At 39.5% G+C, this 144,179-nt stretch overlaps 1 protein-coding gene across 1 annotated transcript; it reads right to left on the bottom strand.

The window, feature by feature from the left end:
• Positions 1–47,810: 47,810 nt before the first annotated feature.
• LOC126484199 (zinc finger and SCAN domain-containing protein 12-like) lies at positions 47,811–113,563 on the bottom strand. Its single transcript, XM_050107615.1, has 10 exons — positions 113,400–113,563; positions 112,249–112,395; positions 112,015–112,171; positions 95,508–95,912; positions 92,399–92,669; positions 89,746–89,943; positions 86,932–87,099; positions 86,619–86,811; positions 70,196–70,390; positions 47,811–51,174 (listed from the first exon to the last, which is right to left on the bottom strand). The coding sequence occupies exons 1-10, from the start codon at positions 113,535–113,537 to the stop codon at positions 50,812–50,814; spliced, it is 2,235 nt and encodes a 744-aa protein (XP_049963572.1). The 5' UTR covers positions 113,538–113,563; the 3' UTR covers positions 47,811–50,811.
• Between the last annotated feature and the right edge of the window lie 30,616 nt (positions 113,564–144,179).

The following is a 144,179-nucleotide window of genomic DNA, read 5'->3' as shown; positions in this document are numbered from 1 at the left end:
TGTCCTTCAGACACACTCCTGTAATGTGATAAATCCCTATATCATTTGCACTTAATAGTACAGTAATGGATGCTGGCAATGGGATCTTCAGCTGGTTCAAATTGCAATATAATTTCACTTTCTGTGTCTGGTATTTGGTGCATGATTGTATTGTATGATTTAATTTGGCTTCTCTTCACTGTCATGACTGCACATGATGAAATCGATAACATTATTAATTTTATAAAGGTGACAGGTAATATCCACATCCTAACTGCATTCTTATTACAGACCTTTGGTGCCTTTTACTCATTCTGACTCCACTGAACCACACTTTCCTCTGCAGTTTCAGTTGAATACCGGCGTAAAATCGTCCTTTGTTCCTTTGGGCAATGGTACTCTCCTTGGTCCATTCCTCCCATGCTTTTAGTGTATTTTCCATATAAAATCACTACAGGGGACTCCAGTTCCTTGGAACATGCCTTGAGTTATGCTTTTGTTAGCATATCTGTCATCTATATCATTTCTGTTGATGCCTGTCTTTTGATCTACAAGAAGTTTACATCAGTATCAATGCCATCGGTTCACTGTGGGGTGTATCAGGAGTACAATCAAGTATGATGGCAAAATATTTACTTCGTTTTACAAAATGAATTATTCGTTTTTTTTATTTTTTTGGCAAGCATTAACATATCTGTCAGTGATTTCGTTTCCAAAAATGCGTGTATGTTCTTTGATCTACAAGAATTTTACATCAATATCAGATTTTCTAGCAGTATGAATCAGACACAGTATATCTTAAATGTCGTGATGGGTGGTCGCATTCCAATAAGAATTTCTATCCTCTGGAGAGTACTTTTAGAATCTGTTAAGAAGAAAACTTTTTAAATCCGTTCCTTATTTCATACATAGCCACTTCGTGAATTGCTAATATTTCTGCATGATAGATAGACCCTTCATGAGGTATAGCATACTTCCTCATACTGATTTTTAATGGGCAATAGTATGCATACCTTGTTCCTTTTGAAATCTTGGAGCTGTCCATTTACATTTGGATGAATTTTTTCCACCTGTTTTCTCTGACAGATATTGGTTGTTTGTTCTCAGTATTCTCTTTCGGTGTTGGGAATAATATATCTTGTTACCCAAGGAAACTGGCTCATATAGATAGCTGTATTCCAGATTGCTTGAAGGTCTAATTGCGATAAAGCTCAGAGCTGGTGATAGCTTGTTGTAAGAAGAAGAGTTCAGAGAGTATGTTTGTTTATTTTTGTTTCAGTAACCGTTATCGGATGAAGAGGGGCATTTCTTTTCCTTCTATGGGAAGTGCGTGGTCGGTGAGGCAACATAGCCCCCAACCATGTTCTTCTTGTTCTGTATTATGGTTTCTCCACTTTAATAGAAATTTTAGTGCACTCAGGTAGGATATACACCCATGATCTAGTACCAATCCTATTAACGACCTATAGAGAATCAGAAGAGTCTCTGGATCAGCTAGTATCAGCCACATACACTTGGTGGATCCTAAAATGTTCAGTTTTTTATTAATTTTTAACGTCACATAGTTGACGTAACACTACGATCTGCTGTCCAGATATAGCCCTCAGAACCTAACTGTTGGTTTATTAAGAAAGATATACAGACCCAATAATAGATTATCAGGCGTCAGCATCAGCTTCGGATCACGTCCAAATTTCGTAGAATGGTTTTGAATGGTCTCTAGTGGTCCCAACATGAACACGACAGCTATTATTGCAGTAACACTGTACCCAAAAGTAGCGTGATGACGTTCAGTGGTGAAGCAGTCCCACAGTGTCCTTAGAAAAGGGTTGAAACGTCTCAGGGAGTCAGCAATGTCAAAATTTGTCAAGAACGTCTTCTTGTAGCTCATTGCACCGCGAACTGTCGTTTTCGACAGGGAAATGTATAGGAGTCAACGCCCCAGCGAAAGGGGTGGTTTCATTGACGCCCTTTACGACATCCCCTGTGGCCTTTTCGTGTCAATTTCGCGCGGCGGTGTGTGTGAAATGTTTCCCTCGGCGACCCATAATAAAACCGTCTGTTTTCAACGCTGGGTGTCGCGGTTCTAAGCTCCATCGCAGAGACGTCAAAAGTAGGGTTGAAATGTGGGTAAGAGGGGCTGTGATGATCTTCTCATCGTGTGAAACATCCACGGTGGCGTTCGGCAGAACTGTGACGAAATTTTGTGCCAATGTTGCGTTGTTAATCTATCTTACAGGTCACATGAACTTCCGACTTGGGACCCCTTTCTCATGTGTCGACTTCTTGCTCTTCGTAGCGTCGCCAAGGCCGAGGGTGGCGTCGGTGGGTACCAGCCTTCTGTACCATTACAGAGGTAGGTCGTAGTCACCTTTGAACCAAATTACAAACTTATGCGGTGCATTGGGGGATAATTACGGGGTTTCGAAAAAGTGATCCTTTAATTTTGTTGCACAGTGCAGTTTGGCGTAAGGATTGTGGGGCGCAGTTGTTATAGCTTAAGCAATTCCTATACTGTATTACTGGAGTAACATATTGTTATAATAAGCATCTCGTACACAGATTTATTACGTTAAGCGGTAATATTTGAGTCCTAAATGCGTTCTTGCATATCGGTAGTGGCACATTACGTTCTGTTTTTGTCCTAACTGCTCATATGTATAGTTGGACACTAACAACTAGGTATTGGCTCTGTACGTCCACGTAGATATTTTTTCTGATAAAGTTGTGTCAATATCAGGTATGACCCCATATGTACATAGCAATAAATTGGGGATATGCACATCCAGTTTTTTTTCTTTGCATATAGACACCTCGATTTAACTGTTCGCTGCAGCTGCTGACTTCGGATAAATTTTCAATCTCTTCTTGCATGCCCGACTGATATAAATGTGGGCGCTGTAAGAGTGCATCAGTTTACGAACAGCCATGAGATGTAAATTTCCAATATTTTTTTCTAGGTTTTCCACGAAAAGAATGAAAGACCCCACATCCATTCTACTGTACTCGTTGTTATTACCTTTACGTTAATGTGTACTTTCTACCAGAGGAGGTTGCTGATCCCACACCTGACATCTTGAGCCAACACTACTACAGGATTACGTTCAGAAGTGTATGTGTCAGTTAACTCTATTGTTAATTTTCCCCAGTTCTTTTATTCATCATCCTTTTGTGGATATCAAGTTCCATGTCAACTTATTATCTCCTACTATAGTCATGGGATCAGAAGAGGTTTCACTTGAATTGTGAGTAGCCACTGGCACCATGTGCTTATCTAATATCATCCTTTTTCCATTTCTGCATGTCATTTCCTTGGTGTCTCCGTATCTGGGGTATCCATACTAAGATCTTTCTCCTGCAAGACCTGTACAACGTTGGTGACAGTCACCAATGTATTAAGATTTTTGCATAAGTCATGCTATGCTCTCTCTGCAGTCTCCATTGTCCATATGGAGTGTCAATTATAGTCCTTTGGAAATCAGAATATAAGTAATTCACTCTTTTCTAGCTTATGAATTTTATGTACACTTCATGTTTATCAGCTGCTAACCAAAGATATTCCTCATAATCTTTTGAGCCTATATTGTGAATAGACATAATCTGTTTTTGTGAGTTGGCAAATAAAGTTGTCCTTGACCCAATGGTTAATTTAAGAATTGCAGTAGTGAAGTAGGAATGGTCCTGTTAGAGGTGGTATGTTTTTGCACTCCTGCTTCCTCTAACATTTGTGCTGACTTACCTAGATAGTTGAAAGAGGAAGATCAGATTAATATGGACTCCAAACCACGATGCAAATTGCCATTTGCCACATTTATAAACAATTGTCAGAGATGATTGAAGTAATGAGTGATATAAACAACAGTATAACTGGCTGAAATTTTAACCTCAGAACTTTATATTGGCAGCTGACATCCACTTTATCACCGATCCACATATATTAGTGAAGGGGTACATAAACAAGAAGACACACAGAGCCAGCTTTGTGTACGCAGATTCCACATGAGGTTTCTTCATACATGTCTCGAATGGATGCCACCAGGTTTTTAAAATGCTCCATTCACAGAGAAAAATTCCTTAGCTATTTCCACGAGAATGATACCGTATGAAAACAACAAATAGAAGTACCCCCGTCCCCTCCCGCCATTTATCAATAGTTGACAGAATTATGCATAAGACAGAACTTGCTGAGCTGTTATTTATCAGGTCAAGTATAGGGCAAGACCAATTTCGTCTGTTGCCAATGTGTAGGTCCAAGAATTTACTTGCTATTTTCTTTATCATAAACCCTCTGATTTTTTTTAGAGCAGAGTGTGCTGAACGTATTTTTAATATTTACAACAATCCCACTACAACTAAATTACTGTTGTGCATTCACAGAAACACTACTGATAGATAGAATTTCTGAGAGATTCAAACTTTTCTGCTATATCCCCTATGAAATTAGCACCATCACATTCTGTGGGTTATGCTCTTGACTGACTCAGCATCCAGAACATTTCTTTTGAGTACAAAACTTTATATATGTCCTTCTGCATGACTTATTGGACTAGTTAGCCTGTGAGACAGTATGTGTCTAAGAAATGGTGTGAAGCAGGGTTGTCCAAGCATTAAAGCTATGAGCAAAGGAGTTGTCGTTAATGAAGAAAATTGATTTTAGTTTGCATTAGCTAACTTTTTTAATACAACATTAAACGCAAATAACCATATGCATAACTGTGTTGCTGCAGTTGAGATCTATTTTGCACCGAGATTTGTACCAACAACATTTCTCTGAGCTTTGAACAGAAAAAAGGAACTTTCTCTGATTCTAAGTGAATCTGTGCAAACCAATGGAACTTATATTTTTCGTTATACTGAATTTGTAGCATTGCATTGACTAAAGTTAATGCCAAACTGTCCTTTGTTCTGTCCATTGTGCAGCATTCACACTAGCATTAAGCTATGGATTGCACAATTGCAAGCAGTTCCAAATATTGCTCATCAAAAACACAGTCTTCAAAAAAATTACCCATTTTTATGAGGTACAACTCCAAATTATGATTCTTGCCTCTCCTAGAAAATGTTAAAATTTTACGATCTTGTCAAAGACCAAACTCTCATTCATTTTCTAGGTTACATTTTCTTGCATTCACCTCAATGAAGATTCTACATTTTCCCCATCACATACAGCCTTCAACAGTATCCTGTCAAAATGTTCAAGTTGGTATAAAGACTTGCTCCATTTTATGGGGTAAGCTGGAACTGTCGAACAAAATACCATGGATACTTCTTGAAATTTTCGCTACTGATACTGTGTCAGATCTGACGTTAATTGTTTTACTTTAGTAGTCACAAAGTTATATTTTTTCCCTCTAAAACATGCAAGGCTTGGCGAAGTACTTCAATGGTGGTCAGCAGTAAAACCCAAGCTAGCTAAAAAATATTTTAAACACTCACTACTTTCGTAGACTTTTATCTCTTCGTTCCGATATTCATATCCTAGCATAAAATCGTGGATTTTTCGCGAAATCAGCGATGTATGGCAATCCTAGTGCGAAGATAAGCTTTTACAATACCTGAACAAAAAAAAGCTCTACACTGTGTACAAAAAAACATTAATTGATGAAACATTTTTCATATTTAGTGACAGAGAAAAATAACATTTTTTTACGTTATTTGATACTTAGGAAGGATAAAAAATTGTTCTATGTGTTGTCTACTAAACATTATTTGAGGTCTGTGTACCTATCCAGAAAGTAAGTTTCCCGATGTCGTTTGCTTTAAAGTAGACGTATGTAGCAGGGAAAACTGCGCATGCCCAACAAGTCTATGGAGTGACAATCAAATGCCGGCCGACATTTCCCGCCTGTTGGCAGTACTGCGACAGCAGTGCTCTGAAATGGCGTCTCTCATTCATTCTCCCGCCGCCCGTGAGGTTCAGTCAGAGATAAGGTCCCTTAATGCACAAAACGTAGCGCCCACCGAAATTCATCGTCAGCTCTGTCAGGCCTACGGGCAGAGCATCAGGAGCAAACTGATGGTGCATCGCTGGTGTAGACTTTTTTTTCCAAAGGTCGTCAAAGTTACCATGATGAAGAGTGCAGTGGGCGACTGTCCCTATCAGTGATCATCTGGTTGAGCTGGTGCAACAGTGCATCCCGGAGAACCGTCGTTTCACGATTATGGAGCTCAGGGCCGGCGCAAGCCCAAGTTCCGCCTCGTGCGAGCTGCTAAATTGCCGCCCTCCCCCCCTCATTTTTTCCAAAACGTTTGTGGAATTTTATTTAAGCAAATCTGTAGGAAATGTCAGCAATCAATCGCAATTTTTGTTTTTACTTTTCAGATCTACCTAGGTTTCGGCCACTGAGTGGCCAGTCTCAAAGCTTTTAACATGTGCTTAAATCTAAACCGTCATGTTGACAGTTACGTTCAGCATGACGGTATAGATGTAAACATAACTCAAAGCATTGAGAATAGCCACACTGTGCCCGAAATCTATGTAGATCTGGAAAATAAAATCAAAAATTGCGACTGATTGGTGACATTCTCTGCAGATTTGTACAAAACAGTCGCTGGGCATCAGCTCAAAAATGGAGTCAACCCTGATTGAAGAAATCTAGCCAATTTTAATAAGCCTTGTGAATTTAAAAAAATGTTCAAATGTGTGTGAAATCTTATAGGACTTAACTGCTAAGGTCATCAGTCCCTAAGCTTACACACTACTTAACCTAAATTATCCAAGGACAAGCACCCATGGCCGAGGGAGGACTCGAACCTCCGCCGGTACCAGCCGCACAGTACATGACTGCGGCGCCCTAGACCGCTCGGCTAATCCTGCGCGGCATGAACTTACAGTTAACGTAAATAAACATTTTCAATGGTTGTAAACAGATAATATATTCAACGGAAAACAAAATATATTTACAATTTAACGATAATTTGGTTTGAACAATAATATTTAAAATAACTAATTAATGTTGAACAAAATAAGAAACAACACAGTAAATAGCCAAGACACTGATCATAATATAAAAATTTAAAAAAATACTAGACAAATCGAACCTTCCTGGCTTTTGCTTGTGCAAACTCTTTCACACGATCTGTGTAATTTAAGTCCTCTGCAAGCTCGTGTTCAATCGATATTGTTGCAAGATCATTCAAATGAGTTTGACTCATCATTGATCGCAGGTATGTCTTTATCAATTTCAGTTTTGAGAAACTCCTCGCTCCACTCGCAACTGTCACTGGGAGTGTTAGGAGAATTCTCAGAGAAATGTTAACATTAGGGCGAAAATTATATCTTCCTATAAACTTCAGAGTCTCTTTTGGACCTATTCCAGGTTTCAACAATGTTGAAAGCACTTTTAGTTCGTCCCTCAACTCCAGTGTATCAATGTCGCTTGACTCATGATCTTGCAAAATCGCTGCGAGGTTTCTACACTTTGTGTCCAGGCTGTCAGGAGTTGCATTCTTCAGCTCGCCGATGTCGTTGAGGAAATCAAAATAATCACAATCAGATATCAGCTGATTGAATCTCTCATCCAAAGATGTGGTTACTATATCTAAAAGATAATAGTAGAATTCAATCTTGTAACATTTTGTTGGGTCATCTATTGTCTCATCCCTTCCTTCCTAGGTAAAGTGTATTAGCTTCTTACTTCTTCGCCGGGAAACACTTATTGGTGGTAACGTTAGATCTTCTAGCTCTAATTCTGTAGCCAATTCTTTGGAACCCATCAAGAAAGACAGAAACTTTTCTTCTGTTCTGCAGGTTTTTCAAGTATTTCCAGGGCCTCAGAAACATTTATGTCAATGGTCTGGAGGGTCTTACTGACTACAGTGATGTGAAGCAGAAAGTCGTACCAGATTACCAGAGAAGTGAGAAAGGTGTAATTTTTTATTTGATTCGCAAGTGACGTTGCTTCGTGAGTGGTCATGCCATCTAATTCTTCTGATAGCTGAACCAGTGCATCATAAATGCCTCCAATTTGAAACCTCAGGGGAGTAACTGCATCGATGCAACTTTCCCACCCAGTATCGCTCAGTGGCTTCAGCGAAAGGTTAGCCAGATACTTCTTCAAGACATCCTAACGTCGAACGGAGGACGAGAAGAAGTCATACAAGCTTTTCACTGTCGAAAACATAGAAACAGCATATTTAGAAGACATAGCGGCATCGTTTACAAGATTCAATGAGTGACTGCTACATGGTACATAAAATGCTCTCTTGTACATATCTGAAATTCTTTTCTGGAGATCAGACTTCTTTCCTTTCATGTTTGCTCCATTGTCGTATCCTTGCCCTCTCATATTATACAATAGGACTTTTCTGTCTTCCAAGAACTTGAATACGACCTGCGTCAAAGTGGAGCTTGAAGAATCGGGCAGTGGAAGAAATCCCAGAAAATGCTCCCGAATTCGGACATCGAATACCCCTTCGAGTCTTGTCTCCTGGACGAAACGTACCACAACTGTCATCTGCTCAACTTTTGAAATATCTGATGTGCAGTCCAGAATTATACTTTATTACTTTGCAGATTTCATCACTAATAGAATAATCCAATAAGATGAATTATTTCATTCTGTGTTTCTTTTCCAAGATAATGATGACCCTTGTTCTCACCGTGCTTTATTCTGTGCAGGTGCTCCATCAGCACAGTGTCAAACTTTCCGAATAATTCAACGAGTTTCAAGAAGTTTCCGTTGTCAGGCTGAAAGAGTGTATCTGTACTTCTCTCAAAGGCAGACATTGCCGACCCAGGAAATGAATTATTGCTATTAAGCGCTCAAGAAAATGTTTGCAATATTCGCTTTCAGTATTCAGAAGCCTTTGATGATGGGCGTCGACAGTTCATGACTTTTTCCGTCCCTCGGAAAACACGATCCACTTTTTATGTGAATTCAAATGCTCGGTAGACTTCCCGTGACTTTCGAGATACGAAACAAGGTGCCGCCAGTCTCTTATACCGTGCTTTGCAATTTTGCTGTAGATGACGAAAAAAGTTTGCAACAAAATCAGAACACAGCTTCCTTGCTCTTTGAGTACACCAACCAATGTCTATCTGGTTCTTCTAAGTTCTTCAAAGAATAGCTGTAGTGCACAGGGCTGAAACGCTGGTTGACCGCGTTTTTAGGACATTCTTCAGCTTCCTTAATGCGCTCGGGAGGACCTCCCATGACCAAAGTCGTTTGAATGCAGTCGGTAATAATTTCCGGCCATCTTCCGGGATCTGAGTAAATTGTGTCTTCCAGTTTAGGCTCGCCTTCAATCCCTTCTCCGGTGGTGAGTACCTCGGCTGACGTTCCTCCGGTATTTTTCGAATCGAGTCGCCTAATTTCAGTTCTGCCTGATGTTTCAATCTCGAAGCTTTCGTCACAAAGCAGGTCTTGAGTTCTGACGAGGTCTGTTAAACATGTTGTGGATGGCCCACCGTCAGCATTGCTACTGTATGCGGTGGTCGCAGTACTGTGTTCGTCAACTTTCTGGTCATGTCCAGAAGACGAAGATGTAGCTGCAGTAGCTCCACTAGTTTCTGTACTTTCTTGATCTCTTTTTCCACCCTCGCCGCTGCTAGGTCGTTCTCTCTTTGGCTTGAAATATCGTTGTAGTGCATCCTTTTCCTTCTTATCGTCATCTTCCTTTAGCGCCCGTCTTTTCTTATATTCTCTGCCAGACAGTCTTTTTCTACCGTCGGAAATGTTTCGATCCAGCCTGTAAAGAACGATTACGTGAAACTAACTGTTGATGTCAGTGTACTAACTTCATTTGCAACACACTTCGCAGACAGTTTCCTGATATTCTACTGCACGTAAACGGAAAATTATATTACTGTAGGATACACTGTTCAGGAGATGAAGTGATAAGAATTGAGCCTCGTGAAATTGAATTTCAGGCCGAATTTCACTACAGACGCAAACGAAACGGTCAAAGAGTGGGGCGGAAGACAATGGAGAGAGGAAAAATGAGGAGATGGAGTAATATAATAATGCAATAAATACACACCCGGGCATCGACGGGTACCAGTGCTAGTCGAAATATATTAACTCACTGCACTGCAATTGTTCATTTCAAAGAACTGACACTCGACGTCTGTCGTAATTTCCATGTGTCACTTCCGTCGTATCTGACTATGGAATAAGGGGTAACAAATTAGTCATCGCCGTATAACTTCACTTTTCTTCGTTTTATTTTCGTTCTAGCTATTGGGACGACTCGTGCTTATTTGCCGACTTGCCAATTTTTGAAGTGACAGATCATTAAAAAAAATTACTATTCTGCAATCTTGTAGGAGAAAAATTCTAACTTATGAGTAACGTACATGCGCAATACTAATTGTACGTTATATGAAAAGACTATTACATCCCAAGTTGCAAAAAATTCGGACGCACCAATTCTTCCGTTCTTACGAAACGCAATGAAAGTGCTTCTGACCAATCTTGACTCCCTCGGCCAACTACCGAAACGAATTCTGTAATTTTCGTTGTAGAGTACGCAACGATACCTATTGCCTGGAAGGCGAAGAAGTGATGACGCGGCAGTGCCAGGAACTAGGTCACATGACGAGGTACAGCGAGACTACGGTTAAATTAGCGCCCAGGAAGAAGCAAGAAGCTCACAATAAGTATGTGACCGATGATCTGGATAAATGTATTATCAGGCAGCAATTTCTATGGTATTATTATTATTATTTCGTATGGCTAATAGAATACAGCAGTAAGTAAGTAGTAACACAAACAACATATAAAAACAATGAATGGTCAATGTTACAGGCAACAAACAATTATTAGATCTAAAAAAGGAAGTAAAACACAAAATACACAAAAATACATAGAAATTATAGTAATAGTATCTAGTAATAGGTTTTTCAGAAGGAGAAGAGCAGACCAGACTCATGGTTGTATGTCCAAGTCCCTCAGCCAGCCAGAAGCATCTCCCTCCAGGAGGTGCAGCTCCCGCATTGTGCCAGGGAATCTCCTCGTAGGGCAGTCCATTGCGATATGATGTAGAGTTTGTGGATTCCCACAGTCGCAGTTGGGTGAGTCAGTCTGTCCCCATTTGTGCTTCCAGTAATTACATCTACCATAGCCTGTTCGGATACGGTTTAAAGTTGTCCAAGATTTTCTGGGAAGACCGAAGCCCTCGGGCCGTACAGTTGGGTCCGAGACTAAGTTAAGGTGATCAGGGTTAGACATATCCCATTCCCGACGCCAGGCTTCGTCGATATCATAATTGTCCTCGATCAGCTGTTGCCCTAATCTCCATGATGGCTTACGGGACTTGAGCCTGTGGCTGGGATTCTTGCAGTCTTCGTGTAAGGGTAGGTCACGGTTGTTAGCGCACTTTTGTCATTCCCTTTTCAGTGCAGATCTTCACCTTAGATGAGGTGGGGCTATGTTAGCCAGTACCGGGAGTCATTGTTGGGGCGTCGGTTTAATAGTGCCTGAGATGAGCCTCATGGTGTCGTTTAGCTGGGTGTCCACCGTTGCTGTATGGGTGCTGTTTAGCCAGACCGGAGCGCAGTATTCAGCCACCGAATATACTAGTGCAAGAGCAGATGTTCTGAGAACTGTGGCGCTTGCTCCCCAGCTACTTCCAGTGAGTTTGTGTAGTACATTATTTCTTGTTTTGATTTTTGCTGCGCATTTGTATAAGTGCTCCTTGTACGTCAGAGATCGGTCCAATGCAATTCCCAGATACTTTGGGAGGGGATTGTAGTTAAGCAGCTGGCCTCTGAACTCTACGTGGGGTGCATAGTTTGCCTGTCTGTTGTTGAGGTGGAAACAGGAGACTTGGGTTTTAGAAGTATTATGTCTGAGCCTCCATGTTTCGAAATATTCATCCATTTTGATAAGGTCTTCCTCAATGATTCTTTCGGAATTGTGGAAGTCTTGATGTTGATATGTGAGAGCAATATCGTCTGCATAGATAAACTTCTTAGATGATGTCTCTGGTAGGTCTGATGTATATATATTAAAAAGTAATGGAGCTAGCACGGATCCTTGGGGCAGGCCATCATTTAACCTATATTTCTTGCTTATCTCTCCATCTAGGTGTACTTCAAAAAATCTATTTGAAAGCATATTGTTGATTAGGGTAGCCGTTTTCTTGCAAGGAATAATGCGTTGGAGTTTAAGAATCATTGCCTCCCTCCACACTGTGTCATATGTTGACGATAGATCTATGAACACGGCGACTGGTATTACGAACAATAGAAAGAAATACGAACTTTGCGAAATCTGCACAACTTTTGTCAAACAGAAATGAGCTTCAAAGCTAGAAAGGAAACACTTAGAAGCAATATTCTGTCTATGGATTTTCGTTTTGTTTTGTGCAGACGAGAGGGCATTGTTGCTAAAAGACCATACTTTCTCGGGTTTTCATCAGATTAAAATCGATCAGTAGTTTATTAAGATGAAACATGGATTCACACGCATTATACAGTAAATAAATGTTGGCAAAGTGATAATGTGAGAGTAGTATTGTCAAACAAAAGTGCCGGCTAGAGTTTAATTATTGTTCATGCAGGCAGAGACAAGTGTTTCATGGCTCAAAAACCAAAACGTCCGACTATCACTCAGAAACGGATAGCAAAAATTTTAAAAAATATGTCGAAACCCAACTTATGCCAGGCTTATTAGCAATGTCTTTATCCCTTGTAATTACTCGTAGCATATTTACCCATTCGGAATGCTTCTAGCCATTGTAGGTGTTGGACATGTTTGACTATGCTAATGTTCAACCATTTTTTTTCCATAATGCAGGAAAAATAAAACTCTCAGAAACTGCCATTGAAGGGCTTAGCAAAATTGCTTCAGGTTTAACATGTACTCGCAGCATCGAACATTGTATTCGCATTTCCAAATTAGATTTCGTCTTCTGCAAAATTAGTTGTGAGTAAACGCACAGCGCGTAGCAGGCTGGCAGTCCTCCACTCATAAGAACACTGGCGTGTACGCCAGACTGCTTCCCCCTCTCTTGTTCCTTCGGCGTAAACACGATAGTCCTTCCACAGTGGCGAGGAAGAAATTAGTCCTGCTCCCTCCCCATGTTCAACAGGGGCGGCCGGCAGGTAGTCGAGGCGCCATGCCACAGTTCCCAAAGCCGCTCCCTCCGAGGTTTGGTTTCGAATCCCCTCTTGGGCATGAATGTTGAGTTTGTCCTAAAAAAAATGTGAGGGGTGCCGCCCTCGGAATTGCCGCCCCATGCGGTATTATGACGAAGCGACTAGTTCGTCGAGAGGATCGTCACGAGCGATGAGACATGGATTTTGGACTTAACCCTGTAAATCAAGCAGCAGTCGATACATTGGTGTCACAGTGGATCTCTGGTCAAGACGAAATTCAAACAGACTGTGATGGTGCAGAAAATGCTGTACATGATGTTCTGAACAGGAAGGGCATTCTGCTCATTGACTCCCGCCCACAGGTGGAACAGTTAATGTTGACCATTTCTGTAAAACAATACGGAAACTGCGACTTGCCATTCAGAACACAAGGCGTAGAATGCTTACTGCAGGTGCTGTGCTGCTCCATGACAATGCTCATCACCTTACAACTTGGTACACAGCAGCTTTTTTGCAGAAATTGGGCTGGGAGCTGTTTGATCATCCAAAATACACTCCGGATCTTGTTCCCAGCAATTTTCATCTTTTCTTGCACATCAGGAAATTTCTGTGCTCCAGCAAGTGTTTTGATAGTGACGAAGGGCTGAAGATGACTCACACACTGGTTCTGTTTACAAGTGGCAGACTTTTATGACAAAGAAATACTAAAGTTGATCCCATTACATGGTTCTTTTGGTTACTTGGTCGAAAAATAGCTCAAACATTTCTGTACCAGTTACCAATAGAGTTTTTCATGTAAGTATATTGTCTATTTTTTTTTTTAAATATAGAGAAACTTACTTTCTGGATGTGTCTCATATTTTCTCTAGTAAATAAATGTGGATGATTTAAAATGTCTGGATGACACTTTTCTACTGTTTCTCTTCTCAGCAGCTTACCACAAGAACTTTATCAAGAACTACATTATGAATTTTGCTTTGACCATCTACATAAAAACAGATGCAGTAATATATAGATCATTGTTCTTAGTTTCTCAATTTTGATATTATATTCCAATTCTTTGTATTGCAAATATTATCTCCTTACCTCACTTCCACCATTCAGAATTGTGCTAAATGAAGTGACATGTTGAAGTTCCACCTAGTTTAAGCCCCATTTTACACACTCTGACTATTTGAGACAAGTAAGTCTACTGCAGAACCCCTGGTGTTTCATTCCTGTGTGGAGACTTGTGTGTTTTGAATCAACATTTTTGTCTGCACATCAGTGGTAAAATTGTATGTGTTGTCAGAGCTGTCTGCTGTGAAGTTTGGCATCTGATCGGTGAAAATTAGTTTATGATAGGCTATCCTTTTTACGAAAAAGGGAAAAATAATAACAAAATGTAGGAACAATGATGATACTAATCCCCAATACAGAATTCAAGTTCTTCTAGAAGGTCATGTGGTAAATTTTTTAAAATCCTGAGAACTAAAAGAATAGAGAAGTGTCAATCAATCATTTCAGAACATATAGATATTTTTCACTGAGTAAATATGTACTTGAAAACGTATCAAAATACATCTAGAACGCTGTAAAAAGTACCTTATGGTTTAGACTATCGATTGTACCATGTTCCCTTATTAACTACCAAGTAATGTCAGTTTTTTTTGTCAAATAATTCTCAATTTTTGACTGGAATAATTTTCATTAAAACACATTTATCTATTTATATTCTTATTTATTCATAGTGTAGGTTTCTCTCTGTGTAAAACGTAAAGACCTTCTTGCTTTTGGATATTTCGCCTCTTTTGTAGGGGAACACTAACAGGAAATATACCATGACATTTGTAAGTTTTCAGTGTGTCACGAAAACGAACCAAACAACACAATAAAGATTAAGAAGGCATCAAAGCCCAAAATCCATGCCTGTAATAGAAGTGAGCTCAGCTGCAATAGGTTAACTTCCAACACTGCAATAGTCCCATGTATCAGCATATGCACAGTGTTCAGCACACTTTGAAAATTAGAACTCCAAACTCAGCACAGTCTATAGGTCATCCACAGCATAGGTAAAGGAGATTAGAATAAGCCCTTGTGTCATGATTGTCTGGCGATTTACACCCATGCATGACAGGAGCAAGCACTTCGAAGGGTTGACTTTGACCAGAAAATCGCTCATGTAAAACATCCTTAAAAACATTACAGAACATCAAAATTTAAGAAGTGCAAGGCCCCTGTCATGACATGGAAACAGAGAATTACAGCAGTGTTCCAAGTGGTGTGGCAACGAACCAAGGGCGTTTTATCAGAAGTCCATATCTGAATTTCCCCCATGTAAAAGATTACATCATACAAAGTTGTCAACATCCATTCCATTTTGTTCCATTGACGTCCAGTGTGACTTGGCTTTAATGTGAATATGTAGCTGGTTTCAGTGTACTTCAGAATCTATGTGGAAGCTAATAAATAATTAATATGTTTCTGTAATCTATTACACTTTTGGAAATAAATCTAGTAGTAAATAGTCCCACAAGATGTAGTAAAGATACGTGAAACATTCATAGACAATGTGATTACCAATAAACCATAATACAGACAAAATGTACAGATCATAAACACAAACATTTCTGATTACCATGGGGTATTATTACCGTTATCAGATAAGATAACAATGTCAGAAAAAAATGTTTAAACAGTTGTGACAAACAAAGCAATCAAACCTATAGAGGCAACAAATTACACAGATCTTGCACGTCCATTAGTATGTAAGAATACAAATGTTAAGTGGAATAAAAACTGGGTCACAGCAGATAAGGAAATGAATGAAAAGAAAAGAAAGCTAAAAACTATTGTGACTAATCTTGGACAAATCCAACACAAGCAAACTGTGATTCCTACAAGGGTCAAAAAGACGTTATATAAGAAACTGATAAGAGAAACCAAATCCAATTACTACACAAACAAAATTATAGTGTTTAATAATATCACAGAGCCCACATCGTCACACATAAGGAAATAGAGGGAAGGTGCAGACATGAAAATCATTGGACCCATAACTATAAAGAAAATGGGAAGAAATCAGAGACCCTAAAGAAGTCAGTAATATTTTAAACCAACATTAAGTTCGGGCAGTGGATAAATTAATAGAGCAAACCTCTTCTAACACAAAATGCATACAAAGTACTCTTCACCAGACAAAAGTTTGTTCCGTCTCCCTTCAAATGAACCTCAATTAGTAAAAATAATAAACTGGTTAACAACAAAAAATACTGAGGGACTAGTTGGTATATCAATTAGAATAACGAAATGCTGCTTGTAGTGGGTGGTAAGGCCTCTGACTTTTCTCATAAATTTGGCCATGGAAGAAGGAATATTCTTGAGATATTTAAAAAAGACTAAGGAAGATCCAGGAAATTACCAACCAATAACTACTACACCTGTTGTAACTTACTAGTCTTTCTTTGATTACATATTCTATTATTTTCAATTGAGTGTGTAATTAAGGACAGAACAGTATATTTTATAGAAAACTGTGGTACTTTGAATTATGCCCTGCATGGGTTTAGGAAGGGTAGATCCACCAAAAAGCAACAGCTGAATTTATGGCATGTGTAACTAAGGCACTAGACCAACAAAAGAAAGTTTGTGGTCTGTTCCTTGACTTTTCAAAAGCTTTTGGTCATGTATGACCCAAGATATTATTAGAAAAGCTGAAGTGTTATGGAATAAGGGGAAAAGCAGCTACTATCATAAAAATCATTCATAGAAAATAGAGAATAGTGTGTAGAAATAAAACAAAATGTGAACAATACTATTATGTATATCTACTCCAATTTTGAATTTGTTAAATATGGAGCTCCTGAAGGATCAGTGCTTTGCCCACTGCATTTTATTTTATGTGGATAAGATATGTCCAAAATAATAGGTGGAAATGCTGTCATTTATGCAGATGAAACTTAGTGTTTGTTGTAAGTGATGTTTCAACAGATGACTCACAAAAGCGAGTGTTCACTAAATTTGCAAAATTGAAACAATAATTTTAGAGGGTGTAATCTTTTTATAAATGTATATACAGCCACATACATGTAAATACATGCAAACAAAAATGTAACTTCAACAGTATTACTGTCAATCTCGGAGACTTGGATCTAAAAGAGACAGAAACTTATAAATTCCTGAGTGTGATAGTGAATAGGTACTTTTCGTGAGAAATGTATATAAACAATATTTGTCATAAAGTGATGTCGAATATATTTGTAATGAGATAAATGTCAAATACAATAAACATGCAAACACTGCTAATGATACGCTACAGGCTAGTTCATTCTCAAATTTCGTAATGTATCCTGGTCTGGGGAAATCATGCAAATGTGCACATGCTAAGAGTACTAAATCTGCAAAAGAAGGCTATAAGATGCATAAGAAGTTATCTCCTACAGATTCCTGCAGAAATAAATTCAGGAAGCTAAACATATTTACAATAGCATCATTATACATATATGAAATGATTACTTGTGTAAAAAGTAACTATGCTTCAATGTTAAACAGAGGTATCCATAACTACAACACAAGAAATGAAAATGATTATCATATTGTAGGAAATCGTCTCAAATTAACTAACAAGGGACCTATAAAAGCAAGATGCCTTCTATACAACAGTTCGCCAATCTCTTTAAAGATATGTCTGTTTTCTAAAATAAACTAAAATGTCACATGTAACTGTGCAACTATATAAAAACTTTTAGTAACAATACGTTTACTTTAATCTTTGTAATTATTATTTTTAGATGCTTGTATTTTAGAGGCTTTTTTTTTAAATAAATTAGTAATTTTACTGAAATGTGCATTTAGTTACGTAATCTTGAAACTTTTTTCGAACTTCATGTAAACATGATGTGTACAATACCATTCTACAGAATGAACCACTGATATAAATAAATAAATGATCTGGAACGTTGTACCCAGTGCTCGTGATTAATAGTTGAGTCTATCCCCAGAACGCACCTTCATTTGATTGCAAAGTTCCCTTCTGTTCCATACCCTTGCTGTCCAGCGTGAATCGACCGTAGGCACATCTATTAATACCTTTGGTACGACTGTTTGTTTATGTTATTGTAGTAAACACTAAACAGTAAGGTGCTTTTTGTCATTACATGCGAAGTCAGTGTTTTTTATGTGTTAACGATGCTTTCTAACGTATGCGGTTGCTTGCGAGCAGTGTGTGCACCGAGAGTTCAACAAATACGCTTTCATGCAAACAATGCAAGGACTTTTTCTGGACCAAAAATTGTTTTCACTGATAGTGGTTCGACTGTAGTGTGTTGGCACCCGGAAGAACCATTCCCCTATGAACATTCATTACCATTACCTGCAAAAGAGAAGGAGGCAGACTATGTGCTCAAATTGCATGACAGAGAGAGAGTTATGGCTCAGTTTAAAAGTAAACACCCCGAAGTTGTCCGGCAAGAACTCATGAAAATAACGCATACAACGAAACATCGGTGGTTCCCACGTGCACGTGACAAATATGCAAAGAAGACACCACCTGATCGTGAATACCTTTAACATTCACAGCGATCACCTATAATTTGGAACGTGAATTGTAGAAAACTATATTTTTGAAGCGTGGTTCGTTTCAAACTAAACTTAATGCAGTATCGCTTAATGTTTGTAAAATATGTAATGCTGGTGGTAGACAAACCTCAAAGCTTCACAAATTGTTGATAGTAGAAACTTTATAAATACGAGCAGTAATGCCAGCTAGAAAATAAATTAATTCAATTGAATGGTAGATTTTTATGATTACCTTTACATCAAGTAAGAGACATATATGCGTAACATTACCAATTACATGCCTGACTAACCCATAACTCCCCAGCATCTTGATTGATTGCGTAAAATATTAAAAGGTAACATTCATATAATACCGGTAATACATTATTATAACGTGTTCATGCCATTTTCTTTAGTAGTGCCCTGTACAGATGTTCGATTTCTTTCCAATATCACTACTTCTAGTTTCAGTAACAGTGATTTGAAGAAAGATATCCACAGATACTGTAATTCAGTTCATTAAACTGAGTAACTTAAGAAATAGGTGTGATTGAAGTTAACAATATTTGTACCAGTATCTGTAAAATGGGTCTGAAACAGTGCTTGGCTATGACTCTGAAACAGCTTGTTCACTTCACTTTGTGTGCTACTAAATTGTTTCACAATTGTGCCATCCTGATAATACTATCATAATTCAAAAGATATCAAATTAAAGTCCTGTTGGGTCACACAACATGTAAATCAATACAACAGCTCTACAGTACTAGTTGTAGATTGAAAACTTGTGAAGCATGGAGGGTTCCTTATTATGTATCTACAATAATGTAATGATCACAACATTTCATGTGAATGTGGACAATGTATACATCCAGATACTTTTTTCACACATGTACTGCAATCATAGGGTCAATACGCAGGCTACTAGATTGTGTTGAAGTGTTAGTCATGACACGAAAATAGTTCAAGAAATCCGGTTATTCCACACCTATCTTCAAATTTCGATATAGGAAGATGATGAAATACCAACAGAAATTAAACATATATATGTACATGGATACAAGCTAATATAATACTTTGTGTAACCAGTGAAGGAATGGGGAGTGATTAAATATTGGCATTAAATTCTTCATTTTCATGAGGTAGTTGAATTTATTCATGGAAAATATATTAAAAATTTACTAGCATTTTTGTGGAAACAATACATCCATTTGAAAGCACTTTTTAAGGTTTGTTGGACCATAGTTAGTCCTGCATTATTATTTTATACAGAAATAAATTTACAGGCATCAGTATTTGGGTCTAGTGTAGCAGGGGATACAACCCGTCAGCTTTGGACAATGACGTCACAAGTCGCCAGAGAGCAGTTTACCATTTTCACTTTTGCTGTTATGTTTCAGTTTCGTTTTTTTACTGATTGCTTAATAAAGTGGATCTGTTTATTCTATCTCGTGAGATTTTTTTTAAAGCCAAAAAACACTTATCAGCTACTGAAGGGAGCTACAACACTAAGAAGAATCGCTTCTCGTTTGGCGACTTGTGACGTCATTGTCCAAAGCCGACGGGTTGTATCCCCTGCTACACTAGTCCCCAGTATTTGATACTCAGATATTTATGTCAGCTTCTTCCATGTGACACGCTGTTAAACTGTTCATATCAAATTTGTTCCAATTCATTAAAGTTTCAATAGCTGCATGTATTACTTTGTATGTATTTGTTGCCAGTTGTGGTGATACAATCCAATGTCTTCATTCCCCTTGACACAGCAACCCTATCATTTGTTGTACTGTATGAATGACAATATAGATCAAGACGAATTTTTGATACTGGTTATCAGCTTTGACCAGTGACATATGTTAATGGCAGGCATGATGTCACCTTTTGGAGTGTGTTTTCACAGTTTGGTTGTGAGTAGGTGAAGCCAACAGATTTGAAACCAGAAGCCTCATTGTGATGACAGACCAGTCTGTAGCTTAGGCAGTTCAAAAAATTGCTGTTGATATTACATTATAACTGCCTAGTTGCTTACGATGTTCATCAAGTTTTCTACATCAATGGTCAAAGCCAGTGATGAATATTGAACATTCCTCTTTATCTGATAACATGATACTATATTTACTTCACTACACAATGAAATGTCACCAATATTAGACAACCAATTTTCATCACATGTTACCTACATTAGACTAAAACAATTTTCACTACATAGCTGTGTGTCTGTGACTGTTATAGTATTAAAGCTTGGAAGGCATTAACTATAGGTAGTGTATGCATTGTACAAATTTGTAATAATGAAACACCCAGTAGCTTCTACTGTAGATAGATAGGATTGTCCAAGAGGGTCTAAAAACTATTAGAGAGTCATTCCATGTCAAATCAACACACCTATTTTACCTCACCCTCTTAGATTTTGCTAAAAGTTGGTGGGCACTGAGACTAAGAAAAATACCAAATTTGAATTTTTTATCTCAAACCATTCCTGAAATATGGCTATGTAAACTTTTCAAAAACCAGTCAAAAATGTGTGAACGGACTTTTTTTAAATTGTCCTAGGAGCTGCCCTAATTGAGCTAGAGAACTGGGAAAGGTGTCATTTTGCAGCATTTTGCATGCTCTTTCCAGGGATATACACCAAAACATACCTTCTAATTAATAACCTTTTTCAAAATACTAATTAATATTTTGATTTAATTTTAATTTTTTTTTTTTACAAAAAGTACATAATTGAAAGTTTTCAAAATATTTCCATAACATTGTAAATCACATGGCAAAATATAAATCTGGGATGATTATGGGTTCATTGTTTAAAAAAATGGCCCTAGTTTGATCAAATTGACCTTTAACAAACAGGAATTTCTTTAAAATATACTGAACGGTAAGTAAAAAAAGTTTTAGAAATATCAAAACATCACCTTATTAAACCGAAACTAATCAGCATATTTTATAATTAAGTTGACTGCTTATTTTAATTTCATACAACTTCACTAACAGTATATTAACCGATATAACAAAAACAAGAAATTGAGCATTTAACTACAAACTGAAATAAAGTATGAATAAGTACAAGTATTTACATAATAGTTCTGGTCCATGATGTTTGAAATGGAACTATTAAACAAATTAAATACATAATGCTTGTTTTTAAGTAACAGGTATACGTACATAGCTAAATTTAACACAATAGGTACTAACAATAATTTTGAAACAACTTTCTATAAAATATACCTGAGACAAAAATTAAGATTTGAGTTGAAAGCAGTTTCCCAATAAATTGTCTTGGAACTTCACATATTACATTTTAATAAAGCTAACTGGGTTTGGTTTACATCACTTTCATTAAGAATGTATGTTCTCCCTGTCGGAGTAAATGGATTCACTTTCGTGAGAACATCCACAACCGACACCCACAGGACATCTGCATGTGCAGGATAAGAGAATGACTTAGCTGGTCCACATGGATGAAGAAAAGTTATTTTCATTTCATCAAGTTCTTCATTTTTTTCTAAAATGTACCCAAGCCACCAATTTCTGCCATATACAGTGGTGACATAGCCTGATACATCTTGTAACTTCAGTTTGTCTGGTGATGTAGTGACTTCCCTCTCCCAGCTCTGCACCTGAGAAGTATTTGACTATTAATTTTGATGTAGTGTTGGGAATGAAAGCGTGAAATTGCTGTGTTCCTTTGATTGTCAATGCCTCTTCAAGTCGGCTTTTTAAGAATATTTCTGAAGCAGCATATAGTCTTCTTGAGTGGAATATGCAAAATCAACATTTGTCATATTATCTACTGGCCGCTCAAATAGATCTCGTGCGGTTTGGATTTGATTTTGATATGGCCTTTGCAAACTTGCACAAGCTGCCAGTCTCTTTACTGAACCCCCTACTCCATCACAAGGCCCTTTCCCATGTGCTGTGGCTGAAAAGTGCCACTCAACTTTTATGTTGAAGTCTTCCTCATGAAGGCAAAGGTTCAGGAAGTTTTTCTTATTTTTATACTGTGCGGCAGAACCGTCAGAATAATAGTATATATTTTTCGGAATCTTTTGAAATTTATTTGTTAGATATGAAATTAATTTCTTTTGAAAGGTGTAAGCTGCAGTTGTATTGCGCTCCAGGCAATCAGAAACAATGACAAAGCTCATATGCTCAATTTTGTCTTCCTGTTTGTAATATATAACAAAAGTATGAATGGTAATCTGTTGTCTTGTCCAGTGGAAACTCTGAGCTTCATCCTGTAGAACTATACTATAATTTTCTGAAAAATCACATATGACAACAAATTCAGATTCCATAAGGTTTTCTCTTGTGGAGTTAAGGAATGTTCATTGGTGCTTGGCAATGAAGTCATGCCGAATCAAAGTCGACATCCTACTACAAAATAAATCTATGAATTCTTCAGAAGTTTTCTGAACAATTTCCAGATTACATCGGTCAACTGACATCCACTGTCGGAACTGAACTTGTTCAATTAAGTTTTCATGAAAAGTGTCTTTTAAAATTTTACATATGACAGTTTCTCCTGGGCAGTATTCTCAGTTTCCCATGTTGTAATCAACTGATGAAGGGCTGCAAAGCATTTTTGCAATGCACTGCTTGTAATTGTTTAAGCTGCTGTTTGTTACTGTATTTAGTTTGGCATTTTCTATCATTAAATTTGTTTTGGTGAGTTGTGCACACACAGATAGTGTGTGTGCCACTCCAGCCAGCTAATACATAATGTTTTGGTCCCAACTCAGCAAATTTAGAGAAACCTATTTTTATGTTAGGAAACTTGTCTTTAAAATGTTTGTAAGCTGCTTTAAGGTTACACAAAATAAGTCTTTTTGATATTTTTGTTTTATTTACACTTGTTTCTGTAATTGTCACACAATCTTTAATACCTGGCATTGCCCTGCCAACTTCATCATTTTCATAAAATGAATGTACAGTTTTGACAGTTTCTGTTGGTAAACACTTCCCTGGTTTTGGGTTTGGACCTTCCATGAATCCTCTCTCTTTCAAAATTTTTTTGGACTGCCGAACAATGTAATTAGGAGCCTTAAATTCCCTCATTATTTTCCTGACACTCCACTTTTCAGGTAAACTTGTAAGAATCATTAGTTTTTTTGCTCTACTTATAGAATTTTTTAAAGTTTCTTTTAAGATTTTCAAGAGCGGATGTATCAGTATCTGACAAAGTTTCGGGAGCAACAAAAAGTTCACGTGTCATTGATGAGATTTTCTTCACTTTTGATTTGGCATAATGCCTAGATTTTAGTTTTCTCTTGTCAATTGGGAACTCACCTAGTTCTTGAAGTGTTGTGTTAAATGTTTTAACAGCTACTGAAGTTGGAGTGAAGTCAGGGTCTTGGTCTCGGATGATTATCTCTGGTCCAGAAGATTCTTCTTCAACACTTTCATCACTGATGGGCTCTGGTGTATTTTTCAATTTGGTTATATCTTTCCTACATCTATCACAAATCTTGGCACCACTTCGTATTTGAGGAAATAATTTGGGCATCCATGTTGTGACATTTCTCAGTTTTTTTTATGTCTCTAATAAAATGATTTGACTTCAATGGATTACAACACTGCACTTTTTACTTGGTTCCATATTTATACAAGAACCACTTATAAACTGTCCTTCAATGTATAGATTTACTTGAAAATGAACTATTAAATATAATAGATACAGACTGGTCAATGCAGAGGTAACAATTGATTTGCACTACAACCACAGTGCACAATAATACTGTAGGCACACAAAGCCTTAGAAGGTAAGAATGCAGACTACATCATCTCAACAGTGGCTCCAGTCTTTAAATTATTGTATAGACATCAAGCCCTATGTATACGGTCCTCTATTGACATACTACCTTAACAGTCAGTTTGGTCAAACTAGGGCCGTTAGTGAAAAACAAGAGTCCGGAATAATTTTTTTTTTAACAATGAACCCATCATCATCCCACATTTATATTCTCCCATGTGATTTACAACAGTATGAAGTAGTTATGGAAATATTTTGAAAATTTTCAATTATGTACTTTTTGTAAAAAAATTAAATCAAACTATTAATTACCATTTTGAAAAAGGTTATTAATTATAAGCCATGTGTTTTTGTCTATCATTGGAAAGAGCATGAAAAATGCTGCAAAATGACACCTTTCCCAGTTCTCTAGCTCAATTAGGGCAGCTCCTAGGGCAATTTAAAAAAAGTTCGTTCACACATTTTTGGCCAGTTTTTGAAAAGTTTATGTGACCATATTTCAGGAATGGTTTGAGATAAAAAATTGAAATTTGGTATTTTTCTTAGTTTCAGCACCCACTATAAGTATACCAACTTTTAGCAAAATCTAAGAGGGTGAGGTAAAAAAAAAATTATTTTAAGTGTGTTGTTTTGACATGGAATGACTCTAGACTATAGTAACCACAGGAGGAGAGCTATATTCCTCTTGTGACAGTCACATAAAACTGTCAAATACTCTGCTGTACAATGTGTCACTTGCATGGGTTGGAATATAAAATATATTTTATATTTATAAAAATGTTTTATGTTATAAAATATATTTTATATTTATATATTTGTAATTTAATAGATTACACATGGCTGTGTACAATGCTCCACACTCTTCTTCCAAGTGAGGCAAGTAAGTGATCTGGAATGAGATTCCTCAAAGTGTGTTGCACCATAACAGTGAGATCTTATTAGTAACAAGGCAACATAGAGTAAATTGTGTACATGTCCTCAGCTACACGATGCAAATAAATGTATCCACATAGCGTACTGTGGTTATATATGAGATGGTGTCTAAATGTGAAGCTAGAAGGTATATCTTGTATGAATATCAAGAGCTCAGATGGAAACCCAGTTCTAAGCAAAGAAGGGAAAGCAGAACGGTGGAAGGAGTATATAGAGGGTCTCTACAAGGGTGATGTACTTGAGGACAATATTATGGAAATGGAATAGGATGTAGATGAAGATGAAATGGGAGATATGATACTGCGTGAAGAGTTCGCCAGAACACTGAAAGACCTGAGTCGAAACAAGGCCCCAGGAGTAGACAACATTCCATTATAACTACTGACGGCCTTGGGAGAGCCAGTACTGACAAAACTCTACCATCTAGTGAGCAAGATGTATGAGACAGGCGAAATACCCTCAGACTTCAAGAAGAATATAATAATCCCAATCCCAAAGAAAGCAGGTGTTGACAGATGTGAAAATTACCGAACTATCAGTTTAATAAATCACGGCTGCAAAATACTAACGCGAATTCTTTACAGACGAATGGAAAAACTAGTAGAAGCCGACCTTGTGGAAGATCAGTTTGGATTCCGTAGAAATATTGGAACACTTGAGGCAACACTGACCCTACGGCTTATCTTAGAAGCTAGATTAAGGAAAGGCAAACCTACATTTCTAGCATTTGTAGACTTAGAGAAAGTTATTGACAATGTTGACTGGAATACTCTCTTTCAAATTCTGAAGGTGGCAGGGGTAAAATATAGGGAGCGAAAAGCTATTTACAATTTGTACAGAAACCAAATGGCAGTTATAAGAGTTGAGAGGCATGAAAGGGAAGCAGTGGTTGGGAAGGGAGTGAGACAGGGTTGTAGCCTCTCCCCAATGTTATTCAATCTGTATATTGAGCAAGCAGTGAAGGAAACAAAAGAAAAATTCGGAGTAGGTATTAAAATCCATGGAGAAGAAATAAAAACTTTGAGGTTCGCCGATGACATTGTAATTCTGTCAGAGACAGCAAAGGACTTGGAAGAGCAGTTGAACGGAATGGATGGTGTCTTGAAGGGAGGATATAAGATGAACATCAACAAAAGCAAAACAAGGGTAATGGAATGTAGTCAAATTAAGTCAGGTGATGCTGAGGGAATTAGATTAGGAAATGAGACACTTAAAGTAGTAAAGGAGTTTTGCTATTTGGGGAGAAAAATAACTGATGATGGTCGAAGTAGAGAGGATATAAAATGTAGACTGGCAATGGGAAGGAAAGCGTTTCTGAAGAAGAGAAATTTGTTAACATCGAGTATTAAGTTAAGTGTCAGGAAGTCGTTTCTGAAAGTATTTGTATGGAGTGTAGCCATGTATGGAAGTGAAACGTGGACGATAAATAGTTTAGACAAGAAGAGAATAGAAGCTTTCGAAATGTGGTGCTACAGAAGAATGCTGAAGATTAGATGGGTAGATCACATAACTAATGAGGAGGTGTTGAATAGGATTGGGGAGAAGAGAAGTTTGTGGAACAACTTGACTAGAAGAAGGGATCAGTTGGTAGGAAATGTTCTGAGGCATCAAGGGATCACCAATTTAGTATTGGAAGGCAGCGTGGAGGGTAAAAATCGTGGAGGGAGACCAAGAGATGAATACACCAAGCAGATTCAGAAGGATGTAGGTTGCAGTAGGTACTGGGAGATGAAGAAGCTTGCACAGGATAGAGTAGCATGGAGAGCTGCATCAAACCAGTCTCAGGGCTGAAGACCACAACAACGACAACAACAACAGAAGGTATATAACAACAATCACAGTAAGTGTAGTTATGTAGGCACTCATGGGCTAACAGAGTTATGTGATGCTATCAGATACGACTTTAAAGTGCAATTAGCTCCAAACTGCCTTTTATAATGCATTAGTCTATTTTGCCCATGTAACAAAACTATAACCTAGTAAAGGGGTAAATATTTCCGCAAGTATGTCAATCCATAAATGGATGCCTATCCGATATATGCCATGTGTATCACAAACATAGCATACTGGCAGAAGTAAAGCTGTGAGGATGGGGCATGAGTCGTGCTTGGGTAGCTCAGATGGTAGGCACTTGCCCGCGGAAGGCAAGGTTCCGAGTTCGAGTCCCAGTCTGGCACACAGTTTTAATCTGCCAGGAAGTTTCATACACTTAGCATAGGTTGTTTGGTTTGTGGAGACACTATGTATAGTTGTCTATTGGATCACTGAATGGGTTCACATATAAATAAAAACTAATATGTGGAGATAAAGTTATTATCATTGTTGCACGTAAATATAACAGCTACAGTTCTAACGGCCATCGGAAGATGAGTGTACAGAAATTGGCTTAGACTCGGTAATCTTGATGTTCACCACATGTTGGAGATTCTCTCTCTCCAATCCCTATGGAGATGTGCACGGAAACATGCACGCCGTAAAACTTTATGCAAATAATTAAAGTATTGTGTCTCATTGAAAGGGCTTTTTCTGTCTGTGATGTTTGCCACTGGTATGCCTCATTAATTATACGGAGAAAGTTGGAATTTACAAGTTGTGTAAGTAGCAGTTTTCTTGCTTAATACTGTCTTTTGTAAGGTCATCTATTACTTCATTTTGTCAGATGCCAAAGTGTCCCTTTAATTAGATTCGTCTGATTCAACAGTCATCTAATGTTTTTTTCTTTCTTTCTTGGCTTTCATTATTAATTCCACAACATAAATGTAGCTGTTGATATGAGATTTCTATTTCTGTAATTGCTCCATTTTTGGATACCAAACATAGTTTTTTCTCTAATTGTAGACTCTTTGTAGGGACTTTATGTTGATTTTCTATAGATAGCAATTATAAGAACACACACAGCTGTTGATTTCCAGCTTTAGATCATTTCCACCCTTAAAGTTTATAGTAAGGGTTGAAGATCATTCTCTGACAGCTTTTGAGTTGTTTTTTAGGAGTAAATCCTACACTGATAAACAGAGGTAAATGTTACAGTGATGAACACAAGTATACTAAAACATGACAAACAATTAGTGTTAGATCACAAAAGAAAAATACTGTGTAACTGATTTTTCACATGTGTTTGTAATTAGTGACTCAATTTCAATGTTAAAGAAGTGAGAAGTCTTCAAAGCACACACTGAAGTTAAAAGTAGTTGTTTTTCCCTGCACCACTTAGAGTCCATTTTTAAATAAATTAAATGACAGTAAAATTCGACAGAAGCAGAGATAAGGGCAACACTCTGGATTACAGTGTCTTGAAATAGAAAGAGATAGCTATTGATTCAGAGAACAAGTTTTGTTTGTGTGTTGAAACTCCATTAACATCATTAATTCAAAATCCTCCAATCTATTGAGAGTGTAATTTGTGACAATTCTCAGATAGTTCGTTCTCGTTTCTCTTGCTGTATGCAAACAGATTTGGACCAGTCCCTCCATTAATAGCTGACTCGAATTGATATCATGATGCTCTTTTACACCCAGCAATGCAACACGAGGTATGTCAACTGACTTTTAGTTGTAAAAGACAACATAAAAAAAGAAAAACAGAGAAAATTTTATTTTCCAGTCTTTTATAAAACGTGAAACATATGACCTCAAAATCCAAAGTAGAGTATTATTAGATGAGACAAAAAATGTGAGCTGAATAAAGCTGAGTGTCTTGAAAATAGCTATGACAGAAATGATGACACATTGAAATTATTGTACATAAAATTCAATGTTTACTTTCAAAAAGTGGCAGCCGAACATTGCTTCTACAAAAATAAATAAAAATAAAAAAAAAAAATCAAATGCACATATATTAGATTTACTCTGGCAAACACTCTATACATCAATGTTGAATTTAATTGAAAAAATACAACTCCTAAGGTGACTGAAAACAAATTAGGATATTAAAAATGATCATTATTCTGGCTATAGTTGTTTTTCTACTTTAGTATTAAAAATCTTGTACTGATGTTACTGGGTACATCCTGTACATAGCCCACTTAAAATAACTTCCAGTAACGTAGTAGAAATGTTCATGTATAAGTGTTTGCTTTGTCAATATTTGCAGTGCTTACTAGTCAGTTGCTACTACCATTACATTACCACATACAGATAAGAAAAAGTCTGTCATTTTTAGCTGAATATTTGTATTATTTCTGACCAAACAAGTTTCACTTATTCATACTAGGCATCATTAGTGTTTGAAAAATGAAAATTGTTAATTCTCAAGATCAATACCTCTTCAACTTCTTGAATCATCGTGTGAAGAGAAATTGGATACGACGACAGTAATCATTTTGTAATTTTTGGCGGGAGGTTGAATGCTCGTGGCAAGGATGAAAATCTATGTTATCATACTCTTCATGACCAATGTATGTGCCCCAAGTCATTTTGGCATGTGAAAGTACAAATGTAAGAAAAATGGTTGTGGGGACCTCATCTTTGATGATACAAAATATCACACAGTTGAAACTCTTTGGCAGTAGGGTTGTCCTCAGTTCACTGTGAATAATTGTATTGTATGCAGGTGTTTTGTCTGTATGTACCATTGGTAGTAATAAATTCTTGTTAACCTCACTCACTAGCATCCAGCTTTATCTCACAGGCCTACTGCACTAGAATTTCTACATGGTGGACAAAATTAGCTTCTAACAGTTGTTTTGCTATGTTAATGTGTACCTTACCTCATTCCACATCCTCAAATGCTGTCTTTCTTTAAGAATATTAATGATTTAATGAATTCGTGCCAACCACAGAAATTATTGTTTCTAACCAGTATATGACTATTTCTACAGGAAGCCAGACATTATGATTCACTGTAATACTCAAGAGTGGAAACACAGACATGTTGAACCATGGGTTGTCAAAGATACGTGATTGGAATGTGTGGTGTCCGTTCTTTCAGACATGGCCAAAAGAATAGACACCACGCATTCATATAATTGATTCGCCTCAATGGGCAATGAATCCACAACCTTCAGTGTGGATGCCCGTTTATGTTTGACCTCCTATGGGAACCTACAATTAGCGAACATGAATGGAAACTGAGAATAGGTGGTGCTACTTGGGAATGTGAGTCAGTCCATGCATTTGCGATTAATGTGGTATCCAGCAGTGGTTAATACAACTGCCTAGTGAACAAAGATCCCAGGTTCAAGTCCCAGTCAGACACACATTTTCACTTGTCATCACTGATTCCGAATAAAGACCCGGTGCAGATCTCTTTAGTTGTTGAAGTTCCATAAAAGTTTCAATTAAATATCTCTATAGACAGAATAAAAATATGGCCACCAAATGAAGTAATTTAGTCATGACTAAGTTATTGACATTGGACAATAAAACAGTCAACAAATTTTATCCTTAGATTGTGACAGTATTCACACACACAATGATGAATTCACTAGAGAGATCTAGATAATTCAGTGTCTGTATAGTAGAATCAAGTGGAGCCTACGAGTCAGTAGGTAAAGCAATCCTAGGCTCTAAAAGCAAATGGCACTGCCAGTAATGCCTCATGGATGTGAATGCTGGACATTAACAAGGCAGCAGACCAGAAAAATAGTGCCCACATAGAAGAGATTCCCTATAAGAATAACAGGTATATCAGAATAACTGTATAACATATATGACCATATCAAAGAAGAACTATAGATGTTTAATGTTACTGATAAAGAAATAAAATGTAGGACCAAATGGAACACAAGTTAAAAATGGATGGAGCCAAAAACAGAGTAAAAGGGATGTTTGACGATGAAGGAAAGATGACGAGATCAAAATCAAACAGTAGAAACAGGTAGGAATATCAGCAATGTAGGAAAAGATAGATTGCTACTTATCATAAAGAAGACACATCAAGTTGCAGACAGGTACAATTAAAAGACACACAAAGTATTTGGCCTCAGCTTTCATCAGTAACAAAGACACACACACACGACTGCCAACATCAATGTGATGCAAGCAGCAATCTGAAGGAATCAGGGAACGGGAATTGATGGGTGGGGAGACAAAAACACTCTCTGGTGGAGTGTGCAGGGATTGTACTGACAACAGACACAGTGTCTGGAGGTTGTGAGGCAGGGAGGTAGGGAAAAAAGAGGAGTGGGGACAGACAGGCAGAAGCATTGACAGGAAACTGCAAATAAACATGGAGGGAGAGGAGAATGGGGAGAAGATGACAGGACAGAGGGGTTGGAAACTATTGGGTGGAGGGTGCGTGAACAGCATGTTACCGTATGTTGAGGCCGGGATAATCACGGCAGCCAAGGGTGTGCTGTAAGGATAACATCCATCTGTGCAGTTCAACGAAGCTGGTGGTGGAAGTAAGATGGCTTGGGTAGTAAAGCATCAAGTGTGTTATGTTCATCAGCTGCATGTTGTCCCACAGGGTGATCTACGCTCTTGGCCGCAGTTTGGCAGTGGCCGTTCATCCTGGTGGATAGCTGGCACATAGCCACACCAATATAAAAGGCTGTGCAATGACTGCAGCAGAGTTTGTAAATGACATGGCTACTTTCACATGTGACCAGGCCCCTGATGCATTGCACAGCCTCTTATACTGGTATGACTACCAACCACTTGTCCACCAGAATGAACAGGCACTGCCAAACTGTGGCCAAGAGAAAAGCAGAACCCCCTGTGGCACAACATGCAGCTGAACATAATACACTTGATTTCAGTGGCTGATTCACTACATGCACCATCTGGATCCTTCCATTTTCTGAACTGTGCAGATGGCAGTTATTCTTAAAACACATTCTCTGCTCCCGTAATTGTCTCGGCCTCAACCTATGGTAACATACTGTCCCCGAACCATCCAACCAACAGTTTCCACCCCCTTTGTCCTATCATTCCCTCCCCATTCTCGTCTCCCACCTTGTTTATTTGTAGCCCTCTGCCAAAGCATCTGCCCATCTTTCCCCACTCACCTTTTCTGCTCCTTTTTTCCCACCTCCCTGCCCCACAACCTCTTGATGCTGAGTCTGTTATCAGTTTAGTCTCTGCACACTTCACCAGACAGCACTTGTCTCCCCCCCCCCCCCCCCCCCGCCACTTACACTACTGACCCCTTTCCTTCCCCCTCCACATTGCTGCTTGCATCCCACGTGATGTTGAATTGTGGCCCTGTGACAGTGGAGTTGGCAGTCGTGTGCGTGAGTTGTGCTTGCTTGTGTGTGTGTGAATGGTCTGCACTCTCTTTTACTGATGAAGTCTGTGGCCAAAAGCTTTATATAAGTGTCTTTAAATTGTGCCTGTTTGCAACTTGACATGTCTTCTTTATGGTAAGTAGCAATCTGTCCTTTCCTACATTGTTAATTATGAGACCAAGGCTGTTGAGGGCAGGACTACCCAGAAATGGTTTAATCCTTGATGCTGATATAAAGAGATAGAGGAAAAACAGCCAAACTGCATACTTAAGAGTTCTCTACAGCACAATCAAGTTTTGAATCTGCAGAAAGTAACTTTTGGTTAAATCATTAATTATTAATCTCATAACAATCAAGCAATGGAAACTCCAGGATGGAATGTAACAATATAATGAAAAGGAAAGTTGCCACTCGCAATATAGCAGAGATGCTAAGTTGCAGATCACACAACAAAACACTGTCACAAATAAAGCTTTTGCCCAGTAAGGCCTTTGTCAAAAATACATCACAACACACACACACACACGACTGCAGCCTCAGGCAACTGAAGCGACAGTGCGAGCAGCAGCATCAGTGTATGATGGAAGTGGTGACTGGATGGGGGTAAGGAGGAGGCTGGGGCAGGGAGAGGGAGGTATAGTAGGGTAGGGGTGGCAAACAGTGAAGTGCTGCTGGGGTGTGTGCAGGGACGAGGTGGAGAGAGAATAGGGCAGCTATGTGCAGTCGGGAGGTTAGACGCAGTCAGGGGGTTGGGCAGGGGAGAGGTGGGGAGGGAGGGTATGAGGGTAGTGGAAAAGGAGAGAGGTAACAAGACTGGGTGCAATGGTGGAATGAGGGCTGCGTAGTGCTGGGGTGGGAACAGGGAAGGAGCAGATGGGTGAGGACAATTATTAACAGAGGTTGAGGCCAGGATGGTTACGGAAATGTAGACTACATTAGAGGGAAAGTTCCAACCTGTACAATTCAAAAAAGCTGGTGTTGGTGGGAAGGCCATATGGCACAGGCTGTGAAGCAGTAATTGAAATTAAGGATGCCATGTTTGGCAGCATGCTCAGCAAAAGTGTGGTCCTCTTGTTTCTTGGCCACAGTTTGTCAGTGGCTATTCATGTGTACAGACAGGTTGTTGATTGTCATGCCCACATAGAATGCAACACAGTGGTTGCAGCTTAGCTTGTAGATGATGACTGGTTTCACTGGTAGCCCTGCCTTTGATGGGATAGGTGATGTTTGTGGCTGGACTGGAGTAGGTGGTGGGAGGACTTATGGGGCAGGACTTGCATCTAGGTCTATTACAGGGGTATGGGCCATGAGGTAAGGGATTGGGAGCAGGGGTTGAGTAGGGGTGAACGAGTATATTGTGTAGGTTTGGTGGATGGTGGAATACCACTGTGGGAAGTGTGTGGAGAATAGTGGGCAGGACATTTCTCATTTCAGGGCACAACGATAGGTAGCTGAAACCCTGGTAGAGAATGTAATTCAGTAATTGGCCAGTTACTGTGCCCCCACTGAGAGAATCTGCTCTTGCAGACCAACACCTTCAACCTATTACTTGGAACCTACCCTCCTATATAAAAGATATCAACCATTTCCTCCACTGACTCTCCACAGTTCCCGCACCTTTAATCACAGTGCCCTGCTTGTCACTATTGATGCCACCTCTGTTCTTTAAATTAACATCCCTAATACCCATGGCCTTACCAGTATTGAACACTACCTTTTCCAACACCCGATGGATTCCATACCAACAACCTCCATCCTAGTCGCCACAATTACTTGTGCTTTGAAGGCATTACCTACAAGCAAATCCAGGGTACAGCTTTGGGCACCCGCATGGCACCATCCTATGCCAACCCATTCATGCGCCATCTAGAGGAATACTTCCTAAACACCCAGAATCATAAACCCCTCACTTGGTGCAGGTTCGGCAATGACATCTTTGTGAACTGGATCGAGGATGAGGACACCCTATCCACATTCCTCCAGAGCCTCAACAACTTCACTCCATTTACTTCACCTGGTCCTACTGAACCCAACAAGCCACCTTCCTAGATGATCTTCACCTGAAAGATGGCTACATCAGTACCTCTGTCCATATCAAACCTACTATCTATCAGCAATACCTCCACTTTGACAACTTCCACCCGTTTCATACCAAGAAGTCTCTTACATGTAGCCGAGCTACCCATGGGCGTTGCATCTGCAGTGACAAGCGGTCCCTCTTGAAATATGCCAAGGGTCTCACTGAAGCCTTCACAGACCATATCTTGTATAAAAACAAATCTCTCGTGCCTTACCTATCCAGTCTCCCACCACCTCCCAAAGTCCAACCGTCTGGCCACAGAGGAGCATTCCCCTTGGAACTCAGTACTACGTAGGACTGGAGCAACTGAATTACATTCTCCGCCAGGGTTTTGACTACCTCTCATTGTGCCCTGAAATGAGAAATGTCCTGACCACTATCCTTCACACACCTCCCACACTGGTATTCCACAGTCCACTGAACCTACACAATATACTCGTCCATCACTACACAACCCCTGCTCCCAACCCCTTACCTCATGGCGTTACAGGGGCATACCCTATAATAGACATTGATGTAAGTCCTGTTCCGTATTTCCTCCCACCACCACCTGCTCAGTCTGGTCACAAACATCACCTGTCCCATCAGGTGATCTACAAGCTAAGCTTTAACCACTGCGGTGCATTTTATGTGGACATGACAATCAACAACCTGTCTGTCCACATGAATAGCCACGGACAAACTGCAGCCAAGAAACAAGTGAACCACCCTTTTTCTGAGCACGCTGCCAAATATGACATACTTAATTTCAAAATCTGTTCCACAGCCTGTGCCATATGGATCCTTCCCACCCATACCAGGTTTTTTGAATTGTGCAAGTGCAAGTGATAACTTTCCCTCCCATATATCCTACGTTCCCATAACCCTCCTGACCTCAACCTTCGTTAGTCATTGTCCTCACCCATTCAGCCTCTTCTCTGTTCCTATCCCAGCACTTACACAGCCTTCATTCCCCCATTGCACCCAGTCTTTTTACCTCTCTCCTTTTCCACTACCCCCATCCCCTCCCCACCTCTCCCCTGCTCGCCTGTCTAACCTCCCAACTGTGCATAGCTGCCCTGCCCTCTCTCCACCTCATCCCTGTGCACTCCCCAGCAGTACTTCCCTGCCCACTACCCCTACCCTACTATCCCTCCCCCTACCTCCCCCAGCCTCTTCCATGTCCCCACCCAGTTGCCATTCCCATCATGCACTGGTGCTGCTGCTCGCAGTGTGGCTTCAGTTGCCTGAGACTGCAGTCATGTGTGTGCGAGTTGTGTTTGCATGAGTGTCTGTGTGTGTTTTTGATGAAAGCCTTATTGGCTGAAAGCTTTATTTGTGACAGTCTTTTTGTTGTGCCTATCTGCGGCTCAGCATTTCTGTTATATGGAGTGGGCAACTTTCCTTTTCATAATTTGATTAATCTCAAAACATACATTTCATTCAGATACATGTTGAGTCTCAAAACATACATTTCATTCAGATACATGTTGCACATCATAAACATGATAAAACATAATAACTATTAAAGTACAACTAATGAGTTGCTACTGGAAGTAAACTAGTACTATACTGTGAAACACTGAAATGGCAGTCATTTCTTCCATATGTTACATTCCTTTGTTCTATAGCTGCCAATGTCCACCTCCTTGGCCGAGTGGCCAGTGTGGTTGACTACCATGCGGGGGGTCAGATCCAATTCCTGGCTCGGTTGGAGATTTTATTGACTTGGGGATTGGGTGTTGCGTTGTTCTCATCATCATGTCATCATAATCATCATCAATGGACAGATTGCTGAAGTGGCATCAGATAAAAAGACACACCAGTCAGCCGATCAACCTCAGATGGGGTTTCCTAGCATATAATGCCATACAATCATTTCATTCCATAAATGTCAATATGAAATTTTTCTTTAACTTATGACCATAAGTCAATGATGATGTCAACACACTGTCATTTCAACTGTAGACACCATCAAAATAGCATCATAATAAAAAACATTCATTGGCAGACAGACACTTGTATTTGACACAGAATATGTGCCAACATACTACTTGGTTCACATCTCTGTTGCCAGTATGTATCATATTTCAACAATCAAGCTGTGAGAGCTACTTTGCTATCGGCAAGCAGGCTCTGACGGAAATATGTTACTTGACCAAATACTTCTGGGGCTTTGGTCCTATGCTACCATTGACACACGTACACACACACACACACACACACACACACACACACACACACTCTCTCTCTCTCTCTCTCTCTTTCTCTCTCTCTCTCTTTCATGTATAGGGTGGAGAAAAACTGTGTCATCACAAAATTTAACTCTGGATAGCTGATGCCAGTAGGAACCAAAACTACTAATGTTGTGTAGGTGAACAACGCACCATTTTTAAACTGCGGAAACTTGGCGCCACATGCTCCAGTTGGCCATGGGATTGCCCTGTTGCCATTCATCAGTTGACAGGCAGCATAATGGTTGTCGGTTCACACCTACGAACGTCTCTCACGCCATCACTGCCCCAACATGATATGCACATGTGTTGAACAGGCTTTGCTGTTTGTCTCCATCTCATGTCAGAGGCAATAACATGTAAGCTTCGCTTTTGAGCACACACACATCACCTGTGATTTAGCCATACAGTAAGCATGGTGGCACAGCATTCGTTTGAAGAACAAGATATGGTTTTTGTTTACAGACTAGCCGATGGTAATGTGCATGTAGTTCGATGGTTGTATGAGGAACGGTACCCAGTAAGATGCCACCCACACCAACAAACATTTACAGCAATCCACCGGTGACTTGGCAAAACGGGCTCGTTAGTGGGATAGCATGATGATGCTGGAAGACCTCGAACACGACGGGATTCTGCATTTGAAGAGACTGTTCTCGAGCGCTTCGAGGAAGCACCTACAACAAGTACTCGATCAGATGGACACAACAGGGGGGTCACTTATCGGTTAGTTGGGGGGGTTTTGAGGGATGATGGCTAGCATCCATTTAGTTTCCACCCTGTCCAAGACCTAAATCCTGTGGTGGACTGTGAACACAGGCTAGGGTTTTGTCGGTGGTTTCTGCAACATGTGTGAGATCCCTAATTCCACACCATTGTTTACCAACGAGTGCACCTTCCATCGGGTGGCCTTTACAACACCAAAACATTCATTACTGGGCAAGGGGAAATCCTCATGTCACATACATCCATGGACACCAGGAACAATTTTCGCTCAACATTTGGGCTGGCATTGTGGGTGACCATGTGATTGGGATGGTCCGCCTACCTCCTCGATTTACTGAGGCAAGTTTCCTTCACTTTTTGCAAGAAACTGTATGTCACATCACCCGACTTTTTCCTGTGGGGATTCTCCAAGGTTCCAGTTTACCCGCCCGGATGTGAACCACCTTGAAAAATGCCACCAATCACATCAGGGCAATGTCAGGAATCTTTGAAAGTGTTTGGCAAAACACCGTTCAACGTTACCAGGCTTTTGTAGTGTCAGAGGGTTGCCATTTTGAGCACCTGCTTAGAGTAAACAATGTCCTAGCTACAAAAAAGGCCCTTTTCAGGGTGGACACAATTTGTGAAAGACTTTCTGTATGTGAACTAACAGCTGTTGATGGGCTTGTTTCTGGTGTGTCTTATCATGAAACAACAACGGATACGTTGGGACCCCAGTGGATTTGCCCTCAAGCCCCCAGAGTGGTAGGCTGGCATGCTACCACCTAGCATGTGGGCTGTCTTGGATACATCGCGATCTCTGGCAGGCAAAGCATTCGCGGTCATGCGTTGTTCAGAGCATCCGGCAACAGTGCAACCCCGCGGCTAATTGGAGCACATGGGGCCAAGTTTCCGCAGTTTAAAAATTGTGCATTGGCGTTGTCAGCCTACATAACATAAGTAATTTCGGTTCCTATTGGCATCAGCTATCCAAGGTTAAAATTTTGTGCCACAATTTTTCTCCACCCTTATCTGTCTGTTTAGTTGTCTTACAGCAATTTTCTGGAGTTTAAATATCTAGCATGTGCTATTTGTGCTTCCCCAAAGAAAACTATGTTCATTCATAGATTGGAAATAACTGTGATAACATAAGACCGGAGTAGTGCAGGTGTAGGTCTAATAATAAATGAGAAAATAGGAATGTAGATAAGCTACTTTAAACAGCATAGTGAACATATTATACTAGCCAAAACAGACATGTAGCTGACATCTGCCAAGTAGCTCCATGCTAGCTCCACAGGTAATAGAGACATTGAACTTACAATGAGATAAAAAAAATTATTCAGTTAGTTAAGAGAGATGAAAATTTATTGTGATGGAAGATTGGAGTTCATTTGCAGGGAAAGGAATGAAAGGAGAAGCTGCCCGATAGATTTTGCACAGTGTATAATTTAATCACTGTTTACATTTGGTTTCAAAATCAGAAAAAAAAACATTTTATGCTAGAAAGAGATTTACCTGACAATAAAAAGTTTCAGTTATATTATATAGTAGTAAGACAGCTATGTAGACATCAGAAGTTAAATTACGAAACATTTCCAGGGGCAGAGGATTATATAATCAAAAAGACAAGGCCCAATAAAAATAGTGGATACTGCATAAACTACTGAATTTAATTGATGTAAGGAGAAAATATAAAAATACAGCATGTGAAGCAGGCCAAAAGGGAATACAGATGTCTTAAATATGAGCACAAAAAATTGACAAAGGAGAAATGCAGAGCTATAAAAGCACACAAGCATGGCTATGGGAGAGATAAAAGCTGCATATAGGAAAATTAAAAAGACCTCTGGTAAAAAGAGAAGCAAATGTTTGAATACTAAGAGATGCGATGGCAAGCCACTGTTGAGCAAAGAAGGTAAAGCCGAAAAGTGAAAGGAATATACAGGACAATACAAGGGAAACAAAATATTGTGGAAAGGGAAAAGGAACTAGGTGGAAATTAGATTGGAGGTATTATACTCTGAGAGAGCTCTAAAAGTCCTAACTCAAAACAAAGCCTCTGGAGTAGATAACATCCCCTCAGAATTATTGAGACTTTTGGGAGAGCAATCCATGATATACATTTTGGAATTCTGAAAGTAATAGAGATAAAATACAAGATGCAAGAGGTTATCTATGATCAAGGGCGCTGACTTACAAAACATGTTGGGGGGGAGCATACTGGGGTTCTTGCCCTGGGAAATTTTCTAAATTTTAGATGAAAAATAGTGAGGTTTAAAGTTTTTTAAGCATTTTAGAGTCATATGACCAACACTAGAACCCCAAAAACTGGACTCTCGATAACTCGACACTCTGGGAAACTCGACAAGCCTGACACATTTTATTGGCCTTGAAAAAAAGAAACAAAACATAAACACACACGGTATTTTCATAAAAAGCTAATTTAATTTACAGTAATAATCATGCTTATAGACTATTATGGAGCAGTGAATATATACACTCCTGGAAATTGAAATAAGAACACCGTGAATTCATTGTCCCAGGAAGGGGAAACTTTATTGACACATTCCTGGGGTCAGATACATCACATGATCACACTGACAGAACCACAGGCACATAGACACAGGCAACAGAGCATGCACAATGTCGGCACTAGTACAGTGTATATCCACCTTTCGCAGCAATGCAGGCTGCTATTCTCCCATGGAGACGATCGTAGAGATGCTGGAACGGCTTGCCATGCCATTTCCACCTGGCGCCTCAGTTGGACCAGCGTTCGTGCTGGACGTGCAGACCGCGTGAGACGACGCTTCATCCAGTCCCAAACATGCTCAATGGGGGACAGATCCGGAGATCTTGCTGGCCAGGGTAGTTGACTTACACCTTCTAGAGCACGTTGGGTGGCACGGGATACATGCGGACGTGCATTGTCCTGTTGGAACAGCAAGTTCCCTTGCCGGTCTAGGAATGGTAGAACGATGGGTTCGATGACGGTTTGGATGTACCGTGCACTATTCAGTGTCCCCTCGAAGATCACCAGTGGTGTACGGCCAGTGTAGGAGATCGCTCCCCACACCATGATGCTGGGTGTTGGCCCTGTGTGCCTCGGTCGTATGCAGTCCTGATTGTGGCGCTCACCTGCATGGCGCCAAACACGCATACGACCATCATTGGCACCAAGGCAGAAGCGACTCTCATCGCTGAAGACGACACGTCTCCATTCGTCCCTCCATTCACGCCTGTCGCGACACCACTGGAGGCGGGCTGCACGATGTTGGGGCGTGAGCGGAAGACGGCCTAACGGTGTGCGGGACCGTAGCCCAGCTTCATGGAGACGGTTGCGAATGGTCCTCGCCGATACCCCAGGAGCAACAGTGTCCCTAATTTGCTGGGAAGTGGCGGTGCGGTCCCCTACGACACTGCGTAGGATCCTACGGTCTTGGCGTGCATCCGTGCGTCGCTGCGGTCCGGTCCCAGGTCGACGGGCACGTGCACCTTCCGCCGACCACTGGCGACAACATCGATGTACTGTGGAGACCTCACGCCCCACGTGTTGAGCAATTCGGCGGTACGTCCACCCGGCCTCCCGCATGCCCACTATACGCCCTCCCTCAAAGTCCGTCAACTGCACATACGGTTCACGTCCACGCTGTCGCGGCATGCTACCAGTGTTAAAGACTGCGATGGAGCTCCGTATGCCACGGCAAACTGGCTGACACTGACGGCGGCGGTGCACAAATGCTGCGCAGCTAGCGCCATTCGACGGCCAACACCGCGGTTCCTGGTGTGTCCGCTGTGCCGTGCGTGTGATCATTGCTTGTACAGCCCTCTCGCAGTGTCCGGAGCAAGTATGGTGGGTCTGACACACCGGTGTCAATGTGTTCTTTTTTCCATTTCCAGGAGTGTAGCTCTTAAAAAACTGAAATTATATTTAAATAAATCCTAAACTATCATTACAAGAATGAAACACAAAATATCGCTGTCACACAGTAATAGCACTTTGATTAATAAGTGACATAGCTAATTTAAACTTACTTTGAATAAGGCTCAGGTTTCATTAAATAAAAACAATATCTCGGAGTTGATGCTTTAATACAGTTAATGTAGTATACCTAATACTTTCAGTCAATACGTATGTAAATAGTGGGTCTTACACCCTAAAAATATTTAAGTATTTGAAAATAACTCATACAGTACTAAACTAGTACTAATATTTCGAAACTGAAAATTTAACATTATGTATGTATTTAATTCTCTATTTTATAAAGATTTTTAATATTGCTCTAAATGCCATTATTAGGGATAGAGTGTCTTTAGAAAGGTGCAAATGTCGACTGTCTGACTGGATTGCTGAATATGAAGTCACTGATGACTGGTCGGATATCCAATTCATCCAAAACATCTCGGTGAGCATGAAGAACAGCCAAGTTGTTCAATCGCTTCTGTCCCATTGTTGATCGGAGATATGACTTCAGATGTCCAAGAGTGCTAAATGACCATTCTGCTGTTGCTGTCTTGATTGGAACTACTTGGAGAAGTTTCATGCACTTCACTGCTTTAGATAACATTTCTCCAACTGCAGGCCCTTGTGTAATGTACTTTCTTACACCATGCATGTTCTTTAAGACCAGCCGTTTTTTATTAGCAATATTGGCTGACATATTCAATTGTAAGTGCAGTCTCTCAATGCCTAGATCATTTTTGAAAAACTCAGTTGATTTTTCCAAATTTGTTTCATCTCTGTTTACTAAAAGCAAGCACTCTTGTTCAACTGCAATGACCTGTGTGAGTCCACATGAAGCAAACCGCTCAGTAATGCAAGACTGCACAGTTTCGCAAACTTCAATGTAAATAGCTTTGTAGTATTCCTTTGGGGTTTTGAAAGTGTGCGGTGAGCTCGCTTCATTGTCATCACGCTTCTTTGGTATACTTTGATTTCGAGGCAGCGAAGGATCAACAACTTGTGAAGGGTTTTCTTTTAAACACAATTCCCAAAAGTGTTCAAAACTACCACACCTTCCATTCAATACACAAATCAAGCCGCAATACATTTTTTTCCAGATCAGCAACACATAGATGAGAGCATTGAATTTTTTCATTGACATCCTCTACTGGGTTCATTGCAAGGCAATAAAGACATAAAAAGAAATAAGTCTTGAACTGTAACATTGACTCTAGGTAGCCCGCACATTTATAACTGCCTCTGTTTTGTCCTCCGCAGAAAATGTTTCAAAAAGCTCTAGAAGTTCTTCAAAGTTTTTCAATATTCTCAGGATACTAGAAGCTCGCATAGTCCATTGAGTCGGGCAAAGGGGTCATAGACCAACTTGGTCATTGGCGCTCTCACAATGTATGCTTCTGAAAAGTTCCATCCTTTTGGTGAATTCTCTTACGATGTTTATTAAGTACTTGGCTAAAGCCATATATAATGGCGGAGACTGTCTACAACTGCCAAGTCTAAACTGTGAGCAGTGCAGTGCACATAACGTGCTTTTGGTTGTATATCCAAAACTTTTTTTTAGTCCTTTGAACTTACCTCCCATATTTGAGGCACCATCATAGCACTGTCCTCTTAAGTTATCCATTGGCAAATCAAGGCGAGCAAAAACGTCTTTTAAAATACTAAACAGAGTTTTTGATTCAGTGCTGGGGGTCTCGTATAAGCCAATGACAAAAGTCTTCATTGATGATTAAGGAATCATTGACAGTACAAATACAAAATGACACTTGTTCGTGAAGCAAAGAATCACTTGTTTCATCAACCATAATAGAAAGATGGTCAGTCTTCTTGATTGAAGCAAATTCCTTTTTCAACACAGACTTTTCTAGTAGATCAATGGTCTCGTTTTGAATATCAAGGGATGTCCACTTATACCCCGAATGCCCTAACCAATCAATGTAATTCTTTCGGAGTGCCTAGTCCTTGTCGGCATAGAAATTGCACGGTAGTAAAAATTGTCTCAAGAGCTAGACAGCCTTTCTTCATATCACTATCTAACTGTTCATTCAATTGGGAGGCCACACTTCGGTTAGTGATAGAATTTAGTTTCAGAACACCTTCTTTATGTGTAAACATATTTTCATGAAGACAGAATTTTTCCAAAGCCTTTTTCTAGTTATAAAACCCTACAGAAGTAATGCATCTCCTTTTTTTGAAGAAAATTGTAAGAGATTTTTAGCATCTGCCTCTTTGCAGGTTTTGCAAAAAAACTTTTTCAGTAGATGCTTCATATTCTAGCCATGTATATTTGATCAACCAAGACTTCTGAAATGATCTTCCCTTACCGGATTGTCCACGTTTCGGCTGTGAACGGTTCTCACCTGAAGACAACGAAGGCAACTGATGACACAATTGTTGGAGGTTGACTTAGGTATCATCAAATTCCACGCGCGCCTTTTTGGTAACAAATTTATCCATTGTAAACTTTACACTAAGAGACTAAAGTAAACAAATAAAATATAGTCATATAAAATAGTTCACTAGACACTAAAGTCGGAACACTAAACACGTCTGCAGCATGCGCACAACGTAACTATCCACATTGAATGATTGTGACAGCAGGGTGGGCTTTACATAGACATGGCATTGTAATGTCTCGAGGCGTCAAGGCGATGCGAGGCGGAGGGTTCCAGGCGTTTCTGCTCCAGTCCTTTTGATGTCGCTGTGGCCACAGTGCTGGTCTGCCGGTGCCAGACTTAACCTGAAGGTTCGTGCACCAGTACAAATTCTAAGTGTGCCAGCAACACCGTGATACTATCATGATTCACACCATTCATTTTCAATTGACCTGCTTACTACTGCAATAATTATTTGTTTTATGTCACTACTGAATGTATTTTAAAAGGTAACTATCATCAAACAAGGAAAATAAAAAATTCCAAAATAATTTTGTGATTTTACAAAGCATAATATAACTAATAACTTTCTTAAATTATTAGGCGGGGGGTTCTGCAATTGTAAGAGTCAAAGGATATAGAAGAAAAGTAGTAGTTGAGAAGGGAGAGACACCTATGCCTGTACCTTGCAATGGATCTTATTCATTCTCTATACTGAGCACGATGTAAAGATAACCTAGTAGAAATTTGGGAAGGAAATTAATGTTCAGTGGAAAGAAATACAAACTTTGAGGTTTGACGGTGACATTGTATATCTTCCAGACAGCCGTGCTTGGTAACCTCGCAGTCTGAGGCGCCTCGCCACGGATTCGCATGGCACACCCCCTTTGGAGGTTCGAGTCTTCCCTTGGGCATGGGTGTGTGTGTTGTCCTTAGTGTAAGTTAGTTTAAGTTCAATTAAGTAGTGTGTAAGCCTATGGACTGATGACCTCAGCAGTTTCGTCCCATAGGAACTTACCACAAATTTCCAAATTTTCTGCCAGACAGAGCAAAGCCAATGGAAGATCAGTTGAACAGAATTGATGTCTTGGAAAGAAGTTATAAGGTGAACATCATCAGTATATGTATTCCACTGTCAAAGGTATCAGAATGATTTTTGCTTATAACATGCAACTCTGTCATTTCCAGACTAAGGTCCTTTACCTCAAATTAATACATTTACCCTTTTCAACAATCCTTGAAAGTTTGTATCATTGCCATGTATGTCTCAGAGAAACACCTTGGCTTTGTAAAGGAAACCTTGCTTTTGGAACTCTTGGAATAATGATCAGTTCTTGTCTCATTGTTAACAAATGCAAAAGAGTGTTGTGTTCCTTCACATCATCACTCATCCTAGCTCTAAGCCTGACAGGATTTATTGCACCACTTCAAATGAGACGATTTTAACTACCCATCATAAAGTTCAGATTTGACTCCAAGTAATTATTATTATTTTTCATGATATGAAAGGGTGTTTTATGTACAGGTGATTAGACACTGACACAGAACTTCAAGACACCATCAATGACTAGCTGCAATCTCAGATGGCAGAAACTGATGAGTCTACAAACTGGTCAGTACAATAAATAACTCTGAATACACTCCAATACAATTTTTGTAGGTGTATCAATGTCCAACTTGTAACAGAATGTGATTTCTTTCTGGACAGCCCTCTAACAGGATGGCAATTATTGAACTATATGAAATAAAATCATCGTAACTTCTGAATGGTTTGTGTTACGATGTTCAAACTGCGCAGTTGTGTACCGATATACTGTACAAAATATTAAAATGTGTGATGAAAAGTCAGACACAAAACAAAGTAAAATGAAAATAGAAAAAAAACTCTGAAAATGTGCTTGCAATTAGCTCTCATAATGGTAATGTATAATAAAATGAAATAATAATGGCACAAACAGACTCTATAAGATAACTGTATAGTATCTCTATGATAATAGATTAGTCCTTTACTCGCTGACAAAAGGAACTAAAAAGACCAGTGTTATTACACACTCTCTGTTCTAGTCTTGAAGCTAACGCACGTTATGGCGTCCATTACGCATTGTAAGTTGTAAATTTTAAATAATATATGATAATTTATGCTGATTGTGTATTTTTTCCTTCATATGCCTAGTGACCTTCATGCAGAAATAAAAATATTATTTGTAAGGTTTTCAGCGCACTGGATAAATGACAAGAATGGTCAAACAATTGACCATTCTTGGCAGACGTCTTGCGTAGGAAAAATTTTGTTATAAATTTCATTGTTTTCCACCATCAACAGATGCATTAAAATATTTGCACCATAATTATTAAGGAAAAGAAAGTGAATATACTATTTTATGCTGTATGAAAGTAAAAACTAAGAACATTCCATTAAGATCAGATATTGGCCACTTCTTGGCAAGATGAAGATTATGTTAAGCAAAAGGGAAATACTTTCTTTCAATACAAGGTTTCTTTTAATTAAATTTCACTACAGTAAAGATATCCTGCAGCAATATTTTAATGTGATAACACGACATACAATTCCTGAGATTATGTCTTTTTTTAATTCTTTTGTCAGTATGAATGCTCCACGTAGATCTCAGTTTTAACATATGCTAAAAGTCCCTCACCCAATCCTATATTAGCAAGGCGGTGAGTCGCACACTGTGGAATAATCAGAGTTCAGGGAATTATTTTACGAAAGTATAAATTCAGGTCCCACGTGGTATCATGATTTTTTCTTGTGTCCACTCCCCCAAATAAGTGCTCTATTCACACTCTTGCTGGGCGTAAATATCAGTAAAGTTAAGTGGTAAAATCTTACGTTCGCTGAATACACCGTAAGTATACTTACGACGGTGTACAGACCTGAGCGGTAATGGCACAGTTGGCCACTGGGAATGATGGGAATTAGTATGTGCATGGTTTGGTTTAGCCGACTTTCATGTGGATGGATTCATCAATAAACAAAATTGATGCATTTGGGTAACTGAGAACCCGTTTTTTGCAATTAAGAAGTCTCTTCACCCTCAATGTCCAGTCATGGAATAATCTGTGTGATATTCCTTGATGGCACAGTGACTACTAAATTGTATGTGAAAGTTTTGGAGATGATTCCATCTCCATTATCCAAAGTGGTCCCGATTTCAACAAGATGTGGTTCATGCAAGATGGAGCTCGACCCCATTGAAGCAGGAGTGTGTTTAATATCCTGGAGAAGCACTTTGGGGACCACATTCTGGCTCTGGGGTACCCAGAGGCCATTGGCATGGGCCTCGATTGACCACCATATTCTCTGGATCTGAACGCATGCAACTCCTTTTTGTGGTGCTATATTAAAGACAAGGTGTACAGCAATAACCCCAAAACTATTGCTGAAGTGAAAACAGCCATTCAGGAGGTCATCAACAGCATTGATGTTCTAACACTTCAGTGCGTCATGCAGAATTTTGCTATTCATCTGCACCACATCATCGCCAATGACGGCAGGCATATTGAACATGTCATAACTTAAATCTGCAGTGATTTTTACATGTTGAATAAAGTTTGTGCATGCTGAAGTTTGTAACTAATTTACGTTCTTTTTCATATCGTTCAATAATTGTCACCTCGTATTAACAATGCCAACACTGTTTGCAAAATCTTCACAAGGAAGATTAGAACTAAGCATACCATTGACATCATAATCACTAGAGATGGTGTGCAAAGGAACTATCCTGGCATTTACCTTAATCAATTTCATAAAACCTTGGAAAAGCTACACCTACCTAGTACTTGATGCAGAAACACAACTTCATTATTCACAGGACTCTGATTCAAATATACTTGTATACATAAATTATTGTGAACTGCTCCTATAAAGCTGTATACACTGATAAAAAAATTAGGGGATCAGATAATATATCGTCCATTAGAGGCTACAGTTTCAGAAGCAATATGATGTATTGGAATATACAGTTGCAAGGGATGTCTAATGATTGTCCAACTAGTTCTGGATGAGAATAAAATGGTGCTTAAATTATTTAACATCTAAAATTTCAAAAAAAATATAAAGCACTTTATTTCACACATTTAAAAATCCTGTGATGAACTGATACCAGACTTATGAGTATTATATTCACAGAATATAAGTATGTCCTTTCTCGATAGCCTGAGCTATTGTAAGGCAAACAATGACCACATCATTACATAAATAAATGTAACATATCAAATGTTCTGCTGATTTCTATGCCTTCATAATACCTGCAGATTCTGCAAAATGCAATTACCCAATATGTAATACTATCTTCAATGGTAAAATTTAGAATTTTCCAAACTTTGAAGATACAGTTACATGAGATTATTAAAAGAAATTAATGAGTTCATCGATGAGATGAAGATAAAATAACAATTTATAACTAAGGATACATACAAATGATATAAGTCCTTTTGACATTTTCTGTAGAAAATACTACACCTTATTAATATCTTGAAACTATGTTTTCATCTCATCAGAATATCAAATTAAAAATAGAGCAAGTTTTTTTTGCAGAAAACTACAATTACTTGAATGTCTAATAGTAACAGAAAGACAAATAGTTAAATTATTACAGCCTTGAAACACATTTCTGGGCCATATACATTATTAATGGATATACACATTATTTCAGGCAGTTAAAAATGAAGAAAAAGAAGAACTGTAAAGCTCTTAATTTCTTGTAAATATGTGGCAGTCCCACACAATGAAAGCTTCTTGTTAAAACAACTACTGCACTCACTTGGTGTATTGTAAGCAATTGATATCAATTATAGCAATCTTTGCCACTATATGGTCACTTAAAATCTTGACAGAGCATGACCAATATTAGATGAGTTGAATTAGTTAGCAAGTAAAACATTACACAAAATGGAACTTCAGTCAGTGGAGCAGTAAACAAAGAAAGCAGCAGTGAAATGTCAGTCACTCTCAAAAATCTAATACCTATGAAGTTAAAGACAAGTGGCACTGAGAGACGTTGACAAATTATATATAATCGGAGGGAAGGCTTTGAAAAGAAAATGACATGCAAGAACAACAAAAGATAAGTGAAGATACAAGTAAATTCAATAACAAAGGAAGACCACCCACATTAGTTTGTTTACAACTTATTAAATCTCCTGGTGAGGATTTGGAATCATCTTCAGCCCATTATCTTATAACTGCAAAACTTTTCCTGTACAATTTCATCCACTACATATTTTAGCTGCATCACATTTATAAACTATTCCAACAAAACTAAGAAACCAATGGCTGACATGCAACCCCTCTATCTTTTTCTGTTGGTATGGCAACCACAACTGATTGATATTAACTGGAGATTCTCTCTTTTATAGTTTCTTTTTCATTCCCAACTGCCCTCTCCCTCTCCCAGCAAGCAAATTTGTTTCTCTGTCCCTTTCCATCCTCTAATTTTTTTTATTTTCCCTTCTACATATTTTATTTTGCCTTTTTCTTCCAGTCTCTCTTTCTCTCCTAAAGTTTACATCTTAGTCTAGTGTTTTCAGTTCTTGCACTCTCTGCCCAACTTTGACCCTTCCAAGATTCTTTGTATGATATACCTGTGTCATCTGTACTACCCCTTCCACCATTTGTAATGTTTTTGGTGTTTGAATATCATCTGTTGTTGACATTTCAAGTATATTCCCTGACATGCTGCAGCATTCTTAACCTGAAATTTACATTAGCTTTACTATTTTAGCTTCTTAAAAGCTTCATTTCCTTCATATCCTATCCTTTTCCACATGAGAGAACCTTGCAAATGTCCAGTGATATGCCGCGACTGGAAAAAAAAGGGGTGGATAGACAGAAAATTGGAAGAAACATCTGAATCAATTATGGTACCAATAAAATCATCAAGTTTCCATGATCTGAATCAACAAGTTTATCAGTAGCTATGTTCATTACCTGTCTTAATGACAAATTAAAAACATCCAATGAAACAATAAAAACTACTAACAATGATTGATTTGCACTATAATCATTAACACAACAATCTTTCAATATCAGCTTCGATAATCTTCATAACGCGTATTCGTTTAGAAGATATCTGACTTTGTCAAAAGGTGGAAAATGTGTTGAATACTTGATGAAAGTACATGGTAATACTGCAATACTGAAAATGTGAGAACAGACCAGCTGCAATATTGTTTGTGAATCCCGCTTGCATGAATAAATATCTTTACATCATCATTCCAAAATATGTAAATTAAGAAATTAAATAGTTGTCTCTAGGCTTCTACTGAGACAGCATATGAAATCACTCAAATGGCAGCCTATACATATGATCTGCTTAGGGCTATGAACACCACAACCCAGCATCTCACATAAGGTTGCAATACTGCTTGGTTCCCAACTATGTGACTATTTATCAGCAACATAAAGGTGGGTAGTTTCTTTTCATTATACATCTGTCTCACAATGAAGAGAGACAAAAAAGTTACAAAAATGGTTTTTAATACACATTGTGCAACATAGTTACTTAAGAGAAGACAATCCTTATCATCAAAACAATACAACATCACATGGGCAAGCACTGTAATAGATTAAGCAATACATTGATATCTTGTGATAAAAACTTTGTAACCTTTTAACACATAGTGCTAAACTCTTGAAAGTACAATCTAAATGGTTACTGTTTATAATACGATTTTATGTTTTTGTAAAAGATTACAAAACACACTAACATTTAATCAAAAGCATTCATGGTTTGGTGATGAGTACTTAAAAAAATCCAAAAATTACTGTAAAAATGCGATAAAAATACATTTTCTCAATTTGTTCCCATCATTTCCACTAAGAGTTATACAACTGTTAGTATACTGCCTATATATTCTGGCACAGTATAAATGCATGGAACATATTACACATTTCATCCTTTTCACCAAAGCACAACATGTTGCAAGTGTTACTACAGAAGGCCTTCCTTCGGTAACAGTGTTGTTTTTCCATACTCACAAGACAATTACGAAAATAGGGGTTTCACAAAATGAGAAGAAACTTCACAGAGCTACCTAAACTGGCACTATCACAGAGGCATTATGTGATGGGGATGGTGTTGATGATGGTGGTGGGATTGTGTATGCATAGCAATATGCATATGCTCTGGATGGTAGATTTGCAGTTGTGGTGGAGTTGGTTGTGAATGGTGTGGCTGTAGAGCAGACTGGTGGTACAGTGTTTCCGTAATTACTGGTAACTGAGTAACTCCCAACTGTTGCTGTTGCTGCTGCTGCTGCTGCTGCAGGGATGGCGGTGGCGGTGGGGGAGGTGGTGGTGGTGGTGGCGGTGCTGGTGGAGGCTGGCACACAGCAACATGAAGAGAGCCTGATTGTAACTGCTGTTGCTGTGGCTGAACTTGTTGCTGAGATTGCTGTTGTTGAATCAAATGCTGCAAAACAATATTTACAGTTTTGTTTACTAACATTTTTTTACCAGCATTAAAATATTAAGCCTGCCATTCTAGTAATTTTATTGGAATTACATTGACAGATGACAACCCACCACAATTCAACACACATTTAATAATCACTATTATGCTTCACTGCATGTCAACTAAAATGGAATCTGATGAGATACGTTACTGAACGTAATTTATGAATTGTATGGAGAGCAATATTAGGTATGATATACTAACTACCATATTTTTAAAATATACTATAAATTATATCTACTATTACAACAATATGGGTCCTTGTTCTAGGTTTTATACCAATTCATTAGATTTTATGTAAAAATCTATAGAAAAAGAAACCTGCATAGATGAGAGGAAAGGAAGGCAGAAAATAATTTATTAACCCTAGCATTTATTAACCCTAGCAATACCAACACCTTTTCCATAATGTATTACCAACAAGGGGAGTGCGTGGGTGCTACTGTACGACAAACATCAAAGCAACAAAAAATGCAAATTTTGTTAATTGTTGTTGACTTTTATTGACAACATACTTGTTAAACAGATACTGATTCTTAATAGCATTGAGAACCTGAAGATACTGAATACAAGATTTTTAGACTACAGGTTTTTATAACAATGAAAACAATCAATTACTGACAAAATTATCTAATTAGATAGATAAAAAATCTACTCACCAAGCAGCAGCAGAACACACACACACACAAAAGGCAGTTGTAATTGGCAAGCTTTCAGAGCCAGTGGCTTCTTGTTCAGGCAGAAGGGTTGAAGGAGAAGAAAGAAGGGGGAAGGAAAAGGACTGGAGAGGTCTAGGAAAAGTGGTAGATTTTGGGAAATTCACCCACAACTGCGGGTCAGGGGAGACTTACCATATGGGATGAGAAGGAAAGACTGGTTGTTGGGGACTGCATTGGACGAGATTTGAAAACCTGAGAGCTTAAAAGGTGGAAGACAGGGTAATATTCAGACAAAGATAACTGGTTAAACACCATGCATGAGTTGATAAGACTGAAAAGCTAAGTGCATTGTACATAACAGAGGTGGGACGGGGGTGGTGAAAAATAGGCTGGAAAGACAATGAAAGATGTAGAAAACCAAAATGGAGTGAAGAAAAGAGTAGTTACAATGCAGAAATGCTGATATGGAAGAAATTAATTAATTTTCCTTAATTTACATTAATTTCTTCCATCTCAGTATTTCTTCACTGTAACTACTCTTCGCTTCACTCTGTTTTCGTTTTCTACATCCTTTATTGTCCTTTCCATCTATTTTTCACTGCCCTCTTCCCACATCAGTACGTACAATGCACTTAGCATTTCACTCTTATTAACTCATGCATGATGTTTAAGAGTAATCTCTGTCTGCATATTATCCTGTCTTCCACCAAGCTCTCAGATTTTCAAATCTCGTCCGATGCAGTCCTCAACGATTAGTCTTTCCTTTTCGCAGGAAGCGGTTACTAGGGTAGTGGAGTATGTGTGGCACACACATGGGGCTTTTTTAGCTTAGAGAATCCCTCCCTTGGGATCAAAGACGATTTGCATGTTAAATAAGCCACAGTAACCTTACAGAATCTCAGCCCTCGCAGATCAGAGATAGAAAAGATTAACATGATTTTAGTAAACTGCAGGAGCATCCAAGGAAAAGTCCCAGAATTAGTATCACTTACTGAAGGTTATAATGCACAGATAGTATTGAGAACAGAAAGCTGGTTGAAACCAGGTGTCTATGACAACAAAATCCTAAGTTCAGATTGGAATGTTTATTGTAAGGATAGGTTAGTCACCAATGGTGGTGGTGTGTTTATTGCAGTATAAAATTCGACAAAATCTAGCGAGGTTATCACGAATTCCGAAAATGAATTAATATGGGTGAAACTGAGTATCAAAGAGTGGTCAAAAATGATGATCAGACCACCTGGGTCAGGATCTGTAGTTGTAGAGCACTTCAGACAGAACTTGTAGAATATCATTAGTAATTTTCCTGATCACGCCGTTATAATAGGGGGTGACCTCAACTTACCAGTTATAGATTGGGAGTGTTATGCCATCAAAACTGGTGCCAGAGACAGGGATTTGTGTTTCACTGTTCTGGATGTCTTGTCCAAAAATTACCTTCAGCAGATAGTTGGAGAACCAACTAATGAGGATAACATCTTAGACCTCCTGGCAACAAACACACCTGAACTTATCGGATCAGTTAACGTAGAGGAAGGTATCAGGGATTATAAGGCTGTGACAGCATCTACGACATTGGATCCTACAAGGAATGTCAATAAAGGTAGGAAGATACATTTGCTCAGCAAGGGTGAGAGGATACAAATTTCAAACTATCTCAGCAGTCAGCATCAAATATTCAGTGATGAGGATGAAGATGTGGAGAACAAATCGAAAAAATTCAAAAGCATTGTTCAATATGGCCTAGACAAGTATGTTCCGAGTAAGGTTTTAACGGATGGGAAAGATCCACCACGGTTTAATAGCTGCCTTAGAAATGCGCTACGTAAACAAAGAGCACTTCATCTCAGATTCGAGAGAAGTAAAAACCTAGCTGACAAACAAAAGCTGAACAAAGTGAAAATGAGTATAAGGAGAGCAATGAGAGAAGCATTCACGATTTTGAAAGTAAGACATTGTTAACCGACCTGAGTAAAAATCCTAAGAGATTCTGGTCGTATGTAAAAACAGCAAGTGGTTCAAAATCATCTATTCATTCTCTCAGTGCCCACACCGGCACCGCAATGGAAGATAACAGAGAGAAGACCGAAATACTGAATTCGGTCTCCCGAAGTTGTTTCACTGCAGAAGACGGTAACACTGTCCCTCCTTTCAATCGTCGTATGAATGTCGAAATGGCAGATATTGAAATAACCGATCGTGGAACTGAAAAGCAGCTAAATTGCTTAGTATTGGAAAGGTGTCAGGACCAGATGAGATACCTATAAGATTCTATAAACATTATTTGAAAGAACTTGCTCCCCTTCTTGCAGTAATTTATCACAGAGCACTTGAGCAATGAAATGTACCTAACGACTGGAAAAAAGTGCAGGTCATTCCCATTTTTAAGAAAGGCCATAAGACAGATCCACACAATTATAGACCTATATTGTTGATGTCAATCTGTTGTAGAATTATGGAACAAGTTTTATGCTCAAGAATTATGACTTTTTGGAAAATGAACATCTCCTCTATAAAAATCAACATGAATTCTGTAAACAGAAACCCTGTGAAACTCAGCTTGCTCTGTTCCTCCACGACACCCACAGCGCAGTGGACAACGGTGCTCAGGTTGATGTCGTTTTCCTTGATTTCAGTAAGGCATTTGACACACTGTCCCGCATTGCCGTTTAATGAAAAAAAAAAAAAAAATACGAGCTTACAGAGTATCGGGGCAGACTTGCAATTGGATTCAAGACTTTCTTGCAGATAGATCTCAACATGTTACTCTTAATGGAACAAAATTGACAGGTGTATAGGTAATACCCGAAGTACCACAGGGGAGTGTGATAGGACTGTTGCTGTTTACAAAATATATAAATGATCTAGTACAAAGTGTCAGACACTCTTTAAGGCTATTTGCAGATGATGGAGTTGTCTATACCAAAGTAGCAATGCCAGAAGATAGTAAGAATTTGCAGAAAAACCTGCAGAGAATTGATGATTGGTGGAGGCTCTGGCAGTTGACCCTGAATGTAAATAAATGTAACATATTACGCATACATAGGAAAAGATATCCACTACTGTACAGCTACACTACTGATGACAAACAGCTGGAGACAGCATTTGCTGTAAAATATCTAGGCTTAACTATCCAGAATGACCTTAAGTGGAATGACCACATAAAACAGATAGTGGGAAAAGTAGACACCAGGATCACTGCCAGATTCATCGGAAGAATCTTAAGGAAATGTAACTCATCCACAAAAGAAGTGGCTTATAAGATGCTTGTTTACCCATTTCTTGAGTATTGTTCCTCTATCTGGGATTCCTATCATGCAGGACTGATGGAGGGGATAGAAAAGTTCCAATGACGAGCAGCATGTTTTGTCATAGGACTGTTTAGCTGGTGAGAGAGAGTTACAGAAATGCTAGATGAACTCCGTTGGCAGAGGTGTTGTGCATCACGGAGAGATTTACTATTGAAATTTCGAGACAGCACTTTTCAGAAGGAGTCAGACAACACTGTACTTCCTCCCACATACATATCGTGTATTGACCAGGAGGAGAAAATCCAAGAAATTAGAGCCAGTACAGAGGGGCAGCACTTTTCAGGAGGAGCCGGACAACATATTAATTCCGCCCCCCCCACATACATCTCATGTATTGACCATGATGAGAAAATTTGAGAACTTACAGCCAGTACAGAGGCTTACCGACAATCATTCTTCCCACGTACTATTTGTGAGTGGAACACGGTTGGAGGTATCAGATAGTGGTACCAAAAGTACCCTAGGCCACACACCATTAGGTGGCTTAGGGAATATGATGTAGATGTAGATGTACAGTAAGCCTCTCCTGACCAACAGTTCTGGTGACTTTCCCAAAATCTACCCCTTTCCCTGGACTTCTGCCTGAAGAAGGAGCCATGGGCTCAGAAAGCTTGCCAATTACAACTGCCTTTTGTGTGTGTGTGTGTGTGTGTGTGTGTGTGTGTGTGTGTGTGTGTGTTCAACTGCTGCTTGGTGGGTAGATTTTTTATCTATCCAATTCAATAATTTAGACTACAGTTTTTGGATTAAGTTTACCCCTGAAAAACTACAGCCTTTATCCCCCCCCTCCCCCAAACCCTCTGAGGTGACACAGCTCTATCGTATGGCTTAATGATGATGGCATCCTCTTGGCTAAAATATCTGGAGGTAAAACAGGGACTCCTCAGGGAGAGTGTCATCAACAGGACATCAGGAAAAACATAACTGGCATTCAATAGGTTGAAGTGTGGAATGTTAACAATGTAAGTATGTTACAGAATTTAACCATGGAAATGGATAGGTTGAAGTTAGATATAGTGGGAATTAGTAAAGTGTGGTGGCAGGATGAGCAGGACTGCGACCACAAAATCAAATATGGGTATTGCAAGAGCAATAATGAATAAGAAAACAAGACTGTGGATAAACTACTACAAACAATGTAGTGAATGCATTATTGTAACCAAGACAGACATGGAGCCAACACCCACCATAGTACTACTAGTTTATAACCCAAGTAGCTCTGCAGATGATGAAAGAATTGAGAGAATGTATGATGAGATAAACAAAATTATTCAGGAAGTTAAGGGAGATCAAAATTTCATTGTGATGGATTGCTACCCACCACATAGAGGAGGCACTGAGTCACAGATGACACAATGAAAAGATCACTGAACATCTACGCTTTTGGACAAAAAAAGATCCTTCTTCAAAAATAATAATAATAATAAAAAAACATACACACACATTCACACAAGTACAACTCTCACACACATGGCCATTGTCTCTGGTGTGTGCGTGTGTGTGTGTGTGTGTGTGTGTGTGTGTGTGTGTGTGTGTGTGTTCATTTCTATTTCTGAATACAGACTTTTTTGTCCAAAAGCTTAAATGTTTAACAGTGTCTTTACAGTGCTTGCCTGCAACTCAGTGCCTCCTCTATGTGGTGAGTAGCAATCTATCGTTTTCATAACATTGTTTCTATCCCCTCCTGGCATTTCCACTGTTTAACTGTGATGGAAGACTGAAATTCGGTAGTAGGAAAAGGACAAGAAGGAAAAATAGTGGGAGAATAAGGACTGGGGGAAAGGATGAAAGGGGAAGCCCCTGGTAGAATGTTGCACAGAGCATAATTTAATCATCACTAATACTTGGTTTTTAAGAGACATGAAAGGAGGTTGTATACATGAAAGAGACTGAGAACACTGGAAGGTTTCAAACAGAGTATGTATTGGTAAGAGAAAGATTCTGAAACCAGATTTTAAACTATAAGACTTCATGGGCAGATGGGGATTCTGGCCCTAATTTATTGGTTGTGAACTGCAGATTGAAATTCAAGAAATTGCAAAATGGTAATAAACTAAGAAGATAAGACTTGGGATTAATTGAAAGAACCAGAGGTTGTTGAGAATTTCACTGGGAGCTTTAGGCAACATTGGACTGAGTGAATTAAAGAGAATACAATAGAAGACAAACAGGTAACTTTGAAAGAAGAAACAGAGACTGCAGCAGAGGATCACAAGGTAAAAAGACAAAGCTCAGTGAAAATCTTTGAACAGCACAAGAGATACTGATTTAACTGATGAAAGAAGAAAATATGAAAATGGAGCAAATGAAGCACGCAACAGAGAATACACACATCTAAAAAAGTGAGAATGACAGAAAGTGCAAAATGGCTACACAAGAACACTAGAGGACAAATGCAAGGCTGCAGAAGTACGCATAACTAGGGGAAAGATGGATGCCACTATACAAAAATTAGAGAGATCTTTGGAGAAAAGAGAAACTATCAGTTTCATAAGCCATGCTGGCAAAAACTGACACAAATTATTTACAGAAAAATGGAAAAAAATTGACAGAATTAAATCTTGGGGAAGATCAGTTTGAATTCCAGAGAAATGTAGGAATAATTGTGGGAAAACAGACCCTGTGATTTATCCTAGAATATAGGCTGAAGACAGGAAAACCTACTATCGTAGCATCTGCAGATTTATAAAAAGCTTTTGACAATGTTAACTGGAACACAGTTTTTGAAATTATGAAAGTAGCAGGGATAACAAAAGGCTACATACAATTTGTACAGAAAGCAGGCTGCAGTTGTGTGAAAGGATATTAAAAGGAAGCAGTAGTTGCAAAGGTTGTAGCCTATCCTCAATATTATTCAATCTGTATGTTGAGCAAGTTTGGAAGGAAATGTAAGACAAATCTGGGAATCAAAATTCATGAAGTTGAAATAAAAACTTTGAGGTTTGCTGATGACATTGCAACTCTGTCAGAGACAACAAAGCACTCGGAAGAACAGTGGGGTGGAATGTATAATATCTTAAAAAGATGCAATATGATCAGCTTCAAAAGAAATAAAACAAGGGTTATGGAATGTAATCGATTTAGACAAAGCAATGCTGTGGGAATTAGATTAGGAAATACGACACTAAAAGTAGCAAGTTTGCTATCTCATCAGCAAAATAACTGATGATAATTGAACCACAGAAGATGTAAGACTGGCAACAGCTAGAAAAGCATTTCTGACAAAGAGAAATATGTTAACATCTATCAATCCAAGTGTTAGGAAGTCTCTTCTCAAGCTATTTGTTTGGAATGAAGCCTTATATGGCAGTGAAATATGAATGATAAGCAGTTCCAGTAAAAAGAGAATAGAACCCATTGAAATGTGCTAAAATGCTGAGATTAGATGGGCAGATTGAACAATAAATAATGAGGTACTTAATTGAATTGGGGGGGGGGGGGGGGGGGGTGAAGATTTATGGCAAAACTTGACTAAAAGAAGGGATTGGTTGGCTGGACACATCCAAGGCATCAAAGAATTGTCAATTTGGTAATGGAAGTGTAGCGACTCACATCCTCTTGCTGCAGTGTCGCGCTGGGTAGTGCGACTGGTGTCAAACTGTTTTCACGCCAGCCACCAGAGGCACTGTTTTATTTCCTTAGTAATATGCGTATTCTTAGTTTTGTGATCTATTGTTTTTCAGAGATATATTCCTGTCCAGTTACTTGATTTTGGATGTAACAACATACTGATTCATCCTTGTATCTCAGGGAAGTGTCTACATGTTCGAAAATGTCTCCGAGTTGCTACATCTTAATACTACCCATTGCTGTGCACTGCAATAAAGTTTTGTTCATTCCTTGGTCAAGAGTCAGGCTAGAGCTCAACATGACAAATTTAAAGATTGGACAGTGGAAAAGCAGCCAGCCCGACAAATCGGTGACACTGCTTTGATCTAGCCTGCACTACAGCCCAGAAAGAACTCAAGCTACTAGCCAACCAAGCTTTCTGCCATGACTGATTGCTGTGGCCTACTGGCCACACATCCCATGCTGTGATTTGTGCAAGTGGAGGCCTTTTTTCTTCCTGCCACAATGACAAAAGATTCCACAAAGTTTGCAATTGTGGTGAGTCATTAGTATGCAGCAGGGACTGAAAATGTGATAACTAGGCTACCTACAACTAACTTCTATGAGAAGCTGAAGACGGAATTAATTCATACTCTCAGCATTTCAAGAAGAGCATAACAGGCAAGTTTTAGCACATGAGGATATTGATGACCGGAAGCCATTGCAGCATCTATGGCACTTGAGGAGCAAGGTCCAGAATGGCACCATACCTGACAACTTGCCACATGCATTACGGAGTAATCACAGACGACTGCAAATAAAGGAGATTATAGAATCACAAACTGGGGTGCCTCAGGATGCAGTGGCTGACTTGCTGAAAAGATAATGGGTGTGCTGACACCCACCTTCATAAGTGCAGTGTAGCACCATATCACCAACGATAGTAACGTGTGGACTGTGGCTATCTTGCAGCCAAGGCTGATGTGCTCACTAAACAGATCAGTGAACCGTTATCTTGGCACAACTGTAGCAGCGACAAAAACTGCTACCACAAGAGATCAAGAAGCCACTCTTCCACAACCTTTTCATCTTCTGAAGCATATCAATTAGGTATACAAATGTACCATGCTCTACCAGTGGCCATCAGGTTTAAGCACATCATCTGATAACCGAGCACAATCATAGTGCCCCTTTGTAATGGGGTCAGAAGTCAGATCGGAAATATTTTGGGGATACTGTACCAGACTTAAGCATATTTCCCTGAATCCTATTACACAGCAAATAAGCATCAACCTTATTCTGCCTTACCACAGCAAACAACTCTTCCATACAGATGGAATGCAGCAAATTGAATTAGATCTGGGGTTGCATAATATCTTTACATGGTATTTCACGATTGCAGATGCGACAGAGTCCATCGTGGAGCCAATTTCTCAGCGTACTATTACCTGCTGCCTGAGATAGTGAAAGTAAAATTGCTGACAGCATCACAGGCCTGACAGCATCACAGGCCTGACGGCATCACTGGCCTGACGGCATCAAGATTCCAATGCAGTGCAGCAATGCACACGGCCATTGTCATGCAAGCGGCCAGTGGCAAGCCTGTGGACCTATTGCTGCGATTTCCAGCCCTGATGCAACCACCTGGAGCACTGAAAAGGTACGTCACAACACAGTTCATCGTATTAAAACCACTGATGGACTGCCTGTCCCATTTAAACCTAGATATCTAGCACCCGACCGCTTAGCCATTGTGAAGGCAGAATTTAGCACCATGCTTAGGGAAGGTATTATTCATCCGTCCTGTAGTCCATAGTCATCTCCCTAGCCTCTTGTATCAAAGAAGTGTGGTGCATAGTGTCCTTGTGGGGCTATTGTGCACTCGATGCTTGAACAGTACCAAATCATTACCCAGTGTCTTTATTACGGGATTGTAATCACACATTATGTGGTGCAACGATTTTCAGTGTCCTTGATTGTGCTAAGGTGTTTACTCAGATACCAGTGGTGTAAAAAGATATACTGAAGACAGCCATCATCACATCATCTGGGTTATTTGGGAGCCTTTTCATGACATTTGACCTACAGAATGCTGCACAATCATGGCAATGATTCATCAGTTCAGTCTTCCTTTCTATGTCGCATATTTGGATCACACACTTAGCTGAGCACCACAGATGGCACTTAACAGAAGTTCTCAACCATTTAGAATTTTATGGTGCAGAGCTGAACACTGCAAAGCATGTATTTGGTCAGTCACATGTCAACTTGCTAGGGAACCTTACAAATTTCTCAACTGAATACTGCTAGAAGACTGTGCTGCTTCCTTGGCACATTCAACTTCTATCACTGATATCTGCCACACTTGACAGAGCTACACATATTGTAGACAGCAGCACTTGCTGGTCTGAAAATCTAGAGTAACTTACCAATCCAGTGGCAGATGCCACGAGTTCTACCTTTGAGGCAGCAAAACTGATGCAGCACTTCACACTCATCCTGAACTGGATGCAGTCCTTGCACTAGTTGTTGATGTACACCCCTCACCATTTAGTTATTGATGGAATCCAAATAGTTACCAGTGCAGTGTTACAACAATTCCATGATGGCACATGGCAGACACTCTCTTTTTACTCTCACAAGCTGTCTCCTTCATAGCAAAAGAGGAGCACAAATGATAGAGAACTTCTTGCTATCTATGATGCTATGAAGTACTTTCATACACAACTAGAGGTCAGAAAGTTTACTATTTTTACAGATCTCAAAGTGATCACTTATGCATTCTGGCATAATGATTAAAGATTTACAGGGAGACCAAGGCTTGAATACATTAAGCAGGTTTGGATGGAGGTAGGACGCAGAGATAAAGAGGACAGATCAGCATGGAGAAGTGCATCAAACCAGTCTTTGAACTGAAGGCCACAACGGCTTGTTTACTGAATGGCTTTTTTATGTTACTCTTTCTATTTTGCCAGTCTAGATTTTTTTAGTAAGAATATCATATAAATGTAATTATTTAGTTTATTTGTTTTTATTATTACGCTATTCATGGCAGCCACTCTCCTTTTACTCTCACAAGCTGTCTCCTTCATAGCAAAAGAGGAGCACAAATGATAGAGAACTTCTTGCTATCTATGATGCTATGAAGTACTTTCATCCGCAACTAGAGGTCAGAAAGTTTACTATTTTTACAGATCTCAAAGTGCTCACTTATGCATTCTGACATAATGATAACAGTTTTACAGTGATTAATTTGAGCTATGTAGGGTAATTGAAGTTAATGATACAATCTCAATTTCAAGAGGAGAGGAGTAACATGGAATACAGTGGAGAGGGAAAAGCTACACCAGGACAGAAATCAATGAGGAAGTTCTGACAGTGATGATAATTGTGGTGATGATGATGATACAATCTATATATTTACACTAGCTTGGTTTATTTTGAATACTGCTTATCTGTGTTTGGTGGGTATTCTGGAGTTGACTGTAGCTATGCAGTAAAGTGGAGATCTGTACAAGACCATAAAGTAACAAAAATGTCATGGGCACTGCACATAAAAGAAACAGGCAGCAAAATAATCCTACTCCAAGTTTTTCCTTTGCTTGAACAGCCCATAAATGAAGTATGGAGTAAAACACTGCCTCTGTTCAAAGTGCATTTCATTTCATTTCCTATGTACAATGCTTTCTGAACTTTGCAGCTTCATCTCTGGGTGTTACGTGACATTTTTACTTGTTATGGTTGTTTATATACACAAAATGTTTGGTTAGAATCTGAAAATGAAGACTTGGGATTTTCATTCCAAAATTAATTTAAAATAATCCTATTTTGAATATAAGATACGATATGCTGGAGTTAGGCAAAAAAAATTATGTGCATGTGAATGTTCAGTTCCGGCATGATTGTATACTCAGCCTTCGCACCTGAAGATGACGGCCAGATGGATTGCCAAAATATCATGTAGTGAAGACAATCATATGCAGCAGCATACCCATGAAGAGCATAAACATATAAGACGCCGGGAAAATCTACGGAATCACAGTGTGCATCTTTGTTTACCAATGAGGCATCCACATAATTATCCACTTTTGTTATAGGTAATAATACTAAACAATAAAACTAAAAAACTGTCTCAAATGTGGTTAATTACTAACATTTCAAGTAACATGTGTCTTTTGAAAACATTTTGTTCTTATGCATTATGTGTTTTTCAAACATATTAACCATATGTACTTTCTTATTTAGTAAAAGGTAAAGCCTCTGGCACAAGCCAGAGACAGGGCTAAGGCCTGGCTGCAGGTAGAGTGCAGCATTTCCTTGCAATGGTTGGTTGGTTGGCTGGTTGGTTGGTTCGTTGATTGGTTGGTTTAAAGGGGGGGGGGGGGGGGGAGGACCTAACTGCGAGGTCATCAGTCCCTTGTTCCCAGCAGAACAATTACCCAAGAGAAAGAAGAAAACAAAGAAGATGTATGGCACAATAACAGGAGAAAGGAAGAATGACAGAAGGACAACAAACACTACAATGAACAAAACAGGACAAGAAAACCACAGAGACACGCAAGAAACAGGGAGAGGAGATTAAAAACAAGAAAGCAGATTACCATGGCTGGCTGATCATGACAATAAAAAAGGAGAAGCCAGCCACTCTGCAACACCCTAAAAGTCCTAGGGTGGGGGACGAAGAGGGACAAAGGACGTGTACTAAAACTCAGATCAAATGACAAAACCCACCCTCATGAATAAAATGTAAAAGTAAAGCTGCTATTGAGGCATTGGTGCCCAACACCGAAGGTAGGGTGCTGGGAAAGTTAAAAGTCTGCTGCAGAGCGGCTAGAAGTGGGCAGTCTAGCAAGAGGCAGACCACTGTCATTTGGGAGCCACAGCAACACTGAGGTGGGTCCTCACAACGGAGGAGGTAACCATATGTGAGACACGTATGGCCAATGCAGAGTCGACAAAGGACAACTGATTCCCTGTGAGAAGCCCGCAGGGAAGACTTCCACACGTTCTCAGTCTCCTTAATGACACACAGTTTGTTGTGCATACTGTTATGCCACTGAATCTTCCAAGACAGAACGTAGGTCAATTTCAGAGATGCCCATCTCCAGGAGTGGTTTCCGTGTAGCCTGTTTGGTCAGCCTATTAGCAAGTTCATTGCCTGGAATTCCGACGTGTCCTGGGGTCCACGCAAACACGACAGTAAGACTGGACGATTCCAGGGCAGAAATGGACTCCTGGATGTTCACTACCAAAGGATGGCAAGGGTAGCACTGGTCAATAGCTTGTAAGTTGCTCAGGGAGTCAAAACAGAGAAGAAACGACTCACTAGAACAGGAACAGATGAACTGAAGTACACGGGATACAGCCACAAGCTCTGCAGTGAACACACTGCAGCCAGCGGGCAAGGAATGCTGTTCAGTATGACCTCTGTGGGCATAGGCGAAGCCAACATTACCATCAGTCATCGAGTCATCAGTGCAAACAACTTCAGAGCCCCAGAACGTGTCAAGAATCAAGAGGAAGTGACAGCGGAAAGCGGTAGATTAACAGAGTCCTTAGGGCCATGCAAAAGGTCCAGACGAAGCTTCGGCCGAGGTGTACACCATGGAGGTGTACGTGAATGGACCTCAAATAGAGGTGGTAACTGTAACCCAGACTCGCACAGTCAGGGCGGGACTGAACAAGGGCTCTGTAGAGCTGCAGCAGCGTAGAGCGATCTGCATGCCAGTTGGTATTGCTCAGGTAGTGGAGAGTACTGAGGTGCTGCCAGCACTCCCACTTAAGCTGATGAAGGTGAGGTAGCCAAGGCAACTGGGCATCAAAAACCAGTTTTAAGAATCGATACTTCTCCACTACAGAGAGTGGACTGTCATTAAGATAATGTTCAGGTTCTGGATGAACAGTGCGATGCCAACAGAAGTGCATGACACACGACTTCACGGCTGAAAACTGGAAGCCGTGGGCCAGAGCCCATGACTGCACCTTGTGAATGGCTCCCTGTAGGCGCCACTGAGCAACACCAGTACTGGAGGAGCAATACGAAATGCAGAAGTCATCCACATACAGAGAAGGGGAGACTGACGGCCCTACAGTTGCTGCTAGGCCATTGATGGCCACTAAAATAGTGATACAGTCAATACGGAACCCTGCAGAACGCCATTCTCCTGAATGTGGGGGAACTAGGGGAGGCACCAACTTGGACATGGAAAATATGGAGTGACAGGAAGTTTTGGATAAAAATCGGGAGTGGGCCTCGGAGACCCCACCCATACAATGTAGCAAGGATATGACGTCACCAGGTCATGTCATATGCTTATGTTAGTAAAAAAAGATGGCAACCAGATGTTGGAGTCTAGAAAAGGCTGTTTGGATGGCAGACTCAAGGGACACAAAATTATCAGTGGTAGAGCAACCCTGGCGGAAGCCGCCCTGAGATGGAGCTCGTAGGCCACGTGAGTCCAGGACCCAACCCAACCGCCGACACACCATACATTCCAACAGCTTACAGCCTGATGGGCCGATAGCTATCCACATAAAGCGGATTTTTACCGGGTTTTAGCGCTGGAATGATGGTGCTCTCCCGCCATTGTGATGGAAAGACACCATTGCACCAGATCCAGTTGAAGATGACAAGGAGATATCACTTGTAGTCAGACGAGAGACGTTTAATCATCTGACTGTGGATCCGATCCGGCCCAGGGGCTGTGTCGGAGCAATGTGCAAGGGTGCTGAGGAGCTCCCACTCTGTAAATGGGGTGTTATAGGGTTCACTGTGGTGTGTAGTGAACAAGAGGACAATCCTTTCCATCCGCTGTTTGAGCGTGTGAAAGGCTGGGGAGTAGTTCTCCTACGCGGAGGATCATGCATAATGCTCAGCAAAGTGCTTGGCAATCGCATTTGCGTCGGTAGAGGGCACACCATTGATGTTAACGCCAGGAACACATGTTGGGGACTGGTACCCAAAAAGAAGTCTGACCTTCATCCAAACTTGGGAAGGTGATGTATGGCACCCAATGGTCGACAACACTCCTCTTTCCATGATTTTATAAGCAGGCAAATGCAGGTACAGAGCTGCTTAAAGTTTATTAGGTGCTCTAGGGAAGGGTGCAAATTATGTCATTGTAGAGCTCACCAATGCTCTTTAATTGCCTCAGTTACTTCTGGTGACCACCAAGGGACTGTCTTTTGCCGGGGGCACCCTAGAGAATGAGGGATCATGTTTTCCGCCACAGAAACTATTGTTGTAGTGACCTGCTCTATCACAACATCGATGGCATGACAAGGGGGAGATTCAATGATGACAGCAGAGGTGAAGGCTACCCAGCCTGCCTTGTTTAAAGCCCATATGGGTAGGCGGTTCAAGGGCATGATGCAGGGAGAGTGACAGGAAGATGGGGAAGTGGTCACTACCACACAGGTCGTCATGTGCTCTCCAGTGGATAGATGGGAGGAGACCTGGGCGGCAAATTGATAAATCAGTGGCCGAGTAACTACTATGAGCCACACTGAAATGTGTAGCGGCCCCCATATTTAAGAGGCAGACATCGAGTTGGGACAGTAAATTTTCGACATCTCTGCCATGGCCAGTAAGCATGTTGCTACCCCACAAGGGGTTATGGGCATTAAAATCTCCAAAATATAGGAAAGGTTTAGGAAGTTGATCAATCAGTGCAACCAATATGTTCAGGGGTACCGCACCCTCTAGAGACAGATATATGTTACAGACAGTTATTTCCTGTGTTTTCCATATCCTGACAGCCACAGCTTCAAGAGGAGTTTGAAGGGGCACAGGTTCACTACATACCGAGTTCAAGACATAAACGCAAACTCCACCTGACATTCTATTATATTTGCTACGATTCTTGTAATATTCCCTGTAGCCACGAAGGGCAGGGGTCCGCATTGCCGGGAACCAGCCACTGGCGGGTGTCATCTTTCCCACTAGCAGAAACCTGGGAAGGGAGTGATCCAAAGAAGACTTACGCTTCTCCGGCTGAGAAGTGGGGACTGGTGTCCCTGATGGTTGCAGGGACACTGCTCCCAAGGTAGGTGGTGCAGGAGCAACAGGGAGGGAAATGCCCCCCCCCCCCTCCCCCCATCATCAAGGGGGCAGGTGTAGTCTTCCGGCTCCAAGAGCCAACTGGAACTCGAGGAACTGACGGGGCTACAACTGTTCTCGAAGCAGCAGCATAAGAGCAGGTCATAGCCACATGATGCAGGTGCTCAAATTTCCTCTTGACCTCAGTGTAGGTCAGTCGGTGCAGGGTCTTGTATTCCATGATTTCCCTTTCTTGCTGTAAAATCCTGCAGTCTGCTGAGCAAGGTGAATGATGCTCTCTGCAGTTGACACATATAGGATGTAGTATTGGGATGGGATGGACGTCCACAATCTCAACATGTGATGCTGGAAGTACAGCGGGAAGACGTATGGCTGAACTTCCAGCACTTAAAAATACAGCATGGGGGGAGAGATATATGGCTTGCAATCACAGCGGTAGACCATCACCTTGACTTTCTCAGGTAATGTGTCACCCTCATAGGCCAAGATGAAGGCACCAGTGGCAACCTGATTATCCCTTGGACCCCGATGGATGTGCTGGATGAAATGAACTCCTCGTCACTGTAAGTTGGCGCACAGCTCGTCGTCAGACTGCAAATTGAGGTACCTGTGGAAAACAATATCCTGGACCACATTTAAGCTCTAATGAGGCATGACGGAAACAGAAACATCCCCCAGCTTGTCACAAGTGAGTTATGCCCATGACTGGGCAGAGGATGCCATTTTTATCAAGACTGACCCTGACAGCATTTTGGACAAGCCCTCCACCTCCCAAACTTGTCCTCTAAATGCTCCACAAAAAACTGATGCTTCATTGAGACAAAGGAGCCCCATCAGCTCTCGTACATATGAGGTACTGGGGCGAATAAGGTTTGCTACCATCCTTAGCCTGGCATTCCTACCATGGTGTGCCATGGAGGGGAACGATTTAGGATCATACTTCCTTGCATTGTACTGAGACTTGGAACGCTTAGAGACTGCTGACATTTCATCACCAGCAAGTGATGATGTGGTACGCTTCATCATGCATCATCTGCCCTCATGCCACTCACTCTGACCACGAGGCCTCCCCACGGCTGCCACCCAGCCGCAGCAAAGGCCACCAGGCAGGATGACCATTGCGGGAGTCCTGATGCCCTAGGGTGACGGGCATCTATTCCTTGGCATACATGGGGAGTTAATGGTGCATGCATCAGCAGAGCGATCTCTGTATAGTCAGAGGGCTACAACCAATAGCGTACATGGCGGCCCAACTACAACAGACCGGCTACTGTGCTGGATATGAGGTGCAAAGAATTCCATGCTTCTCGTTGGCGCAGAAAACGGCACTGCATAGTGGGTGGAGGAAAATGCACTCAGGAAGGTGTCCTCACTCAAGAGATGGAGGATGAGCAGGACTGCAATGCCACGATGAGAGAGTGGGCTACAGATCTCAATGTATAATGGGCACAATGCACCATGTAAGTCACCCTCCCCCAATTGGCTCGCTCTTTGGGAAAATTCTGCAAAACAGAGGTCAAACCCTACAGGGGACCATCACATAAAGGCTGAAAGGTGTGGTCTCCTTTTAGTCGTCTCTTACAACAGGCAGAAAAACCTAGGGCCTATTCTAACCCCCGGGCCCACACGAGGGTTCTTCGTAAAGGCACTAGGAAGGGAAAGGTGGTGGTTCCATTGCCCTGACTGCCTTTTTTCCCTGGGAGAGATGGTCAACACTCATTTGATAGCAAGCTGAGTGAACCCGGGCCATCCTGGAGGAAAGACCTTGGGCCAGAGCCTAGTGCTCTATCCACTGGACCACCACAGCCACCTTTTTAAGTACATGTTTCAAAAAGAGATGAAATAGTTAAGGGAAGAGGAAATGATTAGTAATAGTATTATGCTCCAACCAGACTGTGAATAAGCAGAATAAACAGAAAGGAAGAACTTCCTATGATTTGTTTTACTGTGATACTATGATTAGATTAGATCTAGTTTTCGTTCCATTGACCCAAAAATGAGGTGACTCTCATGGGTGTGGAACAAGTCATAAAGTATAATATAAAAAACATGAAACATCTGAATATAATACTCACTACCCTGATCATTTGTCAGGAAATTGTCAAAATAAGTGAATATATTACTATATGAAAGTAACAGTAAACCTTCCTATGATGGCAAGACATGAAGACACAAGCAGAGTTCAGTCTACCAAGAGCCCTAATGATGAAAAGTTAAAAAATGTTATATTGATAATATATGCTGACTTTCATGGCCTCTATTTGCATTTTGTTACATGGGTGCTAGATCATGGCTTGAGGGATGTTTCTGTGCCTGGTTTTTTGCCTCCTAATGCTGGAGACATCAGATGCTATAATGACTCATGTAGCAGTTTGAATTCAAACAAGTCCAGTTTGGCTTCTTGAGTTTGAGTTTGAAATCACTATTTGAGTCTTTATAACCTCTACTGAGAGCACAGTGTTTTTAAATGTGAATAGTGAAATGCAATGATATATATACCCAAGTAAATAATTATGAAATATGACAATGTGGAGATGACACGTAGATTAGATATCTATTAATGCCTGGAGTAAGCACAATATTAGAAAATCTTTAACATTTTTATGGTGAAATGTTATGAGCTATTGGAAATTTGATAAAGCATTATCAAAATTTACATTCTGTTAATGGAACCATACAACCAAAAGATTAATACTGCTCTTATTCAATAGCCATTTGAAGGCCCTTGCGGCAGCTTTTAAAATGTAATAGCTAAGTTTAGGATTCACTGATTTCCATTATATATATATATCAGACTCCCACTACCATCAACTGCAGGAAGAATGATTGGAGAACTTTACAACACAGCTAATTTTTAGTATTATGCAACTTTGTGTGATCTCCACCATATCAGACCAAAGGAAGAGATTCAAACTGAATTGTAATTTTTTGGGTGAGTAAATATGAGCGAGTTCTGATGATAACAGGAATCAGGAATTTAGAGTGAAACTGGATAAAAATAGCTTATTGCAAAACAATGGTGGGCAAAGCTACAGAACTCACATTGAACAGAACCTGTTAACAATTTTCTGCTGCTTTCAATGTATATTTGGCACAGAATCATACGGACAATACACAACTTCCATTAGAAAAGAGCTCAATGGCAAATGATTTGCTCAACACCTGGCTGGCTATGCACTACAAGGCACATATTTGAAAACACACTTGTTAATAAAAAAATGTCTAATGAACTAAAATGTTTCTGGTCCTGATCTTTTTATTTTATTTTTAAAAGGTAATTAGTCAATTACCTGCAACTCATTCTGGATTGTGAATTTGCCAAATTAGCTCAGATAATGAGCTGGGTTGATAACCTATGCAATATTTCATTAACTTATGTTTCTACATTAATTTTTTGGTACCTGTGGCTGCATGATATGTTGTGCCTGCTGTGGCTGCGACTGCTGCTGCTGTGACTGCTGCTGCATTACACCTCCTCGAGGATCAGCCTTATGACGTCTACGTGTATGCTTCAGCCAGTTGGGGTAATTTGTAAATGTTCTTTCACAGAATTTGCATGCATATGGCCTCTCGCCTGTGTGGATATTGTAGTGTTGCTATGTATATTTAAGAGGTAAAGAAAAGAAACAAGTTAGTTATATGAAACATGTCAGCAATAAAGGAACACATTTTCGAAACCAGAAGTCTGAGCACTATTTGAAGGGAAGCCAATGTACTATGGTAAGATGCATTATTTGCAAATTAATAGTATCCCGAGTTTACACACAAAATGTATTCAATATTTGACATAATTATTCATTGCCTTTTATTTTACACAGTTTTCCACTGCTATATTGTTTACCAGCATTGCAGAAAGAAATATACAACTTTTGACTAAGCTTTGCTTCTTAAAGTTCAGGTTATTCATATTTATATATATGATGGAAATTAAATAGCATGGAAAATAGTGCACGTCCACAGAAAACAAGTCGGTACTCCAGGTCAGCAAAGTAACACTATATAAAATTGGAAAATTACAAGGAGACAGAATCACATTCTACAAATTTCCTCAGCAGCATCTTGTTTGGAAGATCACATTCCCTTAATTTTACTGTAGCTATTTATGTAATTATTGCAACATTCCCCCTTTTCTCACTCATTGACTAGTTTGTTCTAAGGAAGTGTTTGAAAGTATATGATTGCAATGTGAACAAAACTCTTTTAAAGGCAACTGCTGTTTCTTGGTACAGCATTTTACATTTCTATAATTGTTTTATAATGAAACATTTAATTTCCCCTTCCAACATCGGTGTATATTATCTGTATTCATAATAAATTCCACATTTTCAAGTTTTTAGTCACAATAATATTTTTTTTAAATAAAATAAAACAAAAAATCACAAAGTTCCACATGGTTTCAGGGAACGGATAAATTTCATTTGGGATATCTTTTCCTTTGTCAAAACAGAAATAACTTTATTGGGTATACATTGTTTCAGTTCTTAAATTAAATATGTATTCTTTGTAACATAACACATCCAAAAATAAAGAGAGAACCAACAAGCTTAAATTAAAGTTGTTCTCTTACTGTTCCATAATGAACCACCCACAATACAGCCCAACTACGTCGTCCTTAGGAATGGAACGATTCACTTGTTGTTTGCAAGCAACTGAAAATTGGGCTGACTGTTTTCAAGTGACTGGAAGCTACTGCAAAGGGGTTGTTGAGAGAGCTACCAAGAAACATGTACCAGAAATAGGAAAGGTACATCCAATGCTACACTATCGCGTGGATGTTGTCTGCTCCACAGGGAGTACATGTCCATTTGACTGTGAGTGGCATGTTGGTGGTAGGTTTAGGGGCCCTTCTGGGGGGAGGAAGAGAACAGAGAGAACTCAGAGTATTGCTCACATTCCCTTTATCAACAAATTCAAATTGCTGTTTTCCACAGAAACTAAAACCATTGAACATACTTCACCTGTTGAGAAGCCTGCTGTATTTCATGTCAAGGGGAGGTGAGCACAAAAGGGCAAGGGTCCGTTAATCATCAGCAGTTCACAAACATGCAGTGAATAATGGTCCCCCCTTAGGGAAATGCCAGAAACGCATGAGAAGGAATACCCGATGCACCTAGTGTATATGCCTGGGGGGCCTCATTCAACATGCTGAATAGACTGTTTTGACAGCCAATTCAGGGACAAGGTGCAACCAACTGCTGACTGTGGAACACGTTAGAAAAACAATGCTGGTCACCTACGTTTCTAGCATTTGTAGACTTAGAGAAAGCTTTTGACAATGTTGACTGGAATACTCTCTTTCAAATTCTAAAGGTGGCAGGGGTAAAATACAGGGAGCGAAAGGCATTTACAACATGTACAGAAAGCAGATGGCAGTTATAAGAGTCGAGGGACATGAAAGGGAGCAGTGGTTGGGAAGGGAGTGAGACAGGGTTGTAGCCTCTCCCCGATGCTATTCAATCTCTATATTGAGCAAGCAGTAAAGGAAACAAAAGAAAAGTTAGGAGTAGGTATTAAAATCCACGGAGAAGAAATAAAAACTTTGAGGTTCACCGATGACATTGTAATTCTGTCAGAGACAGCAAAGGACTTGGAAGAGCAGCTGAATGGAATGGACAGTGTCTTGAAAGGAGGGTATAAGATGAACATCAACAAAAGCAAAATGAGGATAATGGAATGTAATCGAATTAAGTCAGGTGATGCTGAGGGAATTAGATTAGGCAATGAGACACTTAAAATAGTAAAGAAGTTTTGCTATTTGGGGAGCAAAATAACTGATGATGGTCGAAGTACAGAGGATATAAAATGTAGACCGGCAATGGCAAGGAAAGCGTTTCTGAAGAAGAGAAATTTGTTAACATCAAGTATAGATTTAAGTGTCAGGAAGTCGTTTCTGAAAGTATTTGTATGGAGTGTAGCCATGTATGGAAGTGAAACATGGACAATAAATAGTTTGGACAAGAAGAGAATAGAAGCTTTCGAAATGTGATGCTACAGAAGAATGCTGAAGATTAGATGGGTAGATCACATAACTAATGAGGAGGTATTGAATAGAATTGGGGAGAAGAGGAGTTTGTGGCACAACTTGACTAGAAGAAGGGATCGGTTGGTAGGACATGTTCTGAGGCATCAAGGGATCACCAGTTTAGTACTAGAGGACAGGGTGGAGGGTAAAAATTGTAGAGGGAGACCAAGAGATGAATACACTAAGCAGATTCAGAAGGATGTAGGCTGCAGTAGGTACGCGGGGAGATGAAGAAGCTTGCACAGGATAGAGTAGCATGGAGAGCTGCATCAAACCAGTCACAAGACTGAAGACCACAACAACAACAACGACAACAGTCACCTGTGCTTTGAGGACAAATTAGCTCATTCCAGCAACCGGCAGACAAGGTGGAGAAGATCAGCCTTTCTCTTGGAACTTCAATGAAGTTCACATTCTGCAGTACTGTCCCCTGAACTAATTATGTGGCCCCCTGATTCTGAGCCAAATGGAAGGCTTGAAGCAGTGACTTCAAAGCTTCTGTGACAAGCTACGCTGCAACGTCCTAGTCTTACTCCATTAAGATGAGAACTGTAGGAGCCTTCTAAATGGGTCACATGGATGCTACACTTCAGAGGCTGCTACAAAAGTAGATGATCGTGTCTGGGTTGCACACACGGAAATTTTTTAGATTAGGCAACTCTTTAGGTGATGAGAGCTGTAGGAGGCCTTGAATTATTCATGTAAGATCCAAAGAAATGCCCCCACAGACAAGACTACAAATATTCCAGTGATCAACTGCCAAAGCATTCACAGCACTGCACAGACAAGATTTTTATAATACTAGTGATCAACTGGCGGAGCATTATCAAGAAAGCATCAAAGTCTGAGACACTCCTAAAAACATAGGAGATCATATAATACAAGGAGCAAACCCACAAACAAACAACAGTACCTTCACTTTGATAGCTGCCATCCATCCCACACCAAACGCTCCCTTCCCTACAGCCTAGGTATTCGTGGCAAACGTATCTGCTCCAGTGACGAATCCCTCAACAATTACACCAATAACCTGACCAGTGCTTTCCTCTCCCGCAACTATCCTGCAGACCTTGTCCACAAACAGATCTCCCGAGCAATACATTCCTCCCCGTCCAACAACAATGTTCCTACCCCCAGACCACCCCCTTGTCACCCAATATTATCCTGGCCTCGAATACATCAACAAATTACTCCGCCAGGGACATGACTTTCTCAAGTCAACCCCTGAAATGAGATCATCCCTTGACAAAATTCTCCCCACACCACCCAGAGTTGCCTTTCGTCGCCCCCCTAACCTCCGTAACATCCTTGTTAAACCCTACAATATTCCCAGACTACCTTCTCAACCCAGCGGTTCCTACCCCTGTAACCGACCCCACTGCAAAACCTGCCCCATGCATCCCCCCACAACCACCTACTCCAGCCCCACTACTGGTAAAACATACACAATTCAAGGCAGGGCCACGTGTGAAACTACACATATCATTTATCAGCTGACATGCCTGCACTGCACAGCCTTTTACATCAGTATGACAACAACTAAACTGGCTGAACGCATGAACAGACACAGACGAACTGTCTGCCTAGGAGATGTCCAATACCCAATAGTGGAGCATGCCCTCCAGCATAATTCTAGGGCCGGCCGGAGTGGCTGTGCGGTTCTAGGCGCTACAGTCTGGAACCGAGCGACCACTACGGTTGCAGGTTCGAATCCTGCCTCGGGCATGGATGTGTGTGATGTCCTTAGGTTAGTTAGGTTTAATTAGTTCTAAGTTCTAGGTGACTTACGACCTCAGAAGTTAAGTCGCATAGTGCTCAGAGCCATTTGAACCATAATTCTAGGGACCTAGGAACCTGCTACACCGTATGTGCCATTTGGCTTCTCCCACCCAACACCAGTCCCTCTGAACTGCGGAGATGGGAACTTGTACTCCAACACATCCTCTTATCCCGCCATCCCCCTGGACTGAACCTACATTAAACAACCTCACTCCCATTTACTCTTCAGTCTTCTCCTCTTTCCCTTTCCTCTGTAGCCATTCACGCATCTTTTCATCCTACATAGTTGTGGTTATCTTTATACTATATACCTCTTTACTTCTGTATGCATCCTCTTTGGTTTGAAGCTGGCACAGTACTTACAGTAGAATATCTTTGGCTTCCCTCTGACAACCATGCCTCCATCCTTGCTACCCTCCCTGTTTTCCTTTCCCTGTTGCTTCATAACCTGGGTTGTGAGTAACTAAATCCACTTTCCCTTCTTCCCTTTCTTTCCCCTCTCCCCTACCTGATGAAGGAACATTTGTTCCGAAAGCTAGGAACGTAAATTTTCGGTTCTGTTTTTTGTGTATCTATCGGCTGTACTGAGCTGAGGTAAGTACTGGCCAGCCTCTCTATCTCTTTGTTAGTATTTGTTTAAAAATATTGTGGGGATCATATACCAAAACCGCCCCTAGGGGTGAGGAAGAGGATGAGAAGATTTGACATGTAAAAATATTCTGTAATGATTGATATTTGTAGCAAATCTATATTTTTCCAGGCTGCTAGACTTATCAGTGGCAGTTATGACAAATAAATAAGGGGTGCAAAGACACTGACATATCAGCATATTTCTATTATGCCTGAAGGAATTTCTACCACAACTGACACACATATCACTTGATGTCTTTAAAAATTAACTGGTACAGTAAGACATTCCTAACACATCTATTGTTTAGTGTTTGGGTTAAAAAAGTATAACTCAGGAATGCCTGGAGCAATTACAATCAATTGTGGTATATACATGGCTCATTACTTGCATAAAGAAGCTGTGGGATTACTACTCCATTACCACTAGGGGTGGCAGTGATGATGAGAAAGAGTGATATGTACAAACATTCAAAAATAAAATGTTGGCATTTGTTCCCTGTAATTATTTGACTTGGAATACTTCAAATCTATGAAGCATAGTCAGTCTCTCATTTGTGTTACAAAATGCATCAACCACATCAGGTTTCAGACCCAAGATCATGCCACATGGCTCAGTACTACAGATGTATTTAACACCTTCTCTAGAGTCACATGATGTAAAACAGCAAAGAATCAGTCGCTAGAGATCTGGAGGAAGTGTGTGTACAAATATGTGTGAAATATGTTAAATATATGTGGAAGTGAATATTCATCTCTCTCTCTCTCTCTCTCTCTCTCTCTCTCTCTCTCTCTCTCTGTGTGTGTGTGTGTGTGTGTGTGTGTGTGTGTGCGTGTTTGTAAAAAGAGGCATTGCATTGCAAAAGACAAAAGAGGCAAAGCTAGTATGGAATATAATGGCAACAAACAAACCTGACCTCTTTGAGAATGACCATGTTGAAACTGGTATCAGTGATATGAAGCAGCTATAGCAATAATGGTTACCAAGTTACAAAGGACAGCTAAATAATGAGAAATATTTACATCTTCTGCAAGCGAGATAACGAAGCAGTAATGCCACATCTCGTGGAAGAACTAGAAATATTTTGCCAAGGGCAGAAGCATCTCCTGGAACTGTGATCAAAAGTTAGAAGAATATGAACTACATAAATGTGTACCTAGTCAACAGTTCATGATAGGAGGAACCCTACATAGCATACAGTCTCTGTAAAGGAACTTCTAAAGAAACAATGACTATTTCATAACAGAGCTATAGTCAGGCAAATGTTAAATTGCGCTGTCAAAATGCATAGTGCAAAACCCTTCAACAATTACCTTAGCAGAATCCATGAAGATACTTCTCACAAACCACAAATAAGCTCTGGTCATATGTAAAGGCTGTCAATAACACCAAAGTTAGTGTCCTGATACTCGAGAACGACAGAGGAACCAAATTGAATGTAGCAAAGGAGAAGCAGAAATGTTTAACTTCATTTTCAAAATGTTCTTTTGTACATGAAGATCCAGGAATACTGCCCTAGTTTAATTCTCGCACCACTGCAAAAATGACTGATATAGATAGTGGTGTCAGTGGTGTTGAGAAATGATTGAAATCACTAAAATTGGATAAAGCTCCAGGGAATTTCTATCAGATTCCACACAGAATTTGCATTTGAGTGAACCCCTTTTTTTTAACTGTAAAATACCATACATCTCTCAAATGAGAAACTGCCCAGTAGTTGGAAGAAAGCACACACTGCATCCACCAACAAGAAGAGAGGCAGAAGTGATTCACAAAAGTGTGACCCAATACCTTTAACATTCACCTGTTGTACAATCTTATAACATATTCTGAGCTCACATGTAATGAATTATCTCAACCAGAATGACACATTCTATGTCAATTAGCACAGTTTTTGAAAACATCTGTCATTTGAAACAAAACTCCACTTTTCTGATGACATCCTAGAAGCAATGGCATAAGTCAGTCAGACAGATGCAGTATTTCTTGACTTCTGAAAAACATTTGAGTCAGTACCACACCAACAATACCCCAGGAAAGGATGTTTGAATCATTGCTGTTAATGTTGTATATTAATGACATAGCAGACAATATTAATAGTGCCCTCAGATTGTTAGCAGGTGATGTTATCTGTAACAAAGTATTGTCTGAAAATAAGCTTGACTTCTGAAAAACATTTGAGTCAGTACCACACCAACAATACCCCAGGAAAGGATGTTTGAATCATTGCTGTTAATGTTGTGTATTAATGACATAGCAGACAATATTAATAGTGCCCTCAGATTGTTAGCAGGTGATGTTATCTGTAACAAAGTATTGTCTGAAAATAAGCTGCATACATACTCAGTCAGATCTTGATAAGATATCAATGTGGTGCAGATGTTGAAAATTTGCTTTACATGTTCAGAAATGTAACATTGCTTGTGTCATCAGATGAAAAAGCATAGGACCTATGATTAGTTTACGGTGAATGCATTAATTTAGTAATTAAAAATAAGTCAGTATTTTTATTTAAAAAACATTAAATACATATTATTTCCTATTTGTTAACAAATATGAAATTGAAATAAAAGTAGAAAAAAGTTGTTGCTTGCAAGATTCAAACTAGTGACAACAAAATTACCAGACACTTACATTATACACTGATCTATTGACAATTACAGTAAATAGATAGAAATGTTTTGTACTTCACCACATTCAGAAATCTTCTGACCTTCAAAGATGGCTGTTTAAGTCTTTCTGAGAATTGTGCTGTACTGCTTTGGGAAATTGATGTCTGGGTACTGACCTTTAAATCCTATAGGTATAATGAAAATCCAGGAGGGCCAGTCTGCAAGGTCTCATTGTAAATTCTAAGTCAAGCAGGTGGCAGACTTTGGTTCAGTGATAGGATACTGGAAAAATGCTACCCTTCTACAAAGGAGACTGCTTACAAAACACTTGTGGTCCCATCATAGAATATTACTCAAGTGTTGGGAGGGCCCATGGAGTCAGATCAATAGGATATATTGAACATGTATGAAGAATGGCAGCACAAATGGTCACAGGTTTGTTTGCTCCTCAGATGCCATGAGGGTGCTAAAACACGTAAACTAGCTGTTACTTGGAGATAGATATCAAAATATCCTATGAAACTACAGGGAGGAAGGGGGCATTTGCGGTCCCATCCAAATGCACAGGATTCAGAAGATACAGCATTATGAAAGGTGACACCTATTATCCCACAGGTTGCTTTCTTTCCAGAAGAGGCTGTGGCAATTTTAGCTCATTTCATGCTGCCCGTGTGGTATGTCCATCACAGACTGAAGTATATAATAGAGGGAAACATTCCACGTGGGAAAAATATATCTAAAAACAGAGATGATGTGACTTACCGAACGAAAGTGCTGGCAGGTCGATAGACACACAAACAAACACAAACATACACATGAAATTCAAGCTTTCGCAACAAACTGTTGCCTCATCAGGAAAGAGGGAAAGACAAAAGGATGTGGGTTTTAAGGGAGAGGGTAAGGAGTCATTCCAATCCCGGGAGCGGAAAGACTTACCTTAGGGGGAAAAAAGGGGTATACACTCGCACACACACACATATCCATCCGCACATACACAGACACAAGCAGACATTTGTAAAGGCAAAGAGTTTGGGCAGAGATGTCAGTCGAGGCGGAAGTACAGAGGCAAAGATGTTGTTGAAAGACAGGTGAGGTATGAGCGGCAGCAAATTGAAATTAGCGGAGATTGAGGCCTGGCGGGTAACGAGAAGAGAGGATATACTGAAGGGCAAGTTCCCATCTCCGGAGTTCTGACAGGTTGGTGTTAGTGGGAAGTATCCAGATAACCCGGACGGTGTAACACTGTGCCAAGATGTGCTGGCCGTGCACCAAGGCATGTTTAGCCACAGGGTGATCCTCATTACCAACAAACACTGTCTGCCTGTGTCCATTCATGCGAATGGACAGTTTGTTGCTGGTCATTCCCACATAGAAAGCTTCACAGTGTAGGCAGGTCAGTTGGTAAATCACGTGGGTGCTTTCACACGTGGCTCTGCCTTTGATCGTGTACACCTTCCGGGTTACAGGACTGGAGTAGGTGGTGGTGGGAGGGTGCATGGGACAGGTTTTACACCGGGGGTGGTTACAAGGGTAGGAGCCAGAGGGTAGGGAAGGTGGTTTGGGGATTTCATAGGGATGAACTAAGAGGTTACGAAGGTTAGGTGGACGGCAGAAAGACACTCTTGGTGGAGTGGGGAGGATTTCATGAAGGATGGATCTCATTTCAGGGCATGATTTGAGGAAGTCGTATCCCTGCTGGAGAGCCACATTCAGAGTCTGATCCAGTCCCGGAAAGTATCCTGTCACAAGTGGGGCACTTTTGGGGTTCTTCTGTGGGAGGTTCTGGGTTTGAGTAGATGAGGAAGTGGCTCTGGTTATTTGCTTCTGTACCAGGTCGGGAGGGTAGTTGCGGGATGCGAAAGCTGTTTTCAGGTTGTTGGTGTAATGGTTAAGGGATTCCGGACTGGAGCAGATTCGTTTGCCACGAAGACCTAGGCTGTAGGGAAGGGACCGTTTGATGTGGAATGGGTGGCAGCTGTCATAATGGAGGTACTGTTGCTTGTTGGTGGGTTTGATGTGGACGGACATGTGAAGCTGGCCATTGGACAGGTGGAGGTCAATGTCAAGGAAAGTGGCATGGGATTTGGAGTAGGACCAGGTGAATCTGATGGAACCAAAGGAGTTGTGGTTGGAGAGGAAATTCTGGAGTTCTTCTTCACTGTGAGTCCAGATCATGAAGTTTTATTTACATTCCCTCCGCAAACATGCCTTCGCCCTAGCCAGATTACGCTCCCATATTTTATTTTCTCAGGCTTGTCTGACATTTGGCATTACCCCCAAAGGCCTCACACTTAAAGTTCCCATCTCTGGCTGTAATCCTTCTTTCCATCAGTCCCTATACCAGTTCCAAACTGAACAATCCATTGCCCTCACCCACCTAATCCTTCACCTACACATCAACTCAGCCAATGAACACATTCGTCAACTTCTATCCTTATTAAAAGTCCTCAATCTTTCCTCTCCCACATCCACACCGGCTATTCAGACCATCCTCCTACAGGCCAATCGCAAATTAGAACAGCATGCCACCCTCCACCTCAAAAAACTATCCAATCTCCTGGTTTCCCACCTCCGGAAAGGCAACTCACTCACCCTTCACAACCTTTCCAGCAAACCTCAACCTCCTCTCATTGCACACAGACCCAGTGTCTCCCATCTACTCAATCTCCCACTTCCAGCTCCACTACCCCCAAAACCTCAAAATTCCAATCAAGACAATCTGGAACCACAACACCCTAATTCAGTAGTTAACCTTTCCCCCAAACCTCTCTCCCAATCCGAAACCTCTGTCCTATCCAAAGGCCTCACCGTCAGCCCCACTCCCAAATTCAACCAAACAGCCCTTGTCAAAGATTTACTGTCCTACACCCGTACTCTCTGCTGGAAATATCACTTTGCCATGAAGAAAAATGATCCTAATCCTACTCCTAATGGTCCAACTCCCCAAGACACTATCCAAATTGAACCCTGCCTGGAACAGTTCCGTCCTCCGTCACAGTGGGACCCACCTCCTCTTCCTCAAAATCACCCTCTCTAAACTTTCCAGGAATTTCTGACTTCCAGCCTTGCCTCTCAATCCTTCTTAAAAAACCTTAATCCTACTCCCAACATCACCACTGCTGAAGCCCAGGCTATCCGTGATCTGAAGGCTGACCGATCCATCGTCATTCTTCTGGCGGACAAGGGTTCCACAACCGTGGTACTTGATCGTTGGGAGTATGTGGCTGAGGGACTGCGTCAGCTTTCAGACAACACTACATACAAAGTTTGCCAAGGTAATCCCATTCCTGATGTTCAGGCAGAGCTTCAAGGAATCCTCAGAACCTTAGGCCCCCTACAAAACCTTTCACCTGACTCCATCAACCTCCTGACCCCACCAACACCCCGCACCCCTACCTTCTACCTTCTTCCTAAAATTCACAAACCCAATCATCCCAGCCGTCCCATTGTAGCTGGCTACCAAGCCCCCACATAACGTATCTCTGCCTACGTAGATCAACACCTTCAACCCATTACATGCAGTCTCCCATCCTTCATCAAAGACACCAACCACTTTCTCGAACGCCTAGAATCCCTACCCAGTCTGTTACCCCCGGAAACCATCCTTGTAACCATTGATGCGACTTCCTTATACACAAATATTCCGCACATCCAGGGCCTCGCTGCGATGGAGCACTTCCTTTCACGCCGATCACCTGCCACCCTACCAAAAACCTCTTTCCTCATTACCTTAGCCAGCTTCATCGTGACCCACAACTTGTTCACTTTCGAAGGGAACAGCCATGGGCACCAGGATGGCCCCCTCGTACGCCAACCTATTCATGGGTCGCTTAGAGGAAGCCTTCTTGGTTGCCCAGGCCTGCCAACCCAAAGTTTGGTACAGATTTATTGATGACATCTTCATGATCTGGACTCACAGTGAAGAAGAACTCCAGAATTTCCTCTCCAACCTCAACTCCTTTGGTTCCATCAGATTCACCTGGTCCTACTCCAAATCCCATGCCACTTTCCTTGACATTGACCTCCACCTGTCCAATGGCCAGCTTCACATGTCCGTCCACATCAAACCCACCAACAAGCAACAGTACCTCCATTATGACAGCTGCCACCCATTCCACATCAAACGGTCCCTTCCCTACAGCCTAGGTCTTCGTGGCAAACGAATCTGCTCCAGTCCGGAATCCCTTAACCATTACACCAACAACCTGAAAACAGCTTTCGCATCCCGCAACTACCCTTCCGACCTGGTACAGAAGCAAATAACCAGAGCCACTTCCTCATCTACTCAAACCCAGAACCTATACTAACAAAGAGATAGAGGGGCTGGCCAGTACTTACCTCAGCTCAGTACAGCCGATAGATACACATAAAACAGAACTGAAAATTTACATTCCTAGCTTTCGGAACTTTGTTCCTTCATCAGGGAGGAGAGAGGGGAAAAAAGGGAAGAAGGGAAAGTGGATTCAGTTACTCACAACCCAGGTTATGAAGCAACAGGGAAAGGTAAACAGGGAGGGTAGCAAGGATGGAGGCATGGTTATCAGAGGGAAGCCAAAGATATTCTACTGTAAGTACTGTGCCAGCTTCAAACCAAAGAGGATGCATACAGAAGTAAAGAGGTATATAGTATAAAGATAAACACAACTATGTAGGAGGAAAAGATGCGTGAATGGCTAAAGAGGAAAGGGAAAGAGGAGAAGACTGAAGAGTGAATGGGAGTGAGGTTGTTTAACGTAGGTTCAGTCCAGGGGGATGGCGGGATGAAAGGATGTGTTGGAGTGCAAGTTCCCATCTCCGCAGTTCAGAGGGACTGGTGTTGGGTGGGAGAAGCCAAATGGCACATACGGTGTAGCAGGTTCCTAGGTCCCTAGAATTATGCTGGAGGGCATGCTCCGCTACTGGGTATTGGGCAACTCCTAGGCGGACAGTTCGTCTGTGTCCGTTCATGCGCTCAGCCAGTTTGGTTGTTGTCATGCCGATGTAAAAGGCTGTGCAGTGCAGGCATGTCAGTTGATAAATGACATGTGTAGTTTCACACGTAGCCCTGCCTTGAATTGTGTATGTTTTACCAGTAGCGGGGCTGGAGTAGGTGGTTGTGGGGGGATGCATGGGGCAGGTTTTGCAGCGGGGTCGGTTACAGGGGTAGGAACCGCTGGGTAGAGAAGGTAGTCTGGGAATATTGTAGGGTTTAACAAGGATGTTACGGAGGTTAGGGGGGCGACGAAAGGCAACTCTGGGTGGTGTGGGGAGAATTTTGTCAAGGGATGATCTCATTTCAGGGGTTGACTTGAGAAAGTCATATCCCTGGCGGAGTAATTTGTTGATGTTTTCGAGGCCAGGATAATATTGGGTGACAAGGGGGATGCTTGGTATAGGTTTATAGATGACATCTTTGTGGTCTGGACTCATGGTGAAGAAACACTCCTTAATTTCCTCCATAACCTCAACTCCTTTTCGAATCTGAATTTCACCTGGTCCTTCTCCAAAACCCAAGCCACCTTCCTGGATGTTGACCTTCATCTTGTTGAAGCTCACATCCACACCTCTGTCCATATCAAACCCACAAACAAACAACAGTACCTTCACTTTGATAGCTGCCATCCTTTCCACATCAAACGCTCCCTTCCCTACAGCCTAGGTATTCGTGGCAAACGTATCTGCTCCAGTGACGAATCCCTCAACAACTACACCAATAACCTGACCAGTGCTTTCCTCTCCTGCAACTATCCTGCAGACCTTGTCCACAAACAGATTTCCCGAGCAATACATTCCTCCCCGTCCAACAACAATGTTCCTACCCCCAGACCACACAGAAGCATCCCCCTTGTCACCCAATATTATCCTGGCCTCGAAAACATCAACAAATTACTCCGCCAGGGATATGACTTTCTCAAGTCAACCCCTGAAATGAGATCATCCCTTGACAAAATTCTCCCCACACCACCCAGAGTTGCCTTTCGTCGCCCCCCTAACCTCCGTAACATCCTTGTTAAACCCTACAATATTCCCAGACTACCTTCTCTACCCAGCGGTTCCTACCCCTGTAACCGACCCCGCTGCAAAACCTGCCCCATGCATCCCCCCACAACCACCTACTCCAGCCCCGCTACTGGTAAAACATACACAATTCAAGGCAGGGCTACGTGTGAAACTACACATGTCATTTATCAACTGACATGCCTGCACTGCACAGCCTTTTACATCGGCATGACAACAACCAAACTGGCTGAGCGCATGAACGGACACAGACGAACTGTCCGCCTAGGAGATGCCCAATACCCAGTAGCGGAGCATGCCCTCCAGCATAATTCTAGGGACCTAGGAACCTGCTACACCGTATGTGCCATTTGGCTTCTCCCACCCAACACCAGTCCCTCTGAACTGCGGAGATGGGAACTTGCACTCCAACACATCCTTTCATCCCGCCATCCCCCTGGACTGAACCTACGTTAAACAACCTCACTCCCATTCACTCTTCAGTCTTCTCCTCTTTCCCTTTCCTCTTTAGCCATTCACGCATCTTTTCCTCCTACATAGTTGTGTTTATCTTTATACTATATACCTCTTTACTTCTGTATGCATCCTCTTTGGTTTGAAGCTGGCACAGTACTTACAGTAGAATATCTTTGGCTTCCCTCTGATAACCATGCCTCCATCCTTGCTACCCTCCCTGTTTACCTTTCCCTGTTGCTTCATAACCTGGGTTGTGAGTAACTGAATCCACTTTCCCTTCTTCCCTTTTTTCCCCTCTCTCCTCCCTGATGAAGGAACAAAGTTCCGAAAGCTAGGAATGTAAATTTTCAGTTCTGTTTTATGTGTATCTATCGGCTGTACTGAGCTGAGGTAAGTACTGGCCAGCCCCTCTATCTCTTTGTTAGTATTTGTTTCACATCTTATATGAGATTTTCCATTAATCATTCAAACCCAGAACCTCCCACAGAAGAACCCCAAAAGTGCCCCACTTGTGACAGGATACTTTCCGGGACTGGATCAGACTCTGAATGTGGCTCTCCAGCAGGGATACGACTTCCTCAAATCATGCCCTGAAATGAGATCCATCCTTCATGAAATCCTCCCCACTCCACCAAGAGTGTCTTTCTGCCGTCCACCTAACCTTCGTTACCTCTTAGTTCATCCCTATGAAATCCCCAAACCACCTTCCCTACCCTCTGGCTCCTACCCTTGTAACCGCCCCCGGTGTAAAACCTGTCCCATGCACCCTCCCACCACCACCTACTCCAGTCCTGTAACCCGGAAGGTGTACACGATCAAAGGCAGAGCCACGTGTGAAAGCACCCACGTGATTTACCAACTGACCTGCCTACACTGTGAAGCTTTCTATGTGGGAATGACCAGCAACAAACTGTCCATTCGCATGAATGGACACAGGCAGACAGTGTTTGTTGGTAATGAGGATCACCCTGTGGCTAAACATGCCTTGGTGCACGGCCAGCACATCTTGGCACAGTGTTACACCGTCCGGGTTATCTGGATACTTCCCACTAACACCAACCTGTCAGAACTCCGGAGATGGGAACTTGCCCTTCAGTATATCCTCTCTTCTCGTTACCCGCCAGGCCTCAATCTCCGCTAATTTCAATTTGCCGCCGCTCATACCTCACCCGTCTTTCAACAACATCTTTGCCTCTGTACTTCTGCCTCGACTGACATCTCTGCCCAAACTCTTTGCCTTTACAAATGTCTGCTTGTGTCTGTGTATGTGCGGATGGATATGTGTGTGTGTGCGAGTGTATACCCCTTTTTTCCCCCTAAGGTAAGTCTTTCCGCTCCCGGGATTGGAATGACTCCTTACCCTCTCCCTTAAAACCCACATCCTTTTGTCTTTCCCTCTTTCCTGATGAGGCAACAGTTTGTTGCGAAAGCTTGAATTTCATGTGTATGTTTGTGTTTGTTTGTGTGTCTATCGACCTGCCAGCACTTTTGTCCGGTAAGTCACATCATCTGTGTTTTTAGACAGACTGAAGTATTGTTTTTATACAGAATCAGACCTTCTATTAAAAGTCATCAGTGGGCATTCTTGGGACATTATTACATTTCTGAATTTGATTGATGTTCTTTGTACGGCATGTTGACTTCAGGGCAACTGACATTTCATCTTTAAATGTTAGTGTTTCTTGCAGTAATCCTACTTGTATTTATTCTCCTATACCAATATATCTTACCTCGGAGGTGTCTTCTAATAAAGTTCTGCATTGTGCTTATTATTGTACATATCTATAATCATTATTTGCCTCAACTTAACTATTTAAAATTTTTAGTACTGTATGAGTGGCAGCAAAAACTGGCCCTGGATCATAAGAGGCACCTCCGTTATAAAACAACAAAAGATCACTTCAAGCTACTTAACAAATGTTACAGATACAATGTGCACAATCACTCTCCCTACACTGCTAGTCTCTTTAACATTCATTTTTTTCTTCACTCTCTGCATTGTTAACTTCTCACTCTTCATTATCTTATACTCAAATAGGAGTGGTGGAAATTTGAAATACACAGCTGTTATTCATCCATAAAAATGTAATGTTTATCTGATAAAAGGAAAATTATGTAGAACTAATGCTCAGTTTTATTCAACATCCCACGAAATCACAAAATGTTCCCATTTTCCTGTCATCATTCCTTCATTATCTTGCTAAGGTGAGCTACTTCATTTATGCCTTATAAAGTCTTTTCAGTTGTTATACTACACACTTCTGACAGGGCTCTATTACATACAATAGAATACAAAATTGTGTGGGGCTGTGAAACGAGCAATACAATACCTTTAATTTTGTAGTGCTAAGGAATCCTTTATTGCAATATGTGCAAACATAAGGTCTCGCTTCAGCATGAACCATAGCATGGACCTTCAAGCACCGTTCAGTTTTGTACATTTTTTGACAGACAGGACACTGATAAGGCCTCTTCTCACTGTGAAAGCTGTAGTGACGATTTAAGTGTGATTTTTCAGCAAAGCTGAAACAAAAGAAAAAATAAAACTATAAGAATTTTTCATGGTAGTGAAGTATTTGAGTCCAAAAATGAAATCAACACACTTAAAAAAAAAAAAAAAAAAAATTAGGGATAAATTCATACCACTTTCCACATTTTTCACAGGCGTATGGACGTTCCCCAGTGTGATGCTTCACATGTTGCTGCATGTTTACTTTCTGTGTGAAAGTCTTCCCACAAACATCGCACATGAAACGTCGACCTAATTTATGAACATTTTGATGAGCTGTCAGACCACCTCTAGTGTGTAAGCTAAAATTGAAATACACAAAGTTGAAAGTAATGAATTTACATTCTCACAATTCTCTCTTGTTTATCAAATAGTATGACATTTTCAAGGTCCATCACTGCACTGATTTTATTAGTAACGTTACTCTTTGGGCAACAACGATACATTTCATTTATGTTAAACTGTACATATCACAGTGCATCTTGGTGACAAGACTAGTTGCAAGCACACTGTACAGTCTATAAGACAATACTGTTAGCATGTCATGATAAGCTCTGGTACCTTCGGTTGTGCGTAGCTTGCAGTAGTGGTTATGCGACAAACACTGGTAATAGCGGCAGCATCACATGTAGGGTAACACACTTTTTTCAGTGTACTTGTTTCCTTCTTATTGTAATGATTTTACTTATACATTTCTGATTTTTTGTGATTGAATACAATTACCACATATTATTTGATATATACATTGTAACACTTACTCTTATACTATTATGCTACATTGAGCTGCTTTTGCCACGACTACAGAAATAACAACAAATCTGCATAGTTACATGGTCGCCACATAGCAGCATTTCTCCGAAATTCCGCTGAAGTAGTTGGGGTTCACATCTCCTCAATACCATTTTTTTCACTGTATTGTTTAATGGAGGGTTGCAAGTGGAACATAAATTTACCTGAGGTATGCTGAACATGATAACACAATGTGCCACAGACAGGTATGTGACAAATGATCATTTACTGTCAGGATGTCCCAGCATACACAGGCTACAAGACATAGTGTTCTGGCACTCATCCAGAATGGTGGTTTCAGTGAACATAAACCAGCAGCTAGGTGTGGTTTTGAACTTTACTTTGCCCAGAAGGGGATAAAGTGATGCCACAAGAGAGGGGTAATTGGCTGGATTTATGCAATGGCTTCAGCAAGGAGCTGACACCTCAGAAAAACAGTGTTTAAGTAGGCACCTGTATGGAATGTCTGTTTCTAAATACCGACAAACTAAAAAATGAGATCAATTTCCCTGGATAATCAAATCATTCACAACTGCTTACAGGACGCTGGGCTTAGAGCCCGCAGGGTTGCAAATAAAGTAGCCCTCTCTGATGGTCACAAACATTATAGCGTTGCATTTGCTGAACTGAATGTAGACTGTGCCTGGCATCACTTCATCTTTTCAGATGAGCACTATTTAGCTCAGTGAATGATGTTCCTGTGATGGTCTGCAGGCCTTGGAGAACACACTATGATCCACCAATACAAGGTGCAACATTCATATGTTGGCCACATCACAGTCTCTTGTTTGGGGTGGATGTACAAGCCTCATTCCATATGAGAAACTTCCCTAGTCTCACATTACTCCTCTTTATATTACAACATTTGGTATAACTGTATGTTTGTTAATTGGAAGTCTACATGAAGTCATTGCACTTCAAATTTTATTTATGGAATTCATGCTAATTAACACTTAACATCTATTTCCTCATTCTGTTTGCAACTTCTATGAACAGTTTTATGCATACAGACATAACTTCATCTTCAGCAACTTAATTTGGACCTGACTGTCTTCAAAATTGAGGATGATAGTGAATTTTAGTGTTCCCAAATAAATATGGGAAAGGATCACTGTTGAGTTTGGCACTTACATTTGAGTACATAAAAAGTATATTAGATTCTTTCAGGCTAAAGAAATAAATAAGTATTCAATTAGTTACTTACTACATTTGAAATATGAGCTTTGTAAAAGATAAAAATTTTTGTAGAAGTAAATCAGATTGGTCTAAAATCACTTACTCCTCAAAATAACAATATTATCTCATGCCTATAAAACAAATGCCCTTAAAATAACTTGGGTGAACTTTGTGATACAGATTTGTTAGTTCAAGCTACAGTAGTTCTCTAAAAGATGACAAATAAAAGGCACCAGTGTTGCACTCATCAAGAGAAGCTCATCCAGAAAGGCCATTGACACCTACCATAATGGGGACAAAAAAAAAAATATTGGCTGAATGGGAGAACCAAACTGGGATTCAACAAGTGACACCCAGGAACTCTGACTGTGAACTACTTACACAGTGATGCTAACGCCTGTTTTGGAATGCATCTAATGCCGCTGGTCAAATCACTACATATTTTGTGATCACTGTTTACGTCCTATATGTCCATGTATAATGTTTAACTGGTATTAATTTCCTATGTTCTATATAATACATCTCACTTGTATGGTGATGTCACTATAACCCAATATGGGCATTAATAGGACAAAAGTGTTCACACAATTTGTGATGTCGGTGTACATGCTGAGAATGCCGACATAGAATTTGGCCATTTCCCATGCGAACAGTTTTGCTTTGTTGACTGTACATACTTGTATGCCTTCCAATGAAAGCCATAATCATTGACTTATATAAAAATCATGATAATTTCAATCTACATTTCATAAGTTCATTCATTATCTATACAATTCAAGAAACACAAACAACAGCTTGATCATACTAATTTTCACAATGTAAAGAATATGTTTCTGTTTCCCATTGAGAAAAATTGCAGAGGAGAAAAAGGGGGGAGGAGAGGAGGTAGGGGAGATGTAGAGATGAGAGAGTAGGAGGGATGTAACAAAAATACATTCCTTGGTACAAAGCAAAATTAAATTTTCAAAAATAAGATGTCTTACATTTTACCACAGTCAGTGCAGGGGTACTCCATCTTTTCATCACTTTTATGTTTTTTGAGATGGATATTGAGACCTGGTCTTGTAACAAAACCTTTACCACATTCTTCACAGATAAATGGTTTTACTGTTGTGTGCTTTGCCAACACATGGACACGTAACATACTTCTTAAACTGAAGCCTTTCTGGCAGTAATCACACCTGCAAGGAATTGTAAGTTCATAAAGCCATACATAAATGAACTAAAAAAGAAACAAAAATCTAAAAAAAATGTACTTTTTTCATAATCTATTTCAAATTGCTTCCAGTATGATCTTGGTCTTTCAACGTCATTGTCACCGCCATCTTCATCATCATCATCATAATGTGGGTACTACGTAACTCATGTTGTGTAGACAGAAGCTGGAAGTATCAACAAGTCCTATCATAGTCAGTTGTACACAGGGAGAAACATAAATAGTAATGGGCAAATGATAACCTAGAACAGGATAGTCTAACTCTTTTGCCTACTGCCCACTATTGTACCTCTGTTAGCAGCAAAATTTTCTAACCACCCATTAGTTCCAGAATAACTATTATTTTTAAAATAGGAAAGTAACTTAAAATTATAAAATTTTTATAGCAGAATTGCAGTATGTTAAAGCATATAACAACAATTACTTAGCAAATACTTTATCAAAATTTTATGAAAGCCTAATGAATGTATCTTTAACTTCCCAATTGCCCATTGCCCACCATGAAAACTGGAATTTCTATTAGTGGGTGATAAGACCAGGTTGACTACCACTGATCTAGAAGCCACTCAGTTGCCTTTACTGCTGTAACTGACACTGAAATCATACTAGCAATGACAAACTTTGACTCACTGATTGACATTATACACACAAATAATGGTCAATATACTGTTACACCACTCTTTCTTTTTGTGAAAATATATGACACTAGCAAATGATCTGTCACAGAAAACTGTTCTATTTATTCACAAAACACACCATCAGTATAAAACCCAGCATCTCAGCAGCCACTTACACAAATAAGTCACTGCTGCAAGTAATTCTAACCTCTGAATTTGGTCACTAATCCTTCAACAGCTCTTGCAATTTTACATCCTACCAAGTATGGCTCTGTGGTTGCAGTTTATACCAATTCCTCTGTTTTACCAGATAAAATGACAATATGTCACTGGCTATGAGTTCACACAAGTTATGACAATATGTCACTGGCTATGAGTTCACACAAGTTATTACAAAACGTGACAATGAATATTACGAATGACAAACACTCAAAGTGAATTTTACTTATCCCCCCCCCCCCCCCCCCCCACACCATTAAACAGTATAAATAAAGACCAAAGTTCTGTTTTACTGTACCTGAAATTGAACTGATCACTTTTCTCCCTATTCTTCTAAATATAATTCCACCTGACAATTTTTAGTCATGAAATATCTTATCTGCATGATAAACATAATTAAACATTTCTGTACAATCAAATGTATGGGGCAGCTATTGTACAATTTGGAAACATGAGCTTGGTGCTTTTCTACATATCAAAAATAAGGCTCCCATTTAATACATAGGATGATTATAATTAAAGTTCCAGTTTTAAAACACAGTAAGAAATAAACCTCTGCTCAGCATGACACCAAATTTGAACAGAATATTACCAAAGAGGGGGGTAAATATTATGGAAACAAAAAGAAGTTTAACAAAAATGTTACCACTTTTAGTGGCAGAATATGAAAAAAAAAAAGAAGAGGTTGTGGGATACACAGCTGAGCCTCAGTTTGCATCTGAGACACTTGGCATCCATGTTTCAATGTACAAAAGCATTCTGTTGGTAAAGCTCTTTTACAAGAATGGTGACTGTGCACCAGCAACTCTGCGGAAGTCCTGGACACTCAGTGGTATGAAAAAAGGTGTTGTTCCAATACCTGCCAAAAGTACAGAGAAAGTGGTATGGAATTTGAAAAGACAGTTTCTTTTGAAGTGCAGTGTGGCAGAGGGAGGAAAACAATTGATCTTACATCAGTAGAAGACATGGCCACAACACTGCAGGAAGTGTCACATGATAGTGTGCAAGCATGCAGTGCACAGGGAATTAATGGAAAATCTGCTCACACATTAACAATACCACTTCATTCTGCAAAGGTAACTGTGTGGCATGGGTTGATGGCATCATTTATTGTAGGGCCAGATTTTTTTAAACGAAATGGATCTTGGAGGTCCTGTTACCTGTACCATCACTGGTATATGCTCTGAGAGTCTTTTGAACACCATCATTCCAACCCTTCAGCAGTGTGGATAGGATCATTTTTACGCAGGACGGCACACCTCCGCACATTGCACAGCCAGTTAAGCAGCTTCTGTGGAAACATATTTGGAAATGCTAGAATTATCAGCCATCATTTCCCTACAGCCTGGCACACTTTGCTGCACGTAAAAGCTAAGTACATTTTGATGGACATTATTTCACTAAATGGTTTTTCTTGCTTCTCATGTGTTGCCTAGTTATTCTGTTGTAGATAGATTGTCCTGTAACATAACTGTGCCAAGCATGCAGGTAAGCCACTTTCCTGCAGCCACAGAATTCTGTAGCTGGAGGTTCGTTTCCCGCTACCTTTATTTTGGGAACATGATGAATACAATAATTTCTCACCTGTATCTTCCTTCTGTAACATGCCTGTAGCAATGTGATCTGAATGTTGAATATTTCTCCATCATTTTATTACAGTATGAGCAAGTGTATACAGGTTTCTTCTCATAGGAATTAATGTAATGTTTATCAAACTGTGATTTGAAAGGAAATATCTGGTCACACTGGTTGCACTTTATGCCCCAATGTGTTTTCCATTCTTCTTTATCATTCTGTTCTTCATTATCATCTTCATCAGCACAAAAATCATCTCCGTTAACATTACCATTCATACCTGTAAGATATCACATTCCAACTTTACCATTATGCATATTTTGGTGAATGGAAAGTAAATGTTATACTGATTTTACTCTGAATATCAGCATAAAAGATATTTTATTTATTATAAAATTTATTGAGTTGCATGCAAACAGTTACAGCAATATCTAGACCTGAGGAAAGACTTCAGATGGAAGTGCAGAAGTAATTGCCAATTTTGCAATTTAATAAACTGTGAGACACACCTGCTGGCAAGTACATTTCACATTTTTAAGGTGAAATGTTTAGTACTGCTGAAAGATACACATAAAAGTACATGTGACAACACTATCCAAACTTTCAGAACTACATTCTAACATGTGGGTCCCTCTCATCTGGTTTGATACAATTAATGTGCGAATTTTATTACCAAACATGTAAAATTTGATTGATAACATAAACACTGATTCCCACCCATTAAAAACACTTCATCTTTTATTGGATTTTCACTCTCTTTCTGGTTTATAGTTGTGTCATACGTGAATCACTTCATGTGAAATCAACTAATGGCTCTGGTTCATGCCATATCAAATATTGTTATTCTTCTGTACATTGATAAGAGAAGTTGCTTACATGAAAAATTTCAAATTAAGATTTGTTTTGGACCAAACATTTTTGCATTATTAATTCTTGATGTTTCCAAAATTGTACGATATTTTGTCAGATTGTGAAACCTTAAAATAGCCATAGCTCAGAAATTTATTAGCTTACAGACCTAAAATTTGCACTATTTTATTCAGTTTCTCTTAAGCTTTAAAAATATGTGTTACTTCACTATATTCATAAAAATGCTGAATTTTCTTAAACAATTTTTTTTTACATCTTAAAATTTCAAAACCTTATCTTTTTTCTGTTGGGGGAAAAATTAAGTCATACACTATTTCGTAATGCATGTGCCAAATTTCACAATGGTATTCAAGTGGGAACATATTAAGATAAATTCTATTTTGATGATAAGCGCAGCATTCAGTATGTAGTCTGTAGGATTTTGGACTTATTTCTAGACTTTACATTGTGAACGCCAAATAATCCTGTCAAACCACTGAGATTTTTTACTTGGTGATTAATAATTTATCGCATTATAAGAGTTATCATTTTAAATTCAGATTCGGTTTTCCAATGTTAACTGTAAAATATTTTAACACATGCCATAACAACATATGCTCAATAAAGATTATAAACAATTTATTTAATTCTATCTTTATTTTACAATAACATTAACATTAATTAAACATTGGAGATGATGTTCCTGTTTAACTGTGTGTTATTTGAGTGCCTTGATGTGAGAAACTTTCTACTTGCCTCAAAAAGATAAATATTATGGTGAACCAAATACAATCTTATTAGAGTCTAAAATTATACATTACAGCCTTCTTTTAAATGACGTAACCTAGTCCACACAGGCAATAATGACATATTATGATACTATAACATATCTGTCTTCAATGTAATCTATGAGAGTTTTATAATCTCTCTATCTCATGTATGTACTTTCGGTGGCTGTTGTGGGGTATAATTTACAATCTGATTAGCTAATTTATCTAGTCTTCTTGGGTATGAAAAAGGAATTGGCCAACAAGGATGCATAAATAAAAAGTTTATTTATCCTTTTTCGTATTCTGATAGCACCCCCATTGACTATTTGTTGTTAAAAACAGAAGTGACAAATCCTATAATCTGTCCAAATGCCATGCCATCTAAATATGGTCCCACTTGAATTTTATGAACATCAAAATTGTTAAAATCAGAAACAATTTATGATTTAATTTTGGTGTTGCTGATTGGAATAAATGCATTGTATTTCTGCCTCTTTATGACTGCTATGGTTTCATAAAATCTTTGTCAAGCTCTTTTCTTCTGTTGCATGCTCATAATATGACATGCAGAAAAAAGTGACTGATGATATACTTGTTTTACCCCACTTCAACAACTGGAAGAGAGTTAATATTTGATTATTCATAGGATTTTGCAAACTAGCTTTGACTGCAAGCCTTTTTACTGTGCCACCAAAACCATTGCACTCTCCCTTTAAATGTGAAGTAGCATAAAAAGGCCACTGTGCCTCAATTTCTTCAAAATCTACAAGACAATAACAAAAGTTAGAAAAGTTTTTTTTATGATTACATTGTGCTGCTGAGATATCACTGTTCAAAACAAAAAATTATTTTCAAATTGGGAAGGAAATAAAGTTTCATAAACTCTGTAAGCTTTTTAAACATTTTTGTAAGGCATGGTTTACTACATTGTTAAAATGATAAATTGAATATTCTTAACTAGTGCACAACAATTTCATTCAAACTTTAACTTTATGAACCAGTCTGCAAACCATGTGCAGCTGTGGTGCAGTGGACAAACCAAATGAAGTAAGATACAATTTATTTCAGGAGCTTCCCATTGCAATACCATCATGAAATTTGGCAAAGACATTAACATGAGTGACATTTTTTTCAATAAAACGAAGTTCTGACTTTTAAAAAAATCTGTGAAAATTTAGCAGATTCATGACTACAATCAAATAGATCTTATTTTCAAAGTTTGTGAGAAACTGATAAAAATGGTTCTAACTTCAGATCAGTAAGTCAAACAGTTTGTGAGATATGGCAATTACAAAGTTTTCAAGCAAGACAAACATCAAACACTTTGTAAACTTCAAGAATTAATGTCTTAAAAATTAAATGTCCAAAAGTTTTGGATTTTATCTTATTTTGATAGATACAAAAAAATTACCAAATTGAAAATCATCAAGGTTCATTTTTTTAATTGATTGATTTCACACAGAATGACGCAAATAAATATGGCACACCTTGAAACATACCGTTTACTTCAGACTCATCTGCTGCAGTTAGCCTTTCATCACTAAACTTTTCATTCATGTCTTCATGCTTTTCCTCCTCACACTCTTTCTTTTCTCCTTCTCCAACTGAGTCCTCATCACTATCACCATTACCATCATCACGATCACCATCGCCATCATCTTGGTGATCATCACCACCCTCATTGTCATCATCATCATCATCACCATCATCATCCCCACTTGAACTGTGAGGTTTTATATGTTGTACAGTGCGTCTTCTTGGAATGTTCTGGGACTTAGAAGACAGGTGGGCTTTCCTTGGTTGTGGAAGTTTTCGGCGTCTCTGAGGAGATTGATGGCTCTGGCTAGAGGTACTGACATCTCTGTCACTGGTGTTGTGATTGTATTCTAGAACTGTCTTGGATTCTGTAACAGAAATATATACAATTAAATTACATATGGATAAGAGTATAAATGTCACACTACAAATTCTAAGCTTTGTGGATCAACCCCTTCAGTTTAATGTTTGGAAATGATTTGCATACAGTAATGCACCTTTACACTGATGTCTGTTTTTCTGTACCCTCTTCATAGAGGTTTTTCCAGGAATTCCAGATTCTTATTAAGAATTCCTGCTGGCATAATGTAGTGTTTTAAACATAACTGAGATATATGGAGTTGAAAGATGAATATTGTTATTGTTATTATTATTATTATTATTATGTACCATATGTTTTAGGCATCATCTCCAAGGTTGGTTTGATGCAGTTCTTCATTCCTGTCACTTTCCAGCACCTGTCTCCATTCTTCTCCATCCCACACCAATGACTATGTCTTATACATTTTTATCCAAAACTCGCCCTGTTATTCTTTTCTTATACCATCCCTTCAACTACACTTTCCCGAAACAACCCAAACTGTATTATCTGCCCAACCATGCTTCCTCCTTATAAGCTTGGTAGGAAAGTCTCTGGTGGAATATAAAGAATTTAAGGAGTAAAGGTTACAACTCACCGAATAGTTGAGACACAGGATCATCAATAGGCATATAAACAAGACAGAGAACTTTCAAACAATGGAAAATCCACGATGGAATATTGGCAATATTATGAAAAGGATAGATCGCTACCCACCATATAGACATTGAGTGACAGAGTGGCACAACAATGAACCGCCTATACATTTAACCTTTCGGCCAAAAGATCTTCTCTTCAAGTAGAAAAACACACACACACACACACACACACACACACACACACACACACACACGACATGGTCTCTGCCCACTGAGGCCAGACTGCACACAGCAACTGCGCCTCGTGGTATAAGTAGTAATCTGTGGGTGGTGGGGTTAAGGAAGTGGCTGGGTTGGGAAGGGGAGAGGGATAGCAATGTAGGGTGGGGGAAGGGTGTAGTGCTGCTCGTGGGGGCACGCATGAAGATGGTGGGGACATGGTGGGACTGCTATGTGCAGTCAGGATATTTGAATGGGGGGGGGGAGGGGGGGGGAAGGAAGAGAAGTAGAGTAGTGGGTGTGATGGGAGAGTTCCCACCTTAGCAATTCAGAAAACCTGATGGTGGGAAAGATACAGATGGTACAGGTCAGAACCCTGGTGGAGAATGTGATTCAGTTGCTCCAGTTGTGGGTGGTACTGAGTCACAAGGGAGGTGCTCCTTTGTGATTGGACAGTGGGAATTTGGCAGGTGGTACGGGACTAAAGAGACAAGACACGGGTTATCTGTTTCTGTACATGGTTGGAAGGGTAATTTAGGTCTGTGAGGGCTTCAGGGAGATCCTTGGTATATTTGGAGAGGGAGTGGTCATCATTATAGATGCAATGGCCAAGGGTGACTAGCCTTATGAAAGGGACTTCCTGGTATGGAATGGTTGACATCTGCCAAAGTGAAGGTATTGCTGGTGAATATCCAGGATGCCATGCAACAATATTATGAAAAGGATAGTTGCTATTCGCCATATAGCGGTGATGGTTAGTCACAGATAGGCACAATAAAAAGACTGTCAGAAAGCTAACTTTCTGACAGTCTTTTTGTTGCAAATCTGCAACTCAGCATCTTCACTATATGGTGAGTAGAAACTACCCTCTTCACAATATTATTGTTGGCCATTGGTAGATTTGATATGGATGGGGGTACTGATGTAGTCACCTTTGTTGTGGTGGTTAACATTGAGGATGGTGGTGTGTTGGGTCAGGAAGGGCCAGGTGAAGAAAATGGGGGAGGACATGTTGAGGTTCTGGAAGAATGTGGATAGGGTGTGCTCACTCTCAGCCCAGATCATGAAGATCTCATCAATGAATCCAAGGGGTTTGGCAATCTGGGTGATTAGGGAGGATTCCTGTCGATGGCCCATGAATAGGTTGACATAGGATGGTGCAATGCGCGTGCTCACTGCTGTACCACTGATATGTTTGTAGGTGATGCCTTCAATGGTGAACTAATTATGGATGAGGATGTATTTTTGGTCATGGTGACTGGGAAGGAGGTTGTGGGTTTGGAGTCAGTCAGGTGTCGGGAAAGGTAGTATTCAATAGCAGCAAGGCCGCAGCCATTAGGGATGTTAGTGTAGAGGGGGGCGGCATTAATAGTGATGGAGAAGGAACCATGAGGTAAAGGAACAGGAACTATGGATAGCTGGTGAAGGAAATGGTTGGTGTCTTTTATATAAAAGAGTAGGTTACAGGCAAGTTTCTGAAGGTGTTGGTCCATGACAGCAGAGATACTCTCACTGGAGGCACAGTAACCGGTCACAATGGGGCATCCTGGGTGGTTGGGTTTATGGACTTTAAGAAGCATGTGGAAGGTAGTAGTGTGGCGATTGTAGGGGTGAGGAGACAGAAAGAGGGCAAGGGCACACTATCCACATTCCTCCAGAACCTCAACGCCTTCTCCCATTCACTTTGCTGGTCCTCCCCAATTCAATAAGTCACCTTCCTTGATGTTACCTCCATCTCAAAGATGGTTACATCAATACCTCCATCCATATTGAAACCCACCAATCATCAGCAATCCAGTCCATACCAAGAAGCCTCTTCCATACAGCCTGGCCACTCATGGCTGTCGCATCAGTAGTGATGAGTAGTCCTTCTCAAGGGTCTCACTGAAGCCTTCACAGACTGAAGTTACCCAACAGAAACAGATTTCCCATAGCTTGTCTCTCCAGTCACCTATGTTGTTGTTGTGGTCTTCAGTCCTGAGACTGGTTTGGTGCAGCTCTCCATGCTAATCTATCCTGTGCAAGCTCCTTCATCTCTCAGTACCTACTGCAACCTACATTCTTCTGAATCTGCTTAGTGTATTCATCTCTTGGTCTCCCTCTACGATTTTTACCCTCCACGCTGCCCTCCAATACTAAATTTGTGATCCCTTGATGCCTCAGGACATGTCCTACCAACCGATCCCTTCTTCTAGTCAAGTTGTGCCACAAACTTCTCTTCTCCCCAATCCTATTCAATACCTCCTAATTAGCTACGTGATCTACCCATCTAATCTTCAACATTCTTCTGTAGCACCACATTCCGAAAGCTTCTATTCTCTTCTTGTCCAAACTATTTATTGTCCATGTTTCACTTCCATACATGGCTACACTCCATACAAATACTTTCAGAAACGACTTCCTGACACTTAAATCTATACTCGATGTTAACCAATTTCTCTTCTTCAGAAACGCTTTCCTTGCCATTGCCAGTCTACATTTTATATCCTCTCAACTTCAACCATCATCAGTTATTTTGCTCCCCAAATAGTAAAACTCCTTTGCTACTTTAAGTGTCTCATTTCCTAATCTAATTCCCTCAGCATCACCCAACTTAATTCAACTACATTCCATTATCCTTGTTTTGCTTTTGTTGATGTTCATCTTATATCCTCCTTTCAAGACACTGTCCATTCCATTCAACTTCTCTTCCAAGTCCTTTGCTGTCTCTGACAGAATTACAATGTCATCGGCAAACCTCGAAGTTTTTCTTTTTTCTCCATGGATTTTAATACCTACTCCAAATTTTTCTTTTGTTTCCTTTACTCCTTGCTCAATATAGAGATTGAATAACATCAGGGAGAGGCTACAACCCTGTCTCACTCCCTTCCCAACCACTGCTTCCCTTTCATGCCCCTCAACTCTTATAACCGCCATCTGATTTCTGTACAAATTGTAAATAGCCTTTCACTCACTGTATTTTACCCCTGCCACCTTTAGAATTTGAAAGAGAGTATTCCAGTCAACATTCTCAAAAGCTTTCTCTAAGTCTACAAATGCTAGAAACATAGGTTTGCCTTTCCTTAATCTTTCTTCTAAGATAAGTCGTAAGGTCAGTATTGCCTCACGTGTTCCAACATTTCTACGGAATCCAAGCTGATCTTCCCCGAGGTCGGCTTCTACCAGTTTTTCCATTCGTCTGTAAATAATTCGTGTTAGTATTTTGCAGCAGTGACTTATTAAACTGATAGTTCGGTAATTTTCACATCTGTCAACACCTGCTTTCTTTGGGATTGGAATTATTATATTCTTCTTGAAGTCTGAGGGTATTTCACCTGTCTCATACGTCTTGCTCACCAGTTGGTAGAGTTTTGTCAGGACTGACTCTCCCAAGGCCGTCAGTAGTTCTAATGGAATGTCTACTCCCGGGGCCTTGTTTCGACTCAGGTCTTTCAGTGCTCTGTCAAACTCTTCACGCAGTATCATATCTCCCATTTCATCTTCATCTACATCCTCTTCCATTTCCATAATATTGTCCTCAAGTATATCGCCCTTGTATAGACCTTCTGTATACTCCTTCCACCTTTCTGCTTTCCCCTCTTTGCCTAGAACTGGGTTTCCATCTGAGCTCTTGATATTCATACAAGTGGCTCTCTTTTCTCCAAAGGTCTCTTTAATTTTCCTGTAGGCTGTTATTATCTTACCCCTAGTGAGATAAGCCTCCACATCCTTACATTTGTCCTCTAGCCATGCCTGCTTAACCATCTTGCACTTCCTGTCGATCTCATTTTTGAGACGTTTGTATTCCTTTTTGCCTGCTTCATTTACTGCATTTTTACATTTTCTCGTTTCATCGATTAAATTCAATATTTCTTCTGTTACCCAAGGATTTCTACTAGCCCTCGTCTTTTTACCTACTTGATCCTCTGCTGCCTTCACTACTTCATCCCTCAGAGCTACCCATTCGTCTTCTACTGTATTTCTTTCCCCCATTCCTGTCAATTGTTCCCATATGCTCTCCCTGAAACTCTGTACAACCTCTGGTTTAGTCAGTTTATCCAGGTCCCATCTCCTTAAATTCCCACCTTTTTGCAATTTCTTCAGTTTTAATGCCAGTCACCTACCTGCTCCCAAATTCCCACTGTCTGGCCATAAAGGAGCACTCCCTGCATGACTCAGTACCACGCATGACTGGAGCAACTGATTCACATTCTCCACCATGGATTTGATAGGCTGGGCACCAGGCCCGACATATTCACACTGTAAGTGAACATGGCTGTTCCTTAGTCACGGTCCAAGCAAGCACGTGCGGGCAGGAGTTAGCTACTTATCAGGAGTTCCAACTTAAGGTGCACTATGAAGCCTCTTAGGAAGATAGCATTCCGGGCAGGAAAGAAAGCCAATGTGCACTCGGTATGTCAGCTGGGGGCCTTATCTGAAATGTGGAGGTGGCCTTGCCTGCAACTATTGACCCTGCAGGTTGCAGTTGTCTACAAGTTGTGGCTTACACCAGCACCAGCAAAGTTTGTTGCATGGGTTCTGGGAACATCCTCAGTTCATTGAGGTAGCTGGCAGTCGTGGTGAAGACAGTTGGCCTCTCATGCAGGGTACAAGTTGAGTTTGCAATTTGCAGAATAGTTTCCAGAGCTGATCAGGATCCTTTGGGCTGGACCTTAGTGGAGGGTCTCAACCAATGGCTTCATCAGGTATGTGATAGTCTTGGCTGCAGATTTCTAGATGTGCGTAATCGAGTGGCGAATTGTAGGACTCCCTTTGATAGGTCAGGGGTGCACTACACAAAGGAAGTGCTACTTGGGTAGCAGAGTACTTGTGGAGTGCACACGGGACTTTTAAGGCTATGCCGTAGTTTGAGGTATTCTGATGAACACTCACCAGTCAATACGCAGGTAGGAAATCAGACCACGCTGAGAGTAAAGATGCTGTGAACGTCAAAATTTTATCAGTAAATTGTCGAAATATTCATAACAAATTTCCCCAATTTAGTGTCCTCCAGAAATTTTCTCACTCTCAAATTGTTATTGGGACCAAAACTGGCTAAAACGCAAAGTAAGAAGCTCCAAGATCTTAAGCGAATCATGGAACATTTATTGCAAGGACAGATTAGATGCCATTGGAAGGGGAGTGTTCACTGCAGTTGATAAAAATATTGCTTCTACTGAGGTAGAAACTGAGTGTGACAGTGAGGTTATCCAGTCGCATATAACAGGTCTATGTGAAATCTAGTTAATTTTTACTGGCTACTCTATTCTGCTGTGACAGTTCTTGAGTCATCCAAAGAAAGTCTACAGTCAGTACCATGTAAATATCCAGACCATGCAATACTCATTGGAGGTGACTATAACCTACTGAGTATAGACTGGGATGTCTATGGGTTCACTGCAGGGGGTGCAGACAGTCTTCCAAAATAGTTTTGAATACTTTTCTGGAAACTGTCTCGAACAGCTAGTTTGGCAGCTCACACACAATGGAAATATCTTAGATCCTGTAGCTACAAACAACGTTATCGATGGCATCACTATAGAAAAAGGGATTAGTGATCATTATGTCATCATAGTGACTATGGTTACGAAAGTTAATAAATTAGTCAAGAAGGGTAGGAGGGTGTTTTGCTAGAAAGAGCAGATAAGCAGGTGTTAGCATCTCACTTAGATAATCAATTGCAGTCATTTAATTCCAGTATGAATGTCATAGAGGAATTATAAGCAAAGTTTAAACAGATTGTAAATTATGTTCTGGACAAGTATGTGATTCATAAGTGGATTAAACAGAGAAAAGATCCACTGTGGTTTAGCAATGTCGCACTCTCATTTCAAAAGAGAATGTGCAAATGACAACAGGCAAAGGCTAGCAGGCATTTGTGCGTCTGTGAAAAGATCTGTGTGCGAAGCAAACAACTACTACCACTATCATACCTTAGCAAAATATCTGGCTGAGAACCCAAGAAAATTCTAGTCCTATGTAAAATTGGTAAGTTGGTCTGATGTCCAGTCATTCCCTTCATTAGCTTGGTGTGGCTGTTGAAGATACCAAAATGAAAGCCAAAGTTTTAAATTCTGCATTTAAGAAATCATTCACAAAGGAGAATCATATACACACACCACTGTATGACCATTGCACAAAGATATGAGTGATACAGTAATAGGCATCCCTGGTGCAGAAAGAGTTGAAAACAAATAAGTCACCATGTCTAGATGGCTCCCAATCCCATTTTACAAAGAGTTGTCTACAGCAATGGCTCCTTACTTAGTTTGTCTTATCATGAATCTCTTGAACAGTGGAAAGTCCCAACTGACTGGAAAAACATACAGGTAACTCTTGTATATAAGAAAGGTAAAAGAATGGATCCACAAAATCACATACAAATATTCTTAACATTGGTTTGCTGCAGAATTCTAAAACATATTCTGAGTCTGAATATAACAAGTTTCCTAGAGTTAAAAGCTTATATACACAAATAGGCATTGTTTTAGAAAGCACTGCCCATGTGGAACTCAGATTGCCCTTTTCTCACATAATATACTGTGAACTATGGATGAAGGCCAACACGCAGATTCCATATTTCTTTATTTCCAAAACGCATTTGACACAGTACCCCACTGCAGACTGTTAATGAAGGTACGATACGGAATAGGTTCCCAGATATGCAAGTGGTTTGAAGACTTCTTAAGTAATAGAACCCAGTATGTTGCCCTTGACGATAAGTGTTCATCAGAGACAAGGGTATCGTCAGGAGTGTCGCAGGTAGGTGCGATAAGACTGCTATTATTTCCTAAACATATGCATCATCTGGCAGACAGGATGCAGCTATCTGCGGTTGTTTGCTGATGATACTGTTTTCTATAGGAAAGTGTCAAAGATTAGTGACTGTAGGGTGATACAAGATTACTTAGGCACATTTTCTAGTTCATGTGATGAATGACAGCTGGCTCTAAATGTAGAAACATTTAAGTTAATACAGATGAGTACAAAAAACAAACAGCTAATGTTTGGATACAGCATTAGAAGTGAGCTGCTTGACATAGTCATGTTGTTTAAATACCTGGCCATAACATTGCAAAGTATATGAAATGGAACAAACATGTGAGGATTGTGGTAGGGAAGGCGAATAGAGAGAATTTTATGAAAGGGTGGTTCATCTACGAAGGAGACTGCATATATGACACAACTGCGACCTATTCATGAGTACTGCTTGAGTATTTGGGATCTGTACCAGGTTGGATTAAAGAAGGAAATTGAAGCAAATCAGAGGCAAATGGAGAGAATTTTATGAAAGGGTGGTTCATCTACGAAGGTGACTGCATATATGACACAACTGCGACCTATTCATGAGTACTGCTTGAGTATTTGGGATCTGTACCAGGTTAGATTAAAGAAGGAAATTGAAGCAAATCAGAGGCGGGCTGCTCATCTGTTACCGGTAGGTTCGAGCAACACCCAAGTGTTATGGAGATGCTTCATCAACTCAAATAGGAATGTCTGAAGATAATGCAACATTCTCTTCAAGGAACACTACTGAGAAAATTCAGACAATGGGATTTTAAGCTGACTGCAGAATGATTCTACTGCCACTAACATACATTTTGCATAAGGACCAAGAAGATAAAAGATTCGAGAAATTAGGACTCATATGGAGGCATGTAGACAGTTATTTTTCCCTTGATCTATCTGTGAGTGGAATACAAACAAAAATGACTAGTAGTGGTACAAGATATCCTTCACCATGTATGTATGTAGATGTAGATGTACACATCTCATCGTGGCCTGAAATGACTCATATCCTACTTACTATCATTCCCAACCCTCTACAGTGGTAATCCACCACCCACTGAAATTATGCAGTTTCCTTGTCCACTCGTGTTCCACCCTTGCCCCCATATTACAGCAATAGACCTAAATTCAAGATCTGTCCCACACATTCTCCCACCACCACCCACTCCAGTTCAGTCACTGGAACTGCCTATCCCATCAAAGGCAGAGCTACTTGGGAAAGCAATCATGTGATCTACCAACTAAGCTACAATCACAGTGCTGCTTTCTCTGCGGGCATGATAACTAACAAGCAGTCAGTCTGCATGAAGGGCCACCGACAAAATGTGGCCAAGAGATAGGCAGCCTGCCACGAATTTCTCTTCTTTGCCAACTCCATCATCTCAGAGTAGCACTTGCAACCTACGTCCTCAATTATTTGCTGGATGTCTTCCAATCTCTGTCTTCTTCTACAGTTTACCCTTCTACTGCTCCCTCTAGTACCATGGAAGTCATTCTCTGATGTCTTAACAGATGTCCTATCAACCTGTCCCTTCTCCTTGTCAGTGTTTTCCCCACATTCCTTTCTTCTCCAATTCTGTACAGAACCTCCTCATTCTTTACCTTATCAGTAATTTTCAACATTCGTCTGCAGAACCACGTCTCAAATGCCCTGATTCTCTTCTGTTCTAGTTTTCCCACAGTTCATGCTGTGCTCCAAACGTACATTCTCAGAAATTTCTTCCTTAAATTAAGGCCTATGTTTCATACTAGTAGACTTGTCTTGGCAAGGAATGCCTCTTTTGCCAGTACTAGTCTGCTTTTGGAGCCCTCCTTGCCCTGTACATCACTGGTTATTTTGCCGCCTCGGTAGCAGACTTTGTGACCATCAACCCTGATGTTAAGTTTCTCACTGTCTTCATTGCTGCTACTTCTCATTACTTTCGTCTTCCTTCAATTTACTGTCAATCCATATTCGAACTTATTAGACTGTTCATTCCATTCAATATATCATCTGTTCCAGAAACCCCTCTGGCCTCAACCTTCACTAGCCCTTGTCCTTCACCACCTATCCCCTTCCCTGCCCCCAATCTGGCACTACACAGCCTTCTATACCACCAATGCACCCATTACTCTTTTTCTACTCCTATACTTTTCTCCCTTCCTGCCCCCCCCCCCCAAGCTTCCTGACTGCATCTAGCAGTCCTACCCTGTCTCCATTGTGTTCCTGCATGCTCTCACAAGCAGCACTGCACCTTCTCCCACACCTAACCTGCTATTCCTCCCCCTCCTTGCCTCAGCCTCTTCCTGACCTCACCATCTTATCCTATGACATGCAGTTGCTGCGCGCAGTCTGGCTTCAGAGGGCAGAAATAGTGATCGTGTACATGTTTTCTACTTTAGAAGGTCTTTTGGTCTAAAGCTTAAACTTACAGCAGTCTTTTTGTTGTGCATGTCTGCAACTCAACTTCTCTATATGGTGAGTAGCAATCTACCCTTTTCTGGATATATCCTCTTTCAGAGTTACAGAGCATACTCCCCTCTCCCCTGCCCCCAGATAAATACACCCTGCCCCAGATAAATATATACATACATACATACATACACAAAATCTCTGCAGCTACACTGTCCTGGCTGACTTCGATGTTCTGGCACTGTAGCTCAACTGGGGTGAAGGTTTCTCAAAGCTGTAGTGGAGGGGAAGGGGAGGAGATGGGAGCAGATAGTTTGGTTGAGGTAGGATGGCGGTTGGCTGGAAGGGAGAGGCAGCATGTTCATGGGATAGGAATGCAGCACCAATGAGTTCACTTCATCTGCAGGCAAAGGGTACTGAGAACAGTGCACAATAATGTAGAGGGCTATTGGGAGAGGCAGGTAGAACAGAGGACGAGGGAGACTGGAGAACAGAGTGTGAGTGCAGGATGAAAGTGAGTGTCATGGGGCAAGGGTGGAAATGGATGTAGTGCAATGTTTAGAGAAGACAGAGGACTGGATGATACCGAAACAGAAGGCTGTGTTACTAGAAAATTCTCATTTATGCAATTCAGACAACTGGTGTTGGGAAAAGGGGGTGTGAAAGGGGGGTGGGGTTGGGGCGGGGTGGTGGGGGACAGAAGGATCTAGATGTCATAGTTTGGAAACCAGCCAATGAAATTGAGCACTGTGTGCTCAAAGACGAGTTCTGACACAGAGTTGTCAACTCTGATCCTGGCAACAGTTTACTGTTGACCATGCCCACATAGAACACTGTGAATAAATAACAGAAGAGCTGGTGTATGTTGATTGCTTATACAAGTGGTCCTTATTCCGAGAGGAGAATATACGCCTGGGATGGACGTGGCAGATGGCTATATTGGCCAGTCTTGCACCTGGATCTTATGCAAAGGTATAACCCATGTGGCTAGTGGACAGCAGTAGATGGGTTAGAATACTGTGTTGATTTGGTGGGCAACAGAATATCACATTAATAACCCATGTGGCAAGGGACTGGGAGTAGGTGTTGTGGAAGATTGGACTAGAATGTTGTGTGGGTGACAGAATGCTTTGGCACAGTGGGAAGGATTGTTGGTAGGATGTCCTCATTTTCAGACCTAAAATTAAGTAATCACAGCCCTGGTGAAGGAAATGGTTCAGTTCTTGCAGTGCAGGATAATATTAGGTGATGGTAGGTGTTTCATTTACAGCTGGTTTCTTGGCAAAGGGGTGTATATGGAAAGGTATGGGAAACCTGTATGCAGGTTAGATTAGGAGGTAATGCTCCTGTGAAAGCCTTAATACAACCAACAGTATACCACTCTAGGGACCGCTCATCACTGCAGGCAAGTGGTCCATGGGTAGCCAGGCTACATGGGAGAGACTTTCTTGTAAGCTGATAGTCTTACGAAGGTCATCACATCTACACCTACACAAAAACTCAGCAAACCACTGTGAACTACATGGCAGAGGGTACTTATCATAGTACCATGTTAGAGTTTCCTCCTATTTCAATCATGTGCAGAGCAGGAAGAATGACTGCTTACATGCCTCTGTGCATGCTGTAATTAGTCTACTTTTGTCTTATAGGTCCACACAGGAGTGATACATGGTGCACTGTAGAATACCCTAGATTCTTCAATTAATACTGGTTCTTGAACTTCTGTAACTAGGGTTTCTCAGGATTATTTGTGTCTATCTTCAAGTGTCCATCAATTCATGTTTTTCAACATTTCCATAATGTTCTCTCACAAGTCAAATAATCCCAATAAGTTGTACTATTTTTTTTCAGTTATGCATGGCTTATTGGCCTCTGCTTTTTATGTATGTAAGGAAGCCACTATGGAAATAATTATTTCTTTTTTTATTGTACAAGCAAATAATACTCGTAACGTCTTCTGAATATATAATGAGAGACAGTATGTTGGTGGTTGTTCCAATGGACAGTTGGATGGTGGTCATGTGAACATAAAATGCTGTGCAGAAATTACAGCAGAACTGACATGTAATATGACTGCTTCCTCAGGCAGCCTTGCTTCTGTTAGGACAGGATAAACCTGTGACAGGACTAGAGTAGGATGTGGTGGATGGGCCTAAGTCTTCCAAAAGGGTGTGTCCCATATGGCACAGGATTAGGTGTAGATGAGGCGCAAAGATGGTCTAGGATATTGTGTAGATTGGATGTAGAGTGTAATACCACTTTGTGAGGGTGGGAAGAACTGCGAGTACGATGCTCCTCATTTCTCTGTACAGTAATAAGTAGTAAAAGCCAGGGTGAAGGATATAGTTCAGTTATTCCTGTCTGGAATTATACTGAATATTTGCACTTGGTTCCTGAAGGTAGTCAGATGACGATATGTCATGGAAAATATGTTTGTGGATTAGTTTTTTTAAGTGGGGGGGGGGGGGGGGGGGGGCAGCCTGCCTATCTGCTGCTCCAAGGCCTGATGTCATCCCTACCAGGTACTATACAGAATTTGCTGCTGAGAAAGCTCTCATTTTAACCAGAATATATAGTGTAGATCCAATGAAAAGCCTGCTCAATGATTGGGAAAAAACCACACATCCCACTTATCCACCTATATGAATGTGTGGCATCTGTTCTATCGGACATGTCTGATAGAACAGACTATCTTGGCACACCTCTTGGCCAACCCACCAGCCCACTTAACACCCGCAGCCCCTGAGTGTGTCCTCCATGCTCATTACTTGGAGACTCCTGCAGAAGGTCAGACATAATTGTGCATCTGCATATGTTCATCCAGACATGTCCAAAAGAACAGACACCACGCATTCATATAATTGATTCACTTTGATGGGCAATGGATCCATCTCTTTCAGTGTGGATGCACAATTATGTCAGAGTGCTGCAGGAATCTCCAAGTGGCGAGCTTGGAGGACATAGATAGGGATTGTGCATAGGTGGCACTACATAGGAGTATGTGTCAGCTGAGAGGAATGCCGACATAGTCTGTGCAGTTGCAATAAACATTGTCTCCAAATAGTGCAGGGGGTTAATGCAACTGCCTAGTAAGCAGGACAGCCCGGGTTCAAATACCAGTCTGGCACACATTTTCACTCATTGCCGCTGATTCTGTGTCAAGTCCCAATGCAGCTGACATCAACAGTCCCTTCTCTTCCCTTTCCCTCCCTCCACCTTCAATTTACACAGATCACACATGTCTAGGAGAAGGGTAACATAAGTGATCCACTACAGAACTGTTCAATCTCACAAATGCCTGTCTGTTGTAGAATCCTAGAACAGAACAATCTCCTCCATGTCAACCACCATAAATTCGGCAATCAGAGATTGTGCAGAGCACAACTGACACTCTTCTCACAAAACATTCTGAAAACCACAAATCAAGGAAATTGAGTAGATGCAATATTTACTGGCTTCTGAAAAGAGTTTGAGTCAGTACCACATGAATGACCATTAATGAAACACTGATCATATGGGCAGCTGAACATTATTTGTGACTTGGAAGAGAAGGATACAGCATGTTATTTGTATGGAGGCTCACTGATAGATGTAGAAGTACCTTTACGTGTGCCAAGGGAAGAGTTTTTGGACCCTCATTGTTCATGTTGTATATTAATGACCCAATAGAGAATATTAACAGCAATGTTAGATATTTTGCAGATGATACAGTTATCTATAATGAAGTATTTTGTGTAAAGAGCTGCAGAAACATTCAATCAGATCTTGGTTAGATTTCAAGGTGGTACAGATTGGCGACTAAATTTAAATGTACAGTGATGTAACATTACACACTTTACAAAAAAAGTAGTATCCTATGACTACAACAGCGAATCACAGTTATAAAATTGGTGTTACATTGCACACCCAATCTACACAGCAACCTAGATCATCTTTATGCCTCACCTATTCCCAAACCCTTGCCATATGGCGCATGCCCTTTTGGAAGACGACTTAGGCCCATCCACCACATCCTACTCTAGTTCTATCACAGGTTTATCCTGTCCTAACAGAAACAAGGCCATCTGTGGACGCAGTCATATTACATATCAGCTTTATTGTAATTTCTGCACACCATTTTATGGGATGTGACACCCATCCAGCTGTCCACTGGAATGAATTGCCACCACCAAACTGTCTCATATTATTTATTCAAAAGACATTATGAATATTGTTTGCTAGTACAAAAAAGAAAGAGAAATAATTTCATAGTGGCCTCCACACATACAGCAGAGGCAAAAAAACCATGTATAACTGAAGAAATAGTAAAACTTATTGATGAAAGAAGAAAATAAAGGGATGCAAAGGATCATAGAGGAAGGCAGCAATAAAGGCCAATCAGAAACAAATTTGAGAAACTGAAAGTAAAAACAGAATGGATAACAAACAAACAGCAAAATAAAAAAATACAGAGAGATACTTGTAAGCAAATTTATGCAACATACAGTGAAACTAAATATGGGTTCATAGGTGTGAAAATAAAAGCTGTTAATCTACAGGGTGAAGATGAGACCTTTTATTATATGCAGAAGATAATTGGCAGAAGTTTGTGCAGCATAGAAGAGCTGTAAATAATTGATGAAAGAGAGAGTTGTTGGCATGAAAGAAATAGCTGATTCTGCAGTGAGTGACAACATCCTCTGAAAGAAACTCAAGTATAGGTGCTGATAAAATTACTGCAACTAACTGCCTTCCATTTATAGTATTTTTCCATCTTTTAACTATCTGCTTGACGTAAGAGACAAAGGAATTTAAGAGATCATGCATAAAATACAAGGCCATTCAAAAACTTCATGTTCACCATACGCTCTCCAGATAAACTTAATGCAATATTCGTACGGTCAGATAAAGCTGCTGTCATATTATGTATGATTCAAGTGTGCCTGACAGAACATTTTTACACCTGAGAAACTCTACAACAACCAGTGCACATTAAAGCAGAAACTCTGGCTTACACCAAGCATACAAGCAGTAACATTCAAATAAGACCAAATGTGTTACTTTTAGAATTAGCAATTAGCTGCACTACAATTCATAAAGTTCTCACTTTATTATTGTACACTAAAAACCTCAAGAAAATTAAATGGCAAGAGTGTGATAGTGTTACCAGCCCATCCCACCCACCTCCACCCACAATTTTGTTTACGGTGACAAGACTAATCTGCAGCATAGCCTGAAATCTATGTTAGTTTAGAAGGTGGCATTCTAGGCAATCAGAGACAATGAATCTGGGTGCAAAATAAATGTAGTGGTAACAGATGTGGAGTATAGCCCAATGTCCAAGTCAGTGCTATATTTAATACAATTTTCACTACAAAAATGGAAACAGAAATGTAAATTCAGAAAAGGTGCATTAGATACCATGATCATATGGTACACAAAGAAACTGTAAAAGGATTTTAAAGCCTTTGTGTGAAATGTACCATAAAAAAAAACAATGGAAGTTGCACTGCAACAATGCACTTGCCTATACACTACTTCTGATCTGCAGTTATCACATAAAATATCATACAACTGTACTGGCTCACCCACATTAATCATACGGTTTGGTCTCAGCAGACTCATATCAAGGAAATTTGACAGTGTAATTTGGCACTATACCATGGAGTGCATTCAAACAGTGAAGAGACATTGGGAATGAGGTGTAATTGTGGAAGTGAATTATTTCTGATGGAACAACAGTCAATAAATATTGCACAATGAAGTGCAGTAGTCTGCTATCTTTCTGAACATACATTACGAAATGATAAACTGACAGAAGATTGTCAATACAAGGATTGCATGGGATGCGATCCCTGTTAGAAAAAGAAAGCACAAAAAATACCGCAGGAAGAATTAGAAGATGTATTATTTTTACATAGAGCAATGATGAGGTGTAGAATGAACATATGGTACATGACAAGAAGACAATAAGGATATAGGTCTACACTTAATTTTTCTTTATCCCCAGTGGTAATATACACTAAAGTGGCCTTTTTGTAAAAATATTCACACATCATTTATTAAGTTTTAAGTAAAAACACTTCTATTAACATAACCACAAAGGCTTTTGCAATGAAACTGTTCTACTTCTATTAACTGCCCATTTCCAGTACCTTCTTCACAGCTGTCAGTTTTCCTATCCACATCATTTTCAGTATCAGACTCCAAAGTTACATTAAGTGGCAATTCCAGCATTTCATCCTTGATGTGCATATCGTCAGGATCATTTTTGACTTCTATGGGTTGGTCATCATGGGCTTTTTCCACAACCTGTGGCATATAATTAGCATAGATCCAGTTAGTTGGTACATAAAGGTATTACATTAACCATTTATTTAATAACATACCAATGTATTATATCTTGCTTTTATCTGCAGAAGTAGTTCTAGCGTATGCTGAACTCTTGTTGCTCTTTCAGTGAACCTATGCAGATCATCAAGTTGATTATGGCATTTATCACAAACCTTCTTCGGTAGATGGTCGTACATAGATACCTGTTAACAGCATTAATCAAACTTTTTACAAGCAGAAACAAACTTTTTACAAGAAGAAAGTAATTATTGCACAATATAAACAAATGGAGACTTATATACAGAGCTTGAATAGTTAGTTTTCAATATGGATTAAACTCAAACAAGTTATGTGCTTATTGTGTTACTCCAAATCCAAACGGGATAAGTTAGCCAATTCATACAAACAGTGTGTGTAAGTTACATAAAATTTCATAGGTATTCACAGGATCTTCTATATGTACTAGTATGTTAAGTCTTTAAATCCTTACTTAATTTACATCGCTATGCATTTTAATCTCTGATAATATTACACTCCTGTGGTTATAATTCATTATTCAGCTTATTTGTGAAGAAAATATGCGTCTAAACGAGCATTAGACTATGAGTATCGCTTACAAACGTTTTACACACAAAAACACATAGTTGAATTTCAGGGGGAAAGGTGTATCAAAAACACTCAACAGTGTGGTTAATAGTGTACTAATCACCAAATTTATTACTCATGAAGGGAAACGGCAAAAGCAACTTCTCACACAAAACAACAGATGTGGAATTTCTGACCATGGAAAGTGTATTAATTGAAAATGGTGCCAATAGCACTTCTTTCATTCTTGCACAACTACTCTGTATAAATTTGTGTGTATATCTACTTCATGCTACGTCTAAGGTAATTCAGATACGTTTCCTAGCATACTTTAAAACAGAATAGTAATTCTGATTCACAGTCCATTTTATGTTTACACAAGGGATTAATGTTCTGTTTTGGGAAGGATGCGGGACTTCACTGGTAGGCCAAATTCTTATTGAACTGCTTCTGGTTGCCCATTTTATTTTTGTTTTGGTGCTGTGGTAAAATCGTACATCAACGGAAAAATGATTTAGATTTCGTCTTTTTAATTAGTCAACACGACATTGACAGCTATTGACGCTAAAGATACATCCACACACTAAAGTTCTGTAACACGGAAAAGCATGTCGTTCCTTACTTCAATTCTCAAGCACTGAATTATCTTTTCTTCAAGACACAGTCCCATGCCTTCCGTACTGTAAATAAAAATACCACCGTTCCCCTCAACTGCACATAAACGACAATAATTTTCAATCCCTCCGGCATTTGGAGCCATTTTATCAGAGACTCTACAGTATAGGACGCGGACTTGGAGAGAGCGGAGGCAATTTTGTCAGCATTGGTTTTGTTGGGTGGTTTTGTTTTCGAAGCCAGAATTGATCTGCTTCTGTTTATGGTTCAAATTAACTGAACTACTGATCTTATAGTTCTATGTGAATTAAAATCTCAGAAGAACATCCGCGTGTACGAGTAATGTCCATTATCATATGTTTCCTGTTGTCATTAGGTATGACATTAGCAGATTACGGTCAAGCGTCAATACGAGTAGATCTGTAACTGTGGTTCATACACTGATACCACCACCGCGGAGCGCGTAGAGAGCTGTGGAATAGGGGATTGTGAAACAAATCATGGTATTCCTTAATAGTCACATAACCACAACGATAATCATCAAATAATGTAGTTATCGATCTAGAGGCGTTATTTACAACTAAGTAGTAACAGGCGGCTAGAGGCCCCTTTACACGAAACAGTCTGTCTGCGCAGATATATCCTTAGTTCTGTATAGTAGAACATATGTGCCAACTGGAAGTGGTGTTGGAGGTTTGCGCAACATTCCCCGAATTTGTGGGCACCAATGAGCAGACAACTCGTAGCTTGCGGACAGGAGGTCGTCGCATAATGACGCTGTTTGTTTAGTCTAGTGTTTCTTTCCTGTGAGTGCACAGTGAATTTTTAAATGACAGGGACGTGTACGTGCTATAGAGAGTCCATCGCTAAATTCATTGAAATGTGTAGGAGTTACACTTGTTTGTGGAAAATTAAGAGCAAGGAATACAACGATCGAGATAAGAAGAGGGGTTGACCCTCCAGCAAAAAAGGAAAGGGTAGTGAAAAATAAATTCGTTTCAGACTATTTACCACAAAGAGCTAAGCAGAGTAACGAAATCTGTTCGATAGAGCGCTGGGAACGATGAAATATATAAGCCAAGTTTGTGGTGTTTTGGCCTCTTCTCTTCTGAGTGATTCCGATGAAGATGGATTAAATAATACACAGTTTAAGGTTCATCTTGTAGCTGGTAGTAACTATTAGTTGTCTCTTGCAACTCTGTTCACTTATCTACAAGATAAAAAGCATACAAGTAACAACTGAGGGAACTATATAGACATTGAAACAGAAGTTTACTCAATTCCTTTTTTAGAAGCTACTGCATAGAAATAATTTCATCAAACAAAGGTGGCACAAGCATATGGATAACTGAACCAAAATTCTGAGTTTTCCGTGCTTTGCACTTAGAAATCTCTCTCATTATGTTGACCTGCAAAAGAGATTGCTAGTATACTTTCAATCAGAAAGTGTGACAGTAGGTAGAGGAAAGTAGCCCCTTTTTTATTCTAAAGAAGAGTGTAATCAAAATATTGTGTTAAATTGATGATGGAAGATCTTGCAAAAGTGCCTTCAGAGATTCTTCCACTTGTTTTACTTTGTAATATGATATGAGATTCATAACAGTAGTGAATTAGAAGAGCTGAACTGTAGAATTCACTATGACAACTCTAGAAGTAAAATTTTCCATAAAGATACGGATCCCTTTCTAGAGTTCAGAATGGAGGTTTACATTTTGGTGCAAAAGTCTACAAGAGATTAGTGGTAGACTTCCGACAGAGAACTGAAAACCCCGATTCAGAAAGAAACTAAAGTTCAGCTCATTGGCCACAGCTGTAATTTCCAAGCATATACTGATGTTAAAACACATCTAAAACCGTAAAAATCTTTTCTGGGAGTTGTAAGAATTGTTGTATTACAGAATTCAGGTACTTTACTTGCCTTCATCAAAGTCTGTTTCAGAAAAGTGTAAAGAGCTTTCCATGTGTTGGGTGGGTTTTCATAAAATGACTGTTTCAAAATTGCAGAAGAAAATTCTAGAGCCTTGTAGTTTCTTCCTGTTTCCAGGAATCTTAACGCCACCATCAGCCGACCATGTGGAGATGTTGCTCTCCTCATACAAATATTTTTCTGTATTATACAAAGCGCTACTAGTGACAAAAGACAATTACATGTTTCAGAGTCCATCCGCAAATAATTACACCAGTCGTTTGGTTCGCACTCTAGCTCGAGAAATAAGTTTCCGTACCAAAACTGCCTTTTTCTTAAGTAGCCACTGTCTAGACAATTATGCACACTCTTTCTGTTTCTTGCTTTTTCTTTTGCAACCCTAGTAGCGAACACATACGAAAATAGAATATACTTCATTCGAGTTTCTGAATAAATGAAATGAAATAATTAGATTGCAAGAACAAAGTCATTTAAATATCTTTTATAGACTGACAGAAGGTGGGCAAGCAGAAGTTTGGAACTTGTGTCGTATGTACACACAACATATGAAGAGGTTTATTCCATGCACATACATTGGCACTGATATCAATTAATCATGGAGCAAGAGCCACTTCAGAATTTCGTTCCCAAAATCAAAATAAGGAACACAAGATAGCGCTTTTTTCCAGAGAGTGTAACTGTTCAATAAATTTTCCAAGGACACAGGAAAAAATACTAAAATACATCTATTTTAAAAGGTAGCTAATCAGATATAACTCATAAATAATGATTACTACATAATTACAGATTATTTACTGGACTCAGTATGTGGGTTAATAATAAGGGGACAGCTGCAACACCCTGTCACATTAAAGAACATAATCACACTGTAATGCTTTTCCAAGCAAATGGGTCAATATGTATACTGCATGTAGTAATGTTTTGTCATTCTTGAGCTCATTATCTATCTCATCATCAGGGATACAGTCTAAATTTTCCAGGCCAGCTGAAGAGAGGAACTGGTGGTGTGCATGTTGTTGGTCCTGGAGTCACCATCAAAACATATTTCTATATTCTGTGTTGTGTGCATATTATAACGATACAGTCTTCCCCAAAATCCATATGAAATGTCTGACACAACCTTTTTTTATATCCGGATAGTTATCGGACAATTCAGTGGTTCCTAAGGCCTTGTATGTGTGTCTTTATACGTACCATTCTGACCTATTTGATAAAAAACTTGATATTCATTGCAAAGGCATGTGGAATGTTCTAGAAGGACGTGCATTGTCGTAATTATCAGTGGATTGTTGTCATTGATAAAATTATGTACATATACTAAATTAAGTAACTAATCAAGAAATTGGAGTAATAAGTCCTTAGCAGTAAATAACTAGGCACTGCAGATATGTTAGCATCAAATATCAATGCTTCTGATTAACAAAATGGTAATCTAAAAATGCAGTAACAGAAGACCTCACTATCTTGAGAAAAAGCTTAAAAGTTATTACCAAGCGATGTATTTTCATTTGTTATTTTATTTTTATGTCTTCCTCTGTAATTAATATCCTTTGTAATTAGATTTCTAATTAACTCTCCAATTGTTTACAGTTCACAGTTTTCCAATTTCCAGAATTTGAGGCCTTATTTGTGCATTTTATGTATATATTTGGATAAAGCACGAGTTCTGTACTACCATTGTATGTTAGTAACCAAATCCAAACTGTAATTAAATACATAACTAAAATAATACAAGAGACATTATTGTAATTGAAGTTCAGAATGATTTTCTTGTGGAAAACTAAAGGTATTACTATAAAAGATTGTCATTCAATATTGTATTTTATACCTTATTCGGCTGTAACATCAGTTTCTTGACGTTTTGTAAATTTTAATTGTAACATCAAAATTTTGCAAAATTAATAATGCTTCATTTTGGAAGTTCTATATAAAACGATGCTTGCAATGAAACAGTTTTGAAATTAATTTTGGAAGTCAAAGAGATCAGTGAAGTCTGTCTGTGTTTTGTTTACATGACGAGTGTGCAGTTCAGATGTCAATTAATGTGAATAAATTTTGTGAAGCACGAAAATTTCGCATTCATTCATCAGTGGACCAGGCAGAAGAAACTTAAGTAACATTCAGCATGAATCGTTACAAAACATATCGCAACTATTTATTTTCATAGTCTTATCATGACAAAATCCTATATGATTGTGAAAGAAACCCCGAATGAATGAATGAATAAATAAATTCTTCAATATAGCTGATCAAATGCTTTATAGAAGTATTAGTCAATAAGTGTTGATTGTAATTAGCTATTTAATTGATACAGACTGCTTCTATCATTAAGTCTGAGGTGAACTTCTTGAAGACAGTATGGATAGAACACAGACCATTACTGCCAGTTTCTGGTCAGTGAGGACAGAAAAGTGCAGCTGCCCTACTCCCCTAAAAGAAACAAATCCTTCACAAATGGAACTCACGCCTGGCTCACCAAAAAGGTAAGCATATCAATTCAGTATAACTTTGAGGAAAACGAGAATATGTAATGGATATTGACTAGTAAGCATGTGTACCCATAGCCATTTGTAGTAAAATCTCCAACCCATTTTGTCTTGCTGTGAAACTATCATAAATCACTCCCTCTCTCCTTCTAACTCTGGCGATATAGAGTACACTTGTGTCTCACTTCAGATGTTGTGAAAGCGCTTCTGTTTCTAATGAAAGGAGGTTCAGTACTCATTCTCTGCGTAATGGTGCTTAGCCATCACATGTTGCTGTTTTCCATAGTTGGGTGTTTATCGCATAAGTTACTTGAGCCATAGATTATATGCATAATAAACATTATGATTTGTAACACACACACAGACTTGTATAAATACAGAGTGTCTCTCTTAAGAGCTGTCAGATACACTTTCTTTGGTGCTTCAGCAGATGTTTGCAATTTCGTTTATGCATTGTGTAGCTGGAGTCAGTCCAAACAAATAGTGCTCATCATGTCTTTCACGCGACGCCCAGTGTCGGCGGAAAGCATCGGTTTGTTTCCCATTACAAACAAATGATTTTTAAAGTGGAAATTTAATTCGATAGAGTGCTCCCAGGTTAGTCTATGGCGATATTTGTTTTATCGATATGTATCAACAAGGGGATTGAAATGATATCTTGGTGTGTCTAGGGCCTCCAGTCGGGTAGACCAGTCACCTGATGCATGTCCTTTTAGTTGACGCCACTTCAGTGACTATCATGGTCATGAGGATGAAATGATGATGAAGATAATACAACACTCAGTCCCCAAGCGGAGAAAATCTCTAATTGGACTGGCAATGGAACCCTGACCTCTTGTATGGCATTATACTGCACCAACCATGCCAACTATGGAGGCATACAACAAGGGGCAATGAAATCTGATGAATAACCAATAAACCTTTAGCGACAGTATTAGCCTGGCCCACGCTGACTGCTGTCGCCAAACATGCACCGCTACTGGTTGTGAATCACTGCTGTAGGGATCATATTGTTAGCCAATAAACAGATTGTATTAATACTTGGAAAGTGTATTTTTAAATGGAAAAATGCCTACCATCATTAACAAATTAAAGGAAAGGTAAATTAGAATGTGACTGGTGTTTGCTGCACAGGTCTATTGCGAGTCGTTTACGAGATATGGTATGTTTTGAAAAGTCTGTACACTGATGGTTGTGCCATTCAACCTGTATTGTTGCTAGGTAAGATGTTGTAAGTTGGTTTACAGTGTGCTTTTGTGGTCTTTGAGTGCATTGCAGCTTGCTAGTCAGTTAGTATGTCACAGTAAAAGCAGTAGGTCGTCAGAGAACGATGGGCTTTACCAATGCAGAAAAAGCTGACATGCTGATGCGGTATGGAGAGTGTAGGAAGAATGGGGCGTCATATATATATATATATATATATATATATATATATATATATATATATATATATGGGACCCCATCCCCTCACGAGTGTTTAAGATATATTTCAAAACATGTCATTTTGAATCTTATCTGCTTTCCTTAGAATATATATATGCCACACTGCAGAAAAATACTACTTTCCTACAATACTGTTGGACCACAAAGAATGGGAGGCAGGCTCTGATGCAAATATGCTACTTGACCAAATACATAAGGGGCTTTGGTCTTATTCTTCCACTGAATAGTAACAGTTCTCCAGGAGGGTGTCCTGTGCCTTTCTATCAGTGAACTAACTTCATACTGAATATAGCTTCATCTCTGAATTTATTATACATTTTCTTCCTCTTGTACTGTAGAATCAGAGCACATGTCCAGTGTGTGGAAAGCTAACATTTTTCTCATTTCAAAAATACATTCTCTTGAGAAAACCGTAAAATTACCAAAGGTAAGACAATATGGCTGGAACGTACCCACCTTTAGAAGGTAAAATTCTGAATACTGCCAAAAAAAAGCACACACACACACACACACACACACACACACACACACACACACACACACACACACACACACACAAATAAACAGTGTGGAGAAAAACTGTGTCACGAAATTTTAACCCTGGATAGCTAATGCCAGTAGGAACCAAAATTACTAATGTTGTGTAGGTCGAGAGCACACCATTTTTAAACTACGGCTACTTGGCGCCATGTGCTCCAATTGGCTGTGGGATTGCCCTGTTGCCATTCGTCGGTTGACAGGCAGTGCTATGGCTGTCGGTTCCCACATACAAACGTCCATCACCCAATCACTGCCCCAACGTGATATGTACACATGTCGAATAGGTCTTGCTGTTTGTCTCCAGCTCATGTCAGAGACGTTCACATTTAAGCTTCCCTTCAGAGCACACACACACACACACACACATTACCTGCCATTTAGTCATGCAGTAAGCATGGCGGCACGGTATTCATTTCACGAACAACGAGATATAGTTTTTGTTTATGGGCTAGAAAACGGTGATGTTCATGAAGCTCAACAGTTGTATGAGGAACGGTACCCAGCAAGACGCCACCCACATGTGCAAACGCTGACAGCAGTTCACTGGCGACTTGGCGAAACAGGCTCATTAGCGGGATATCATGGTGATGCTGGAAGACCTGAACATGATGGGATGCTGCATTTGTAGAGACTTCTCGAGTGCTCCATGGAAGCACTTACGACAAGTACTCGAGCAGTTGGACATATTCTCTTTTTCTCTGTGAGGTATTGGATGGGTTAAACAAAAGGTTTCGAACGCTAAGCATATTTTTTGAATGTGTTGATCAGAAAATATTAGTCCAGAAGTTGTACCATTATGGAATATGGGCAGTAGCTCACAATTGGTTCACCTCTTGCTTTAAGAACAGACAGCAAAAGGTCATCCTCCACAGTATTGAGAATGGCTATGATGTTGGGTCGAGTGGGGCATAGTTAAAAGGAGGATGCCCCAGGGATTAGTGCTGGGGCCACTTCTGTTCCTGGTATGCCTTCTAGTATTACAAGTGATTCTAAATTATTTATGTTTGCTGATGACTCTACTTTGGTAGTAAAGGAAGTTGTGTGCAACTCTGTTCCATATAGTGCAGTTCAAGTCATAAGTTCATGGCTTGTAGAAAATAAACTAATGCTAAACCGCAAGAAGAGTTAGTTTTTACAGTTTCAAACACACGATTCAACAAAAGTTGACATTCTTATTACACAGAAAGAGAGATTAAACAATTGGCTCAGAAAAAGGCGGTTCAGGCAATAAGTGTTGTAAGTTCGCAAACCTCTTATCGACCCTTGTTCATTAGTATGCGTATTCTGACGTTGGCCTCTTTACATGCTGGGTTGTTATAATTGAACTTTCCCTATTTAACACATTATAATATGGAAAATAATTATCGTGCGAGTACCAAACTTTGTGACATTAATGTTAAGGACATGGGGAAGAGAAATAATGCAGAATCAGTTCAACTGAAACACTTTTAATGTGCTGCTTCGGTACATCATACCATTACATACTGCTACCATTACTGCTACTGCGCCCATCAGTGCCCAGATGTGTCTGAAAGCGCGGGATTGCATTCTGCACAGCAGAACGAAGCATGTCCGTAGGTATGCTGGCTACCTTTCTCGATATGCTGCGCTTCAGATCAGCACATGTGTGAATGTTCCCCTTGTAAATTCTGTCCTTCAGGTAGCCCCAAAACCAGAAACTACACGGATTGAGATCAGATGATCATGCCGGCCAAGCACTTGGAAACGATCGGCTGATAATTCGATCGTTTCAAAATGTGTTTTGGAGAAGCAGGAGAACATCACCACAGGTGTGCGGTGGGGCCCCATATTGCATGAAAACTGTTGAGTTCAATGTGTCTCACTCCTGTAGGGCGGGTGTGACATGCAGGCAACGCATATGGCAGTAATGCTGGTGAGTCACACTGCACATATTTAGTCCTTGCACGCCAACTTGTTCAAAAAAGAATAAGTCAATGTTGAATGTGGCCTTGAAGCCACACCATATGGTGGCACATTCACCCTACAGAGAAACTTCATGCATAGTGACTGGAAGTGAAGATCCCTACTCTCGGCAATTCTGTGTGTTCACCTCACCCGTGAGAGAAAAATGAGCTCTGTCTGTCTTTAGGATTGTCCAGGGCTAGCCCCATCAACTTCAATCCTTGTGAGAAAGTGGAGAGCAAAGTCAACAAGTGGTTGTGCGTCCTGTGATGCAAGCTGCTGTACAGTACGGATCTTGTACAGATAGCATTTGAGAATGGTTGAAAGCACCTTCCATACAATGGACTACTGGAAGTTCAACTGTTGTGACACAGTACGTGCACTGCCTGACGATCAGGAACTGCGCCCAGCGTTGCCTGTCATAGCAACTGCGATTTCATCAACCACCTGTGGTGCAGCCAGTCGTCAGTCGTCAGTCGTCAGTTCTCCAGTTGATTTGAAATTCTTTATCATGTTCTGCACAGCAGCAGGAAAAAGGTGTCCCTTCCATAATCGTTTCAGTTGACAACATTCTTGAAGTGCAACTGCAGCAATACTGTTGTTTTTATAATATAGTTTCACCAATAATATCCTGCTCCTTTTGTCCAACTTCATGTTGACATGTCAAAAAGTGCACTGTGACTGATCAGGTGTGTGAGCCTATGAATCATGATGACTGATCATGTCACCTTGTGTCCATAGTTGAAACTGGATGGTGGCGCTGTAACGCATGCAACTCATGCTCTGGACATTAATGCAACCTCGTTTGGTATTCATAAGGTAATTAGTTTCTGTGTTACAACATGTTAAATAGGGAAACTTTAATTATAACCATCCAGTGTATAGTCTTTAATGTTGTTTCTTGTTAAAAATATGAGCTTATTCCCAAGAATTAGCAGGTTTCACTCAGACAACACTAAGAAGAAATCCAATTTACATTTGGATCATAGCTCCTTGGCTCTTGTCCAGAAAGGCGTGTAGCATCCTGCTGCATCTATTTTAAATAAGCTACCACAAGAATTCAAATACCTTAGCAGCAATCCAAACGCCTTCAAATATAAGCTGAAGAGTTTCCTCATGGGTCACTCTTTCTGTTTTGTCAAGGAGTTCCTTGAAAAATTAAGCTAATTCATGTACTACATTGTTGACTGTGTTATATAAACTTATAGCTTGTTGTCTTTTTAGTATTTGTAAACATTTTATTGCATCTGTTATTACTTTATGTTGCAATTTCATGTAGTGACACATTCCATGACCATAGAGATTTGCTCCTCAGTTTGGTCTGATGTAACTAGACATGTAAAATAAAAAAAATGGCCTGGGGAGACATACTGTTGTAGGAGTGTACTGATTTCCAAATCTTTGATTATGGTACACACACTGATCAACATTGGTGTGACACTGTACTCCTTCCACATTTGACTCTTTTCAGTGGTGCATTTGACCCTATCTTCATTTTTATGGATGACAATGTGTGGCCACAATGAACAACACAACTGGAGGAGCTCTTGAAATGAGAGGGTATTCAGCGAATGAACAAACCTACTTGAATCCCATTGGGCACATGTGGAATGTATTGAAAAGATTTATTACAGGCATGTCTTCATGCAGCAATGACTGTTCAACAGTTGTCAACTGCGCTGGTGGAGGAATGAATGTCCTATCATAATAATTCCTCACTGGCCTTCAGGCCAGCATAGGAGCATGCACTGTTGTACATGGTGATAATACATTTTATTAAGAACTATGTCCAGCCTTTTGCAATATTCAGGGGACCATCATCAATTGTAATTTCAGTGCAATTATTGTCTTTCAGTAAAAATGTCATTTGCTTTCATCTCACTGTATATTTCTTTCAATTGCCTTCTGTAAAGTTCTCTAGCATGTTTCTTTGAACTATCCTACTTGGCATCATTTGCCAGTTACTTTCACCCTTAAATTTTGCGCACCAGTGTATTACGTATTAGCAACAATGTTAGTAGTACGGTACACTCAATGACAGAGCCATATTTTTTAGTTATATTCCGCATACTACAGTATTTCCACAAGCATCTTTAGCTGATTGGCACCATGTTCAAGATTAAAAAAGTTATTACCAGGATTACAGTGTAAGAGGTCCGAGTAGATGTAATTTCGATGTATTGCTCATGCGCTGTCTGCGATATACAAGGTATAAGAGAATTGCTGACCAGAGCAGTGTTGACTGAGTAGGAACTGTGTAGCTGTAGCAGTAAGTTGTTGCTAGTCTGCGCTAGTCTGGAGTCTGCTCTGGTCTGGTATAGTGTATTGTGTTGGCTGGGCCAGTCACGGTGAAGCGATGCCGGAGCCTGAGTATTATTGTATAAGGTAAAAAGCAGCCTCGCGCATATCTAGTAATGTTATCTGAACTCCCATGTAAATGTTTTAAAAATATCCTAATAATAATCTGTGTCATATAAAGTAATTTTTTAAACAAGCATTCATTTCAATTTAAAGAATTTACTAATTTCTCCAATCCATGATCATTCCGATTGTTGCAAAAAAAATCACTTGTTTCCTTTCATAAATTACAAATCTATCGGCCAGCATTGCACAGAGCTGTGCCGGAAAAGTTTATTTTAAGAGCAGATATTTGACGACTTTATTGAGGTAAGAATTTTTGCTTTTTTATTCAGAATGATCCTACAGGGCCATGACGCAGCACTGCTGTAGTCCAAAATTTACCAGGTTACTAAATTTATTTTTTATTACGAGGTTTAGGAATTTTTCTGTTTCGAGCTTACATTAAATGAGAAAAGAATTTTGTGGGTACATTAAATGGGAAACAAATTTTGTGTCGAGGTTAAATGTGAATGAATTTCTGTAGGGAGGTTATAAATGGGAACCAATTTTGTTCTGAGGTTACACTAAAATTAGAATCATATTCATTATTATTATTTATTCAATTTTGTGGGGAGGTTACACTTGGCGACAACCAGCCAGGATCGTATTTCTTTGTGAATCTCTGAGAAGTAGTCATATATCTGCTCTTATTTACTTAAATGTAGTTTGCATCTGGCATAACACATTTACTAATTTGTCACTTTTTCTTTCACAGATCATCGGCAATTTATTGCTCTTTGTTGTAATTGTTTGTTCCATTTCGCTTTGTCTTTGTTTCATTTTGAGGTTAATTTTGATTTGTGAATAATGCCTCGAAAAACTGTTAACAGTACATCGCGATGTGCAATGAGTGAAATAGTCGACTCGAATAATTTGACCGATAATACTTGCGACACTCAGTGTAATAATGATGATCCCCTAATTACAGATAATCAGTGCCTGCCGATCACTAGTATTGAGTCAAATCCTAATGATGGGCAAATAAATTCAATTATACCCACTGTAAATTTACCAATTGATGAGGCGGCACGTTCCGATACAATGAATGCTGCCCAGTTTGACACACCCGGTTTGCAAAATTTGAATTGTGAACAGATAAATTTTTCTCATGAAGATGAACAATGTAGTCAAAATACGTCAAATTTATTTGGTTCCGAGGTAGTGACCCACAGTGCACATCCGATTGGCAAACCTTTTCAAGAATCACAGAATGACCAAATGGTTATACAAAACGTGACACATACAGATACATCATCACACAGCACAGAGAATAGAGAATTATGGCATTATTGCTACAAATCAATGAAAACAATAAAAACAAGACAACAATTACAAACAACTTAATGAAAAACTAGATAACAATTCCAAACAGTTGAATGAAAAACAAGACAACAACTTCAAACAACATAATGAAAATCTTAAACAGTTGAATGAAAAACACGACAACCTAAATGAACAGAACAAACAACTTAGTGAACAGATTACAGCCGTTGCCGTGCAATGTCGCGATACTAAAGAACAATTAGGTGAGGAAATTAAGGCTTGTGCTAGGAATAGTAGTGAAGAAATTAGATCTGTGGCTCAAGAATTACGTAGTACACATGCAGCCACAACTAAATTACTTAGAGATGAAATTAGTGCAGTCGCTAAACAATGCTCTGAAAACGCAACACAGTTACGCGACGAGTTTAAATTAATGTCAGCAGATCTTTCACGCACGCTGGATGCAAAAGTAGACGCGAAATATGACCAACAGAACAGCCAAATTGACGAACGTTTTAATCATCACTTACAAAGCAGTGAAACGCGTTACCGTAAATTTATACAGGAACAGAATAAAGTAAAGCAACAAGTCATGGAAACAATTACTGCACAGAGACAGGAAGATAAGCGTAAATTGTTTACGAAAGCAAAAACATACGTAGACAACAATATTGCTACAGTATCAGACGAAATTAATACTATCAAACAGTTGAACACCGAATTACATGATGAAATCTCTGATCTTAAAACAAAATCAGACACACACACAGTAGACTTTCAGACAGTGACCGACAGACTTGAACAATTAGAACTAACACAGGATCCCGATGCCATCAAAGCAAACATTAAGAAATTAAACAAAACCACCCGTAAAATACAAGAACAAATTAATGCTTGCGATACTAAAAACGATGATCAGGTAAAAGTTCTGACTGAAAAATATGATGAATTGGCCAGTCGTATCGATGTTATCGAAAGTAATAATGACACCAAATCAGACGATACTTCACCGATTTCGTTTAATCAAACACCTGAATTCCAAAATTTACAGCAGACAATCAGTGAGATAGGTTCGTCCAATAATACATTACGTAGAAAATTGTCAACTTTACAGCAAGAAGTGACAGAGATGAAAACTGTTTCAGCCTCTAACACGGCACAGCATACGACACATTCCCAACATTTCTCACTCACGCAGCCTGTATAATTTAGGTAATTTAAAGAGAGTACGTGAGTTAGATTCCGAACAGTCACAGACAAACAGATTATCATTCAATCCTGAACCTGCTCAGACATTCCGAAACGATAATTTTGATTACAAGCACTTTCTATCCATGAGAAAATTTAAAGTATTTAAAAATGACAGAACACAGATTCACACCTTGGATTGGATACAACAATTTAGCTTTGCTTTTCCACTGACTTGGCCCGTAGCACACAAACTTGAATTTATTTGCAGTTTTTTGGAAGGCGAACCGGCAACACGTATGAGACCGATCGCGAGACAATGGTATTCGGTAGAAGAATTTCAGAATGCTTTTCTGTCAGCGTATTGGTCGAAGACGACACAGCGTGGAATCAAGGATCAGTTAATTAGTTTACCGAATTATGAAAACTCAAGTATTTCCACTGTCACGCAATTTTTTGAACACATGGTCCAACAAAACCAGTACTTACGTGAACCATACAGTGAATCTGCACTTATTCAATTATGTATTTCTAAATTACCACGACCATTAAGAATATCACTTTTAACAGGTCAGCGGAAAGAAAATATTTCGGCATTCAGAGGTCTGTTACAGCTTTTGGAAGTTCAGCAATCAGATTATTTCTTCATAAACAAAAATTTTTCATATAATAACCAAGGTCAACAAGCATACAGCAATTACGATGAGCCACGCTATTTCAATAGCAAAGGTAATAGACGCTTCAGGAACAACAAACACCAGAACTTTAATAACAGACAAAATTTTAATTATCAGTATCATCAAAATTATCAGCAACAGGAACCACATTTTGGTAACAATAGAGGTTTTTCCCAACAACAGCAACAAAACCAACCGGTTAGTATACCAAACCAACAATGCAGTCTGCAAGGTCAACCAAGCTTTAATGTTTCGCCGCCTACACGTATAGCGTTGGCCACACCAAATAGTAACGCACAGCAACAAGGAAATCAGTACATACAGAAGACACACCATTTCAACTCATACCGCAATGCACCGTATAGAAATGACTATCATGACAGACGTAAAAGTAATGAGCACAATTTTCAGCATACGTTTAATAACAGTCGGTCTTACCAGCAACAAAATCATCCGCAACAACGGATTATCATGAATGAACCAGACAGTAGATATCACCCGAACGTAATACGTCAGGAAAAAATAACAGAACAGTACAAATAGTCGAAATGCCACAGTATCCTCCCGCAAATAATAGCACGTCAGATAGAATTTGACTAGATACAGTACAGGTTGCATCTTCCAGCAATGCAAGCAATACTTTTGACACGCAGAATCTTGTTCACGAAAATGTTATTACGAGGGCAGTTCAATAAAGCTCGGTTTACACTAGCAAGTTATTGCAGCAATTTACTTGCGCGGAGGAACTTGCCGCGCGATCTGCGAGTGTAAACATATCGCCAAGTCGACTTGCGATCGTAGCAATTTATTGCGGAAGTGACTTGCTACACGTTTTCCGCTTCCAGTGTGAACACCACGCAAGAAGTATCTGCAAGTAACTTGCAGCTTTTAGGATTTATTTTTATTTCCTGCAAGTAGGAAGTGCAAGTTATAGTAAGTATGTCATCTGCATAACTCTTATATTTAACATTTCACTTAAAGTGATGGCTTAATTTTATGCAACCATCTTACGTATTATATGCAAACAAATTTCAGAAATGGAGGAGAAATGGGAATGGATGAAGCAGGATACAGAACATTTTACTGAAGCCGTGGAGAGCTACCCCGAAATATGGAACGTGCATAACCGGAACTTTAAGGATAGAGTGAAGAAGATGAGCGCATTAAACGGAATCTCGTCGATATTCGACACATCTGTGAAAGAAGTACAGGGAAAGTAGCATAATTTCAAGACACAACCCCTTTGCCACCTGCATCCACTCGCTTGAGGTTTTAGGAGTCTGGAGAAAGAAGATATGTAATTATTACATGTTCTATTTAATTATCTTGTCACTTTCTATTTTATGAGCATTAGAAAAAAAAACATTTTTATAAGCATATCATTCTGTAAAATGCAATTTATTTCAATAAAAATTTAATTTCATTGTTATGTTTTCACATAATTTCAAATAATTTTCTCTTATCAAGACGTCAGAAATGGCTCTACATACGTCAGGTACGATCAGAGACATCGTGCTGACGGGAATATGAAACAGGTACATTAGGGACTTGTATGAGTCTCCTACAACGAAAAGGTTTCAAAATTCAAACTTTTTTTGGTTGTATGTTTCACATAAATAAATGCAATGCCTATTTTATTCGTAGCTCTCCCCTGTAGCTATAAATCATAGAGTGACTAGCAAACGGTCCTTTGCTGAAATAACAGTACGGGAGTTTGTGTCTCGTTTTGATATGACGGGCGCTATTAACATAAACAAGTACTCCAGATCATTTGAGGACATTCTGCAAAAATTTTCAAAAGTATCCATGCTCTCGACACCCAGTTCTTGCAAAAGGTTATTATAGGCACCATTTTGCGATCTTCTCATTATCCACTCTCTAACCCAAATACTTCTCTTTCTTTTTCACGTTTTTCATTAAAATTTACAAGAGCTGCAGCATATCTCAACTGCCTACTTGTGATGTTATACTTCGGCTGACACTCGTAGTGGTACTGAAAGCATATGTAAACAATATCAACAAGTTGTTGACGCAAGTTTCTTGCCACAGAACTTGCGGAAGAATCTTGCTTGATTCTTGCGCTGCTGTGTAAACACAGCTGCAAGCGGCTCGCAATAATTTGCAGCAAAAACTTCTGCAAGCGACTTGCTAGTGTAAACCCAGCTTAAGTAATGCAACACATTTTTTCTCGGCCAATTTTGGTTGAAAAAACCGGAAATTTCTTGTGGAATATTTTCAAAGATTCCCGCTTCATCTCGTATAGTTTCATTGACTTCCGACAGGTGGCAGCGCTGTACAGAGCTGTTAAAATGGCGTCTGTAACGGATGTGCATTGCAAACAATGGGCAGTGATCGAGTTTCTTTTGGCGGAAAACCAGGGCATCTCAGATCTTCATAGGCGCTTGCAGAATGTCTATGGTGATCTGGCAGTGGACAAAAGCACGGTGAGTCGTTGGGCAAAGCGTGTGTCATCATCGCCGCAAGGTCAAGCATGACTGTCTGATCTCCCGCGTGCGGGCCGGCCGTGCACAGCTGTGACTCCTGCAATGGCAGAGCGTGTGAACACACTTGTTCGAGATGATCGACGGATCACCATCAAACAACTCAGTGCTCAACTTCACATCTCTGTTGGTGGTGCTGTCACAATTGTTCACCAGTTGGGATATTCAAAGGTTTGTTCCTGCTGGGTCCCTCGTTGTCTAACCGAACACCATAAAGAGCAAAGGAGAACCACCTGTGCGGAATTGCTTGCTCGTCATGTGGCTGAGGGTGACAATTTCTTGTCAAAGATTGTTACAGGCGATGAAACATGGGTTCATCACTTCGAACCTGAAACAAAACGGCAATCAATGGAGTGGCGCCACACCCACTTCCCTACCAAGAAAAAGTTTAAAGCCATACCCTCCGCCGGTAAAGTCATGGTTACAGTCTTCTGGGACGCTGAAGGGGTTATTCTGTTCGATGTCTTTCCCCACGGTCAAACGATCAACTCTGAAGTGTATTGTGCTACTCTTCAGAAATTGAAGAAACGACTTTAGCGTGTTCGTAGGCACAAAAATCTGAACGAACTTCTCCTTCTTCATGACAACGCAAGACCTATCACAAGTCTTCGCACCCGAGAGGAGCTCACAAAACTTCAGTGGACTGTTCTTCCTCATGCACCCTACAGCCCCGATCTCGCACCGTCGGATTTCCATATGTTTGGCCCAATGAAGGACGCAATCCGTGGGAGGCACTACGCGGATGAAGAAGAAGTTATTGATGCAGTACGACGTTGGCTCCAACATCGACCAGTGGAATGGTACCGTGCAGGCATACAGGCCCTCATTTCAAGGTGGCGTAAGGCCGTAGCATTGAATGGAGATTACGTTGAAAAATAGTGTTGTGTAGCTAAAAGATTGGGGAATAACCTGGTGTATTTCAGTGCTGAATAAAACAACCCCTGTTTCAGAAAAAAAATGTGTTGCATTACTTATTGAACTGCCCTCGTACTTTTGACGACATCCGAGACACTCTTTTGCAGGAAAGACCAGTTATTCAAAAAACCATTTCACACCCTGTCATTAAAGTAAAGATTGGATCATCCAAATTTTCAGCAGCAACCGATTCTGGATCACCTATGTCAGTTATAAATGAGGAAACTTTCAACGAATGTAACAAAGAGAATACCTATCCTACGTTACCATTAGGCAAAACTAAAGTAAAAGGAGCAGTATCTGGTAAAGGAGTAGATGTAAAATTACAGACACATTTATCATTTTGTATTGCAGGTCATACATTTCACTCAAATTTTTGGATTGTTCCCTTATTGACAACAGACGTTATTTTAGGTACGAATTTTCTGGTACAACATGACGCAATTATTGACTTTCAAAACTCCTATTTAATGTTAAAGGATGAAAATGTACAACTGGAATTAGAATTTCAGCACTCAGGTGGTACATAAAGAATCTTCTACCCAGGAGAACCTATTTAGAAAGATAACCAACATCACAAAACTGTGTGGTGTATATGTTTTGAGAGTGCTTATCTTAGCTGCAAGGTTTTCTTCATGTTTGTGCACTAATTTAGCAAGGCAGATATCTAATGATAGTCACTTAGATCGAACCGGCTATAAAACAAAAGAAAAATGTTTGTGGACCAAGACTATCCTAAACTCAATGTAGAAGAACAAACAATTAATCGTACAGAGGTCATTTATGCTTCACGTAACATAGATTGTCATTCCACATTGTTCACAGATACGTACGTACACAACCATAATACTCCAGACGAAGCTGACTATGACGTTATGCAAATGATTTCTGATAAAGTTAAGCAGAGCAGTGCAAATACAGACGACGAACTTACAGAGCTACGCAAAATTCTTTTACAGCAAGCTCCAGTTTTTGACAACATCCCTGGTACTATGTCCGGCTTTATGTATGAATTTCAAGTTAAACAGCACAACATATTTAAAGCCAAACATTATCCCATTCCTTATATTCACAGAGATCAAGTTAAGAAAGAATTGCAAGCTATACTTGACCAAGGAATTATTGAACTGGCAGTTAGTCCGTACATAAACCCACTGCATATTGTTAAGAAAAAGGATGGTTCACTTCGCCTCGTACTTGATTCGCGCCACAACAACGACATTATTATTAATGAAACAGCTCGCCCTCAAACACTAGAAGAACTTCTACAGAAATTTCATGGTACTGCTATTTATTCCACATTAGATTTGAAATCGGGATTTTGGCAAATTCAGCTCCATCCGGACTGCAGAAAGTACACGGCTTTTCTCTGTTTTGGTGACTGTTATCAATTTTGTAAATTACCGTTCGGCTTAACTATTTCTTCAGCAGCATTTATTCGCGGATTGAATACTATACTTCCGACAGAATTAAAAGACAGAATCACAACGTATGCAGACGACATTCTTATTGCAGAAGCTAACTGGTCTGAACACAATCTGATTCTTGAACAACTGTTACGAACTTTTCTTGCACAAGGACTCACAGTTAATCTCAGTAAATCGCACTTTGGCAAAACTTCTATAAAATTTCTTGGACATGTAATTTCAGCAGAAGGCATTGCGCCTGACCCGGAAAAACTTCAAGCTTTACGTGACATTACTGTTCCTACGACGAAGAAACAACTACGCAGCTTTTTGGGTTTAATTAACTTTTTCCTTAAATTTATTCATTACTATGCTTTAGACACCCCTAGATTACGTCAATTGACAGGTAAAAACACTATTTGGTCCTGGGATAGCCAAGCACATTCTGAATTTGTCAATCTGAAACAAGCTTTGTTGAATGCACCACTTTTATCACATCCAGATCTTACTAGAAATTTTTCCATTGCCACCGAAAGTTCTAACACCGCTTTAAGCGTACACATTTATCAGGAAATTGAAGAAGATCGTTGTACAGTAATTAAAAACATCGCCTTTGCGAGTTGCATTCTGTCACTTGCTGAATGCAATTATTCTGTTACAGAACTTGAAACGTTATGTGTTGTATGACCATTTACGAGATTTAGTCATTTTCTTTATGGAAGACACACTACCGTTTACACAGATCATAGAGCTATCCAGTTTTTACTTTCCGCTAAATATACACACGACAGATTAAGCAGATGGAAACTTTATTTACAGGCATTTAATTTTACGATTGTTCACATTCCCGGTACACAAAATATTGTAGCAGACGCACTGTCCCGTTCTCTCAGCAACAATCAGCAAGACATCACAACCAACTTCTGCAAAGCAAATTTCAGCGTCACGTATATTCAACAAGTTGCATTTGAAAATTTCATTTCGTCGTCATTACGAGACATAGCACAAGAGCAGAGTAAAGACAACGTATGGAAAGAAATTAAACGCCTTTGGCAAGATAGGAATAATGTTACCATTAGAAACCATTACACTGTACGCAATAATATTCTGTTTCGCCGCTCTCACCCTGACAGCAACAACTGGTTACTATGCATTCCTGACGAACTTGTTAACAAATTAATTTGATATACTCATTTAAGTTACGCACATTATGGAGCCAGAAAATGTTTTCTTATACTGAGACAGAACTGTTATTTTGCCAATATGGAGAAACGTATTCGACGAGTTTTAGCGTCATGTAAAATCTGTCAGAAAGCTAAATCAGATACGACTTCACATATTCCTCCATTACATCCCATTGTACCTGTTAAATTGAGACACATGGCCGCTGTAGACATTTTTGGTCCGATTCCCAGAACTAATAGAGGTTTTTGCTACATCTTTGTCGCTGTTGAACTCACTTCAAAATTTGTTACCTTCACTCCGTTACGCAAAGCTACTGCTAAATCTGTTTCGAATGCATTTGTCAAACATTTTCTATTTCATGTAGGGCATGTATTGAAAGTAATTTCCGACAATGGACCACAATTTCGATCTGCTAGATGGACACGTATGTTACGAGCTAGAAACATTTCTCCGATCTATATATCCAGGTACCACGCTTCTTCGAACCTTTGTGAACGACTAAAGAGATTGGTAAACTATGTAGAATATACTGCCATAAAAGACATATCGATTGGGACACACACATACTCTCATTCCAGGATGTAATTAACTCGATACCAAATGAATCTACTGTGCTATCTCCGACTGTTATAGTGAAAAATGTTGAACCACCTAACAAAATTAAAGAATTAGTATCCTTTCCTACATCTCATCGACTACGACACCATGAAATAATTGACATTGTGCTGAACAACATCAAACGCGCCGCAGAGCGCCGGAGAAGACAGCAAAAACAGGTTTGTACACGCCGTGACTTTCACATTGGACAGAAGATATTAACACGTACACACTATTTATCCAACAGAGGAAAGAATAGATGCAGTAAATTTGAGCTTCCATACGCACGTCCATATCGAATTCGCAGCATTCCTCACCCCAATGTAGTACACGTCGAAACTCTGAGAACAAGAAAAAGTAAAGGCAATCACCATGTCTCCAATATTAAACCCTTTATTGAATGAACATACTTTATGATTTATTACACTGTAATGCCATTTTCTGATTTTTATATGACCAATGATGCAATTATATTTATGTGACTACTTACTGATGATTATCATATTTTTTCTTGGCAAGTGCCCAGCAAGGTAAGGTTAGCAGGTCGCTTTTCTTGTCGTTATATATCAGACCGTGCACATTTTTCCATTTTTCGTGTATGTATGATTGTTTTCCCGTATGCACTATGAAATGTTTAAGATGTAACAAACACCAGTTGACTTTGACATTTTTCCTTATGATACATCAATATCTTTACTATTCTACACTTTTGGCTATTGTATTATGAGACTGTGTGTACATTTTTGCACCTGAACACTCTCTATGTTTTTGACATAATACGTTTTCTGTCATGCTATGCTGTATGCTTAATTATATCACTAGAAACCAGTTTTTATTTAATGGGTATATGATTTAAATGCAAGATATTAATCCTTATTCATCATTTTCAGAAAGCAATAACGTGTAAAAGAAATAACTTAAACAAACCACAGTGGATTACTATGAAATGGGAATTTCACCTTCGGAATGAACGAAAGAAAATGTAATACCAAGTCATGAAGAGTAAATGGATCAGAATTAACAAGAATATACTATACACATCGTACGATAGCAGTCTTAACTAATTATTTTTCTTTCAGAATACGAGGCGATTGATGCAGGCTGTCAGACAGAACTATACATCTTAGTTTTAGTGATGAAATATGCTAGAAATAAGAAACTCTATACTATGAATAGTTGTGTGAAGTAAATGGTAATATGAATAATGAAGTGTCTTTTTTGCAGATGATAATGAATGGTGATGAATAGTTATATGAAGAATATGCTAATATGAATAATGAAGTTTTTCTTTGCAGGTGATGATAGTAATGAAGTTATGGTAATATGAATAATGTAGTTTTTCCTTGCAGATGAGAATAATGATGAAGTTTATATATGTACTATTAGTTAAGAGATGCTATGTAGCTATTTAAGTATTTGTTGCAGTTCGTTTTGACAGTATGTCTTATGTCGCATGGTATAATGACTGAATGTTTTGGAAAGGACAGTTAGAGTCCATACATATTGAGTACACGTTTCATTACCTGTTAATTCGAAGTTCACTACTTTTCAGCATAATATGCGTTTCTTCTTTCAGCCCAATAATCCATTTTGTATTTTTTCCAGGAGAAGCTATTCATGAAATTAATGTGCTATAAGCAGTTAATTATTAAACCTGTTCTAGTACTTGCATTTTTTTTACCCATTTGTGTGTGTCATTCATGAATGTGATCACATATACCCTACTTGTTTCATAACCTTGCTACAGCTGACTCATGACTCATGACGTTACTAATCCTTATTTGCAGCAATAAGTCAAAAGCAAATCTTTTTATGCCCCAGCAATTAATTATCGATCCCAACGCAATGCATTGCTAGCACCAAAAAAAAAATGTATTACCAGTCCCAAATAATGCTATCAATTTAAGAGAGTTCTGAGAAATACTGAATGATGTTTTCTAACCACAGACCTTGAGTAATAGTTACAGTGTGTTACATTTTAAATATGTCCTATATTACTTGAATGATGAGTTCTGAATAATACTGAATAATGTTTTATAAAACTATATGAATGCTTTGTAATTGGCCAATGAATGCCACTGTTCCTTATATTTTAAATTTGTCTTATGTCACTTACATGATATCATATATGAATACCAGTAGCTTGATGCTACACTCATTAGCTCCTGTTTTGAATGATGACTTCTGAATAATGCATAAGAAATGGTTTGTAACTGGCCAATGAGTGCCAATAATTACCACTATTTTTAATGTACTGCAAAATGAATTGTGACTTGTAAGTAGCTATAAAAACGATCATTTTCAGTGTTGTTAAAAACCTGTGTAATATCGACTTTTTAATCAGTTTCTTGAAAGAAAAACACCAACCCATAGTATATTTTTTTTCCTTTCCTTAATGTACAGAGGTGGGGAGTGGGCTGTATTCCCCACTTGCCCTCAGGTATGGTCGCCCTTGCACTACAGTATTTATATTGCTGGCTAATGAGAATGCCAGGTAGAGGAGAGGTGTCTACTACTTGTGCTGTAAGCAGTTGGAAGTGGCAGTCAGCTATTGTGGCTTTTCAGCTACTCTGAGATCTCAACTGCAGGGAGGAGTGTTAGCTGGGTCATAATGAGTAAATGATAATCAGTAACAGTAAAACAGTTTGTTAGGTTATGTGATGACATACTGTCGAGAGGACGAGATAGAGTGTATAATTCATAAAGGAAGAAGTAACGAAATTGTACAGATATAGTAGTGTCCACAAGGAACACCTATTGTGTGAACCTAATATTCCATGCATGCTGCCAACATTGAACTACGATTGTTAGATGATATCTGTTTAACGTTTTTTTATGCTAAGAAGTAAAGTATTTAGCAGTATTTAGAAGAAACGACGGAAATCGAAATATGTCAGATAAGAAAAAAAGTGGCTATCCATAAATAAGTTGCACAAAGATCTAATTACTGACTGACACCATTCTTGGGAATTTAATGTAAAACCACACACGCTAAATCCTCACGAAACTGGACAACAAATCTACAGATTTCAAACAGATGACCACATGTTGAAAAATTCTCTACTGCTCTGTGAAACTTTTAGAGTAATAAATACCAAACAAATGGGCCAAGACATTCTTAAGAATTATCGAATAGCTACCTACTTTGCAGACTACTAGAATAGGACTAAGTATCATGATGGCATATACTACAATTAAACCTTCGATAGACTAGTGAACAATATGTACAAACAGTTGACAATTTTAACAATCTAATCTGGCAGATTCTCTATCGCTGATAATCTGTAATATTCTCGCATTAGAAGTGCCGACATTTAAAATCTATGCTTGCTTATATGTTGATGATATCTATATATACAAACAACATGCAGAATTTCATAAATTGAAATTAGTATTTGCTTCATTGTTTAGCTGCAAAGTTTTAAAAAATCCAATGGAGTTTCCAACATTTTTGTATTCTTGCACATTTCTGTCATGCTGATGTTATATTGTGTTGTATTGTTTTATTGAAATTTTCATCATTTTTGTGCATAGACACCAACTGAAATGAGACAAATCAGAATTATGGGAAGATAAGATGACACAATTTGAATTAATGTGATGATTGTAAACAGTAGGGCTATATATATTACAAACATACAGAAGTTTGCACATAAAAAGCTGTAAGCAAGTTATCACATACAAAAAATCACACTTAGTTTTTTCAATTCAAACTGTGATTAAATCTAAAAAACGGTACATGTATGGAAACTCTTCTTAAGAATACAAAAAAGCTATAGGATGTTTACGTACACTACAAATAATATCTGTTACACACAGTTTAATATCGCATATGGTCAGTAATTTCTCGCTTCAAAACTATTAGGCCTGATGCTCAATAACCAGGCCAAGTGCAATGCAGTAAATTTGTACAGAAATAACTGAACAGTGTTAAATTTTGACACAGCTGCACAAATAGTTTACTGCCAGAATAAGAGCTTTCATCAGACCTCTAACAATAAATCTCATAACAGACCACACCTTTCTAATTTCTCATATGTCAGTAATATAGTTAAAGTGAAACTATGAAGAAATCAATAATATATTTTATCACATCACAAAATCCTAAAGTTTTTATGTAACGCACGAATGGAAACAAAGAGAATATGGGAATAAATATTGATGAAATTACCAAAACATTTGTGTATGTGTTAATTTCGATTAAGCAGTCTGCACCAATATCAGCAAATTAATGTGAGAAGAAATTATTCATTGTTGGTGCTGCAAATAAAGTGAAAGTAGACATATTGTGGATATAATTCCTTGGATTTACACAATTGTGCGACAATGAGGGCATTTGTTGTTTTTAAGTATTTTTAACGATGTTAGTCCTCGTGTACTGATTACAGAGCGTTGTATTTTTCTGTCTTTAAGGCTGTGATGTGCAGCTCTGTAAGCGATAACAAGGAAAATATGGTGTGAAATTGTGAAATGCAGGAATTCGATGCGTCTCTCTACTAGTGCAATATGCACTGTATGACACAAATACAGAAGGTATTGTCTGAATACTGTATCTGGTACAGTGTCTATCTGGCGACACTTCGAAATATACAGTTTGCAAACAGAGTGAGGTACTTTGCAGAAAAAAATTTACAACACTCACCTTGTACACAGAAGCTTGCCCAAGGCACATGAACAGTCCTTCAGAAGAGAGAGCTGACATATGCACTCCTCATGTTGTGCATGATGGTACTGTGTGATATGCCGATCATTGCTACTTGCGCCATCACAGACATGTTGTCATGTTCAAAAGTATCTGAATTTTGCGGCATGTTCAAAAATATCCAAACCATAGGAATTTTGCGTAAACTGGTGTTGTGTTCAGTACTTAGAACTCTTCTATCCATTTGTTGGATGCTTTAACATCGGTCCACTATATTTCATAATCTACGCTAATACTATGGATGTAGGTTAATTATACAACTGATGCTTAAGGAATTAGTGCTTCCTAACTCTATAAACCACTTTGGAAAATAGTAGGTGACACACACAGTTTTCATTATTGCATTTGACTCTCATCTTGTCGATTAGGCATCTGCAAGACTGAACTAGCTGTCTCAACATTTCACTTGTTCCAGCAAGTCTTGTCTTACTATGACATCCAGTCGATGTAATATGACAAACATGTCGATTAGACATAGGTAAGCCTGCCTCTCGCTGACTTGGCAAGACTTCTCGAATCGGTGAAGTACAAGCATGGTATTCTGGGAAATTGTATCCATACGTATGCACAGTCATAGGAAACTGATGATTCAGCTCGAAGCGGGTTATGGAAAGGGGAACAGACACTCATGGCAAATTACTGATGCTGGACCATCAAAGCTGTCATCTATGGACATGCAGGCAACTCTCCAAAAAATGTTGGTGTACCATATATTACTACTAACCATCTTACGTCTTTTTACCTAGTAATTACTTTTTCTCATTCAGTGTTGCAGAATTTGGAAGCATCAGGAGACAGAGCTGTGACTGTCGAAAATACAACTGATCAATCACTGAGTAGTGGAGAATATGCAGTGATCGAAGGATTTCAGTGGCTAGTACCTGATCAATGAAGAAGAAGAAGACTGCCATAGGAGAAATCTCGTGAATATCACCATGCCAACCTTGAGGCTAGTAATACTATTGTATCTGTGTCAAGTTAGCAATGATCGGTCAACCAGCACCAAAATGCATTAAATTAGATGATCTTGAGTGGGTTGCCATTGACTCTGCATTTAGAAGTCCAATATGTACCGGCATGATATCTGATAAGCTAGCTATTTCTTGGATCTCTCTTTTCACATATTTATGAACAGAGTCCATCGAATGAACCAACCTTTTAAAATCATTTCTTTGCTAGTCTGCAACTTCCTGTTGCCCTTGTCAGGTGAAGCACAACAAATGTGTCTCAATACAAAGAATGCAAGTTTAGTGCTGTATGAGGTTAGCGATTATTGGTATTTGACGAATGTTATAGATAAGCTGTTAAAGAAACTTAAGTCTTTTTGAGAGACTCTGGTTGGACTGAAGGAAATTGTTCAACTGTGTGTTACTGTGAACAAAAACAAGTGATTTTGTGCAGGACTATAAAACTACAAAAAGTGATAGTAAATAGACATGCAGTAATAAACATTCATTCACATGACAACACCTTGTTTAAGTGGCCAATTCTGGAGGATTTACATATTGCAACTCAGACTGTACATAGTGTGTCTATTTTATATATGTAAACAAACTAAACTGCGCCATCATACCATACCAAGCTATCGCTTTTTCGATTCCCTCATCTTTCTGGTGTGATCTTTGGAAAAATGTGTCTCATATTTAAAGACTGACGATTTGAAAATAGCAAGAGAATATTCCCCAACAGTGAGCAGTGTAGTTTGACTAATAAGAAAGGCGTCGGTCGTTATGTGTGAGTAACTAGTGAATCCATTTTGTTGGGAGGACAGTTACTGCTGGCAGAGGTGATGAAAAACATTGCTGTCAGTTGAAACAACAAAGAACTGGACTGCCAAAGGACAGGTAAAATGTGGAGTTTATTTGAATGCAAGGCCTTAGAAGATTATTGTGACTTATATTTGAAACACATCATCTCGTTTTTGACCAATATGTTTGAAAACGTTTGCACAGTCTATCCTAAAACATATGAACTAGATCCACACTATTATGTGCATTACTGAAAACAACTAAACTGAAATTGCAACTTATTGTGGACACAGAACAATTACAGTTTGTTGAATGTAGCATTAGAAATAATATAATTCACTGCCCATATAGACATACAGTTACAAAGAATAGGTGCATGGCTGACTACGATGAAAATAAGGATGAGTCTGTCGTCATTCACCTTGATGTTAACAGTCTGTATAGCTGGACCATGTTGCAGTAGCTAACGCTCTCTGATTTTGGATGGATGTCAGTCAAGTGTTTTGATGTTATTAGTATACCTGATGATTCAGAAGTAGGCTAATGTTAGAGGTGGATCTTTAGTATTCAGAAAATTTATACGAACTTCACTCTCATCAACCACTATGTCTGGAGAAAATTGTATTAGCACCTGGCATCAACTAGCTGGGAGATCCATAGCAGCTCATTTCCACATTATACAACAAGAAAGAACATGTGTTTCATCATAGAAATGTAAAGCACACACTGAAGAATAATCTTATTCTAACCAAAATTCACTGGATATTGTCATTATGCCATCCATCTGCCTTGAAGAAAGTGTATAAAGTTATTAATTATGAGAAATGCATGAAAGTTAAAAATGATTTCGAAAAAATTATTGAAATTGAATAATGACAGTCTTTTTGGCAAAACTATGCAAAATGTGTGGAAAATGATTGATGTGGACTGACGATACAGCCACTGCTCTGATTGCAAGATGGAATTTCAAGTACAGTGTCATATATAAATAAAATTTAGTTGAGTTAAGTAGACTTGTCATTGCTTTTAATAAACCTTTAGCTGTAGGAATAGCTATTTTAGATATTTCCAAGCCAGTGCTTGTAGATTTTCGCTTTAGCTATAAGCTGAATAAATGTGAGCCAAGAAATCCTAACATTTCATGTAACCACTGCAAATGTTCGTGCTATTTTTAAGAGCATTGTGGTTAGGTGGTTTGCCACTTTGGCTTACTCAGATGATAACATTTATAACATTCCATATGTCATTGTGTGGGTTTAATGAGAGATGAATTTCTAGAAGAAATTATTACCGAATTCATGGGACTGAGAGGAAAAATGTATGCTCTTAGAACTAAGGGATACTGTGCAATAAGTAGTCCATAAAACACTCATCAGCAAAAGAACTCAGCATTTATAATTACAGAGAATGTGTATTGAATGATACTGAAAAATCATCTGATCAATACTTGTATACAGTTCGTTCTCAGCTGCACTCAGTTTTGACCTGAAAGCAAACCAAATTAGCACTTTTGGCAAAAGATGATAACCATTTCACGCTTCCTAATTACTTTATTTTTTATTGTCATTACCATCAAAGGAATGTTGTTGATGATGATGACTGATCTTACTACGCAAATCTAAACTGTAGCTTAGGATAACTACCACCTTTATTATATTGTAGTTAGTGTGTGTGTGTAGGGGGCTACGATGAATGCTGTATGTAAGTGTAGACAATCAACAAAGTGTCCATCTAACTTTCTTTTGAATGAAATCCTTTTTGTATCTCTAGTATTTTTGTACTGTGAAAATGTGCAAAAACACTGAATGTAAAAATTTGAATTCTGAAAATTCCTTGACACAGAGTGTATGTAAATTTGTACAGTTAACGAATTATACATCTAACTTTCTTGGAAATGTAGAATTTTTTTAGAGATTTTATCGCCTGTGTGTGAAAACTATAAAAACATTTAATGTAGAAACATACAGTTCTGAATATTCTTCATTGTAACAGTCTAATAGGCAATGCTGAATGGTGTATGAAAATGTGCAGTCAGCCAAGTGTGCATCTAATTGTCTTATGACTGTAGTCCTTTTTAAAGTAAATTTTATATCTAGAGAATTTTTTTGGGTTGATTTTCCCCATCCCATTTCTGTACTATATTACAAAGATGGAGATAAAATTTACTGAAGTTTAGGCAGTACAGTAATTGAGATAAACACAGATACACAGAATTTACTGATGATGAGATATGACAGCATGTAACATCAACATTAGCGGAGTGTGAAAACAGAAAGCGAAAGAGAGAGAGAGTGAGAGAAAGAGAAACAGAGATAAGAATACCATTAATTTATGCAATTTGGGTAAAGAAGATTAAGCAATATTTTTTTTGGAAATACTGCAGTACTGGCAATATGTGTTTATTTTTTAACATGGCGCCAAATTCAAATGAAGAAGCTTGTGCAAAAACTGTAACATAATTCAATACAACCTAAAAATACTACTCTGTCGTTGGATGTAAAATTTTTCCCACCATCTTCTATTATATTTCCCACCAGCAGCACTGTCCAGTTTTCTAAATTCACTGCCCAGTATTATCTTTAATATTACAAATTTCCCATCCACTACCATATTTAATTTTTTAAAATTTTCCACCATATAGCATGCTAAATTTTAAAATTTGTCTCTATCTGCAATCTTTAATTTTTAATTTCACTACCACAAACTGTCTTTAATATTTCAATTTCCTGTGAGCCAACATCTGTAATTTTCAAACTTCCCACAATCCTCCATCTTTGATTTTTCAGTTTCCCACCAGAGCCACCTTCATGATGCCACACTATTGCAGCACCAACTAGCAGTGGATGTTTGAGCTGTGTTCCAAAGAGTTGGTTAATATATTTCTATTATTAGTATAGAAAACAAGCATAAAAACTGTTGGCTAAAAATAGATAAAATGAAAATTTAAAAAGAAGAATTAATGCTAGACAGACAACACCATGAAACAGTAAGGGATATTTAACACTTGGTTCTAAATAAGAGAACAACAGGGAGAGATGAACAGTTAGATCGAATGCCATCACCTTATAAAAATATGAGCGCACCCCTCTTCATATTCCCTTGATATTCCATCTCTACTTTCTACCCAACAGAATCAAAACAGTAGTTTTCTATTTTCTTGTGGACTTAAGAAGACCCCTGTTGCTCACTGTTTCTACATTCTGTTTTACACAACAGTTCTATAGTTATAGACCATGAAGAACAGAGCCATACTGTACTGTTGCTGTGTATATTTATACTTGATATATATCTCCAAATGTGTCAGTCCAAAAAAGAAAATACCATTTTCTATTATAGGAGAGACAAAAAAAGGAATTTAAAGACTGGATAAATGCCGTTTCTCGGAGTTGCTACCTCAACTATGTAGGGTGTGATGCAGCATGATATGTAGCTGTACTGCTATGAATTCATAGTCCAGTTGACTTAATTAGAATAACGTGACTAACTTGATTCAGTCCTAGTCTGTTAAAAGCCAATTCTATCAACCCAGCTGGCGGTGGTTTTCAGAGATTTACCACTTTTATCTACATGTATACTGGCTTTGGTCAACACTTTTAGCTTTTAAAATATATCTTGTTCAATTTTAGATATGCTATCAACATTACAAAGCTAGAGAGGCTGAAAATGATGCTATAAATCCATTAACTTGTGGTGCTCTTTTATAGTTAAACAAATTGTAAATGCCCTAACAGCTGGATCAGACTTTTTTATAGTTTGTTTGCAGTCTCTCAAATACGAGTAGTGCTAATAAGACGCTTTTGTTGGTTATTTTTGTGAATGTCAGTACAAAATTTCTTATTTATTCTGGTTTTTGGTTCCTGTTTAATATTTATAATTTTCAGTTCCA

Source organism: Schistocerca serialis, chromosome 1 (assembly GCF_023864345.2).
Source record: "Schistocerca serialis cubense isolate TAMUIC-IGC-003099 chromosome 1, iqSchSeri2.2, whole genome shotgun sequence".
Lineage (NCBI taxonomy): Eukaryota > Metazoa > Arthropoda > Insecta > Orthoptera > Acrididae > Schistocerca > Schistocerca serialis.
The sequence above is the reverse complement of the archived record's forward strand: the minus strand, read 5'-3'. Positions and strand labels throughout refer to the sequence as shown.

Bases quoted from the DNA above. Each gene is read 5' to 3' on its own strand.
- LOC126484199 (XM_050107615.1), bottom strand. From the start codon at position 113,537: ATGGCTCCAAATGCCGGAGGGATTGAAAATTATTGTCGTTTATGTGCA. The intron at 112,396-113,399 runs GTAAGGAACGAC...TGCTGTTAACAG, and splicing joins TTCAGTGCTTGAGAATTGAA to GTATCTATGTACGACCATCT. The intron at 89,944-92,398 runs GTGAGAAATTAT...AATTCCTTGCAG, and splicing joins GTTACAGAAGGAAGATACAG to GTGTGATTACTGCCAGAAAG.